This window comes from Ambystoma mexicanum, chromosome 2q (genome assembly GCF_040938575.1).
Source record: "Ambystoma mexicanum isolate Mex_15411 chromosome 2q, UKY_AmexF1_1, whole genome shotgun sequence".
Lineage (NCBI taxonomy): Eukaryota > Metazoa > Chordata > Amphibia > Caudata > Ambystomatidae > Ambystoma > Ambystoma mexicanum.
In genome coordinates this window covers 1,449,414,179-1,449,530,271 of record NC_090924.1, presented here as the reverse complement: position 1 = coordinate 1,449,530,271, position 116,093 = coordinate 1,449,414,179, and the positions used below count along the sequence as shown (strand labels likewise).

Below are 116,093 nucleotides of genomic sequence, written 5' to 3'. Positions count from 1 at the left end.
AGGACTGCCCTGTTTTGACTTCTCTATCAGGTGGGATATTCGCCTAATTTTGACAAACGTTTGTCGCCCCTTGACAAAGCCTGCTTGATCCGGGTGGATCAGGTCAGTGATTACTTTATCCATTCTAGATGTTAGAATTTTTTGTAAAGATTTTGGCATCAAGGTTTATTAGGGCGGTAGGCTACAGAGGGTTTGTTTCTTGTTTGGCTTAGGGAAGAGGATTACCTTGGCCTCCTCCATGGACTGGGAGATGCGGCCCGGATCGGAGAAGGAATTGAACAGGGATGCCATTAACGGGACTAATGTGGTATGGAATGCTTTATAGAATGTGGCGGGGTACCCGTCCTGGCCTAGGGCTTTATTTGGTTGTAGCGATTTGATCGCTGCACGCACCTCGTCTTAGGTAATCGTCCAATCTAAAGCGTCACGCTGGCTCTGTTCTAATCTTTTTAGCCAGCAAGATTTTAAGAAGACCTTTTGGAGGTCACTCTCCGGTGGCTCCGCAGAGTAGAGGCTTGTATAGAACTCTGTGAACGCCTGAAGGATCTCTTCTGTACGTGTGGTTTCCTGTCCCTCCACCATCTGAATGTGGCGTATTGTACCTGCCGCCTCCTTCTGCTTAACCTACCTGGCTAAGAGCCGGCCTGTCTTGTTTGCTGGAGGTAATACTTCTGCCTCAAGAATCGGAGCGATTTTACTGCTTGTTTAGCTAGAAGGATATTGATTTGCCCTTTGATATGCCTATACTCCCTCCTGATCATTACCCCCCTATCTGTCTCCGTTAACCCCTGTTCTAGGTCCACCTGGAGGGCCTTCTCCTGTTTGGCTCGAGATGCCTGCTTTGCTATGAGCACCCCCCGCATGGTTGCCTTAAAGGCGTCCCATACTACATGTTCCTGCACCTCCGGGGTCTTATTTTCCCCAAAGAAGTTGCGGATGGACTTGTGTATCTCATCGCAAATTACTGCATCAACAGATGTCAGGGGAACCGCCACTTCCAGAGGCCCCCCCCTCCCATTGGATTTCTAGCTGCAGGGGAGTGTGGTCGGGCAGGGCTATGGTTTCCCTTTCTATGATCCGTACTTGGCAGAGCAGTGACTCCGAAATCAATATGTAATCAATTCTTGAGAATGTTCGGTGCACATGTGAGTAGTATACCCCTTGGAGTCCCCTTTTAGTTGATGCCATGTATCTGCTAATGCTATTCTGTTATGCTAGCCTGTAGTTTACTAGATGGGCCTTCAGATGTGGGTGTCCTGTCTGCGCTTCTGTCCGTGGATGGGCGCCATGCCAAGTTAAAATCCCGTCAGTATTAGCTGGCTCGTTGTTAACTGGTTTAGCTTCTCCAAAACCCCCTGCAAGTATTCTTCCTGCCCTGAGTTGGGGGCGTACACTGTGGCGATTGTGAGAGGCCACCCCCCATTGTAGCTGGACGAAGAGGAATCTACCTTCCTTGTCGACTTTTGTGCCTATTATTTCGAAGTCAGGTAGGTGTCTAAATGCTATGAGGACCCCTCAAGCTTTGCTCTTGTCATTGGCCTGCAGAACCTGGGGTTATCCTCAGCTTCATTCTGTATCTGTCTTGCTTACGGATATCGGTCCCCTGGAGCGTCACAATGTCGGGTTTGGTATCCTGGAGGAGGTTCTCCAGTTTCTGTCTCTTTAGTCAGTGTGTTTAGTCCTCTAACATTGAGTTTTAGTATTTGGATCCCTACCCATACCCCGTTACGTTCTGAGAGTAACCATGTCAAAACGATCCCCCTCCGGCTGGACTCGGCTGAACTTCCCCAAGCCATAACGTCGTCCTAGGTTGCTTGATCTCGTTCCCATCCCAGAGAATAACTGTGCAGGAAGAGCCATTCCTCTGCTCTCCCCTGTTTCCAAGATCCGTCACCCCCTAACCCCCCGTCTCCCGGAGCCGACCCTTAGGCTGACATTCCCTGTGTAACCCCACCGGGTCTTAACCCTTGTCTCGTGATTTCCCCCCCCCCACCCCCTTGCTGCTGTTAAGCGGACAGCCTATTCAGCCTGGGGCTTTGGTTGCTATCCCCCCCCGGACCCTGCATTTCTTTGTGTCTCTGCTCTGACCCCTCTACTCTTCTCCACTCCCATGGCTTCTCTTGGTGGCTTTCATGTTCTGGCCTCCTATTAGGTCCTCCCCCTGCATCCCCCTTCTTCAATATTCAGGATCTTGGGTCCCTCATCCAACGTAGTGATGTGGTGTTGGCACCCTTCCCACTTGAAGACCATTCCAAAGGGGAATGTCCACCTGGATCTTATTTGGGCTTTGGTCACCGGGCCCATTTGCCTCCTCATTGATAGTATGGATTTGGCCAGGTCCTGGAAAAGTTCTGACGGCGCTGTTCACTTTTATCAGGGTTGCTTTCCTTGCCGCTTGGAGGATCCATTTGTTTCGGTCGTATCGCTGTAAAGCCATCGCCACTTCTCTTGGCCTGGCCCCGGGTCCTTCTCGCTGCGGACCTTCTATCTGAGAATTTCTCCCCCAGACATGCCCAGCAAATCTTTGAACACATGCTGCATTGTTTCCCTGAGGTCAGCATCGCTCACACTTACTGGCAGCCCCTTCACCCTGATGTTGGACCTTCCGAGCGGTTCTCCAAGTCCTTGGCTTAGAGCTCCAGGTTGTGTCGCTACCGCCTGCAGCTTCGCTAATACATCTATCTTCCGGGTGTTTTAAGTGAGTTCTTGAATTGCGTTTCATTTGTATCAATTCAACTGTCGCCTTTGATTTCCTGCAGGGATTGTGCAAGTTCTGTGTGTATTAGGCTTAATTGTGTCTGAAGGGTAGCAGTCATTTGGTCACGGAATGCCTTAAAGCACTGTTGCAGCCCCTTGCTCGTGACCTCTTGCCCCTGTGGTAGCGTCGGGGGCTCCTCCAACTGCTGCCTCTCTGTCACCCATGGATCCTCTTCCTCCGGGGCTTCCCCCTCATTTCTACATAGCTTTTGGAGGGTCCCTTCTGTTTTCTTGAGATCTTGGTCCTTGAGGGGCCTTTTTTGGCCTCCTTGGCCTTGTTGCGCAACATTGCCTGCTGATGGCGAGTGCCTGCCTGCACCTTACTGTAGGGGGCTTCTTCCCAGGCCTCTGAGGTTCCTCTTGACCCCGGGGTATTGGCCAGTTGTTCTGTAGGAAGGGGATGCTTTTCTCTCCATCCTGTGCGCAGCGGGGGTCTAGCTCCCCTTTAGAGCCTGGGTTGGTTGCCCCCTGGGGGCTGTGGGGCTAATACGCTCAAAGGTGAAAGTGGTTATGGTCGCAGTGTCACACTGGCCTGGAGCCCAGGAGCTTCTTGAATTTCTTCCCGGGGGGCCCCCGTGCTCCCACCACTCCTGAGCCTCTAAGTATGCTCTTGAACCCATGGAGGTTCCTTCTCGGTTAATCTTGCATGGCTGGGTTAGTTTTCATAAGGGTGGGTGGTGGAGCGAAGCAGCGCTCTCCTGCAGAGTCAAATGCTGAGGGTTGGGGGCACGTGCCGTCCCCACCCCTCGCCCCGGGTTCCTTCCCTGGCCGTTAGCGGGGGGGATGCTGCAGGAGACTTAGTGCTGTCACCCTTCTATTACTGCAGTTTGCCTCTGATGTTGCTGAATGGTATGGGCATGGGCCTTTGCTGGGGTCCGGGTATGCTGCGGGTCTCCTGCCATAGGGGGGGTCTCCTTCCAAGTGTAGGTTATGGTGCGCTGGGGCAGATGCTTTCATAAACCTCCATGTCCGTTGTTTGGGAGAGGAGCGTCTTGTGTGCGCCTGCTTCATGGCTGCCAACTCCCTTAATTATGCCTACTTACCCTGCGCCAGCTGGGGCGCATCACAGCTCATGGGGGCCCTGTGCCGCGTGGTTCGTGGAGGCCCTGCGCTGCGTGGAGCCGGGCTTGCTGTATGGGGCAGAGGCAGGCGCAGGATTTCAGGGGAATGCTACCCCCTCCCTCTCATTTGTAGCTGGGTGTCCTGGCTGCGCCGGCTCTACTGTATTGCCAGTGGATCCGCGGTGGTCCGCTCGCACTCCCCAGTCTCGCCTAAGTTGCCTTGGCTGAATGGGCACCCTGCGTCTTCTGCACCACCCGCGTGGGTTCTCTGATCTCCTCCGGCTAGACTGCCAGTCCCCACACAGGCATCGCTGCTGGCGGTCTCAGGTCCACTAACTCTGCCCCCAAACGCTGCAGTTGAAGTTTTCTTGGGGACCGCTCGCTTCACGGGTCGTCCCCTTTGCTTTTGCTGCCCTGGGGTCTTGTAACGCCGCTTATTGCTCCTTTTTCGGATGGCCGGGGAGGAGCGCGCTCCTCACGGTGGGGTGGTCGCGGGGTCCCTTTTGGAATGTTCTTATGAAGCTTTTTGAACCTTTGTCTGCCCTTTCTTGAGTAATCTTTCTTCCACACTTCTCAATCCATTTTTCGTCCAGGATGTGGCACAGAGGGGGTGCTGGTCTCCAACGCTGATGATGCGGCTTGGATGCACAACTCTGGCAGCGTCGGTGCTTATTACTAGACTTATCTGCCGCCTTTGATACCGTTGACCATGCCGCCTTGCTCGTCTGGGCCGGCCTTTCTGGTGCCGTACTTTCCTGGTTTTCTTTGCTTTCCTCTTACCGAACAGTCAATTTCCACCCCCCCCCCCCCTTTCCACTCTGTACCATCTGCCTTGAGATGTGGATTCCCTCAGGTTTCCTCCATCTTCTAGGTTTTGTTTAACATGTACATGTAACCTCTTACCAAGCTTATCTGCTCTCACGGCTTCCACTGTTATTCTTAACAGATCACACAGATCCTGGTCCGTTTAGATCTCTCTCTTGTCGAGACAGCGACCAGATTTAGGTCCTGTCTCGAAGCTGTGGGTGCATGGATGTGTAATAGCTGCTTCAAGGGGAAAAAATGAGGAGTTGGTGGTGGGCGCTCCTTCCTCTACTGCCTTTTGGACCCCCTCTTTTTGGCCATCTTTAGGGGGTAAATATGACATCTGAGATTCCGCAGACAGAAAAGCTAAGTCTAGTATGTCAAAGGGGCCATCTTCAACTGAAAACCCCATAGCAAGGTTCTTTGTTTACTCCTTTCTCAGTTATGTGCCTCTGTGGTGTCCTTACTTGTTATGTCCTCCATGGAACACTGCAACGCCCCATTTCTGGCACAAACTGGCTACTTCTTATGGCACCTTCAGGTCCTGTAGAACTCTGCAGCCAGAGTAGCCACTTTCACACCTAGTTGTGCTCACATTACTCCATGTGTGCACCATCTTCATTGGCTACCCATGGCCAAGCCCATTCAGGTCAAGGGCTAATGTCTAGTACATCATGCCTTTTATGGAACTGGGGCAGAATGTCTACAGGCTAAATTCTGTTTGTACATTCGTGCTCGGCCACTCCGCTTGGAATGCCTGATATTAAATACTGACAAAATGCCTTGTACATATAAATCCATTATACATCCATATAAAAGTGCTGTGTGCAAATGCGTCATAAAGTCAAAGCAGAACCATATTACTTCAAGGCAAATCGTAACTATTGCAAATGCCTGACTAAAGTGCCAAGAGTATAACGGATTCAAAAAGTGCCAGGTGCGCTTGAGAAACGTGTCAAGTGTTTCTGAGTTCCTTCCACTCTAATTGCATTTTTAATTTTAGGCAGTGTGAGTTGCTTTTCATGTTATTTTAACTCACTGGGCCGCATTACGAGTTTGGAGGTAGCCATGGTGCTATTAGCGCCATGGCTGCCTCCAAACTCTGGTCCGGGTTCCTTGAATGAGGAATTACCAGGCCATTCCAACCTTGGAGGATCCGGTAATTCCTCATTCAAAAAACCCATCCCCATTTCAGCCCCCACAGGGCTCAATGGGAATGGTCCCCGTGCGGGACCCGCAAAGGACGTCTGGTCTGACCAGACGTTCCGAGGGGGGTCCCGCAAGGGAACCTCGTAATAGGGTGGATTGGGTTTACCGGCGCTGTTAAACCCATTCCGCCCACCTTGTAATGAGGCCCACTGTCCTATAAATCCATATTTCGAGTGACATTTTTTACTTGCAAATATTCTGAGACCTTTAGTTGTCTATAGTTTACCTGTACTTATTCACACTACAGCACCATTATGAAAAGCAAATAATGTATAGATCGATAATTGCGTCACAAACCTCCGGCACTGTGTATCATCGTTCCCCTGCTGAAGGTGTGAAGTCGTAATATCTGTTGAGCCCTTACAGGAAATATTGTGACAAAAGATTGTGAACATTTGCAATAATAAAGTTTACTTTTTCTTTTATCCAATTCTTGCAGCGACTCATGTGCAGTTATGAGAACTGTTTTTCCATAAATGTTTCACTATTCGGCTTCTTTTTCCTTCCAATCCCCCAGGTAAAGCAGGTTCACTCCATATGGCTCCACCAATTTGATCTTTGGATTACACATGTATATGTATTATTTGTTGCTTTACAGTGTAAGCACTTGTCATAATAAAAACACTTCAGTTACCCAATTGTCTATTTCTTTAAGCTAATGTGTTATTTGTTTTTAACCCCTTAACTGCCAATGCCTCCCACCCCCCCCCCCCCCCCCGCGCGCCAAGCCCTTTTTTGGTGGTTTCGGTATGTCGCCATTCAATCCCTTGTAATGCTTTATTTACATGTGATATCTCCCTCAAATTTGGCCCCCTTTCTTCCCACATGTAGGTGATCCTAACGCCACCTAGGAATCCTAGTTTGCTGTATGGGGGTGAGAGAAAATAACCGAAAACGGAGCACATTTCGTGTTTTTTCAGACAATGCCAATAAAATTATGCACAAAGAAGCCTGTGGGTGTTTCCTTGTAAGAGCTAGGAACATATGATTTGCTGTGCTAAATTTGCCATTTTCCAAGCTTTCAAGAACAGGTTGAGTGAAAACCAAAAAAATAAGGTTACCATCAATTTTGTGAGAGCTATGCAGGTTTACCCCCCAAACTCCCCCCCCCCCCCCCAATAGTCCATGCGGGGACGGAATGGAAGAGGAGGGTAGGAAAGCTGAAAGGGAAGACCAAGGCATACATTTCTGAAAAGTAGACAAAATTCCAAGTTTAGGAAAGGGTGATTTGTGCAGGTGAGGCAACATCTATGTAGGGAAAATGCCCATAGTTTGGGGAAAGATTTGAAAAATTACAGTTAAAAAAGGTATGTGCTGGACATGGTTGGACCTGTAAGGTAATGGCTTCTATGAATATTTAGAAAAGCAGTGCCCCGCTACATTCCCCTGACTTTTCCAGTTAGGAAATCGCATGTACCATAAGCCAAAAATGGAGCCATAGTACACAGGAATTTTATGCTGACGGCCTAAACCGACATACTTAGTATGTGTAAATAAGGAAAATAAATGTGAGGAATGGCAAGCATACCATTTTTGAAAGAGCACAGGCAGCCCTTTTGAAGGGTAGGTGACTTGAGCAGGTTACAAAAGCATACCGTGCTTAAATCGGCAACTACATGTAGTTCACATTTGGGAAATTAAAGGGTTGTGTAACAAAGTGCAATAGCAAATGTATGAACATGTTAAACCAAGAGAAAACAACAAATGTCCTACTATCCTACATACCCACACATGTCCTGACGAAAACTGTACCTCATGTGTCGGTGCAAGTACCTCGGTGCAAATGGAAAGGGCTAAACCACTGGTAACCCAAGTGTTTCAGGAGAGCAGACTCCCGTAGGAACCCACAGAGGTCTGACTTGTGCCAATTGCCCTAGAATTTATTACCCAAAAGCCCGGCAAAGTCTGAAATTTAGGGAAAATAAACACAATTTTCAGACATTTCCAACCTGGAAACTACTGAAACATACCGCCAACACATGGCCTACCTTCCCAAAGGTGTCTGGATGAAAACAGTACCTCGTGCGGGTGTACCTACCTGGGTGAAAAAGTGTTAACCATCACCAAGTCCAACGGCACTCCCAAGGAGCACCAGCAGGGTCTCCATCCGTTCCCTGAGGGGAAATTCTGTAATGCTGCCTACCCAGAGCTCCAGGATGGTCTGCGGTGATGTCACCGGCCTTGGATGACTCTACCATGTGGGTCCACCATCCCCAAGTGCAGCAGGACTCCCAGGGAGCCCCGGCAGGTTCCCCGACCTTTCTCAGAGGGAGAAGCTGTAACACAGGCCAGCCAGAACTCCAGGATAGTTTGTTCCTGGCCTTGGGCAGCTGTCTCCCATATGGAGTGACCATCTCCAAGTGCAGCGGCTGTCCCAGGGAGCACTGATAGGGTCACCTACCCTGAGGGAGTGGCACCCTTCTGGTGCTTCCTGGAACCGCTGCTGGGCTGCGGGATGGTCAACCCACATGGGAGACAGCCGCCCAAGGCTGGGCACTTTACCTGCAACCATCTTGGAGCTCTGGCTGGCCTATGTTACAGCTTTCCCCCACCAGGGAGCCCCGGCAGTGTGCCAAAACCTCCACGAAGGGAAAAGCTGTAATGTAGCCCAGCCAAAACTCAAGGACGGCTGGAGGTGATGTCCCCGGCCTTCGGCATCTGTCTCCCATGTGAGTCCACCATCCTCAAGTGCAGTGAGAGCGACCTACCCCAAAATCTGATATTTAAAAAAATGGGTACAAAACATTTGGAAAAAGTGCAACTACTTCAGGTTCAATTTAAACACATAGACCCATAATTATGCCAACGGCTAAGATATTTCACACTTTGGTCCAATTAAATGGTTATAATAAATCTTGAATATGATAAATATGTAAGAGCCATGAACTGATAACTCGAGTAATAAAATAAATGAAAATAAGGCCTACTTTAACAATATACTTTCATGGAATATAAACGACTTAAAATATGAAACTGTCAATGAAAAGAATTACATATTAAGTACAACAATGAACTGAGTGACAGCATAAAAAAGGAGAGAACTGTGACCATGTTTCTAGGTGGACATATGGGAATGGAGCTACGAGACTCTGGAGGGGCCTGTACTTTGAGAAAGATAATAGCCATTATATAAGGTATTCCCAAGGCGTATACCCTATACACTTTATCCTTTGCCAGGTACCAGTCTGTAATTCAAGACCTGGTAGAGTTTTGAAGAATGAACAACTCTGCATTAGAAGGTCAAAAGTTTTGTGGGTATCGTCTTTGATCCCACTAAAAGTACATTTGAATACACTCTGCAGGATGGACTGTGGAAAAGACCTGCTTGGGTATGCAATGAAGTTGGCATATGAGGAGGTTCAAGGTTGGCAGAGTTATTGCGCAGCTGCCTGCAGGAGGCACCATGGTGGGGTCAGGCAGCTACCATGACAGCGCTGCTTGACTTCAAGTTGGCAGCTGACAATTTATAACTGATAAGAATCACTAGATCTGAAGATGGCGAGTTACTCAGAAGAGCCAATCACTTTGTCACGTACACACAAGGAGTTGGGCACATGAATTCCTTTTCCAGTATAAAAAGGGGCAGGACTATACAGGGAGGCTTTGGTAGAAGGCCTAGTATGGGAGTTTAGAAACAAGCTTTGCAGTAAAGAGCGGAGTAAAAGAGGAAGAAGGAAGGCGAAGGGAGTTGAAGGAGAGTAAGACTTGAGGTGGATGGGAGAGGAAGGTGAAGATGCGACAAAAGAAGGGAAAGTGGAGAGCAGCGTAAAAAGGGGAAAACTAGCAATGGGGGAAAAGCAGAGATGGAAGGTGAGACACAAGAGAAAGGAAGAAATTACTTGGAGAACAGTTTAAAAGGTACAGACAAAATCGGTGTAGGAAGAGGGCCACCGATGGAGGAACATTTTTGGAAAGGTACTGAGGAAGAAAAGGAAGGTGGAGGAAGGAAGAAGTGCAGAAGGTGGACCCTGAAAATAGGGTAAATGCTGTGAACGAAAGCCTGTGTCCATTAAGTATTATGCTAGCTGGTGCCTGGTTGTACATCTTAACCTAATACCTAGCCCATCAAAAGTAGAGAGGGGTATTGGAAAGATGAGGAGGAGTGCAGTACCCTGGGTAAACCAACTTGACCGTGGTTTAACTCTCAACACCAAGCTGAGTGGGCCTGTCTTCGGTTTTTGGCCCTGCCGATGCATCACATCATCAGTTTCTGGCCCCTGGAAGGGCCTATCTTTGTCTTCAAGCCCAGGAGTGCCAGCGCATCTTCAAGCCCGGGACAAACAAATGGTCTTTCTGGCCAGGAGAGCAAACAAATCTTCATGCCCAATAGGGCCAATTCGTCGTCAATCCGAGGCGGATCAACCCATGCTCATATAGAGCACTAGAGGGGGACTAACTGAAGCATTCCCACTCGGCAATACAACTCTAGTTGAGTAATATTAGGATACGGAAAGTGGCCATGGGATTAAAGTCCTCTAGAAGAAAGGGGGACTCCTTACAGTGTTAGGAATGTCAGCAGACGGAATCTTATGGGTGTGGAATGTGAACAGAGAACACTAAAAGAGAATGCAAGGCAAGTTGTATGGTGGTTGGTGTAAGGGGGAGGACAGAGAGAGTTGTTACAGCATAAAAATGAACTTAAAAGAAATTAAGTCACACATACTGGCTGTGTTCTGGTTCACTTCCTTAACAGGTGATGAGTTGCGGCAATGACAAAGAGCCTGCACTTGCCATTGAGTGTGGTTGCCCTGGCTGAACAGGTACAGGGTTAGTTGCACAGTCAAAATGGTAGCTCAGTGGGACTCTCCAGGCATGTATTGGGGATTATCTGGGCTGTGCGTGAGCCTATGAGGACACAGGAAGCACCCTAGCAGCATAGCCGTGCATGCAGACGACAGAACACGTGATCCAAGGACGCATTGTCCGGTGTTGCAAGTTGTTACCTGACAATTTTAGACATGATAAGGAGTTGACATGTCTGTTGCTTAGCTATGTAACAAGCTGAAGGCCTTCACTGCGCTCCGTGCCGTGCCTGTCCCACGTGCACTGTAGCGACCGAAAGAAACACTTGCACACATAAAGAAGGGAGCATGCCGTAGCACAATTGGCTGTTACTCTTGAGAGGTGTTTTTTCATTGCACTTTAAAAGGGAGATTACAGACATTTGTCCCTGTGAACAAGGTGACAAATACCAAGAGCACAAAAATAGGGAAGCAACAGAAATGAATTCAAAGATTATGGGAAATATACCAGGCACTGGGTTATTCCTAGGTTATTAAATCGAAAGAAGCATATGTTAGCAGTATATGGTCCTAATTATTTGAGTAAAAAGAAAGAGGCACTGTTTCTTTGTCGAGGTCGGGCTGGACAACAATTTCTTAAAACTAGCTGAATGCATCAAGATGGGCTTGATGTATGCATAGCCAAGATGGACAAGCATTACGAGGTGAAGGGGAATAACATTTTGGCTTGTTATCAATTTTCCATCAGACAACAGAAATGTTGTGAGACCATTGAGGAGTTTGTTACAGCACTGTGAGGGTTGGCTATAAAGTGTTGTTTTGAACATTATCAGAAAGAGGACATTCGGGACAAGTTGATGATCAACAGGAGATCAATTGGTCCCCTCGTCTAATGGGAACTAGCCCACTCACACTGAAGTAGCTATTTCCCATTAGAGAAACGGCCCTCTGACCTGGAGAGGCAGAAAAGTCGGAGGGCCATTTCTCTAATGGGAAATAGCTGCTTCAGTGTGAGTGGGCTAGTTCCCATTAGCCGAGAGGACCTTTTTGCCTTTCCAGGTCGGAGGGCCCTTTCTCTAATGGGAAATAGCTGCTTCAGTGTGAGTGGGCTAGTTCCCATTAGCCGAGAGGACCTTTCTGCCTCTGCAGGTCGGAGGGCCGCTTCTCTAATGGGAAATAGCTGCTTCAGTGTGAGTGGCCTAGTTCCCATTAGACGAGAGGACCTTTCTGCCTCTGCAGGTCGGAGGGCCGCTTCTCTAATGGGAAATAGCTGCTTCAGTGTGAGTGGGCTAGTTCCCATTAGCCGAGAGGACCTTTCTGCCTTTCCAGGTCGGAGGGCCGTTTCTCTAATGGGAAATAGCTGCTTCAGTGTGAGTGGGCTAGTTCCCATTAGCCGAGAGGACCTTTCTGCCTTTCCAGGTCGGAGGGCCCTTTCTCTAATGGGAAATAGCTGCTTCAGTGTGAGTGGGCTAGTTCCCATTAGACGAGAGGACCTTTTTGCCTTTCCAGGTCGGAGGGCCGTTTCTCTAATGGGAAATAGCTGCTTCAGTCTGAGGGGGCTAGTTCCCATTAGACGAGAGGACCTTTCTGCCTCTGCAGGTCGGAGGGCCGCTTCTCTAATGGGAAATAGCTGCTTCAGTGTGAATGGGCTAGTTCCCATTAGACGAGAGGACCTTTTTGCCTTTCCAGGTCGGAGGGCCCTTTCTCTAATGGGAAATAGCTGCTTCAGTCTGAGTGGGCTAGTTCCCATTAGCCGAGAGGACCTTTCTGCCTCTGCAGGTCGGAGGGCCGCTTCTCTAATGGGAAATAGCTGCTTCAGTGTGAGTGGCCTAGTTCCCATTAGCCGAGAGGACCTTTCTGCCTTTCCAGGTCGGAGGGCCCTTTCTCTAATGGAAAATAGCTGCTTCAGTCTGAGTGGGTTAGTTCCCATTAGCCGAGAGGACCTTTCTGCCTCTGCAGGTCGGAGGGCCGCTTCTCTAATGGGAAATAGCTGCTTCAGTGTGAGTGGCCTAGTTCCCATTAGACGAGAGGACCTTTCTGCCTCTGCAGGTCGGAGGGCCGCTTCTCTAATGGGAAATAGCTGCTTCAGTGTGAGTGGGCTAGTTCCCATTAGCCGAGAGGACCTTTTTGCCTTTCCAGGTCGGAGGGCTCTTTCTCTAATGGGAAATAGCTGCTTCAGTGTGAGTGGGCTTGTTCCCATTAGACGAGAGGACCTTTCTGCCTTTCCAGGTCGGAGGGCCGTTTCTCTAATGGGAAATAGCTGCTTCAGTGTGAGTGGCCTAGTTCCCATTAGACGAGAGGACCTTTCTGCCTCTGCAGGTCGGAGGGCCGCTTCTCTAATGGGAAATAGCTGCTTCAGTGTGAGTGGGCTAGTTCCCATTAGCCGAGAGGACCTTTTTGCCTTTCCAGGTCGGAGGGCCGTTTCTCTAATGGGAAATAGCTGCTTCAGTGTGAGTGGGCTAGTTCCCATTAGCCGAGAGGACCTTTCTGCCTTTCCAGGTCGGAGGGCCGTTTCTCTAATGGGAAATAGCTGCTTCAGTGTGAGTGGGCTAGTTCCCATTAGCCGAGAGGACCTTTCTGCCTTTCCAGGTCGGAGGGCCCTTTCTCTAATGGGAAATAGCTGCTTCAGTCTGATTGGGCTAGTTCCCATTAGACGAGAGGACCTTTCTGCCTCTGCAGGTCGGAGGGCCGCTTCTCTAATGGGAAATAGCTGCTTCAGTGTGAGTGGGCTAGTTCCCATTAGCCGAGAGGACCTTTCTGCCTTTCCAGGTCGGAGGGCCGTTTCTCTAATGGGAAATAGCTGCTTCAGTGTGAGTGGGCTAGTTCCCATTAGACGAGAGGACCTTTTTGCCTTTCCAGGTCGGGGGGCCGTTTCTCTAATGGGAAATAGCTGCTTCAGTGTGAGTGGGCTAGTTCCCATTAGACGAGAGGACCTTTTTGCCTTTCCAGGTCGGAGGGCCGTTTCTCTAATGGGAAATAGCTGCTTCAGTGTGAATGGGCTAGTTCCCATTAGACGAGAGGACCTTTTTGCCTTTCCAGGTCGGAGGGCCCTTTCTCTAATGGGAAATAGCTGCTTCAGTCTGAGTGGGCTAGTTCCCATTAGACGAGAGGACCTTTCTGCCTCTGCAGGTCGGAGGGCCGCTTCTCTAATGGGAAATAGCTGCTTCAGTGTGAGTGGGCTAGTTCCCATTAGACAAGAGGACCTTTTTGCCTTTCCAGGTCGGAGGGCCCTTTCTCTAATGGGAAATAGCTGCTTCAGTCTGAGTGGGCTAGTTCCCATTAGACGAGAGGACCTTTCTGCCTCTGCAGGTCGGAGGGCCGCTTCTGTAATGGGGAAATAGCTGCTTCAGTGTGAATGGGCTAGTTCCCATTAGACGAGAGGACCTTTTTGCCTTTCCAGGTCGGAAGGCCCTTTCTCTAATGGGAAATAGCTGCTTCAGTCTGAGTGGGCTAGTTCCCATTAGACGAGAGGACCTTTCTGCCTCTGCAGGTCGGAGGGCCGCTTCTCTAATGGGAAATAGCTGCTTCAGTGTGAGTGGGCTCGTTCCCATTAGCCGAGAGGACCTTTCTGCCTTTCCAGGTCGGAGGGCCCTTTCTCTAATGGGAAATAGCTGCTTCAGTCTGAGTGGGCTAGTTCCCATTAGCCGAGAGGACCTTTCTGCCTCTGCAGGTCGGAGGGCCGCTTCTCTAATGGGAAATAGCTGCTTCAGTGTGAGTGGCCTAGTTCCCATTAGACGAGAGGACCTTTCTGCCTCTGCAGGTCGGAGGGCCGCTTCTCTAATGGGAAATAGCTGCTTCAGTGTGAGTGGGCTAGTTCCCATTAGCCGAGAGGACCTTTTTGCCTTTCCAGGTCGGAGGGCCCTTTCTCTAATGGGAAATAGCTGCTTCAGTGTGAGTGGGCTAGTTCCCACTATTATGCAGGACTTGGCCACTAGGGGCAAAAAGGGCCATTTTTCTAATGGGAACTAGCCTTCTCAGTGTGAGTAGGCTAGTTCCCATTATTATGCAGGACTTGGCCACTAGGGCCAAAAAGGGCCACTTCTCTAATGGGAAATAGCAGGACTTGGCCACTAGGGGCAAAAAGGGCCATTTCTCTAATGGGAACTAGCCTTGTCTGTGTGAGTGGGCTAGTTCCCATTATTATGCAGGACTTGGCCACTAGGGGAGCAAAAAGGGCCATTTGTCTAATGGGAACTAGCTTTCTCTGTGTGAGTGGGCTAGTTCCCATTATTATGCAGAACTTGGCCACTAGGGGCAAAAAGGGCCATTTCTCTAATGGGAACTAGCCTTCTCAGTGTGAGTAGGCTAGTTCGCATTAGTATGCAGGACTTGGCCACTAGGGGAGCAAAAAGGGCCATTTCTCTAATGGGAACTAGCCTTCTCAGTTTGAGTAGGCTAGTTCCCATTATTATGCAGGACTTGGCCACTAGGGGCAAAAGGGCCATTTCTCTAATGGGAACTAGCCTTCTCTGTGTGAGTGGGCTAGTTCCCATTATTATGCAGGACTTGGCCACTAGGGGAGCAAAAAGGGCCATTTGTCTAATGGGAACTAGCCTTCTCTTTGTGAGTGGGCTAGTTCCCATTATTATGCAGGACTTAGCCACTAGGGGGCAAAAAAGGGCCATTTCTCTAATGGGAACTAGCTCACTCACACTGAAGCAGCTATTTCCCATCTGAGAAATGGCCCTAACAACCGATGGTCCGTTTCTCGGATGGGAACTAGTATCAACCATCCTCCTTCCCCCGAAGGCTCTGTCCTGTCTCCCTTTTGTGCGCATGCTCTCTCCGGCATCTCTTGTGCGCATGCTCTGCTTAATTTCTCTTTTCAGCGCCTGCGGGGCCTAGCTTCTCTTTCGTGCGCATTGCGTCTCTGCTTATCCTTCCTCTTGTGCGCATGCTCTGCAGATTTTCCCGTTCTCGTCCATGCGCACCTTGCCTCTCTTGTGCGCATGCTCTGACTAACCTCTTTTGTGCGCGTGCTTGGCTCTATTTCTCGCTTTGCGCATGCTCTGATTACCCTGCCTCTTGTGCGCATGCTCTTCTGCGCTCCCTTTTTCTGCGCATGCCTGGCCTCGTCTCCCTTTTGTGCGCATGCTTGTCTCACCTCCCTAATGTGGGCATGCTTGTCTCACCTCCCTTTCCTGCGCGTGCGCTGCCATTTTTCTGCGCATGCTCCGCTGCTTCCTGCCTAGGCACAGCACGTGCTTTGATCAGTTCTGCTGCCTGGCAATGGCAGCCGGTAGCTTGGACACCTGCAGTCCCTCTACGAGGTTCTGAGGGGTGGGTAGGATCCTTTTTGTCAGCTCTTCGAAACGCCTACCCGCTATTCCGCGTTTACATCTCAAATGCTACCTTTTGTAATGTGAACAGCACACACTATGAAGGAATATTTCCTGCCTAATTCTATATAGGTGCATGAACATGGATATTCCACACTCTCTTGCATTGAGAATGGAGTATTCTTTTTAGGGCACATGTCAAATTGTCTCTGCTTTTCCTTCGTACACTTTCTGATAATCCTTTCGCATGTGTATGGGAAGGGGGGTGGTGTATGGCGGGCGGTGGAGGTGGGCAGCTCGCTCTTTGAATATTTCCATGTATACATCTGCTCTGGATGTCTTGTAAGTGCTTGTAGAACATTTTTATTGCGGATTAATTAATAATCTAATAATGTCTGCTTTTTTCCAGCCCTGAAAAAAGTATTGTTGTCATCTTATTCAGCAAACAGTAAGAAGCACAGACTGCACAAGGTAAATAACTGCAACAGTTTGTCTATGTCTCTCTGCACACACACTTCTCTTCTGAGGTAGCCTGTCTCCCACCCTGCAGTCCAGGACCCTTATTGTCCCATTCTCTCCTCTCTTCTCCATTCTCCACCCAACACACCAGTGATTCTTCCTGGAAGTAGTGTCCATGTCCCGTCGATCCCTGAACCAGATCCCTGCTCCGTTGGTTTGTGGAATAAGGCATCCCCTAGTGGGATCTGCGGATGGCCACTGGTTCAAAATCATTCCGGTTCATTCAGACTTTCATCCTTCTGAAAATCATAGCATAAGTATGACTGCGTTCTGAAAAAATGACCATGTATCTGCCTGCAGCACATATATAACCCAGTGGCGGTTCAAGTGCCCTCCTAAAATACACCTATGTTAATACCATCGTATGTGCCGTCCTCTTGGAATTAGTTGGCCATGTGTTTGGTTGGACCCCAAAGAATTGGCCCCCCCCAAAAGGTTTAGTCATTTATTTTGGTGAATTGTAAAGCATGCATAAGGATCCTAGATTCTGGATCGCAATGCTTTGCTGAAGCGCTTGGAGGAGTGGAGCTGCACAGGAGAATTGAATAGGCACTTTGGTACATGCAAGTAGAGTCAGGATTTGTCCTTCCACCTGGGGAGAATGGTTATTTATTTATTACATTTGTTGATAGCGGCAAAGACGCTGTGGTATCATGGCGCTAGAATTACATTGTTACAGGTTACAATATACTGTTACGATACATTGGTATGGGGGAACACAGACAATGTCAAGAGTGAAGGGAGGCAGTTCATACATTTTTGTTGAATAAGGCAGTTTTCAGTTTTTTTATGGAATGGGGGTTGGGCGGTTCTTATTGTAGTGAGGGGCGCAAGCAGTCCCAGGGGGCAGTGACAGGGAAGATTGCTGTGCCAGCTCTTTTCCTGTTGAATCAGGCAGTGGTCAATGATAGGGTGGAGGAGGAGCGTAGATGGTGTGGTTTGATATTTAAGGTAAGGCCGGTGTGTGATGGAGAGGATTTTGAAATCGATGTATGCCTTGATGGGTAGCCAGTGGGCCTCTCGTCTGGATTGCAAAATGTGGTCTGAGCGTTTTAGGACCCAAACCGCCCAGAGTGTTTTGTTCTGCAGCAGTTTTGGAGCTTAGTTAGGTTTTTGGCTGAGGTTCCGGTTAGGATGGCATTGCAGTAGTCTACTTGCTCCCAATGGTGGCTCTGGCTAGAGTAAGGCAGTTTTCAGGGGAGAGGTATTTCCTGTTGGAGTTAATGAGTTTAGTTGAGTAGGTTACAGAGGAGGCAAGGGCGTTGACGTGTTTATGCATGGATAGCTCAGCATCAAGGTAAACACCAAGAGTTTTTACATGCTTGGAGACAGGAATTAAATTGTCATCAATAGAAAAGGAGGACAAGGAGGGGTCAAGGAGCTTAAGGTGGTGAGAGGAGCCGACAGTGAGGAGTGGTGTTTTGTCATCATGTAGGCAGAGATGGAGGTTTGCCATCCAGGCCTGAATAATGCTATAGACACGGTTGATATTGGCTGAGTCAAGGCTGTGATTGCCTGAGAGTTTGAGGAGGACTTGAGTGTAATCACCGAAGTTTGTGTAAGGGATGTTCAGATCGTCTAGGTGGTCGAATGGGGGCGTGGTATACATATTGTATAGAGTGGGCGACAGACAGGATCTTTGGGTTACGCCATATGAGACAGGGATGGGGTCTGCAGCAGCAGAGTCACTGAAGATTCTGGAGGAGCGTTCACTCAGGAAGGACTTGATCAAACTGGCAGCATCAGGGGTGAGGCTGAGGAGGGAGCTGGGGTGATGGCATAGGAGGTTGTGGTCTACCAAGTCGTAGGCGGCAGAGAGATCGAGAAGAAGGAGAGTGAGGATCTCGCACGTATCCCGTATGTTGTCCAGTTGAATTTTAAGATCAATGAGGGGAGTCTCCGTACTGTGTCTGGGTCTGAAGCTGGATTGGCGTGTTCCGAGTAGATTGTTGGATTCCAGATGGGAATGCAGTTGGAGGTATGCAGGGCAGTCAAGGATTTTGAGGAGATAGGGCACGGTTGTGATGGCCCGGTAGTTAGTGCGGATGGAGGGATCCAGTGAGGGCTTTTTGATGAGTGGGGTGACCCAGGCCTCTTTGATGGGAATTGCGCAGGAGGCGAAGGAGTAATTGAACTGGTAGGTGCAAGGGCTTCAGCGCACATCTTGACACGTGGCCCGCCATAGGCTGGCTAGATGGTCCAGTTTCGATGATGAGTGAGTGTTGTATTTTGTGTCTAGGTCTGGAAGGGTGAGCGTTCTGGAAGGGAATTTAGAGCATGAGGAAGAGTTTATAGGAAGTGGGGTATGGAGTTTGGAAGTATGACATTCCTGCATTCTCCATGTAGCTGCTAACTCATGAGTGGTCATGGCATAGGGTGCATGAAAGGGAAGCCCCTTTGTCTGATGTGTTCATGCACGGTAGGCTTGTGAAGAATTACCTGTCAAGGACAATGGCATGCCAATTTGACTCCTTTCGTGAACAAATAACAAGTCTGGTGATAGGAATATTAAATGGCCATGTCAGCATTTGTATTTGTTATTGATGCACTTCCTGTCTCCGATTACGGTAAATAATGACACACTTGCAGTCATTTCAGAGGCTAAGACCGACTACTGGCTATCGTCTATTCCTCTGTGCATTTCCAAAGAAGAGGCATTTTGAAGCACTTTCCAGCTTATTGCCCTTTTAGCAAAGTTTCACTATGTGGCTCCATCAACTGCGCCTAGGTCTGAGTGAAGTCATCACGGCTCACGCACTCTAGATATTGCTGCTAACAGGAGCATGACTCAATGATTCTGCGGGTATAGCTCTGCATGACATGTGTGTGGTGGTATAGAATGAGGAGTCTGACCAAACAGAGATGTGGTTCCATCAAATGCGTTTAGGTCTGTGTGAAGTCATCATAGCTTGCGCCCTGCAGATGCTGCTGCCAACAGGAGCATGACTCAATGATGCTGTGGGTATAGCTCTGCATGACATGTGTGGTAGTATAGAATGAGGAGTCTGACCAAACAGAGATGTGGTCCATGAAATGTAACTAGGTCTGTGTGAAGTCATCATGGCTTGCGCCCTGCAGATGCTGCTGCCAACAGGAGCATGACTCAATGATACTGTGGGTATAGCTCTGCGTGATATGTGTGGTAGTATAGAATGAGGAGTCTGACCAAACAGAGATGTGGTCCATGAAATGTAACTAGGTCTGTGTGAAGTCAGCACAGCTCGCGCCCTGCAGATAGTGCTGCTAACAGGAGCGGGAATCAATGATACTGCGGGTATAGCTCTGCATGACGTGCTATGAGAGGTATTTAAAATCCTAAGATGTGGCCATCCGGGGAGGAAGGGCGAGGGGTGATGAGGCAAATATTACTAGTTATGAGTGTGTCAAGTGGGGATGAGAAAGTTTGCAGTCAAGTGTCTAAAAGCAGACTGAATAATAGTACCAGCTTCATTAATGTGGAATCCATCTGCCTGAGGTAGGGTGCACTATAAAAAAAAAGATAAAAACAGGATATACTCCTTATTGTTTATGCACATATTATGATAATAACGAAACTGTGCATATTGCCCATCACAGTTTCTATTCAAATGAGGGGGCCTGGACATATTTTGCTGCACAAGGCAAATCCTAGAATGGAATCTACTATTGGAATGAGTGACAGCCGGTTACAGGCTGAGGCGCTGACGGGATAATGTTGTTAAATTATATTTCTGTAAATATAATGCACAGCTGCCCCATACCCACAAAACTGCACCTTCAAAATGGAAGCACGTAGAAGGGCAGAAATGCTCATTTTGACAACACAATTCCAGTGTCGTTCAGCAACACAGCCTCACATCAGCCCTGTCTCTCCTTTCTCACTCAGTGCCTAAAGGGGAACTGTCCTCGGACTCTCAAGTAGAGGTGTCTCACTTACCGTAGGCGAAGAGATTTTATATAATTTATTCAGCCTCCCCTGCAGGCACCACCCAGATCTGTGAGTACAGACCAATCGAAGGCTTTTTCGCTTATCTAATCTGGTGGTGGTGCCCTGAGGGCAGTTAGGCTCAATGCCTGAGGGGTGGGAGCAGAGTGGCTTCTTCTGTTACCATGAATACATTTCCCAGGGTCCCACTCTGCCTGGATCTGTCGGGAAGGAGTTGCAATGGTGCAGCTGTTTAGAGCCACTCACACCCTGGCTCTAGATCAGGCAGAGCACATGCTAATTATGAGGACTACATGAATGTGCCTAAATGTCATGGGGGCATATATTTATGTATGACCACTTTGGTAGGTGGAAGTAGGGTTCCCTTCTCAGTGCAAACTTTCACAGCTCTGTCCTGCATTTCTGTACACTGCAAAGACTTGTTACCCCCTTGATTCTTATAACTTGCTTGTGTACAGGTTTAGAATAGAGAGGCTACTGCCAGTATAAGCCAGTATAGAACCCATGTCTGACCTGTCTGGATAGTGCTCCCTCAAAGCCTTCCAAACATGTGCTCAATAATTGTTGAAGGGCGCTCCATCATGTATATTAGAGCTTAATTTTACCTCGGAGTATCTGGCCTGCAGCAATATTTTGTCACTTCTCTCCCCGAACAGTACTGCCAACAATCATTTTCTATCTCCTATGGCCAATGGTATTCCTGCTGTCTCATTCTCAAAAACTTAAATCCACTTGCTCGCCCCGCCATCACCCAAGGTAAACTGTAAACTAGATTATCCCTGCCCATTGTCTACCACCGTATGTAATGAACATCGCCCCTTGCTTTCTATAAAAGGGGCATTTGTGTTTATTTCCGCATTGTGTTCTTTTTGCAACCGCTTTTCTCCTCCCCTGATGGCTGTTAGCGCTGTCTTCCCAGTCCGATATGGTGTGCCCTTTGTCTGCCGTGTCAGTTTCACTATGGTTTGGGTCCCGTCCCCACTTGTCGATTTTAAATTTGATGAGTCCTTAAACACGCTGTCAAGTTTTTGCTGCTTATTGTGTGTTGCTTTCTTGTCTTGATAGTCTCATTTAGGATTTGTATACCCCGCAGCTGGTTTTAATAAGGTGTATATTGTATAGAGTGGTGGTGCACTTCCATGCTCTTCCTCCTCTTTCCCTTTCTCCGTTTCTTTCTCTTTGTCTTCGTATCATTTCCAAAGCGCCAGAATGCCCTATCTCTTTTTGAGTTTAGCTTCATTATGTGTGGCATAATACAGTTGTCCACTGTGTCCTGCACCATCTCAATATTTTATGGCAGTATTGGGACAACTTCCTACACATATGGTTAAATGCGGCATCCATCCAGTAGGACATCATTGCCTCTGCCTTATTTATTTCTTATTAAAATATTCTTCTCTCCTACAATCGTCCTCCCCTTTACGAAACAAAAACGTATAAAAAATGTAACTCTTTCTTAAAACAACCCCACTCACTCAATGTTTAAAGTTACCACTTTGCTCGATCACCCTATTTTCGTCCATTCTGGCCTTCTCCACAGGCCCCACCCTTTCACATCTCTCACTCACCACTTAAACCCAATGGTCTTCTCCATAGGCTCCATAGGCTCACCTTGTTAAATGGTATTAGTATAGAAGTGGCGTTTTCTACCGGCCCGCCACCTTAACACAGCCATTTATTAGTGAGTTAGAAAAAGATGTTAATCTTCTCCCTTGCTTAACTGTATCAACAACTCGCGCTACGTGGATTTGCACTATTTACACATTCATTTGGCTCTGGCTCTTCCACCCCTTCCACAGCCACATAAAACGAACAATACGAACATGTTTCGCAACACTTGAAACAAACTGCTGCTACTAAGAAACATGTGCGCGCATATACCCAAATAAACTCTTCCCCAAGGAAAAAGCAATGTTGCAACTATACCATTTGCCTGCTCTGCGCGTCACTCTAGCAAGGTCTGCCACTTACTACGCAACCCTCTGCTGTAGCGCAGATGTGCCACCATCTACCTGCTCCCTATCGTAACAGCAGACCTAATATCTAATACTAGCATGGCCAATCACCCTCTTCACCACTAATGTGGGAGCTTCCTATACACCAGAGTCCCTCCCACCGCTGGCACTTTCATGCATGGATACATTTGCGTATCTTTTTATGAGATTCTCCATCGAAGTCTCCCTTTAAAGGCCTGTTCTTTCGGTCTGAGTGAAGGCAGCAGCGGACCTGGTTTACCTTTAGGAAGTGCCCTCCTCAGACCTCTCTGGTGCTCTTAATACCGGCCAACGGATGCTTCCACGCACTCCTCCGGGAGCACGGAAGCAATTCTTCACGCCTCGGTTGAATGGCATAGATATCTCACTGGGGCCTCCAAAGATGTGTCAGGGGTCGTCTCGTAGAACTCACCATAAATTACAAAAGTAGTCAAAAAGGAGTGTATGCCGGTGCAAGCAGTAATGCAATTTTATTCAGGGCGCCAGATGCAGCTGGGACAGCAAATTCAAACAGAACGCGGAACACAACTGCATGAAAAGGCGCTGTGAAAGGACCGCCCCTCGAAATTAAAACTCTTATAGAAAGCTAAATAATTAGCAACATCTCCACACACTGGAATGATTGTTCCTTGCATTTTCTACTCCTATAGAACTCCTTACATTTTGATTGATTATTGGGTCTTTGAACCTTCCCACACCACCCTCAATTACAATAATGTGACATCACAATCCACCCCCAATTCCCACAGCACAAAATTATATGATTGTGTTTCAATCAGCAGAACTTTATTATTCTGCCCTGGTCAGCTCTTCCTGACCCTCATGGGAACGGCTACCCATCATGACACCCGTCAGAGCCTTAACCCATGGACATGCTGTTAAATAATTGCTGCATAATGCGAACATTCTAACCCTCTTCCCAGGGAAAATGGTCTGCAGGCGATTTGAAACTGCTGTGTGTCTTGCCGGCTTCACTAGAAAATCACATTTCATAAATGATTTTGAATTATAAAATGGTCATTTATTCCTCTTTCACTGGAAGACCCTGTACGCTCTAATTAGTTGACTTCTGTGTACTTCTCCTCACGCTTGGCCAGGGATCGCATGCTCTTTACTAATGAACCGGCTGCAGTGGCTTGTGTCACAAACAAAATGCACGTTTAAAGAAGAAGCAGGCTTTTTGGGCCTATTTACTGTGCTTCATTCTACCACTAAGTTTGAGTTTGATTATACTTACCTGTGCCCCAAGATTTATGGATTCGTTTTTATTATGCTTGTAATTCCCTCATAGGTCTGTCATAAGGGGCTGTTTTTTTAGTTCTATCTTTCCTTTCCTTCCGAGCAGGCGCAGGGCGGCTTGACAGGCAATCCTAGGTCCTTTCCTCTAGCGCTTTTCCTAGTCCAGGCACGTAAATGTGTGTGGAGAGCTCTGAGTCCCCCCAGGCTCCTGAGGCTCCCAAAAAAGCACTTTAAGAGCCGAGTTGACGACTGCCTGCCCACCCTGTCTACCTGACTGCTTGTGGGGGCCGGTGGTGGCTCCAGAGGTGAGAGAGGGAGAGGTGGCAGCAAGAAAAGACTCCTCAAAGGCTCTACAAAGGCTATGCTAGCCCGGCCCGACATGGTCTAACCCGGCTCTGTCTTGTAACCAGCGGAACTCCCATGGTGAGTACATTCCGTACCCCGCGGATGGGGTGTTGGTTCTGACAAACCTGGGCGAGAGACTGTGCAGAGGCTGCTCAGTGTGTGGCTATGAGCTACCCAACACTATGTGTGCTGCTGAGAACTAATCACATCACGGGCATGTGTGGCAGGAGTGTGGACACAAGAAGTCACGTCCATAGCCTGTCACAGCCTGGGTGAGTGAATTGGGTTGGCCGCTGCTCCCTAACTATCGGCTAAATAGGTAACATTTTTGACTGTGGATTCACTTCTCAGATACTTTTTACTGGCAACGCTTTATTACGGACTGACCCTTTGTTAAACCACGGCAAAGAGCGCAAGCACGTGGGTGTTCAGACCGCTTAAGCTACAGATCTATGTTTTCAAATACAAGAGGTTGCCCAGTGCCGCTTTTGCTCTTTACTGCCTATTACCCAACGCCCTTTATTTTACTCCTGTGTAGCCCCCTACTTCCTCCCTGTGATCTTAGATGGCCACAAGAAAAACTAGATAGTGCCTGAGAAGCAAGTTGGCGCTTAGGGGGAAGAGGGGTCACAGTCCACCACTACAAGCACGGGGAAAAATTGGACCACCATGTGCAAAGGAGGGAAAAAGGACATGATAGGGATGGGAACCTAACCTAAAATTAAAGACTACTTCTCCAAAGTACTGGCCACCCCTGCAGCATCCAAAGATTCTTTGACTGTCCAGTCCCCAGTCGCTGGTCCACAAAGGGTCCCTATTGACGCAGTGACCCAGCCTCCTTCACAATAGACAACAATGGTTCCCTTTTAAACCTTTGTGAACATTTTCGAAGGAAATCATTAGGTTTAGAGGTCCTGGCGCAAGCACTCACTCAAGCCACTAACCTGTCTGAAACCCCTGACCTGGATACTTTTGGAAGTACTCTTAGCAGTGTTAATGATGACTCAGATGTTGGCTCATTTACATCAGCTAGTGTGGTGCGGGACACTGGTAAGTACAAGGACGAAGTTCTTCAGACCATACAGTCCATGGAAGCCAAACTGGAATCCTTAATGCTATTAGTCACAAAGCTGGCCGATAATCACACACAACCTCGCTCTTAGAAATAATCATGCAGTGGGTCATTGTTAGTGAAGAATCACTACAGAAACAGAGCTTGGCACCTACTAAAATGGGTAGCCAAGCCCCGGCTAGAACCACAGCGTTGGTTAAACCAACTACTAAAGCAAGCTGTCTTTTGTAAAATCTGGGGGGCCCAAACTACGTCATCTTGATGCAACGACAAATAGTGGCAAAGACACAGTTAATATTGTGGCCCGTCCTGCTGCCACGCCCTTGAAGCATTATGCACAGAAATGTCTGTTAAATAGCCCACCAGACCTGATTCACATTAATGACCTCAATACCCATCCCTCCACTTCTTGTGTGGGGCGTCCGCTGCCAAGTCAATAATCCCCTGCCCTTATTAACTGGCTGAATTGTCCATCTTTCCAACCATCAGTTTCAGGCTTTTATACCATCATAAGGGACACAGGAGAGGGTTCTCCAAGGCAGGTTCGGCTATGTGGTCCTCTCGATGGAGGGGCTAAGGTTCCAAAAGGGGAAGATAAGAAGGGTCATCAGCCGCCAAGGCCGCCTGTGAAAGCTCCCCATGATAATGCAAAAACGAACAACTGTAGTAAAACTATGCGTTCTGAGATCCCTTTTACTCGCCTATTAACAGCAAACAAACGAAATAGTGATGGCATAGAGCTGGTCTCACCTAATGACCCTAGCCAAGTTTTGACTAGCAGGGCCAGACAGACATACGTTTCTGAGGCTGGTTGGATCCAAGAACAAAGGAGGGTGACGAGTTTTGATCAACAAATTCAGCTGTCCCAACATGAATCTCAGCCCCAGGCCCCGTATAGGGAGCATTCTAATAACAGCACTGAGAATAGCTTGCAGCACTGGTTGGCTCGTGTGGAACATCGCCAACAGCGCAAAGCAGCATCAGTGCAAGCTGAACTACTTGACAATCTTCTGTCTGATTTGAGGTTTGTAAAAACCGTGGAGAAACAACCTATGTACTCGAGCCCATTGCTTAATCGCACATGGCTTCTCCAGTTGTTTGATCTTATTCCTGAATTAGCAAAGCTAACATTTTCTGACATAGCTTCCCTGGAGCTACCACTGATTTGAAGTGCCACCAATTGGGTGTTAGCAACAATGTCTACGCCGGAATCTGCTGAATTGATCTGCAGCCACGCAGAGGAGCTGGTTCGTCTGGGATTTGAAGTGGCTACTTTCCAACAATTTTTGAAATTTTTAAAAGCACTTTGGTATACAAAAATGAAAACCTTTGGCTATTGTGTTGTTATATAGCTCTAATTTCGTACAGTTAGAGTAAAAAAAAGCATTACAAAAGAAAAATAAAACCATTCAAAAGGTCAGATTCAGTACATTAATATCAACTGATCTCCATTGTTATAGTTCAGCTGAAAGAGCACAAAACTAGCCTGAATCCGTTGAGTGTTTTTCTTCGACCTCAATGCTTTTGAGCCTCTACTGGAAAGGCACATTTGGAGCTTTTAGAGCTCTACAGTTGATTGTTCCCTTATGTCTCTCATAGGCACATTTTCAATTTTCTTAAAGATCGACAATATGAATTTTGCCGCTGCTAGGTTGATACGCATTTTCACTCCTTCAAGAAGAATTCTCCACCAGATATGAATCTCTCTCAAGCGGTAGTCTTTCCAAATTTCACCCAAGTATAGATGTCTTTCATTTGTGAGCGCCGGACAGTCCAGTGTCAGATGTTTCAGGATTCTACTACATCTAAGTCTTTGCACAATCTGCAATGCTTAGGCTCATTTTTGTCGCTTCTCCTATAGAGGTTGTCTCTGCAAGGTAGGAGGTTCAGACGAAATCGTAAATAGGTAGTCCTAAAAAACCAGTTTGGAAAGAGACTCAGATATTAAGGCAATCTATTTCGTTTATAGGGGTTAGCCCAGAAGTCTTTATATCCATGATATTTGGATATTTCCTCATGGGTAGCAATCCAAATATATGTAAACATCTTTTTCTTTACCAGATCCAGGTCTTTCGATAAAGAGTCTTCTGTTTCATTCATATTTACTAAGATAGCATTACAAGTTTTTTCCCATTCTGAGAGTGTCGGCTCTGTATGATCTTTGATAGCTTTTTTCAGGGCTTTGAATCTGCCCGACGACAAATTTTCCAGACATTTACGATAGAAGGAAATAACTTTCCACTCTGCAATTGCTTTCAGCGATGTTAGAGCCAGTTCTTTTCGAATTATTTGGATAGGGTAGGTTTTAGGCAATTGAACTACCGTCCTCCAAAATATTCCTTCCAATAGTGGCCACATTTTAGGCGGTAACAGGAAGGAAGTTTCTTCTCCGTACGTTAAGATTGATACAACCTTTGCTCTGTAAAATTACACCAACGGGGCCATGGAGAATCTGCAGTCGTCTTAACAAAATGTTGGCTTGACTCACCAAGTTTTTTGTTTTATTTCTAAGGTCAATTCTCGGGGCCTCTTTTCTGTCGTTATTGATACAGATGCCCAAATAGGTAAAAGACGTTACTTCTAGGATTTTCTTGCTTTTTAACATCCATCCAAATTTCTTTGTCTCCTTTTTTCTGCTGAGAATCTCAGAATTCTTGATTTGTCTGGATTGATTGTTATGTTATTGGCATCCACATAGGTCTGAAGAGCTGTCAGCTGGTGTTGCAACCCTAGGGGCGTCTGATCGATCAGCACTATATTGTCGGTGTATATTGGCCTTCCAACTGGTATTCCCGCTATCTTAGGCGGAAAGGTTCTTACTTCTGAGAAAGCTTCATCAATATCAGATATAAAAAGATTGTATAGTTCAGGCGCTTACGGGCATCCTTGTTTCAACCCAATGTTGGTAGCTATGTTCTCTGAAAGTAGGCCTTGTTTTTTCAGTCTCACTTTAATTGAGGTGTCTTCGTGAAGATCTTTGATGTTCTCGAGGACCACTTCGGGGCAGTTCCAATAGGTGAATTTCTTCCATAGGTCTGGTCTTTTAACTGTATCAAAAGCCTTAGACAGGTCTATGAAGGACACGCAGAATCTCAAGTCATTATTTTTCAAGTTTCTGACTTTGAGTAAGTTTTTGATTTAACATTGATTTTTTGTGCATTGACAATCAATTATGATATTTTTGTTTAATTTTACGGCACTCCGTTGCCGTAGGTGTTATGTTTGTTTTATAGAGTTGTCAAAGATTTTTCCTTAGTTCTCTTTTTTTAATCACAATCGTATTCATGCCGATGTGACATTGTCAGCTCGTTGCATCCTGTTTTAAGAGTGGTTTAACATTTTTTAAGTAGGGGCACATAGTCAATCGTTTGCAAGGGTGTTTGCTGATGTAATTGTGAAATTGTGTTCAATAAATTGTCGTTCAAGTCTGGAATTTTAGAGGTTTGAATTTTTAGCCTATTTCTGCCTGGATTGATATACAGCTCATGAGGATAGTATACTTGATGGTTTGGTTTGTTGGGTGCAAGGTTGGAGCAGGTTAACATGACCGGATTATGGTCACTAGACTCCGTTGGTATAACTTCTAGTTTTTTAATGAAGTTTGACATATTAGATGAGACAGAGATGTAGTATAAAATTGCTGTCGATTTTCTTCCTTGCCAAGTAGGATTTGCTGGTATGTCTCCAAATGTAATTCCATTTAGGATTATGCAATCTTGCGATTGCATTGCGATTTTCCATGCTACTCCCCGTTTCTGTTTGAACGTCATGTTCGTTATTTCATCCATTAGTATGTTGTTTTTTTTATCTATACATGTGCAGTTTAGATCTCTGACAATTATTAGAAAGGGATCAGGCAATTTTTCTCTCTGCCAATCAATTAGCCACAGAATGTCCGTTGGGAGGGTGTTTTTCTTTTCCCGGGGTCCAATAGATGTTAATTAGAATTAATATCTGGTGTCGTCTGGCATCAGGTGCTTTTGGTATAATAAATAAATTTGATATAAGCGGAAGGCAATCCAGCAGCGTCCCAATTTAGGTCATTTGTAATGTGTTACTTTGCGACCTTTCACTGCAGGGTTTGTAAAAACACAGTAACCTTCTATTAGCGGACTTTGTCTTAACCACGTTTCTTGCAGGCATGTGACTTCCGCCCCCTCATTTCTAAATTCGTTTTTTGTTAGCAAATGGCTGAATCCTCTTGTGTTCCATGTTATCAGTGACCAGTCTTTTTTAGGAACCTCCCACAGGCGTTATTGCTCTTTCATTCTTTCAGCCACTAAATTGGGCAGCCATTTCCATTTTGCCTGGTTTCCGTCTGCTACCACCTTTTGGTGATTCTAGAACACAGATTTCTTATGAGTGTCATAGACCTCTTGGAATTGAGATTTTGTGTTCCAAGGGGTCTTTCCCTGATTTCGTGATTAGTGGTTGAGTTTTTTCACTTAAGTCAAAGCCCATAGCGCGCAGAGTAGACATTTCCGCCAGAAGGAGTTGATGGACAATGTGTGAGGCAATGTGAACTTGCACTGTATCCACGTGTTTCTTATCAGGGAATTCTACTAGAGCAAGGTCATTTAAGTTAATGAAACTGAGGGCAGGAATGCGATGCAATAGTCTCATCACATTGGCGCGATTTAGGATCAGACCATCATTTAGGTGTAAAATTCTTTCCAGAGATAGTCCTCTTCCCTCTCTGGTGGCTTTTACGGGAAACCAAAGGATCCCTGCGTGTTACAGGGCCGTTCTTCGTTGCCATTGTTTTGTTGCTTTTTTGTGTTGGCATTGTCCTCCTGGTTTAAGCCATTGGAAATATGTTTAGTAGGTAAAGCCCCTGCATTCGATGGTGGAGTATATCCTTTATTGATAGGCTCATTTATCATGAATCCGGTTGCCTCATCGATTTGAAGTCTCTGGACTTCCTTACCCATTAACATTGGTTCCCTTGGGTGACTTTTCGTCTGTTGTTTCCCTTTTTTTTGTCTTGACCAAATTTTTTGTGTTTTTAGTTTGAAGGTGGATGTCTGTGTTTTGCTTATTGGTTGGTCAAGTTGAGTGTCTTCTTCAGTGAACGACTCGTCTGTCTCATCTTGTTGGTTTCCGTTATCAGACAACTCCTCAGAGACCATTTCAGCTTCTGACGTTGATGTGTCTTCTTCTGAAATCGGATAGGTGGATAAATCCATTAAATCTATGTCCAATTGGTCCACCAATATTGGTCCTTCCGGTTGGATATTTTTTCCCTCGGTGGATGAGTTTTTTTTTTGTTCTCTTTATCGGCTGGTTTAATAACTTTTAACGCTGAACCTTCTTTTGGCGCTGTTAAATTTCTAATGAAGGATTCTATTTGATTTTCCCGCTCTCTGAGATGCTTGATTTTATTATTTTTTTCCCAGTCTGCGTCACCATTAAGTGGCCTTCTTTCAGGTTGCGTATTCAAAACGGGCTTCATGGCTGCTGCCAGTTGTTTGCTTGGGGCAGCCTTTCCCATTTTAAAGAATATTTCACACATTTTAGGCTCCATAGATTCATTGCTCTCATGCTCCCCAGTAAGTTGAGGACCCGGTGTGTGCCCCAGATTGAGAGTATTTGCTGATCCATTTGTTGGTTTATTGCTGTTAGGTAGTTGGCAGTCGTTTAATACTGGCTTTGGTTGTCTATCGCTAGCGGCGGGCCAGGGCTCCTTCGTGGTAATTATGGATTCCTTTATGGCTTTTTTTGTTTTCTGGGATGCTCGTCTGTCCTTCGCTAGTTTCCCATTCCCAGGGTCAATGCCCTGTTTTCTTTTTGAGATGTGCACTAGAGGGGGGTTGGGAGGCTTTTCGTCAGTTGTTGCCTCTTGCTTTTTATCCACCAGTTTAAGGTTACTTGTAGCCGCTGGCGTTGCCATTAATACCGGTGACACCGGGCTACTTTCTTTTGATAATGCATCAGTGGTTGGCAGTTCTGTTATCATGTTCTGGGATCCTTCTTTAGTGTTTTCCAAGCTTGCAATAGTTGGAGTCTCGTCTCTTGGTGGTTGAACTCTTGCCTTATCATTTCCATACAGCTCCTCCGCTATTTCTTGAATTGGATCGGCAAGGTTGTCAAGTCCCCCTGATCAATCTTCCTTTCTCAGGGATTTCCATCTTTCCCTCTTTTCCTTCATTATTGGCTCTAATATGGATTGTAAGAGCTGGGAAATTTGTTGTTCATGTTGTTTTGTAAAGCCATGATGAAGCCTTCAATGAAAATCGTCTTTGAATGGACCATGGCCAATAGCATAGTATGATCTTTTACGGTGTCACTTGCATCCTCATGTAACTTTATAAAGGGCGCTAAGATTGCAGTCATTGTTGACACCATAAGAAAGCTATCTTTTTGTGACGATGTTTGGTCCTTGTCGTCCTTGATGCACCCCTCAATGTTGCTAGAGGGTTGCTCCATAGTCCTTGGTGGCGTTGTCGCCAGGTAATCAATGGTTTGCATTCTAACATCTTGCTGTGTTTGCGTTGGTTGATTTTTTTTTTGCTCCCAAGTGTTAATCCCCGGGGCAGTAGGCAGCAGACCACTACCCATCGTTTTTGTTGATACTTCAAACTTTTCAGTAGATTTTTCCATCAACAAGCATTTCTCCAGTAATAGTGCGTCCGGGATTTCCATATTCTGCACCATTTGTCCTTGTCATGACATTGAAAACACCTCAAAGCTTCATTTTGTTTTGGTGTTGCTTTTTGTCCAAAGAAGGCGCTTGATGACACCGGGCCATGAGTTAATGATGATTTTTGTGCTTTCAAAATGTTTTTCCTCTCGACCGATATATGTGATAGGTCTCAGACCCTTCTGCCATTAGTAATTTGTTGTTTCCATTGCATATGTTCTTTACCAATTACTTTGGTCTAAGGGTTGAGGGCGACCTTTCAAAATATATCTTTTTGTCAGGCTCATAGCCATATCTGCCATTGTTTTTGAGGTGGTTTCCCTTAGAACTATAGGAGCCTCCACCACGTGTGTTTCTCTATCATTCAAATGTTCACGGGGAACAACGCCTTCATTGCAGTTTACCATCGTAGGGGCCCCGGTGGATGAATTTATAAGATTTCCTTCTCTCAGACTTCCATCGAGGTTCACCAAAGTCGGATTATCTGTTTCGGGTTCCTCGAGCTGAGTTGAGCTCTTTAAGTGCTCTTGTTTGTTTATGTCCAGTGGGGTCACCACCAGACTGGATTTCCTATCTGCACATTGTCCTGCATCAACTGGCTCCAGTATTTGAGTGCTGCAGTCAGCAGTATTTGATTTCAGTGGTGTGTCCAGCCTTTATTGGACCTCAGTTACCTGCAGAGCCAGTGAGTCTGTGTAACACGCAGTAGAACTTTCAATATTTACATCCACAGTAAATGGGCAAATACTTTGAAAATGTAAATTAATTTCAGTCAAGCCCGTTTTCGTGGACTTTGGGATCGAACAATCAGCCCGCGGGGTCCCCTCACAGATCATATCTCGCACAAAATCATTAGTTGGTGTTTGTGGGAGGGTCAGAGTGTCGTAGTGTGCAATTTTTGTGGCGTTTAAATTAAGTTCCAACGACATTGTTTTTGGGGAATTTTACCATTCAGATCTGTTACAAAGGCTTGTTGTTTCTCCGCCTACGCCCAACACCGGACACTCAGCTTCACTCCGCTACGCTTTGCTAGGCAGCCAGGTTTTGACTGCCGCTGCGCATTAGCAGGAGGAGGAGCATTCTGGTCACAGCAACAGTAAGCGAAGAGAGACACTTCTCCTCTCCGTCGCTCGATTTCAGTGGTCCTTATTGCTTACACCAAGTTATCCGCTGCTTTCCACAATGTTAGTCCGTAGAAGTAGATAATTATAAGAAGCTGACCGGACACTCTGCTTCATTCCCAACCATTTAATGATGCAGGATGTCTATGATCTAAGACCAAAGAGCCACCAAAGTGGTCATCAGCATTTTTCCTTCAAAAAGGTGCCGAGCCAAGAAGGACGTGTGTTAGGAATTTGGCTGAATATCTCTTCTACTAAGCAATGACTTAAGCCCTCACAGTGTGACACCTTTAATTTGATTTCTAGGAACACTCGAGGACACAGTACCTTTCTGGTTAAACCGGAGGAGATAGCCAAGCTAAGGAAGGATAATATTTTCTTGTTGCAGGAGACCTGGTTGACCTGAACCTTTGGCTTGGATGGGTGTACCATGTTGTTCAATCTTTCTAAATCCCCTATCGCGTGTCGCCCTAAGGGCAGTTGATGTATGGGGGCCAAGGCTGCTTTTGGCTTGAAACCTTTTTCGGGTGGCTTGCTCCACCCTAATCTAATTTGTGGGTCCTTGTCATTCCCCCCCTTTGATACACACCCTGCGCTTTTAATCACTCTTTATGATTCCCCGGATGGCAGCTGCACATTGAAACTCATGAGGGCAGTTAAGGACTGCCTAAGAGAACGGTTGGCCTGATTTCCTAAGAGTAAAATCATTGTGGTTGGGGATTTTAATACAGACTGTCTGGCCTCTAAGGAAGAGTGTTATGATCATACTTCTTTTAAGGAGGGGAACGATTGGTGTGGCCTGTTTTTGGAATTTGATGTTAATCTCCTCATTCCATCTGGTGGAGGTTTACCACCCACGTGGTCAAGCGACACGCATATGAGTAGGATTGACTTTATTTTCATAAACGATGCCATGTTAGAGAATATCCCAGTGGGTGAAATATTGCTACCGACCTGAGCGATCATGCTATTCTTATTATTATATAACTCTCAGTGGGTTCCACGAGAGAGGGCATACTTCAGAATAACCCAGAAGTAAATATTCAGGGCATTGGTTCAGGCAAGGGAAAAGATAGTGACTGCGATTGTGTAGATGTGTCCAAGAAAACAGATTGGGCCAAAATAGGAAACTGTAAACAGATTAAAGGAGAGAACCTGGCAGACTACTTAGAAAGGCTAAGGTTTATATTTATGCAACACCCTGCTATTACAAACACTGCACAGGAGGCTATAGCTAATTCATTAATTACTGGACTCTTAATTTAAGAATTAGTGTATTGAATGGCAGAATATTGGATGGCAGACTATGCCGCTGGAAGAAATGCAGGAAGTAGAAACCCATTGTATTGCATGTCAGTAACAGAAAAAAAGGACATTTGAGAGGAAGCTGATGATGTTACGGGTGCAGAGTCTACAGGACGCGATGTTGGCATTCACCTAAAGGGGCGGGGACTGATTAAAGAGTTGGGGAGGGTTACATGTGTTTGTCAATAGAAGGGGCAGCACGGCACAAGGGTGGTTACTGAGGGCCGCAGAGCCAGCTAATGCCAAGGGGCCTGTCAGATCAACAGAGCCAGGGAAGTGGCTAAATTGAAAAGGTGCCGCGATCACCTGCACCAAGCCATTTTGTTGAACACTGAAAAACAGCACAGTGGCACATAGCGAGGTAGCTGTGAAATTAAACCAGGTCTACCATCCTGTCTACTTAGCATTCGCTGGTGCCATCTGCATCAGGGTAGTAGTCGAGGATTCCTTATATCCTGCGCCGATGCGCCGATCCTGGGGGGAGAGGGCTGCGGCCCTCTTCTGCGCCAATGATGCAGTGAATGGGGATGTGCCTGGCACAGATAGGCCCATAGGAGTGGCCCTTCAGAGTCACGCTGGCTTCCGCCTGACAGTTCACGAGATTGGGTGAAATGCTGATGGGTGGCCAATCAGCTGTGGAGGCTGCGTCAGGTGGGAAGCCTCAATCTTGATTTGTTACTGCGTCGGCCATTTTGAAATTGCCGGAGTTTTGAATCTCGCAACTGCAACCAAGTAAATTGGAAAAGCAGCTCCAATGAGAAGCAGAGGGATGCAGTTGCAGAATGAAAATGGTACACTAAAACAAAGCAATGCGGCACAGAGCGAGGTTTAGCTATGAAATTAAACCAGGATCTGACGTCCTGTGTACTTCGCATTCGTTGGTGCCGTCTGCATCAGAGTAGTAGTCAAGGATTCCTTCTATCGTGCACCGATGCACTGATCCTGGGGGGAGAGGGATCCAGCCCTCTTCCGCGCCAGTGATGCTGTGAATGGGGATGTGTCTGGCACAGACAGGCCCTAAGAAGCGGCCCTTCTGAGTCCGGGCGGCTTCCTGATTTAAAGTGGAAGCACATGATTTATAGTGGAATACATTCACATTGCTGAGCCAGTTGAGATTAGAGTAGCTCCTTTGAAGAGATTACCTCATGTCCCTCAATATCTCCTGAATCTGGTATTACCCCTGTTATTGAATACTCCTTTGGTCAGGGAATTATTGTCCCTACCAGTATTTCATGTAACACTCTAATTTTGCTGGTTAAAAAGCCTGGGCACGATTCTTACAATTTTTTTCAAGATTGAACAGCTGTGAATATTGTAGTATTCCCATCATTTCCTGTGGTACCTAATTCGGCTACCATCCACACATTCCCTGGCGCCACCTGTTTTTTGGTAGTTGACTTATGTTCAGCAATTTTCTCGGTTCCAATACATAAGGACAGATCCAATGTGTTTGCATTTTCACATAAAGGAGTACAGTATATCTGGACTTGGATAACCAAAGGGTATGTGGAGTCCTCCACCCTCTTTTTGCAGCAGCTGAAGAAGGCAACTGAAGGATTTAGATGACATAAAACTACACATTTTTTGTTTTATTATTATGGAGATTCTGGCCACTCATTATTTGAATTATTGGGCCTCATTATGAGAATGGCGTTAATGAAAAAAGGAAGGCGGAATGGTAATAGCGGCATCGTTAACCGGTCTGGGGCATTGCAACCCGACAACCCGCCAATACCGGCACCAGCCATACCGTGCCCCCTCATACCGGCATGTGCGCGTACAGGCGCCCCCTTCGGGGAGCAAATACCAGCATGCGGGTAATAGGAGGACATCACAACCCACACGGACATGCAAATACCGGCATCCCTAAGGCGGTAATCGGGGGCTGCACGATGCCGGCCATACAGGCATCACGGACCACCCGCAAACAGCAATCAAACCAACTGCCACAGGTGCACACAATCACCACAGGTGGACTCAATGGAGTCTGGCCCAGTATAAAAGGAGTACACCCACACACCACACCCCTTCCTACACCAAAATGCTACCACTAGCTGTTGCAATCATGGCGTTGGAGGACATGCCTATACTGCTACAACTACAGCAACAACCGCAACTACAAAAAAAAACGACAGCAGCAACAACAGGCAGCACAGAGGAGACGCAGGAGGAGAAGGAGGGTGAGACAGGCCCAGCAATTATACCCAATGCAGCCAGTAGTCCCTCGTAGTCCCTCGTAGGCAGCCGCCAATCCCTTGCATCAGACCCAGTCCATTCTATCTAACCCCTGACCAGATCCACACCCTGTACCGGTTGGACTGGGACACCATCACCACCATATTGGACATGATAGGCAACAACATTGCTAGCCTCATAGAAATACGCACTGCCACCCCCCGCTACTAAAGGTGGTGTCTGTGCTCCATTTCCTGGCCACAGGCACCTACCAGCACACAGTGGCCCAGCTGCATGGCATTTCACAACCACTATTTTCATGCAGTGCTGGATGCCCTCCTGAAGCACGCTAGCACACATATCTCTACCACAGACTTCCCAGGAGATGGCCAACACCAAAGTAGGCTTCCTTGCACTGGCAGGCATGCCCAATTGTGTTGGTGCCCTGAACTGCACCCATGTAGAATTGGTAGTCCCACATGCCGTAGAGGCGGTGTATCGCAATCGCAAGCAGTACCACTCCATCAATGTTCAGATGGTATGTGACCCCAGCAAGATCATCACACATTGCTGCACCCGATTTCCCGGATCAACACATGATGCCATGGTGCTGCGTAACTCCACGCTACCCCGTCACATGGAGCGCCATGCTGGACCACGTGCCTGGCTCCTCGGTGAGTTGCCTGAGTGGGCCATGGCAGTGCAATGGGGTAGGGATGTGGGGGATGCATGCCCCACCTGGGGGGGAATGGGGGGGGGATGCATACCCCACCTGGGTGGAAATGGGGGGGGGATGCATACCCCACCTGGGTGGGAATGGACGGTGCTTGTAGAATGCATTCAGAGCTAATGACACCTGACCTGAACCTCCCAACCCCAACATGACACATCATTGGCACACATCTGACCATTAACGCATATCAATGACCACATGTGAGACGCACGACCTGACCACCATGTGCATTTCAAGCAATGTATGAATAAACAGGATCGCTACTGTGCCAATCTGGCTAGTGTGACTATGCACAGTGTAGAATACGCAGCATAATTGGGAGGCTAAACATTGTTGTACAACCACAGTACATCCGCTTCAGCATGCATCATCTCACCCTGCATTATCTATTGAACACCATCCTGACTACCACACCTCATAGCAGTATAGTATGCATCTAGATAACATTTGTGCATACGTACAGGGACATGTGCATGTCCACACCAAATAGCTGCGGCCATGACTGTGCTTCCTGAAGGTGCCAGCTCAGAGTGACACACACTTATTTGTACTCCCATGCAGGTGATGGAGGCTATCCCTTGAAGCCGTGGCTAATTACCCCCGTACAGAACCCGCAGAGCAGCCATGAAGAGGAGTACAATCGGGTACACACTTGTACCCGTGTTGTGATTGAGCAGACCTTTGGTCTGTTGAAGGCGCGGTTCCGCTGCCTAAGCAGGTCTGGTGGAGCACTCCTTTATAGGCCTGAGAAGGTGTCAAAGATCACCATGGCCTGGCTCATGCTGCACAACATGTGCGTCCGGAGAAATGTACCACTGCCACCTGACATTGGCATGCATCCACCGGGTGAGGATGATGAGGCCGGAGACGGAGGTGAAGCAGCACCCCTGCCAGTACGTGATGCACAGGATGGCCATGCAGTACGCCAATCACTGATTCACGAATACTTCTGAACCACAGGGACTATGATAGACATGTGTCGGTGACACACTGGATCCATGTGGACATGCTCACAGGGAATGTTGGGAGTTGGGCACTGAACACCGTCATACATCAAATGGATATACACGAAATGAACAATGTCCAGGCATTGAATGATTTTTCGCACAACGGGTGCATTGGTTCAAACAGCTAATATGTGACAACCCCCACTCCCAAACCCCCCAGTGAACCCCCAAACCCCTCAGCGAACTCCCAAACCCCCCAGTGAACTCCCAAACCCCCCCATTTAACTCCAAACCCCCCAATAAACTCCCCCAAATGCTCCCATTCACCCCCAACACCATGTGTCCCACTCCCATTGTCCGCCCACACTACTTGCAGGACTTTTTGCTGTCCGGGGGCAGCATTTCAGTGTGCCTTGCACTCCTTCTGGTAGGACGCACAGGGCTGGTGGGGACTGAGTAAGCAGGTGTGGTGGCAATTTCCATGCCTGCTGCAAGTTGTGGCCGCTGCATGTGCAGCAGGGTGGATGTTAGTACCTGTGTTATTGCCCCCAGACAGTCCCTCATCAGCACTGCCGACGCATTCACTGCGGCCGTGTTGGCTGTAATAGCGGCAGTGGTCCCTGCTATGGCAGTGGCTATTTCCCACCTGGTGTCCTCGCCATCTGCTATGTATTGCCGCAGGAGCTCCAACATCGACTCCTGTCGGGCCTCCTCCCTCGCCATACGTGACTCGAGGGTGTTGGTGGGAGCAGGAGTGGTGGGGGGTCCACTCATGGGGCCTGCATTTTCAGTGCTCTCCTCCAGGAAGGGGCTCAGGTCCGAATCATGCATGCAGGGATCAGCACTGCTGTAGGTGGGTGAGGGCTGAGTTTGGGGCGTGGGGGTGGACACGGGGCTTATGTTGGGTCGACATGTCACTTCCGTGACTCCCTCCTGGTCCACATTCTCCTCCAAGTCATCTTCAGTGGTGGCCAGTGCTTGTAGGGACTCCCTTTCCACTGGTGTGGGTGTGGGCAGCTGGGTCTCGACTGTGTCAGGCACACTGGCTGTAGGTGTGGGCTGCGTGGCTGCCCCGGAGTTGGTTGTGGCGGTAGCCCTTTTCTTTTGGCAGGATGTGGATGCCCTTGCGGTGGTGTCTTGGCTGGCATCTTCTCCATCGGTGCCTGGGGGGTAGAAGAGATGCAGGGCATCAGTGATGGTGTTACATGCCAGAAGCATACTATGGTGCTGTTCATTATTCATTTAATCGTTCATTATTCATTTAATCATGCATTCATGTCTACAGGTGTGTCACACAGGGTAGTCTGAGGGGGCATTTTGGCGTTTGCTGCATGGCAGGAGGCATGCAGTTGAATTGGGGTTTGTGCGATGTATTATATGGGCACGGTCCATGTGTGTTGGCTGTGTGTTGGTTATGGGATTGGCACTCAGCATGCATTTCTGTCTGGCAGGGTTTGGCCCGCCATCTGGACTTGAATATGTTCATATGAGTGTTGGGACATGCATTGCCTTGCCTAGACTCTCTTCCACATAACATTTGCTATGTCATGGTTTCCCCTACATGGATCTGCTGGGTCACTCACCTCCTTCTGGTGTTGATGCCGCACCCGTCTCCATCTCCCCAAATGCCTCGATGGACTCTGGATTTATGAAGGTGCTTGCGGTCTCCTCCCAGGAGGTCATTTTGGCAGGAGAGTGGGGACCCCCGCCTGTGGCCATGGCCTCCCTCTTGTTGCTTGCAATGATGTTACGCACCCTCAGGCAGAGGTCGTCCCACTTCTTCCTGCAATCCTTGACACTACGTGGGGTGGTTCCCACAGCAGACACCTTGCGGGCTTCCTCCTGCCAGATGTCCTTCTTCTGCTGCTGCACCTCACGCTTCAGGTTCTGGGATTTGATGGCATCAGCGTGTGCAGCAAAGGTGTCCACTAGCATATTTAATGCAGCATCGGAAAAGCGCTGTTTCCGCAGCCGGGGGGTGACGTTCTTTCCGGGTCCGGTATTACGAGCCCGGTATTAGCATGTTGGTATTACCGGGTCGGTATTTAGGCGTTCCTCCTAGGCGGTGGCGGTATCAGCGGGTCCTGTGATGGTGCTGTCGGGGGGGGTGTTCAGGTTCTGGGATTTGATGGCATCAGCGTGTGCAGCAAAGGTGTCCACTAGCTTATTTAATGCAGCATTGGAAAAGCGCTGTTTCCGCAGCCGGGGGGTGGTCTTCCGGGTTGCCTTAGACATTATCACAGAGTATTGCCACAGAGCTCTCCTGGAAACAACTGGTGGTTTGGGAGGATTGCAACTGATTCTGTTATTAAAAATGCCCGCTGGCCCATTTCCTGATGATGTTCTTTCCGGGTCCGGTATTACGAGCCCGGTATTAGCATGTTGGTATTACCGGGTCGGTATTTAGGCGTTCCTCCTAGGCGGTGGCGGTATCAGCGGGTCCAGTGATGGTGCTGTCGGGGGGGGGGTGTTTGGCGGGCCTTCAGTGGCATGCCGGTATGGCCATTACCGGCATGGGGTTCGCGCGTGCTCACGCACTCGTAATCACCGGCTATACGAGCACGGACCCGCTCGTTCCTCTATGCCGGTAATGACCCTTTTTTTACCGCGCTACTCGTAATGAGGCCTATAGAGATTTCCTGTACTCCTTGCTCTCTTTGTAACACACTAAAAAATGTCCATAATGTTGGTTTTGCATGTCTAATGGCCACGTTTAGGCCATTAACCCACCCCTCAAGGTTTTTAGTTTTTGCAGATCCATTTAAAATTGCTGAAAAACAATTCCAGTATTCGGTTTGAATCTTGGATATTTTATGTCCAAGGCGCGTGTGTCCACCAATCCACATTTCCTCGTAGTAATTCAAAAATTCAGCCATGTCATTCTTTCTTTTATACGTCTCATTTATGATTGTCACCTGTGCTTCCACTACATCATCCTTCGGTATGAATGCTAATGCACACAATTTTCTTATGTGATGTTGAAATTTGCTATCAGCGCTATATTTTATTTGAAGCCCATGTTTCTGAAGGTTGCGCCAGAAGGCTTGGCTGTAGTGAAAGTAGCAGCCCAGTATTTCGTTCATTGGGAACGTTTGGTTCATTGCTTTAAGTGCTGCTAATTCATAGTCCATTGAGCATGTGTTTCCCGCTTTCTCTACATTGGGCATAATTTCTTTCCGTTTCGAAAATACTTCTCTGTCGATTTTTCTCTTTTTTATCTCATCAATATGTATACCAGTTGAAATAAATCTGTATCTGTTTGTCCATGCACACTATATAACTAAACCGTTTGAACGGTTTAGGGCAATATTTGAATGTTCTAGCATCAATTTTTTGCTTATTGCTAATCGATTTAAGTTTTGATTTGTTGCAAAAATAATATATCTGTTATCCATTGTTTTTCTATCGAAATACATGAATTTTTCACCCTGCAGAGTTTTATTAAGTTATCTGGTATTTCCACATCTCCCACCCTTTTCTGGACTATCAGTAATCTATTTTCCAAATTCCTATTATATATTATCCTTTTTTTAATTGATTTTATTAGCATCATCACAATACAACTATATGTTGAAAACTTGCAATTCTTTTTTCGTAACAGATACCAACCACGTTTCGAATTTTTCTTCCCCCCCCACCCCCACATTCGATAAACAAACCCTCCATGTTTCATCTTCTCTAGTATAGCTTGAGGTTTGAAGGCTTGGGCGTGATCACCCCATTTTTCTCCATCCAAGGGTCCTGTCCAATTTTCACCTCTCCACCCATGTTCTACTTCCTTGCACTGGGGCAACACCCTGTTCCAGTTCATCTCAGCCCAATCCACCGCCCATTCCACCCGGTTTATTTGCCTCCTGGGGATGTTCTGAATGGAAGTTCTCCAGGAATGGGGCCCACTCCATCACCCTGGTATGTGATCGGTTGTGTATCAACCTCCTTAGCTCCTCCATCCTGTAAAGGTCCAGAGCCTTCGCCACCCACTGCTTCTTACATGGGAGATTGTCCCTTTTCCAACTCCCTGCCAGGCATGCCCTCGCTGCCAGTAGTAGAAAGTGCGGCATGTGTGGCAGTTTTCTCCAGCTGTCCTCTGTTATTTCAATTCCAAACAGCACAAGCATTGGGTTAATTTTCCTTTGTACCCCATCCAAATCCCTTATACACCCCAACACTTCCTTCCAGTATTGTTGAACTTTCGCACAGTCCCACCACATGTGCCAGTAATCTATGTGACCCCATTTCCTCCAGCAGTGGGGGTCCGTTCCCGGGTACATCTTCCCAGTCTCACTGGATCCCATTGCCACCTATACAGCAGCTTAAGCACATGTAACTTATACTGGCAGGCGATCGAGGTGTGGTGTGCATTTAAACAGCCTCTTCCATAAGTCTGGGTCTATCTCCCTTCCCAGATCCCTTTCCCATCTCACCCTTTATATTGAGACATCTCCCCCCCCCCCCCCAGCTTCCAGTAACGCCTGGTATAACCTTGAGATGAGACCCGTAGTGCCCTTTGCCGTTTCTAGTATTTTTTCCGTTTGCGTCAGTTCCCTCTGCAATTCCTCCTTCCATCTTGCATATTTTAGAACCCCCTTCAGTCGCAGATATCTGAGGACCGACATGTTTCTCAACCCCAACGTGGTTTCCAGGTCCGTAATCCCCACAAACTCCTCCTTCTTTAGAACTTGCCCCACTCTCTCTAAATCTGCTTCAAACCAGTCTTGGTAGCTAGCATGTTCTGGTATGGCATCCCGTATGGGCGGAGCCCATATGTGACTCAACGGGGAGGGCAAGGTCGTGACTACCTCCATCTCCTTCCTGTCCTTCCACAGCCTGAGTAGTGGCCCTAATATTTTATGTGAGTAGATTCCTTTCGGCATTGCCTTCTTCGGTGCCCATGCCACTCCCCCTGGGTAACCGGGCGAAATGTGTGGTTTTCTATCCCTACCGATTGTTTATCCTTCTCCCCCCGTAAGTGGGGGACCAGGGCCCTAAACTGGGCTGCCCTGTAATATGTCCTCATTTCCGGAGGTCCCACCCCTCCCTTTTCTTTCAGCTGAATCAGAAGTTTGTAGGCAACCCTCAGTCATCCACCCTGCCACAGAAATCGAAGTATTTTTTTCTTCAATTCCTCAAAATGTATCCCTGGTAATTCTATCGGGAGTGCTTGATATAAATATAGTATTCGAGGAAGAATCACCATTTAAGTGCGTTCAGTCGCTCCAACCAGGACATTGTAAGTTTCTCCCACTTCTCCATTTCACCTGTTAGTCTATGCAGGAGTGGGGGGAAGTTACATTCATAAATCCTCTCCAACCTCCATGGTATGAGCACCCCTAGGTACTTTATACAGTACCTTTCAATCGGTATCCCCAGGGCTGACCATCTAAGCAGTTGCTCTGATGTTCCTGCACCCAGGGGGAGGAGAGTCGATTTGTCGATATTTATCTTGAAGCCCAACACTTTCCCGTAGTCCCTTATAACCCAAAGTGCTCTTTGTAAGGAATCTCCCGTATCCGAGAGGTACATAAGGATGTCATCCGCATACATACTAATTATTTACATTTGTCGCCCAACTGCTATACCTCCTATCCCGCTATCTCGTCTTATCTTCTCTCCTAGAGGTTCCATGGCCAGGGCAAATGAGGGGCGAGAGGGGACAACCCTGTCTGGTGCCCCTTGTCAAGGGGAATTCCCGTGATGTGACACTGTTAACCATTATCTTAGCTGTCGGGTCCGTATAGACCGCCCTGATAGCGCTGCACATCCGCTCCCCAACCCCGATCTTCTGCAGCACCCCGAAGAGAAAGGTCCATTCCACTCTATCGAATGCCTTTTCGGTGTCTAGACTGAGGAGCGATTGTTCCCCCGGATACTCCCCCCTACATGCTCAATTAGGTCTATGGTCTTCCTAATCGCATCCGGTCCCTGCCTTCCCGCTATGAATCCATTTGGTCCGGGTGTATTAGGTGCAGTAACTTCTCTTCAAATCTCATCGCCAGAATGCAGGTGAAAATATTTTCATCCACGTTCAGGAGGGAGATTGGACGGTATGAAGAGCTCTGGGATGGGTCCCGCCCCTTCTTAGGGATGACGGAAATCAGGGCTTTACTAAGCAAGGCCAGAGCCTTTCCCGTCTCCAAGATATAGTTATATAATTTAACCAAATGTTTTGAAAGGGTTCCGGAGTATTTCTTGTAGAACCCTATTGTATATTTATCCTCGCCCACGGATTTCCCGTTCGGGAGATGGCATATTGCGTCATGAACCTCCTCCTCTGTAATGGGGCTCTCTAAATGTTCTGTCTCCAGAGGCGTGAGTTTATTCATATCCATATCACTCAAGTACCTCTCTACCTCCAACAGCCCTTCTCCTACCTCGGTGGAATATAGCTTTTCATAGTATCGAGCAAAGCCCCCTGCTATAGTTTCTGGTGTGTGCCTCTCTCCTTCTCCCGGTGTAGACCTCTCTAGTTTAATGACCCACCTCTCCCCCTTCTGGGCACGGAATCTGGCCGCTAGGAGTGCATCAGCCTTATCACCCTTCTCGTAGTATTTTTGTTTCAGATACCTCAGTTTCCATAATGTTGCACCCATGTCCAGGGCCCTCAGCTCCTCCCTTTTAGCCAGCACTTCTCCCTAAGGTCCACCATGTCACCCGACCCTGTATGCAACTCTTTCTCCCCATCAGCTATTTCCTTCTGGAGCTTCCCCATCACCAGTCCCCTCTCCCTCTTCTTCCTCGCCCCCTCTCCAATCAGTATGCCTCACCAGGTCGCCTTCCCTGCATCCCATACCGTATCTACACTCACTTCCCCTGTGTCATTCAATTCAAAATATTCTGCTATACCCTCTGCAAGAGAGTCAGAGAAAAGGGGGTCATGCCAAAGCGAGTCATTGCACCTTCACATGCCCCTTGGCCTGTATGACCGGTCATTTCGAGGGCGCACCACACCATATCATGGTCCGACCAAGCTACTGGCCTTATTGTACTTTCAATCATCCTCAGGCTCTGTTCCCTATTGAGAAGGATATAATCAATTCTCGTATATGTTTTGTGCGGGGAGAGTAGAACGTGTACCTCTCCTCCCTTGGGTGTTTCTGCCACCACACATCAATCAATGCATTCCGTCCGTTCCATCGACTCGCCCATGGGGCACCATCTATCTTCCCCTTTATCTCCGCTTCCCTCTCTCGTTTTCCTATCCCATGTCTCATTTGCCCAGGCGTTGAAGTCTCCCCCAATAATGTATAGGTCTGCCTCCCATATCGAGTGCCTCCCTTATGAATTTGTCCTGTCCCTGATTGGGGGTGTATATAGCTGCTAGCAACATCCTCACCCTGTCCAGCATTCCCTCCACTATCAGCAGTCTGCCCTCCAGCAGAGGAGTAGCCCTACACTCTTGGATCCGACAATTCTTGTGGAGGAGAATTTCCACCCCTCCTTTTTTTCACAGGTCCTGAGGCCCAGTAAACCTTTCCCACTCCTCCTCCTTTCAGCTCCCGCTCTTCCCCCTGAACTAGTCTTGTCTCCGCCATGAACAAAATATCCAGTGAGGCTTTCTTAAACTGTCTAATGATCAGTGACCACTTGGTCGGGGAGTTCATCCCTTTTACATTTAGGGTGCCCACCCTTAGACCACGCTCAACTCCATTATCCTCAATACCAGACTTCTTTCTTTCCCTTTACCATTTCACTACGGAGGGTTGGAGTCGCCTCTGGGTTCTGATCTTGTCCTTCTGGAGGGCTATGCTCCATGTTCTGCAAATCAACCCCTTTGGTGCCGGTTACCCCTTTGAACTGAATGTTAAACCGTTTAACTGTTCCAAAACTAAGACTCCAACGTGGAGACATGAATAATGAAGTGTGAGACGCCCCTTCTCTCACCAGGGCCTACTATGGGGAGGCCTCCCCCCAGCATGCATTTAATGTTTATTAGGACGGTTACCCGCCTTCCGCTAATGAGTATGTGGCCGTTCACTCACCCCATTCTCATCTTTCAGTCCCCAGTCTGCTCTCTCGTCTCTGGGTCTTTCCGGGTGAGGGGCCGTTGAGCCTCATAAACCTCCGCCCAGTCTGCGCTCTTCTTCTCTGCGGCCATGGCGCTGGTCTGGTTCAGGCATCATCGGACGTCATGTCCTGTGGGCGGCGTGGCCCCCGCTCCTGAAGCTCCGTGGCCCGAAGTGAGGTGTTTCAGGGCTTGTTCTTCCTCTTCTATAGACATCAGTCTATGTTCCTCACCTTCCACTTCAAATTCCAGTGCGAATGGATAGCCCCATCTATAACGGATCTCCCTCTCTCGTAGCCAGGTTGTACGTGGCCTACAATCTCTCCTCTGGGCTAGAGTACAGTTGGAGAGGTCCTGGTATATGGAGACCTTGGAGACCTCAAATTCAATTTCCTGGTGCTGCCCTGCTCTGTTCAGGACTTCTTGTCTGTCTTTGAAGCCGAGCGGACTATTGTACCTCAGTCCTCTTATTCCATTAGGCACTGTCCACTTTCGCTGCCCTCTGGGCTGGGAGATAGAGGGCTGAGTTATTCTGTCACCCACTACAGCGTTGTGTCACCACCTCAGTTCGCTGCAGTGCTTCCAAGCTTTGACCACCAGTCCTTATCTTAGGCCACTGCGGCAGTTCCCCACTCGGCTACCAGGCCCGGTCTCTCCACTTCCTCCGGCTCCTCCAGTTCGTTCAGGTGCTCCTTCTCCTCATCACTAGTGCCCGTTTCTTCTCAGAGGTCTCCCTCGTGTTCAACTTGGGGCTATCTTCCTCAGGCACCCAGACCCCTCTGTCCCTGATCTGCTGGGGCTGCAGGAGGCCTCACACACGATTCAGTGTTCTCCAGCCGAGTTTTGTTTTCCCTTCCCTCACCCCCGCGCTCCTCAGGGACTCGGAGCACCCGAGGGGATCACTCCACCTCCGTTTCGTTCCTTTCGACTTCCCTCTATCTGCAGCTCCTTGTTCGCAGTGGATCATTCGCACACTGCTTGTCTCGAACTTTGGGCGGTCATCCTCTGTGTCTCTGTCGTTATTTCCTCAGCACAGTGCGGGCGCTCTGCAAGTCCCTGGGCACTTTTCCCAGGCCCTTTCCCAGTCATGCCATCCACACTGTCCCTAGCAAGGAGGGGACACCCCCCCTCTCAGGGCCTCCTGCGTCCGGGGTGCGGGCCTCTTAAGGGGCTGTTACACTTCCTCAAGTCTCAGCTAGGCCCGCGTGGCAGGAAGGATCCTTCACTTCAACACACTTTCCCCTTCGGGACACGCACCTGTCTTTCCACAATGCAACGCTGGTGCGGCCAATAGTAATGTTTCAGATGAGGATTGGTCCTTAATTCTTTGTGCGTTGTGCTGCATCCTAGTTGCTTCACTGGTGCGGGCCCTGTTTGAGTCCAGACCTGCTGTGACTCTGACTCTGATAAGGTAGGTTTTGCTTCCTTACAGTCTTGATATTCTGCTCTTTCTTTCTTGTCCCCCTTTGTTTGTTACTAATGTCTCTAATTCTTTCCTATAGGTGTGGAAAGAGATTTAGTCGTTGCCATGCTGATTGGAGATGAGCACGAGTTGGTAAGTGAATGCACGGTGAGTGGCGCTATTCCGTAAGTAAATTAAACCCTAATGGTATCTTCACATTAAGTATGAGCGTGGCGCCTAAGGTGCCAGGACAGACTCCAAGAGCGTCTTTGACGAGATGTTAAGGCCTTTGAGGCCACAGTGGAAGGCCGTAACCTAGCTCCAGTTGGGAGGCTGACTTATCTATGAGGGTTAGGGGTAGGGATCATGACAGTACTCCCCCTCTCCCATCCCCCCAAGGCCCCTCTCACGGTAGTTCTCCTGCCTGGTCCTGGTTTGGTTGGATGATTCTGATGGAACCATTTTATCAAGTGTGGCGCATGGATGTATTCACTAGGTTCCCATGTTCTGTCCTATGGGCCTTATCCTTTCCAATCTACTAAATAGTATAACTTAGATCTGGTGATTTTTGAATGTAGGATGTCTTTAACTTCAAACTTTGGTTCTCCGTTGACCAATACTGGTTTTGGTGGGGTTGTAAATCGAGTTCCAGGTTGAATAGGTTTCAGAAGTGATATGTGGAACACAGGATGAATCTGCATATTTGATGGTAAGGCTAGTTTAACAGCTACTGGATTTATTACAGATTTAATGGTGGAAGGTCTTAGATATCGTGGGCAAAAGGTCTGGGTTCCTTTTATGGGCACATGTTTTGATGTTAACCAGACTTCATCCCCAACTTGGTAATCGGGAGCCTTTCTACGATGTTGGTCGGAGAATTTCTTTTGTCTGATCTTAGCTTGGATTAAATGTTCAGCTGCCTTTTTGAAGGCTTGGGAAATGGTTGATTGTAAGGTTTTAACTGCTGGCATTTCCAGAGTAGTTGGAACATCTACTTCAGAAGTTTGTGGATGTCTACCATATATGGTATTGAAAGGAGTTTGTCCAGGGCTGGTGTGTAATGAGTTGTTATAGGCATATTCAGCTATCCATAATAAGTCCTTCCAACTTCCTTCCAGAAGTTAGATACACATCGGGCCTCATTACGAGTCCGGCAGTAACCGCTGCGGTAAAACCGCCTGGTTACCGCCGGACTTATATTACCATTCCGCCTCCGTGACTCCCGGAAATACCAGGGCATCACGACCCTGGTGTCCTGGGAATCCCGGAGGCGGAATGGTGTAAATCCCCATTCCCATTGAGTCCCATAGGACTCAATGGGAAGGGGGAAGTGGAAACACCGGCACCATCTCGTGATGGTGCTGGTGTTTCCACGTCCGCCTGCAGGCGGGAGGTGTTCAACACGCCAGGTCAGACCTGGCGGGAAGATCACTTCCCGCCTGCAGGACTCGGGATCGGGCGGTCCGGAATTAACAGTGGTGGCGGGTTTACCGCCACTGTTAATTCCGGACCGCCTGACCTGTAATGAGGTCCATTGACTACCTCGGTTTGAGATCAGGACCGAAGGAAAACCATGTAACCGTACAATATGTTCAAGAATTACCTTTGCCAGGCTGGATGCATTTGGGAGACTTTTAAAAGGAATGAAATGTGCCATTTTCGAGAATAAATCTACAATCTAGTGATGGTGTTGAATCCTTGACTAGGATGTAAATCTGTGATGAAATGGAGAGAAAGTGTATGCCAGGGTGCGGGTGGAATTTCCAATGGTTGAAGAAGACCAGCTGGTTTCTGCTTCTGAGATTTATTTTGTGCACACTCACCGCAGGATAGGATATATTGAATAATGTCTTTATGCCAAGTGAGCCACCAATAGTTTTGTTTTACTTTGGCTAGAGTTTTGGCAATTCCAGGTTGACCTTCAATCAAGGAGTCGTGATAGCCAGAGATGACTTGCTCTTGTAATTCTTTACTTGGCAGGTATAAACGATCCCTGAAATATGGTAGTTGATCTTTAATTGAGTTCTCCTTGAGTGCTCCATTCGTGTAAGAGCTCGGGATTCAAATCTTATTCTGGAGTTCATTCTGAGTCAATGTTGTTGTAAGGCATAGGAGTTTGTCACTTGGAATAATGGTCACTGGATCTGGGGTTGTGTATACCTTTTCATTAATACCCATGCGGGATAGGGCATCAGCCTTTCCGTTTCTGACTCCTGGTCGATATGTGATCACATAGTCGTATTCTGCGAAGAAGAGGATCCATCGCAGTTGACGTGAAGATTGAGCCTTCGCAGTTTTTAAGTATTGTAGGTTTTGATGATCTGTTATCACGGTGATGGTATGTCTGGCACCTAGGAGATAATGTCGCCAAGCCTTAAAGGCTGATTTAATAGCTAGAAGTTCTTTGTCTGTGATAGCATAGTTGAGCTCAGGGGGTGAGAATTTGCGTGACCCGAAAGCCACAGGATGTAAATGACCAGTTTCGGGGTCCCTTTGTGAGAGAACAGCTCCCATTGCCATGCTAGAGGCATCCGTTTCCACCACGTAAGGGAGATCTGGGCGAGGATGTCGTAGAATCGGGGCAGAAGTGAACCTTTTTTTGAGTTCCTGAAAGGCCTTTTCTGCTTCTTCAGTCCATTGGAATTTTTTATTGTTTTTTCATAATAATGATGTGATTGGATGATCTGAGAAAAACCTGGGATGAATCAGCGGTAAAAATGTGCAAACACCAGCATGCTCTGGATTCCTTTGAGCAAAGGTGGGGACGGCCAATTAAGAATGGCATCTACCTTGTGCATATCCGTTCTGATTCCTTTTGGAGTGAGGATAAAACCGAGGAACTCAACTTCGGTGACATGAATTTTATTCTTTTCGAGTTTAGCATACAGTTGATGTTGGCAGAGTTTTGCAAGAACAGAGCGAACATGCTTGACATGGTCCTCTTTTAAAATGGAATATACTAAGATATCATCAATATAAAACAAGGCACAAACGTAGATTAATTCCCGTAAGACATCATTCATGAAGTATTGGAAAGCAGCGGGTGCATTGCAAAGCCCAAAGGGCATTACTTGGTATTCATACAGGACATACTTGGTACGAAAGGCGGTTTTTCATTTATCTCCTTTCTTCCCTCGAACAAGATGGTACGCTCCCCTAAGGTCCAATTTAGTGCAGATTTGGGCGTCTTTAACCTGATCTAACAGTTCCGGAATAAGAGGCAGTGGATAGCGATTTTTCACGGTTATTTGGTTTAATGCGCGATAGCTGATGCAAGTCCTCAACTCCCCTTCCTTCTTTGGTACAAAGAATAAGGGAGAGGCTGCCGGTGATTTAGATGGGCGGATAAACCCATTTGCCAGGTACTGAACTAGATAAGACTTCAAATGGAGGTTTTCTGGTTCAGTGAGTGCATTGATTGGACCACACGGAATTTGTACACCAGGTACGAGATCGATCTGACAGTCATAAGGCCTGTGTGGGGGTAAGGTATTAGCTTGTTCTTTCTGAAATACGTCTTGAAAATCTTGGTATTCACTTGGTAGAGTACCAGTCACGCCCAGTACTATTGTCGCTGTCCCATGAGCAGATGTGTTTAAATCCAGTTTCTGCTTTTCTCTGTGATAGCAACTGAGAGCACAATCATCGGAAAAGGCCAACTTCTTTGCACGCTAATCTAATTGAGGATTGTGAGCTACTAACCACGGCATCCCTAAAATTAACCGGAACTGAGGAGCCTTGATGAGGTTGAAAACAATAGATTCTCGGTTTTCATCCTGGCACAGAAAGGTTAATGTTGCTGTACATTGGTTTACTGGACCGGAAGCTATTTCCGCACCATCAACAGTGGTTAACTTTTCAGTAGTCGGCTTTAGGCATAAGGGAAGCCCCATTGTTGCTGCCAGATCTTGGTCTATGTAGTTCCCAACTGCTATGCTATCTATGTATGCTTCTACAGCATGCATCCGAGACGGTTGTTGGTAATTGATCAAAATCACAGGTAACGCAAACTGTGAGGTCTGTGGCTCATCTTCCTCGCTTGACAAACAAACCTCTACGCTTGCCGGGCTTGGTAGTTTTCCGACTCCTTGTTCTCATCTTCTTTCTCTGGCCCCAACGGTTCTCCTAGGAGGCTTCACTGGACACTCATTGAGGAAATGGCCTGATTTGCCACAGTATAAACATAACTGCTGTTGCCTTCTCTTGTCTCTTTCGGCCTTAGTTAAATTGGCCCTTACCCCTCCGATTTGCATAGGTTCTACCGTGTTCTCTGCTGTACGTGAGACAGCGTCCTTTGAACAGACATACATAGCACGAGTGTCCAATCTCATCCGACCTGCTTTTCGGTCTTGTAACCTATGATCTAGCTGAACAACAAGATTGATGAACTCTGCACAGTCCTTTGGTGGATTAACCACTTGAGCAAGAGCGTCCTTTAGTTCTCCCCGTAGACCCCGGTGGAATAACGTGGTCCTTTTATCTTCAGGCCACCCTGTTTCAACCACTAGCATGTTGAAGGTTGCTATATATGTTAACAAGTCTTGATTTCCTTGACGTAGGGACAAAAGTTCAGTGTCCAATGCCTGTCCTTGGGTATGGCGAGCAAAGAGTTTCTCCATCTCCTGTTGAAAACCCCTGAAGTCATGTAGCAGTGGATCATCCTGACTTAATAATGGCACAGACCAATCCGCAGTACTGCCACTCAAGTATGATAAAACAAAAACAACCCATGACTGGTCATTAGGAAAAGCCCCAGGTCTACAAAGAAAATGAAGACGACACTGGTTCATGAACGTTGCATACTTCTTGGAATCCCCCGTAAATCGTTCAGGTGGAGCTAAAGGAACTGCCCCAAGAAGAGTTATCTGTGCTGGACTGGCTGATGAGGTTGACACTGGCGAAACGTTTCCAGGCAATAGGGCCTGTCCTGCCTGTGATTGGAGTAATTGCCAACTTAATTCATCAGTACACTCTTTAGTAACTTTCAATTCCCTCCTAAGGGCGTTGGTTTCTCCAGCCGGTTCCCCAGTCTATCACGGATTGGGTGGGTCTCTTTATCTGTGGAATTGGCGGTTGTAAACGCTCTGTCTCATCTCATTAGTGCCGGAGGGAGCGAGAGCAGTAACTCAGGCTGCCATCTTGTTCCGTGCCCCCAAGCGACCTCCATTATCCTTTTTTTAAGTAATTTATTACAAGGCATTTTGCCAGCCAAAGGTGGCTGTACTTCCCCTAATATCTATGCTTCCGACTTCGCTTTCCTTTTCAACTCATGTATTTTTTCCTTAACTTCGATTTTTACTATGTCTGGGTCATGGATATGATTTTTATTTTTTTCAATGTATCCTCAAGTGGTTATTGCTCTTCCTCTACAGTTTATTTTCTTATATTCTATGCATTTCCAGACACCATTTCCTTTCTCCTTTAAATCTTTCCAGATTGTAAATATAACCATTTCGTTTTAACTGTTGTTTTCCTCTGGTAGTCAAAAGGTAAACTGCCTTTTCCATTATGCCGTTTGTCTACTAAATTAAATATGATAATTTTTAGTCAGGTATTCTTGTTCAAATTCCTTTTTTTTAGCACCCTTTTTGTGTCATTTATATTATAAGACTGACCTTCCTTGTTTCTGTTTCAGATTTTTTTTCTTCATTAAATCTCAAACAATTGCATAAATAACATTAATTTCGTCTCTCCACACTTACCTGCTTTCAGCTTATTTCCCGAAACGTAGTTATTTGCTTTCAAGTCCTAATACGCTCCGCAGTACATTGTATGCAATTCTTGCGAGATTACCACTTCTGAGTTCATTCCTCTAATCTTCTTTTAGCTCCTGTAACACAAAGACTTTTGCTCGGACTTGTACTTTAAACACTGTGGCTTGCAGTGACTTTGTGTTTCACTGATTTTATTAGGGACACAGTCACCGAGACCACAGACGTTCCTGTCAATGAGCTGGTGAATAGCCGTTACACAGAGAAATCCATTCATGTATTTCAACGTAAATTATCTGAAGTCAGCGCAATCACGGTACCAGAGGGTGCAAGGTAAGGTTCTCATTATCTTTGTTGTGGCCTCGTTTGTTGCTCATCAAAAACCGAATGCCCAATGGGGTATCATGACTAATACAATCTAAACTATGTTCTGATCTCTTATGCAAGCACTTTCAACCAGTTTGCTGCAAATAATTTGTTTATGGCCAAACAGCACCAACCGGTATGGGTAACTCAGTGTGGCAGAATAACCCTCAGATGTCCCACCCTGCTTGTAATGAAGGCCCTAGTCTTTATTGGCACCATCTGCCGACAGCCCACATCTTTTATTAATTATAAACAGGGAAGAACATTGTTCTTTTGATCACAAAGAAATAATGGATAAGAAATCTAGTTTGATGGGAAGCAGTGAGCTGCCTACAATGGGGTGACATTCTGACCATGTTGTGGAAGGGGAGTAAATCGAATAATCACCAGGGACAATACATGCGTGGTCATACAAAGATTAAGGCCAACCGACATTAGACATTTGTAAGTACAGGTAGGCGGTATGGCCAGCTGTGTTAGATATGTGACCATGATGGATGAAGTGCTAGAGTGGAGGCGGTAGAAAGTGAGGGACAGAGGAAGGTTAGAGGTGAGGTCAAAATGTTAGCTTGATGGCAGATGAGAGGTAGTTTAATGAGGCTGACTCAGAGTTGAGGAGGTTAACTTTCAGTCTGGTTTTGAACAAATCGGTGTGGACTGTTCCTCGGATGTCCAGGGGAAGTGAATTCCATGCAAGTGGGGCAAGAAGAGAAAATGAGCAGAAGCACAGGGAGTGCGAGGTGCTGCAAGGGTAGTCGAGCCAAAGAAGTGATTACAAGAAAGCTTGTAGAGTTTCATAGAGGAGGATAAATATGGTGGTGCCATACCGTGGATAGATTTGTGAACCAGATGACGATACTTTAGTCCGGCCCTGTTTTGCATCGTCAGCCATCCAGCCTGGTGACGCTTCGAGGAAGTAGGTGTGAAGTGAATGAGTTAAGAGATTCCTGGTTGTGAAGTTAATACGTTTGCCGAGAGGAACAAAAGCATAGTTGGGGAGGCTGTTAGGGAGGATTCTCAGAAATGTACTAATTCCTCTCTACCTTAGAGACCCCCAGCTCTTGTGCTGAACGTTGGGACTTTGTACTTTTAATTCTGTATTTTTCTGTGTTTCTTCTGGTTGTTGGAGTCTGACAAACTCCATAGGCATCTTTTTACATTGTGACACACAGCACCTTCAGTGCAGTGGCACAGGGAAGTCTTTCAGATTTCCCAAAGTTTTAAATACCTTCTCTTGGATTAACTACTGTTTCCAAGAGCAGAGAAGTGAAATTGGCTTTATTTACATTTGTAACTTTCCAGACCCAGCACACACTATTTTACCATAGGGTGCTGGAGGGGTTACTTTGTCTCCTTAGTCTAGTTTCTCATGCACATTTTTGTTAGCCTTTCTACTATCAACGGCTGATGGCAGTGGTTTACTTTTTACTACTGTGGTGTGTCTTTACCACAGGCTGTGTTTGAAGCTGCAGTAAAGCACCCTTGGGTGCTATTTTTGTCAAAATGGCCCAGTCTTTTTTTTCTCCATTTCTCTGTGCAAAGGTCCCACTTGAGATTTACTCTGCACGCCAAACCAGATTTGGTCCCTTTGTTTGTTTTGTCTTTGGCGGGCTTCATGAGTGAAGCCCGTCTCTGGGTCCAGAGTGTCTGGCAGGGGCAGGAAGTGAGGGAGGTGCCCAAAACTCCCTGTGCTTAATCCCCTTGGTTACAGAAATACACCCAAAGGTGATTGGCTGGCTGGCTGTCCGGCAAGGACATCCACCCTGCTGTTTAACTGACAGCTAGGCTGGAATGAATGGGAGAAACATGCATAAAAGATAAGGCTTGTTGGCTTGGAAGGCAGAGTCGACCACTGGATGAAGGAATCCGAAGAAGAACCTGGAAGAGACCCCTGCTGCAACTCCTGGACCGTTAGTTTGCCAGGTGAAGCCCTGATGCTGTGTTGAAGCTCCAAATTTGCCTCGGCTAGAGAAGCCCTGCAAAGACGACTTCTCCCTTTGAGTTGGTGGGACCAATCAACTCCAAAGTGAACTCATCTGGACATCCTCTCTGAGCTGGCTGTACTTCCTTGCTGCTGCAGGAACCGAAGTGCCAGGGAGAGGAACACCAAATTTGGAGTGCATCACTTTTCAGCTGGCGAAGAGCTCCAGGACGATCCTCCGGAATCCCAGGAAGCAGGACTGACCGAGCCTGAGCCACCTCAACAGAGTGCTGGACCCCAGATGCAAGGAAAGCCCATCTCGGCAGCCAGGAACTGCGGTGGTGCTATTTTCTATAGACACGAGGAGCTGAAACCACAAAGTGCCACTGATTTGAAGATTGCTGGTTGCTGTCACTGACCGTCCCACTGCAGTGCAGGAGTCCCCAGAAGTCCTCCCTCTTGTCCGCATAACTGAGCCCCAGGAACAACAGGATCTGCAGAGCTGCACATGAACAGAAGTCATCTGCCACCTTTTGTCTTCTAACCAAAGGTACTGTACAGTCTAAGAGAACTTACCTCTTGTGTAGCCTTGCTTGTTCTTAGTTGAGACTAGTCTTGGCGTAACAGCTTGTGGCCCTACTTTGATTTTTATTTTCTTCAAAGACCTCTAAAATAGTGTGCAAGACTTTTGCTTACCTGCAAGAAGTGCTTCAGCTCACCTAGACCTTTGCCCAATTGACATTGGCCTAGCCTGGCTCCCTGTATGACTCTTCTCTCCTCTGACCTTGTGTTGCACCTATCCTTCCAGGAAAGGGCTAACTTAACTTACTCTGCATTGGGGGGGTTCAAAAGTACTTACCTGCTTCAGAATATTTGTGTGATCTCTTGTTTATTCTAATAACCCCTTTCTTTGACACCAATCTCAGTATTGATATAAATGTACTAGTGATACAGAAATGTCCACAGTGTCCTAGTTATTTAAGTCACCCGAGGGTGTAGAAAGTGTCAGTGTGCCATCCCAAATGGGTATTTTCTGATTTAGAGAAACTGACACAGTGGGCCTCATTACACAGTAGGCGGTAAGGGATTACTGGCACCGGTAAGGGCACCAGTGCTGGTAATCCCTTACCGCCCTACTACGAGGTCCCTTAGTGAGTCCCTTCCTTAACGCCAGGTCTGACCTGGTGTTAAGGACGGGACCCGTTAAGGGACTTCAGAGCTAATAACGGTACCGCAAATTGCGTTACCGTTATTAGCTACTTCCCCATTCCCATTGAGCTCAATGGGAATGGGGAATGGTTCCCGGAATGGGATCTTACCGGTCCCGCCAAGGTCGGAATGACCCGGAAAGTCCCTATTCCGGGAACACGGACCCGGAATGCGGTAAGGGGGTAGCCATGGCGCTGTTAGCGCCATGGCTACCGCCTACCGTGTAATGAGGCCCAGTGTATTTTGGAGTGTATTTGTGTGTTACTGTTATATTGCTCCTTTTGAAGAAGGCCTATTCAAACTGACTGTTAAATAAATTCATAATTGTTTAATCAAGAAACCCTTAGTGTAAGACTTTAATTGAATACTTGTCACTGTGAATCTCTGTGTAACTACCCTACTGCTCACATTGACCCCTTTTGAGATAAGCTTGGCTGCTCAACCACACTACCAACCTGTGTAGTTCAGACTTCTACCAAAGGAGGTCAAGGTTGTTATAGTGCACCCAAAGGGTACTGCGTCAGATCTTGCCTAACAGAGACCAAAGATGATCCTGCCACAGTAGGCTAGTTTAGGGAAGACCAGAGTGGTTAAGAGCTGCTTGGTGGTGTTGACAGGAAGGAGGTGCCTGATTTTCCTGATATCTAGAATGGTGAGATGAACCACCATTGCAGTTTTGGAGATGAAAGAAGAGAAGTTGTGAGAATGGTGTTTTGCGAGAGTTTAAAATCAGAGATTGTGAAGCCATGCAGTTGGAAACTCAGAGATGAGAGGAGAGTTCTGGAAAGAGAAGAAGATCTGGATGTCATCTTTGATGAGTTGGTACAAGAACCCATGGAGGAGATTAGTGCCCCAAGACAATAGGTGTAGAGTGTAAAGAGGAGGGGACCCAAGAAAGAGTGTTACGGATAACACCAACAGTTAGAGGAGTGAGTTGAGAGGTGTTGTTGCTTCAGGAGACAGAACATTGGTAAGGTGCTAGGTAGGATGCTTGATCGTGAATGCCAAGAAGAAACAGAAACAGGGTTGATCACAACCCTTTTGAGATGAAGACGAAGAGAAGTTGTGAGGATGGTCATAGATGATGCTGAGGTTTCTAGCAGAAGAAGAGATGGGAAATGTGTCAGGTGGGAATTAGATAGGCAGTGGGAGGAGAAGAGGGAAATTATTTGGCAGGGAAGAAGAGCACCTCCTGTTTTGCTAGAGTTTAACATCAGAGTGTATCGTGAATGCAAAGAAGAAACGGAGTATTAAGGAGATCAGAGTGATCGACGGAATCAAAGGCAGTGGACAGTTAAAGGAGAATTAGGATAGAGGATAGGTTGGAGTACTTAGTAAAGGAGATTGAGTTGGAGACCTTCATGAGAGCAGTTTCCGTGGAGTAACAGGAGCGGGAAACCTACTTCTACGGGGTTATGAAGGTTGTGGATGTCTAAGAAACTGGTAAGATGGTTGATCACAACCCTTTCAAGCACCTTAGAGTTATGTGGAAAGAGGGACACAGGGTGAAGTTAGCCAGGTGGTTTGGCCCAGCCCTTTGCCTTGCCTGAGAGGGATGATGTGGCAGTTTTGAAAATAGAGGGAAAGCAAGCGGAGGACAAGTTAAAGAGTTCAGCCAGGTGAGAGTCCACTAAAGAAACAATAGGCTTGATTAGCTGAGGAGCAAGAGGGTTTAGCATTTATCAGTAAAGGTAGGACTTCTTCAGTATTAGCATGACTGAAGTGGGAGATAGAGACAGACGATGATGGTAGAGTAGGCAGAGTGTAGAATGAGGGAGTGTGAGTAAAATCAGAAGAGAGTCTCTAATTTTGCAAATCTTTGCAGCAAAGTATTCAGTAGGCCATTAGCTGTGAGAGTGGTTTGAGAGGAGTGAGTTTAGGGTACACTGTAGCTGGCGAGAATAGAATTGCTCTATCAAGAGAAGCCTTGAGACAGAGGTCAGTGCAGAGAGGTAGAGTTGTAGGATCTCGTGCGAGTGAGTACGCCTCCATTTGCACAGCAAACGTTGCATGTCTGTGCTGAGAGAGCATATGAATGGGGTGACCCATGGTTGAAGATGCTTAGGGGTGAAAGTTAACAGTGAGAAGTGAGAGGACAATGGGTGATATACTAGGGATTGGGATTTAGAGAAGGCAGTGTTAGTGGAAGAGGCATCGGGTGTGAAGGAGGAGAGTGAGAACAAAAGGTCAGAAAGAAAGGGAGGAATGGCAGAAGGTTTACATTTATTTTTAGTAATAGGTGAGGCAAGTGATTTGGATAGGTCAGAGGGCGGAAATGAGATGGTGGTGGATAAGATAGGGTTGGTGTGACAGTGATATTAGTGGCTGAGAGAGAGAGGAAAATATGAATAAGTAATCCAGAGAGTTGCCCACGGTGTGGCTAGGTAGATTAAAGATAGAGTGGAGAGTGTGGTCACTAAGAACATTTCTGCAAAGTGCTTGGAGAGGGAAGGTGAATGTCATCTAAGAGAATGAAGTGATGTTTAGTGGAAAGGGAATCAACACATGTGGCCTGATCACTACTTTGGCGGTAACGCCGGCGGTATTAGCCGTACCGCTGAACTCCCCGGCGCTAATTGCGCCGGATCACGAGTTCGGCGGTAATGCAATTCCCCATTCCCTTTTGAGCCCATTCGGGAATGCCCCATTCCCCATTGGGCTCAATGGGGAAAATTTGCGCTCTCACCGCTGGCGGATTTCCCGCCGGCGGTAATAGCACACATTTTTGGCGGATTTCCCCCCAGCCAAGAGCTGGGGCGAAATCCGTCTCCCCTAGAATTCTCACATAGATCCCCACCCTCCTACTATTCCAGTGGTGGATTGAATCCCACGTAAAGAATAGCATCCCACATAGCACTGTGTTCCATGCGATTGAAAAATAAGGCACAACACATGATTTAGCAGATTATTATTATTACAGTATTTATTGAGCACGGGCCTAGCTTCGAGAAGCAACGGAGTGCTTTACTGAGGTATTCAACAATACAGATGCATTACGGAAAGCTTTTCTGAGGTAACAGAACACATATACAGCGGGGGGTGGAATACAGAGGGGTACAGAGGACGGGTATAGTTGTACTGGGTGGCGGGCAGAGAGAGGCAGGTGGCCTCTAGCGAGTCAGGTAACACGAGGGGCGATGTGATGGCCGAGGTATTGAGTCAGATTTTACTGTTAAGCTGCCTGCAATGTTAGGTACTGCAGAAGCATATCCTGATTCATCGCCATACAGAACATTTGAAGAATTAGGGCTGAAGCAGGATGATGCCTCCCCTAGTGCGACAGTTGGATTTGAAAGGATTGTTGATTGCATGAGGACTCACTGTGGAGAGATGGCCAGGCTCGGTTGGTGGCTGCCAAGATATTATTGGCTCAACTTGTTAGGTTGTATCATGTTCAGACTCATATGGCCGGGATAGAGCGGTTATGTCGTTAAATTAGTCCTGATTTTGTTGAAATGGCTCTGAAGTATTGTCGTTGAAGTGATCTGGTTGCAGAACTATGCAGGGAAGACTGAGCTCTCTATATAGGAAGCACAACTACCCTTTGTGGGCTTTAGATGGATTTCTTGCAGTTGCCGCATGGCAATAATTAGCAGTATCTTTTGTCATTCTGGATGTGTTCTCTGGGTGGGTGGGGGCGTATCCATGTAGGTAAGCCAGTGTAATCACTGTGGTCAAGGTCTTGGTGAGGGACTTTGTGCCCTTTAACATCTACAGGGACCTGGGCTTCCCCTTTGTCAATAATATTGTAAAGTCACTTTTGCATTGCTCCGGACCATTGCCAGTCCCCTTGGGTAGTCAAAAGTATGAATGGGGTGCTTAAGAAATAACTTGTGCAGTCATGCCAAGAGACTGGCATAACATGGCCTGAGGCATTGTGCTTAGTGTTGATAAGTATGAGTAACAGAAAACACGGCTTAGTCCCTATGAGCTCCTTTATGGACGTCCAATGCAATTGCCTCTGTCCCCTCCTGTGAAAGCTTTTACTAATGATTGAAATGTAACTAATGATAAGATGCTCGAGTATGTAAAGTCTTCTGTCAGTCTAGTCCACTCTTAGGTGAAAGCCACCTTACCAAGAGAACCTTCCACTCCTGGCCATTCATTGCAACCTGTTTTAGTAAAAGTGCACCAATGGAATTCGGCCTTGGCCCCCAGGTGGAAGAGGTGTTCCACTGTTCTTCTGACATAAAGCTTTCTAGTGTAGGTTCAGCGACTTCCGACCGGGTCCATATCACAAACTGCAAGTGGGGCATAGCTCCGGAAGATCGACATTGTTGTTTACAGCCTGCACATCTGCTTTGCTAAATTGAATACTATCTCCCGCTCTGCCTAATGCCTCTGTCTTAAACCTGTGAGGAGGTATAACTTAACTAAAATACTCACTAATTTCAAGATACAAAGCTGGGAATGGCATAGGTGTCAGTGTATCATACACTGGCAGGGTGGTCATTGCAGATTTTTAATGTAGTCTTTCCTGCAATAGATTCCTTATCTATAATAATCCTATCCCCAGCACAGCTGTTCTCTGAAACCTTTCACCTGCCAGAGGGCGCACTGCAACTCTGCGTTGGCTCTATCCAATCCCTATATGCCCCCTCACCGGACTAAACATTGGCCTAGTATATCTTGAGGTGCCACGCCCCGTGACCTCAGTTTCTTTTTTACACCGCACTCTGCTAATCGGAACACGTTAACCTATTGCATTTCTATATGCCATGCCGACTCTGTCAAAAGCTTTGGGATTGAAGCTGTGTGGGGAATGCGGCCACAGATGTCAATTTTGTATCCACACTGGATCAGCCTTTATTGTTTGGGCGGGCGTCACGACAACCAGGTTGTGCTAGTCCATACACCCAAAGGCCCTCTAAAAGAGAAAGCTCTTCACCTTTGTCCACAATGTGAAGAGTGTGGAGTCGCGGTGGGGATCGCATGATGCAGAGCACCATCCAGGAAAACCATCTCCTTGCAAAGAGGAGGGAAAGGAGGTCAAGAAGAATAAGTAGCACCGGAAGAGGTCTCGCTCCCTAGGTGGTTGCTCTCACCGGCTGTCAGTAAAGTGTCTCACCTCCTTCGCTTAATGTCCTTTTCTGGTGTAGTCTTCCTGGGTTTCACTTCTTTGGGCGTGAGGAAATAAGGCATATCACTCCAAGTCGCCACCGCGCCAACCCAATGTAGAGGGTTGGGTCTCTAGGATAAAAACCCCCTCCAGGGGGAATAAACCTTGTAATCCCCCGAAGTACAGATCACAAGTGCTGGTACGTGGAATTTATGACCTGATGTCGAGCAAGGAAATGTTTGGAGTGCACTTGTAGATGCAGGATTCACAATTAGCCAAATGGATTCAAACAAAGGTAAATGGTCCCGTGAGAATAGATACCTTCTGCTGGAAACTGGAATAAGGCAACAACGTGTGGTGAAGGAGACTGAAGGGTAAGGTAGAAAAACACACCGGCAGGGGAATGCCAGAGAGCGCAGAGACAGAGGGAAAGCAGAGAGAACAACAAGCCAGGAGAAGGCTGAAGAGAGGAGCGCTCGACCGAGTCCGGAGCCACTAGCGTAGGTACAGCACAGACTCCAGAGGGAGTCTATGCAGGAAGGAAACAGGAAAGAAGCAGTTGCGAGCAACCTGACATAACGAGAGGAATCTAACTAGCGTAGCGCAACAACACGAGCAGTTGAAATGCAGTGCTTACCTGTTCCTGTTAGGATTAAATGCCGGTCTGCTTCTTCCTAGGTATGCGCTAATGTGATGGCGGGCACGTAACGTTTCGTGTTACGCACGGCCATCTTGGTTGGGGAGTCTCCATCGTTTCCATAGTGATGTGAACGGCAACAGTCTCCATGAACACGGGGAGTAACGCGAAGGCGGTACACTGTCACTCTTCTTCATCCTCTAAAAAGAGGCGCCATTCCACTAAAGTGGAATGGGAAGCATTTTTGTCTGAAGATGATGGACATCTTTCCCACGGCGCAGCTGGCGAAGGCGCCTTTGGCGTCTGCCGGGACGACAACAGATCACTGCATCTGTTGTGACCAGCAGGACAAAGGCTGGAGTCCACTCCTGCACTCCATTGGGCTTGTGCCTGGATCCACTAACAAACGAAGGGTCCAGACACCAACCATACGACCTATTGGCGCCACGGCCCCAGCGCTGGGCCCAGTCTCTACGTCGACATCCTCTGCACTGTTCGATGTTGGTGTTATCAAAGCACCGCTCCTAAGATGCATGTCCAAGATTCACTCCATCTATGACGATGAAGGAGATCAGGTACCATTTGCATTGGAACCCAGTGTTTCCAGGGAGGAGAGCGATTTCACCAAAGAATTCTACGGGGAAAGTGAAGATGTGATTGGGTTAGCAGAGGACCTGTGGGTCACCAATGGCCTTGACAAGTCCCACGAGATGGGTATCTTGCCATCTCCCACTGCGGTTAAACCTTGGGCTGCTTTTCCTCGGATGATGGCCAAGGTAGCCGAGACCTTGGGGCTTTCTGCTCACGCTAGATTGACTTTGAGCTTTGTGATATCCTGGATGATGCACCTAGGAAGGAGACACTGCTGCCTTTCACTGTTTCAGTAGAAGCACCTGTAACAATGTTTGGGAGAAACCTGCCACTGCTATGCCAGTTGACAGGAATCTGCCGAGGAAATACCACCCAGCGCCGGCTGATCTGGTGTTTCTATACTCTCATGCCTTCCCTGAAAACGTGGTGGTTCAGGCAGCAACGACAAACCTGAAAACCTCCAATTTACTTTCCCTCTCTCCTGACATAGAGAGCCAAGAGACTTGACGCTGGAGTCAAGAAGATTGGGCAGCCCTGCCCTATGTACAGTGAACACTTCATGTGCTCTAGCCAAATTATTCTTTTGCCCTATGTTCTGCTGTGGCAGAGGTGGCCAAGCACCTCCCTAAGTAAATTCTTTGGTCAGCATGTATTTATCTTTTTCCCAGTCAGGGGTCTGCTCAATTTTTTCAAACAGGCTTTCTACCTGTTGGCAAAAGGCCTTTAGGACTCCTTGATTCTGGCTGTTGATCATGTCGTCCATACAGACCAACATATGACAGTGGGTTTCTGTTTTTGCTTTTATTTATAGGATGCGCCTTTTCTATGTGTATCAGGCCAGTAAGCTAAGTAATGCCCATTTCCAGGCAAATGGCCTAGATAGTTACACAGTTGGTGAGGCCCTTGATTCATCTCCATTGACAACCTTCTAGGCTGAAGAGCCATTCTGTTTTTAGAAGCAGGGGGCTTCCAGCTCATAAGCCACCGCTGGGGCCGTATACTGTCTATATACTGTGAGGGGTCTGTGAGAAACCTGAGGGTATTCTTCCAGCAAGACCCAGAGAATCCCTTATTCAGGTGGCTCGAGAAGGGTTGGCACTCTCAGATCTCTACTCTGGGGTGGATGAGCGAGGGAGGATCACCTGGGTAGGGGAGCCCAGAATTGTGCTTGGGGAATACCCCAGGCAAGATGTGGTATGCTACGGGGGAAGAAGAGGAGATTGAGATCCTTAAACCCCCTCCGACTGATTAATCTTCTGTAGTTAAAGCTGATAAACCATCTGTCTTTCTGTCTTGATATTGGGCAAAATCTTCCTCGGGGCCAGCCCTTTGAGAGCAAAAATACCCAATTCAGCCCAAAATACAGGTTCTATTGTGCTGAGCAGTGATCTCATGCAAGTGACAAATGACACCCTCAAAGTGTTATTAGCATATTTATTCTAAGCAGTGAATTTCATATACATTTGGGATAATTCAAGTTACAGAATATTAGAAAGCATAACACTTAGAGCAATGCAAAATATAGTGAAACATGGAACTTAGATAAATATAGAGAAACATAGAGAAATATAGAGAAACATAGAGAAACACAGTCTTACGTCCCTTAATCTCAGCCCTGGGAGACCTGGGTTTCTCATAGAAAAACAAGGCTGGAGGACACCGTGAGAGCCAATTCCGGGCACCTGACTGTACACGAATCAAGTCCACAGGCGATCTCCCCCTGATCCATGTGTGCATGGATATTTTATAACTTCTTGCTGTCAGTCACCATGACGCACAGTTCCAGAACTTTCCCTGTGCAACTGGCTCATGGAAAAAACCCAGCTCTCTCTGAGATGCTCCCTGCTCGCTCCTACCCCCTCCCTTGTTCCCATCTGCGCTGGCTGAGGAATGTCTTATCAGTACCTTCCCAGAGAAAAGGAAGATTAGCTTGGGGCCAGGGCTAACGTTAGTGAGGCTGAATATTCTAAGGGAAGCAGGGATGTATTAACCCCATCTGCAAGCTCTAAAAGGCATGCACTCATAGCTTAGTGTTTATAGCGCTTAAGACTGGCTATCTAAGCGCTATATAGGTGCCATGATGTTCCAAACACTCCAAAAACCTATTAGCTACATAGCTGGGGGCCCTCCCTGCCTGTCATATTCCTTGTAGCTCACTACTGCATAATGGAAGTGCTACAACAGACTACTGTCAGCATTTTTAGCACATACTTTGAATACACTATTGGCTTTCAGCGGCTAATGCTGTCATCTAAAGCCCTGATTGGCAAGGTTGCAATTTCGTGTATCACTACATTCCACCCCTATTCAACGTGTGTGCGACAAAATGCTGACTAATACCTATCAATATAGTATTTAGTGCAGCGATAAAGACCTTGGGGCTTTGCAAGAGGTTTAAGCAAACTATCTTCTAGCGGTTAGTTAGCGTGGCATGCAAGGTAAAACACTACCTAAACAAAAATGTACACAAAGTGAACAGTGACATATACCCTAGCCAAAACCTGGCCTACACAAAAATACCTAAATCAATTTTGTATAACTGATTGTCAGTTAAAAAGCAGCATGCAGTTAAAATGTCAAGGCAATCCAGTGTAGTCTAATCTACAATGCACTATTGCATTTATGTATGGTTACCAATTCTAAAACCTGGCAGCCTTTCACTCTAAGGGCCTACCCTCCCCCTGATCCCAGGGCATTCAAGCGTGACTATGGGCTGTGTGACTAGACACTTCCCCCAGGTAGGTGGAACCCAACCAGAAACCATCTAATTTCGTGAACAAGGTGAACCCATGGGCACCAGGTTGTCTAAATAAAAACAATTCTACTAATTTACATCAAAGCATGGCATGTGTTATTCATGCAATCAAAAGCAAGCAATTCAATCCATATGTATGCTGGTAACTGTAGCTCTGCGTGCCAGTGTGTGGAGGATGGTCGCCCCCACCCAGTAAAAAGCCAACACCTGCTGATTTAACAATGTTTGCCATACAATGCATTGTGTGTATTTAGCAGTCTTGTTGACCTGCCCTATGGCAGACAAAAATGTCTACATGTCTAAAATTCTGTTATCTTCAATTGGCTGTCAATACTTGTAGCAGTGCTGGGCATATCAATGGGCCCCACTAGGCCAGAAGTTCTATAGCAGAGCTGGCATCAGAACCCATAGTGGCTAGCTTATAGTGCACAGTTTCTATGTCACAAGCATATAAAGCTCCTGTTACTCCCCGCTGCTCCTGCAATTAATGAATCTAGCTCCCTAGCTACGCGCACTCTAGTGATGGGCCATAGAAATGGATTCCATTTGTAGCAGCTTGGTAGTATTAAGGAAACGTTGCATCATAAATCTATGTCTAAGTGTAGCACTGTAATAATGAAGGTGTGCATTACCAGTCTACAATTTACATGTTGTCTTACCACTGGAAAATCTAACAGGTTCACAGTGTCTACCTTCTGTGACTTGGAGAATACCCTTCTTCAAGTGGGATATCTACCATATACAATATTAACTTTAGCCACAAACACCATACTACTATCCGGCAGTGGCTGTTTCATCACACCATGGAAAAAATTCATTTAGTCAAGTTATAGTTCATTAAATCTTGGCGAGAACACTCGCTGCAGTTCTTGGTCAGAAAAACATCACATTAGACAAATTAAACAAATGGTATCCATTCAGTTACAAAAGATGCCTGACAATGTGCCAGGCCAGTACACTAGCAATTCCATGTGGATACTCATTTGTAGCGCTTTTCCAAAGAATTATTCCAAATGTTTACAATCAAAAGGTGACTCTTTGCATTAGTGTGCTGGAGACAGCTGTCCCCACAAAAACATGAAACTGGTTGGTTTAACAAAAAACCGTGTCACACTCTGTGTCATAAAATCAAACATCAAGTCAGTCATGGTTTCATTTACCTGCCTTAAGCTGGCTGTAAAAGTATCCAGTGTTTCAAAGATTACCATTTCAAATTATAGCTCATACACTTGGCAGCATTACTTCAATTAAGAATCTTAACCTACGCACAGGTGACTTTAATGTGCGCACCCATCTTATCTCAAAATAAATTACGCTCCTGCTTGCATAATTCTGCTGCCCCAACAGTTCATAATCATTCTCCTGCCTACGTGCAATGTAGAATATTTTTTTTTTCAAAAAAAAAACAAAACATCTCTGGTTAAAGCCATTCAGTTGGAAGAATAAAACCATTTGGTTTTTTCAGATTCATCTCAACAGTGCATTTAAAAACCATTTTTCAATGTGTTAGCATTCAATTGCTGTGTCACACAGCTGTATGTGGTGCCTGATGTTACAGTCCACAATTCATTGTCCATAGTCCTTTAAACAAGAAAGGGCAAAACATGTCATTTAAATGTGTAGCATCAAATACTTGATAATTAGCCAAGTCTGCATCGTGCCAGTTCAGATTACTCTGTTGGACACTATTCGCAGGTTACAGCATTGAGTGCGGTGCAGGGCACGTTAAAGTTGAAATAGCATGTCGCAGTGGCTCGCTTTCTCTGAGAATGCGTCTGACCCTTCTTTGATCAGTGTCACCCACAAACTGCACATTATCTTCCTATATTATGAAATGTCTTGTCGTGCTTTGCCTAGGCAAAATACAAACAGAAATGTTAGGATGTCATCAAAACTTCAATATCAGCGTTATCCACCCCTTCCCATAATACCACCCCCATCTTCAAAAAGTCTCATCAGGTAACTACACACTTTGTCATTGCTACTGCAATTATTTATCACCTTTCTGCATGTTTCTGGGGGCTTATTTACACTCAACCATACGGGGTGTAACTGCCTAATCACAAACTCATTTGTGCAATGCAATCATAGCTGGTCAATGGTACCTCAGACTGATCTGTGCTTTTACAAAGCCATATAGTAAGTACCCAGGTCGCACAATGCTTTTCTTTTTTCACCAAAGCGAGCACCAATGCCAGGCGCCAACTTGCTTCCAGTGTCCCATGATCTTGGTTTAGGTTGCCCTGCTGGCATCACTCCATTTTTCAAAGGTAAAGTCTTTCAGTATTTATCTTTCTTTTCTTAGCAGTGTCTTTTCAAGCCTCTGGTTTTTTCACTTGTCATCATTTTTTTTTTCAAAGGGCGTTTGCTGTTTTTGAACCACTCCTTTGAGTGCGATAGTCTGAGTCAGTTTTTTTGTTGCTTCAACAAATCATTCATTCTTGCACTAAGCCGTGTGGCTTCTGGATCATGGCTAATGTGCAGTGTTCATGTTGTACTTCAAAGCCCCGCTCTGCATGTTGTCTCTTGCAAAACGGCTAAGCACTTTTGTCAGTTTTGCTTCCATCTGGAAGGCCATAATGTCTTTGTCAGTTACTCCATCCCCTGGCAATGTAGCTTGCAGTTTGCCAGATGTGTATTTTCTCTTCTCAAAGCGCCTAGAGGTTTCTTCTCCAGTGCACAGCGCTTTACTTCAGTTCACATCACATGGAGCATTGGAATGCAGCTTGCACAGCAATAGCGCTTTACTTCACTTCACATCACATCACATGGGAATGCGGTTTGCACAGTAATATCTGTTGGAATGGGCAGCTGTCTTTTCTTGGCCCATTCACAGATGCATAGGTAAATGTTCAGATGTGATGTGCCCGTCTGCCATCCTGCATGAAGCCTTTGCTCCGTACCACAGTTTACTAGGCAAATTCTTTACTTTTTGAACAGCTCTCTGTTTTTGCTCCCCCTTCCTCAGGAATGCAGGCATGTTTATCTTTCGTGTGCACCTGGCAGCGCCATTAGCACGCAGCTTATCTCTTTTGCCTATAACTCTTATACTGTGGCGGCTTCACTCGTTTCAGACAATTCATCCAGATTAACTCTTTCTTGTACTGTTTCTGCTTTTGTTTGCCTTCACACACCTCGCCCAAGACAGCTTCAAGGCACAAGCTCTGCACACACAGCAAGACTCTTGTTTTCAAAAGCGGCACTTTTCTTGTCCTTTTCTACTCCATGTAATTTTGCAAAATGTCAAAGCGTCTTTTTTTTTCCTTGTAATGTGCGATCTTTCAAGAGAACTCACAACCCATTAAATCTTTGTGCTATCTTATCACACACAGATGTTTCATTCTGTTGTACCATTGCCAAACTATAACCACTCAGTTCAGTGCATTTAAAAAATAAAAATGCCATATTTAGTGCAGCTCCCTGCACGTTTTTTTTTTCTGCAAGAACAACCCACACTCTATTGCTTGTGGGCTGTTTAATGTGTCAACAACATTTTTCCCCATGTATCACAGTCAACAGGTCACTATTTTCAAAGCATACATCACTTTTATAAGGCAACAGCACAAATCCATGGCATAGCATGGGATCAAAAAATACTCCAGGGGCAATTTAGAAAAATATAAATTGTTTTTCCCCCCAACCATTGCAAACTGATTCTGCAATTTCAAATCAGTACACAAAAATCGAAAATCCAAATAACATTCACTCACTTTCCTTTTAAGTGAGTCTCTCACCCAATAAAAGCATGGCACAGCCTAAAATGCAATATAACCATTTTAGTGTGTTTCTTTTAAACAGAATTTGCCACCATTAGCACATGGAATTTTACAGTTGCCAAAAGAAAGAAAAAAAACTCTTTAGGCTCTCAGCACAGATGTTACTCATTCTCCTAAGCATGGCTCATTCCCCTTCCTCATTATTCAGGAATGCCAACCCTTCAAAAGCATACATCAAAAAAGACGAACCTTCGCCTCCGAACATTACAGCCCCCACTCGCTAGCACACTGGGGCTGAGTCAATGGTTAAATCACTATTCACAATTTGCATGTCAAATCCCTGCAATTATTTTTTTTTTTCCTGCCCTCATGACAGAATAGAGATGAGAACTCCGTCTCACTATGCATTCCAAATTACAACTTTAAACTTGGGAAACCACATGATAAAATTCTTTTTCTAATTGAGCATACATCTTTCTTAACCATTCATCGGAGTGCTTTAAACAAAGCCATTTCCCGCTTGTTTATTGCCTTGTACTCCCTGGCACCAATCCCATGCAACTGAAGGGAGTCTTAACCACACAAGCTATCGGCCACGGCAAGCCGACACAACATTGCTGCCTTTTGAAGTCTCAGAGCTGCAGTGAGACCATCAAGGAAATGCGACAGCCTGCTCCCCACTCTACACTGTGTTCTCTCACACCATTTGTCATGTCAGCATGGCACTGCTCTTCACAATCCCACAAAGCTGCCACCAAATGTCTTGATATTGGGCAAAATCTTCCTCGGGGCCAGCCCTTTGAGAGCAAAAATACCCAATTCAGCCCAAAATACAGGTTCTATTGTGCTGAGCAGTGATCTCATGCAAGTGACAAATGACACCCTCAAAGTGTTATTAGCATATTTATTCTAAGCAGTGAATTTCATATACATTTGGGATAATTCAAGTTACAGAATATTAGAAAGCATAACACTTAGAGCAATGCAAAATATAGTGAAACATGGAACTTAGATAAATATAGAGAAACATAGAGAAATATAGAGAAACATAGAGAAACACAGTCTTACGTCCCTTAATCTCAGCCCTGGGAGACCTGGGTTTCTCATAGAAAAACAAGGCTGGAGGACACCGTGAGAGCCAATTCCGGGCACCTGACTGTACACGAATCAAGTCCACAGGCGATCTCCCCCTGATCCATGTGTGCATGGATATTTTATAACTTCTTGCTGTCAGTCACCATGACGCACAGTTCCAGAACTTTCCCTGTGCAACTGGCTCATGGAAAAAACCCAGCTCTCTCTGAGATGCTCCCTGCTCGCTCCTACCCCCTCCCTTGTTCCCATCTGCGCTGGCTGAGGAATGTCTTATCAGTACCTTCCCAGAGAAAAGGAAGATTAGCTTGGGGCCAGGGCTAACGTTAGTGAGGCTGAATATTCTAAGGGAAGCAGGGATGTATTAACCCCATCTGCAAGCTCTAAAAGGCATGCACTCATAGCTTAGTGTTTATAGCGCTTAAGACTGGCTATCTAAGCGCTATATAGGTGCCATGATGTTCCAAACACTCCAAAAACCTATTAGCTACATAGCTGGGGGCCCTCCCTGCCTGTCATATTCCTTGTAGCTCACTACTGCATAATGGAAGTGCTACAACAGACTACTGTCAGCATTTTTAGCACATACTTTGAATACACTATTGGCTTTCAGCGGCTAATGCTGTCATCTAAAGCCCTGATTGGCAAGGTTGCAATTTCGTGTATCACTACACTTTCCCAAACCCTGTAACAACCCGAAACCCAGCGTCATGGGAAACTACATCTCCCAGAATCCCTGTCTTTCTGTTACATACAGAATACTCCTGATCCTTTTTATTCACGTCCCTCTGATTATTATTTCCCACACTCCCAACCGGCTCAGATAAAGTACTACCAGTTCAGTTCACGATCCCAGCTATTCCCGTTTGCCCCACAAACCTTACCAATCTCGTCACTTTCGGAACTCCCAGTTGAAAGTGACCAAAAATTACAGTTCCTACAAACCCTCCAAAACCTACCCTTCTGACATCACCTACCCCCCTAGACCAAAGACAATAATTCCTGATAAACCCTTATTCCCATCCTACTATGCAGAACATGTAGAAACTCTGCCTCTCCCCTTTTCCGACACCAACACTACACCACAGACAACGGACTAACATACAACCTGTTTGCCTGGCATGTCCCGACACAAGGATCAGGCAAAATCAGGCAATTGACTTAAATCACACACACCTGACGGCCCTTCCTTTTCCCCACAAGGATCAAAGGTGGAGCAAGACAGCACAGTACGAGCAAGGCGAGCACGGCAGACAGCACGACGAGACAGCTAACCAGGCACAGCAGAACAAGCGAATGAGAAAGGCGGCGGGACTTGAGAGGGTGGCGAGGAGAGAAACGACCCTGCCCTTTTCGTCCCATGTCGCAGACCTTTCGTGGAGGAGAGCACAAGACCAGGAACAATAGCTCAAGTGTCATGCAACAGATGTCAGCGGTACACGGGCTAGCCTACACCGATAAGCAGGAGCGAGGGAAGCTCCGTTGACCGTGGTACCAGCCTCTCCTCCAATGAAGAAGAAAAGCCAAGCGGTTCATCACAGCCAGTGAGTCAAAGGGGCGACCGCTAAGAACCAGGCTGTGTTGAGTGAGAATTGCTAAGTGGCAAGTTTGAACCAAGTTCAATGAACTGTGAAGGAACTGTAAGAAGTGTTAAGGGGGGACCAGCTGCAGAGGGAAACCAGCACCACGTAGGTGCTAACTCAAAAGACTGGTCGATCACCATCTGAGCGACTATAGATACGAGAAGGCCATAGGAGAGCCAACATAAAAAAATACAAATTGAGGAATATGATACGTGAAGGGTCAGTGCCCAGAAGAGGGGGACCAAGGGGTGAATCATTATCACCCTAAAGAACTTTAATTTGGGTTAAAGGAACCTTTTTATTGTTTAGTCATTTTGAACACATCAGGCACTCGATTGCAAGATACTTTCAAAGAAAACAAGACTTGGCCATCGACATCCTCAGAGTTGCAATTGAAACTGTCGTCTTGCTCTGGAGAGGCCAGAGAATGTACAGGGCTCCAAGTTCCCATCTTACTACGTACTCAAAACGTGGGGATGGGAGGCCCAGGCTACCGCATCCTGACATATAATTTGAGAACACTTCTTTCTTTTCTTGAAAACTATCCCACACCGTTTTTTGTATTAGTTGTAAGGTTTGGCAATAGGTTTCTCAGTATAGGCCCTTTTTATTTGATGCCACTAGGACTACCTTATTTTTTCATTTAATGGTTGACTCTTGCTCCCATCTTAGATTTAGGTTTAGATTAGGCTTTTTTCCAACCTGCTTACAGCATTCATTGTTCAATAAACACCTATCTAACTATCTATCTATATTTTTCTTATATTCCGCCACACGCCCAAAGGCCTCAGGGCGCCCACATTACAGACAATGCAAAACAAAAACAAGAGGAGCAGAAACGGAGCCCTTGAATTGTATCTGCTGCTCGACAGGAAGCCAATGTAGCTTCCTGCGAGAATCTGAGATCTTGGACTGACGGCTAAGCCTGCATACTGCACGGATGGGTTTATTTTGTGACACCTGTAACTTTCTAATATTGGATTTTGAAGTGCCTACCAAGAGGCTGTTACAGTAGTGCAATTTAGAATTGATAATGGCTGCAGCAATCAGTGCTTTATTGATTGTCCTCAGACAGATATGGACCAATCTGCCATAAGAGGCTAATAAGATTCGCACAGGCAGATTTAAGATAGGAGACATGCCTCTGAAAGGTAAGATGAGAGTTGAAATAGACTCAACACAATTGTACCGAGTGTCAGGTTTCTGCTGAGTGTTTGAGAGATGGTGTAAAAAGGAATTTAACCAGTCCTTTGGGTAACACAAATGGACCCGGGTGCTGGGGTATTTCAATAATGTCTTCTGTCGGGTTATGGTGGGTTGCCAGGGTCAAACCAGATTTTAGATTGGTTGAACCATGTTCAGATGTCAAAGGTCATGGTGATCCAGACACAGTGTTTCAGCCATGGAGCAGGCGTCTTTTTGGGTGCAAGCTGAAGTTCTGCACAGTTTGATGCAGGTCGATTTAGGCTACTGGGGTCGGTTTATTGGTTGAGCTGGGGTTGATAATGAAGATACTGGTGGCGCAAGGCGCTGTGGTTGTTCAATGACTTCCATGGCAGCAAGCTTCTTGTTTGAAACAAAGCAAGCGATGCACAAAGATTGCATGGTGCAGTGTCAAACTGGTTCAATGCGCTTCAACATCAGTTTCAAGAGGTTTGAAGTAGTGCCAAAGGCATTGCTGTAGGTCCTAGTGGTTACATGCACTTGAACAGGGTTGCCGATGGTCCGTTAGTTCAACATGGTAGAATGCAGGCAACCAGCAGCTTTGCTTCTAGTGCGTATAGTCCCCTTCCAGGAGCTATCCTGCTGACAGTTTCATGGGCTGGAGAGGTGTTACCTGATCTCACAAAGGATCAAAGTGAGGCCTAGCCTTTCAGCCCATTGTTTTTCTGGCTGAGCAAGGACAGGCTGTCTGATTAGAATACACATAACCCTTCTACAGCTGACCTAGACTCACATGTGTATGGTCGGATCTGAGGTGGCTTTAATAATTATGTGAACTTCGAATCACCATACCAAAATTACCCTGCTATCAGATGGAAGTAATCATAATTATTATGTCATAAATGTTATGGATTTGCATCAGAGGTGCAGACGTAAACGCAAATCTTGTCTGGAAGTGACTTTTCTCTTTGCAGCTGTCAAAAGGGCACAAGGGACCTCTGAGCCTTCTCTGTGCCAGTGAAGAGAAGATGCTGCAGATCAGGAGACTGATGCAGCAGGTTACATGTGTCACTGTGCTTTTGTCATGAAGCTTTATGAAATAGGGAGGGGAAGTATGATCATTTTATTATTCAATACAAATCACAAAAGCAGGGTTTCTACATGCTTACTATGAGGCAAATCCTCACACCCGGTCTGGGTCTCTCAACAACCACAGATAAGAATGAACGGATACAAAATGGACGGCTTTCCAAATGGAAGCAATATTTTTAATTGTGGTGGAATTGAGGAGATGAACAAATAATCAGAGGTAATGTGGTTTTAGGCTTATAAGACATATTTGCATAATTATCTTCCATACTTTCAATCAAAACGCACACCATACCAGTGATAGATTGTATGCAGTAATAGACCAATTACCTGACAGACAAAGGTTTGCTCTGAATGATATATCAGGTATCCATATTCCTTGCATAAGAATAAACACATACATTGTATGCAACAAATAATGGTTAACATTAATTAAATTTGCTTTCCAGATCTCATCCCAGTTTGGTTTAACATCTCTCAGACTTTCAAGGAACGTTACTTCTAGCCACGCTGGTATACTAATATAGGTTCTGCATCTATACCATCACCATTTCTAGACCCTGGAACTATATTATATGCTGGCCAAAGTGGGGATCTCACTGACACATACAGTCGTGCAGGGTGGTTCACAAGACCAAGCAAGGGCAGGCAGAGTCATTCACAGTATCAGAGCACGCTGATGCAATACTAATGATGCTGGGAGGGAAAGGGCTTGGGTCATGCTCAACCTTTTGTAGATGCAGTTACTACCTGTGAGCTTCATCTGCCATTAGGAGAACAATGTACACAGGGTCAACTCAGTGAAGAACCACAACCTTTGGATCCATGGATCTGCAGGAAAACCAGAGGAGATTTCTCACACTATAGATTCAATGTGAACCCTCCCTCGCTGCATTCAAGGACGATATTAAATCTGTGCAGTTCACAAGATGGAGACTCTAGAGACAGAACTGATGAAAGCTATTAAATACAACACATCAGATCTTGGCATTGGTGGTGACGGGCACGATGTACTTCTGCTGGAATGACATTGCCCACTTCTGGGAGAGCTTCCAACCTTAGGTCCCGACAGCCCTTCTGAAAGCAGTTTACCAACATGAGGACAAATTCAAGGGTGTGCAGGACCTTCCCTGGAGGGATAACATATGCATTACATTTCTGTAAGAGAGTCATGGTGATAAGGATATAGATGACCGTTCTAAGCATCTCTTCTCTTTAATCGTGGAAGAACCCCGACACGTGTTAACAAATGAACTATGTTGGGAGCGGGTCCTGGGAAATGGACAGGGATGTGCCCTTGCTGCTTCTGTGTAAACAACCAAAATGATGGAGTTTTCTTTTTTTTTTACTTAGTAAAACAATACTCAGTGGTTTCAAAAGCAAGCATGGAGAGGATAGCAGATAGATTGTTGAGGTATGGGTTTTTATGGTGGGTTGTGGTCAGATATATGGATCACCATTGGTTTAGTGTGAAGACGGGGATTCATAGGTAACGCCAGATGGATACACTCCACACACGTGTATGCTAGAGCCAAGGTCCATACATGTGTTGGGCCATGATGCCCTGAAAAAGAGGTGTTGCTTTTGCAGTGTGATTTGGTTAACATAGTGTTCAGTGGCCACGCCTGAGAATAGACCATGGGAGGTTGTCTTCTAGAGATCATCCAATCAGATGATTCCACCAGCTCACAAAAAAGGGCTGGTTTGGCCGTTGTGCTATACAGAAACTGCCTCTGTACTCTTGATCGAAGTTGTAGCTGAGCGCAAGTGCAGAAATGTCCTTGATAGAAGGTGCGATGGCAGACAATAATCTGAGTTCATCTTCATATACAGAAAGGCCTAATCAATGAACAGTGACTGTTTTTTTAAGCTGCTAAAAGAGGTAGGTAAAATAGGGAATTGATTGCAACGGGTAACCTCAAACTGGTGTTTGACGCCCCACACAGGAATGCTCAAAGGTTCTAATAGGTTCTACTCATTTGTGGGTGCTGCCGCCAGCAGACACACATTCAAATTTGAAGGGGTGACTGGTTGACCCACTGATTGGTGGAGAGACAGGCAGATGGTTGGAGGCTCACATATATTAGGGTGACCAATATGCATACTAATTACACATACGCAAATCTTATTCCTATTCATTGCCATATGGGTGACAATATTGTTAACATTATTGGAGCAGATGCTGACAAGGGAGATACCACCCTTATGGATCATGGATATTTCTGATTACTTTGATTTGAATCCCCTAGAATATGAGGTGTTGAATTTCCACATTTTATCAGCAGAATTAATGTGTCTAATAATTAAATAGTAACCAGTATGGGGACGTTCTTTTATATTAACTAACACCTATGGGTGTTCCTCCCCACAATGTATTTGGGCACGATGAACATGCGTTTCAATATGAAATATAGTGAGTTCTTAGTCAAAACACAGATGTACAGGGGTTTGCTGAGGTGTAACTTAATGACCAATTATCAGAATAACAATCTTTTAACAAAAAGAATGGATTGGGATCACGTTTTGACAAACTGGCAAGTAACCAGGACCATTTACACCCACTCCTTAACAATACATTGGAGTTCCCCACTCCTCAAACCTACCTAGTGATATTTTGAACAGAACAAGAAAAGTGGTCTCCATTTGGCCAATCAACTACAGTACATGGCAATAGGGTATTTGTATAAACAATTAGGAAGTCAAATGGGACGATAGTGTGGGAGGAGTCTCCATACACTTTGCTTCATTGGCAGAAATGTAATTCTGTTGGTTCTTGGCACAACCTTGGCTTTTCTGTCAATCCTGATATAGAGGGATGTGCTTGGAGTGTATTTGTGTTTACATTCAGTGTTTGAATGTAGGGCCAGCATTGCCTTTGCCATTTTCACTGTGGGAGGAGACTGGTGCTTTTTCCTTAAATCTCAATTCAGTCCTTGCTTATGAAGGTGCCCAAAGTTAATGAATTAATCACTGATGATGTAATAAGCTGGCCAAATGATGCATACGATTTGCGGAAAACTGCTTACAGAGATGATGCCTGTCCTAATGAGTAAAAATCCACTTAAAAGTCTGATTTGTTTTAAATATCAATATCAATGAATCACACGATTCCTGCTTCATATCTCCTCTATGACATTTATATGATGTCATTGTAGAACCACTACTCTGCGACCTATTAGAGCAGTGGTCTTCAAACAGTTTTGGCCTGGGCCCCCCGCCCCCTGAGGAAAATCTGGGCAGGCCGGGCTCCCCCAAAAATGTCAAATGGACAGGGTTTACAAATAGCTATGAACTATTGCGCACCGTCACCACACCCCACTCCAAGTATAGTCCCTGTGTTCCCCCATCTGCTCCCATCACAGTCGCGGGGCTCCCTCATCCCACTCCTACCCAGTTCTGGGCTCTCCCCACTCCATCACAGACCCTGGGCTCTCCCCACCCTGCTCCCACCAAAGTCCCTGGGCTCCCCCGACCCTGCTCCCAACACAATCCGAGGGCCATTGGGAGTTGGTGAATTTTTGAAGTGGAAGGGCATAAATATTTCCCACAAAAATGCCATAGCAACTGAGCGCAGCGAGGGTGCCCGAATCAATCAAGGCAGGGTCTGGGGAGTTTGCCCCCGGTAATTTTTTTTTAAAATAATGGGTTAAAATGTTGGATTTTAGAGCATACTTTAAAAAAACATTTGTGAAAAGCCAAACCGTTTGCAATTGGTGCTGGGGGGCCAAAAGGGTAAAGCATGTTATTTCTGACTGGACATCTATGATAGATATCCAGTAACATAAAGTACCATCCCTGTCCCTGCCTCAGAAGGAGAACTGATTTTGGCAGGTGGGTAGGGGGATTGTGCAACAAAGGCATTTTTAAAATGCCTTTGTTGTACAACCCTCCTTCCCCCCTTTAACCCCACTCGCCAAAATCAGCTCAGTGGACTAAAACAAACACACACCCACACCAATCACTCTATCATTCATACGAGCACCCATCACCATACACTCACTCACTCATAACTCAAGCATACACTCATCCATACACATATTTGGGTATAAAAAGAATTAACATAAATGTACCTTCTGCAGGGGCCTGCGCGTGGGTGCTGAAATGCACTGCTCCAGGTTGCTCTGTCTATATGTGCGAGGAGGCGCAGAAGCTCCCCCTCCCACATACAGACATGAAGTGATTTCCAATGAGTTATGCAAGGCTGGTGAAGCAAAACGCTGTGTGCATGTGTGGCTGGGGTACTGAAATGTCAAAGGGAAACTGTGTTTCCCTTTGACAGATCCGCTCGCCCCTCCTGAAAAAGCAGCTGAGGGAGTGCTCAGTGTTTCACTGCACTGACTCCTTGGCTCCTCCATAATGGGTGAGGGGGCCAATGGGTGGATTCTCCCTCGCCCATTATGAATGAGCCGCCAAGCTCGGACTGGCTCTTAGGGCAATAGGGCGATGCCATACCAAAAATGCTAGTGTAGGCCATTCAAAACGGGCCACTTTTTTGGCCAATAGGGGCCAGGTTGATAAGTTACTTCACTATGCAGCTTGTAGTTTTGACCATTGTTACTGAATACATATTATTGAAATATTACAATTTGCTTACATTTCAACAATAAACACCCCCTTGGCTACTATTCAAACAGCGTGTGACTAAAGGAATGAATATCCATTTGCAACTGCGGGACACCTTTTCATTGGTGCCCAAGACAGTTTTATGGTTCACTCCGACCATGTGACCTGCCCCTGCCCATTTCCTCCAATCAAAAGAAAACCTTTCAGGCTGGGCTCTTACGCCACCCATCTACCCCCTCACCCCCCGGATGTGGGCACGCACGCCTGGGACGATGCGTTCCACAGTTTGAAGACCTCTGTATTACTGTGTCTTTTCCCAATAGATGGCACTTCAAAATCATTTGAATTACTATATGAGTAATTAACTAATGCACATCACTACTACTGATAACCAGTCTGCCTGTTAGTGATGCCTGGGATTGTGAACATGTTGAAACTAATAAAGTGCATCTCCTTTTGTTTCAATAGGTGATTGATGCCCAAGAAATGCAACAACAGTGATTGCTAAATTATCTGGACTAATGCATTCATACCTAGAATATGCAATTTCCCAACATTCTAGAAGGATACAGTTTTGCGTCCAGTTGTCTTTGCAGAGTGTTCAGGAACTTGGATTGGAAAGCCTATGTAATGGTGGTAACACCCAGTAGCATAGAGCTACAATAAATGTCTAGCATGATGGAATAATGAAAGCAATATTGTTTGATGTAAAGTAGGAAAAGTCTTTTGTTTAGCCTATTAGTAGTAGTATGTAATTTGAATCCAATCTTGTACATACTATGAATGTAAGGGTGCTTTGTATAAAGGATTTTGTGAAACACGTGCAAATAAGTAAACTGTATCCCTGCTCTGAAGATTTTAAAAGCTTGAGTAATAAGACAAATGTTATTTAACACTCGAAATAACTTCACACTAGAAAGCTCCTCTTGACTTTGAATTTGGAAAAAGTTTCAATGAAAAGGGTACTCTTGACAGAATATATGGATGAGAAATCTTACACGTGTACAGAATGAGGAAAGAATTGCCATCTCCCAAGAGTTCTTATTGCCCATGTGAGAATATAGATGAAAATCATCAGACAGGCCTTATTTACCAGCCGTCAACACATTCCGGTGAGAAACCTCATGAGTGCACTGAATGTGGGAAAGGGTTTGTTAGGAAGGGAGATCTTAATCGCCACTTGAGAAAGCATACAGGTGAGAAACCTTATTGGTGCAGTGATTGTGGCAAAAGGTTCACTCAGAAGGTAAGTCTTATTCGCCACCAGAGAACACATACAGGCGAGAAACCTTATCAGTGCCTTGAATGTGGGGAAAGATTCAATTATTGGACAGGGCTTAATTACCATCAGTCTACACATTCAGGCGAGAAGCCTCATGAATGCACTGAATGTGGGAAAGGGTTTGTTGGGAAAGGAAATCTTATCCGTCACCAGAGAACACATACTGGTGAGAAGCCTCACCATTGCTCAGAATGTGGGAAAAGCTTTGCTTTGAAGGGAAATCTTATTCACCACCTGAGAACGCACACAGGTGAGAAACCTTACTCGTGCAGTGAATGTGGGAAAAGGTTCAGTCGCCTGGGGAATCTTATTACTCATCTAAGAACACATACAGGTGAGAAACCTTATCATTGCACTGAATGTGGAAAAGGGTTTGCTGAGAAGGCACACCTTAGTCGCCACCAGATAACACAGTGTGGAAAAGGGTTTGCTGAGAAGGCACACCTTAGTCGCCACCAGATAACACATCCAGGCGAGAAACCTTATCAGTGCCTTGAATGTGGGGAAAGATTCAGTTATGAGACAGGCCTTATTTACCATCAGTCTACACATTCAGGTGAAAAACCTCATGAATGCAATGAATGTGGGAAAGGGTTTGTTGGGAAAGGACGTCTTATTTGTCCCCAGAGAACTAATTCTGGTGAGAAGCCTGAACAGTGCACAGATTGTGGGAAAAGCTTCACTTTGAAAGGAGATCTTATTCGCCACCTGAGAACGCATACAGGTGGGGAACCTTATCAGTGCCTTGAATGTGGGGAACGATTCAGTTATCAGACAGACCTTATTTACCATCAGTCTACACATTCAAGTGAGAAACCTCATGAATGCAATGAATGTGGTAAAAGGTTTGTTGGGAAAGGAGATCTTACTCGTCACCAGAGAACACATACTGGTGAGAAGCCTCAACATTGCTCAGAATGTGGAAAAAGCTTTGCTTTTAAGGGAAGTCTTATTAACCACCTGAGAACACACACAGGTGAGAAACCTTACTCGTGCAGTGAATGTGGGAAAGGGTTCAGTAAGCATGGGAATCTTATTACTCATCTAAGAACACATACAGGTGAGAAACCTTATCAGTGCACTGAGTGTGGAAAAGGGTTTGCTAAGAAGACGCAACTTACTTCCCACCAGAGAACACATACTGGAGAGAAACCTTATTGTTGCACTGAATGTGGCAAAAGGTTCACTCATAAGTTAAGTCTTATTCGGCACCAGAGAACACATACAGGTGAGAAACCTTATCAGTGTCTTGAATGTGGGGAAAGATTCAGTTATGAGACAGGCCTTATTTACCATCAGTCTACACATTCAGGTGAGAAACCTCATGAATGCACTGAATGTGGGAAAAGCTTTGCTTTGAAGGGAAATCTTAATCTCCACCTGAGAACGCACACAGGTGAGAAACCTTACTCATGCAGTGAATGTGGAAAAAGGTTCAGTCGGCAGGGGAATCTTATTACTCATCTAAGAACACATACAGGTGAGAAACCTTATCAGTGCACTGAGTGTGGAAAAGGGTTTACAGAGAAGCCGCACCTTACTCGCCACCAGAGAACACATACAGGTGAGAAACCCTATTGTTGCAGTGAATGTGGCAAAAGGTACACTCAGAAGGTAAGTCTTAATTGGCACCTGAGGACGCATACGAGTGAGAAACTCTAGTCATGCAGTGAATGTGGGAAAAAGTTTCAGTCGGCAGGGGAATCATTACTTATCTACAGGTGAGAAACATTATCAGTGCACTGAATGTGGAGAAAGATTGTATGATGTATGATATATGATAGTCTATTTATATAGTATCCATACACAATGTGTTTCAAAGCGCATCAAGGCAAGGGAGGGAACAAGGGAAAATACAATGATATTCTTACAGGCCATGAACAGTAAGGATGTGAAATAAACTATCGTACTCGGCCTGAAGACATTTCAGATAATGCAAGAGCTAAGACATAGAGGGGAGGGGGAGAGTGGAAACAGACGGGTGACTATCGTACTAGGCCTGATGACATTTCTGGTAGAGCTGGAATAAAACAAAAGGTGAGGGAGAGGGGTGCAGAAAGGGAGTGGAGGAACAAAACAAGCGACTATCGTACTAGGCCTGACAACATTTCAGATAGTGCTGGAGGGTGGGGTGGGGACAAGCAAGGGGAGGAGGTAGGAGGGAGGAGACAGACGAGGTTGCTATCATACTGGGTCCAGGGACAATTCTGATAGAGTAAGTGCATAGAAGAAATTGAGGAGATAGGAAAAGGGAGAAGAGGAGAGAACAGAGATTAAGCAGTCAAAAAGAGTGGAGAAGCAACAGGGGTGACCGAATACAATTGCAGAATTGATGAGAAACCTCATCAGTGCACTGAATGTGGGAGAAGCTTTATTTTGAAGCAAGATCTTTTTGGCCACCAGAGAACGCATAGAGGTGTGAAACCTTCTAGATGTGCTAAATGTGGTAAAAGCTTCAGTGAGAATAGTACCCTTGTTAGGCACCAGAAAAACATACAAGTGAGGAACCATTTCAGTGTAGTGTATGTGGGAAATGCTTCAGTATGCAGGGATGTTCTTATCTGCCATTAGAGAGAGGACATGCATGTGGGGAAATCTCCACTTCAATTGGAGGACCTTCATACAGGAGGGAACGCCTCTTCAATGGGACTGAGTTTGGCATTGATATTGACCGAGACGCTGAAGACAAGAGGTCCACATTTGCCCCCCCCCCTTCCTTTGGCAAACAAATAGCTGATTATGTTTTCCTGAATCATTATTGTTTGAAATACATCCCTACTGGAATATACTAATGGGAGGCTGTACCTTCTGTGTTAACATATTCATAATGTGAAACGCTTTTCCTACAAACAGTAGGAAAATTAATGAGCACCAACATTAAAAAAAAGTTAAAATGCACAGCGGTTTAATCAATAACTATAGAACCTCCTTCAATATTCTGGAGAACTGTCCTACCAATTCAGTACCAAAATGCCACTTAACAGGAAATGAGTAATCATTTGTGTAGTTGGTGCAGGGGACCACAAAGAGATCAGTTCAGTGAATGTGAGAAACCTTTAATATCTTCTTGGACCTCTTTGTGGCCCGTGACCAATCTAAGGAATGACTGCATCAGTGATACATTCTACGATATATTCTACTAATTTTTCCACTCCTTCCATGTTAATAGAACATAGGCAGATATGACCCCACTTTCAATATCAAAGTCCCTTCTTACAGGATGTGGCATGTCCCACCAGGTTCTTCCTTATCCATAATCCTTAACAGTTCATTGTTCTGCCCTTGGCCAGGCTTATTTACACATTGTGATTCTACTTTGAAAACATTAATATCTTTAATCGGGAGCTAAGCAGATGCTTCACTTCACTTATATTTCTCTACACCCAATCTCTGAGCTCCATGCTCACATCATCTACCTAGGTGTCAGCATTGACTGCACTCTCACTTGTCCCTCACCCGCTGTGGTCGGCTTCAGTTTATTACCACCATAGGTTGTTGCAGAATAGCGTCCCCTTTACTAATCATTAATTCTCTGTGGCAGTTGCTATTACCCTAATTGTTCCAGATTTGACTACAGAGATGCCATTGTATTTCTTGGCTCTCCAGCTTACATGACTAAACTTCAGGGGTCATGGGAAGTGCAATCCTATCTTCTTCCAGTTGTTAAGAAATGTGACCATGTCACTCTGATTCATTACAACCTTCATCTAGCTTCCGCTGACCTCTCACATTGGGTTTAAGATCCTTTGTCTAGCTGATTGTGCTTTTATGGCACCGGTTGCTTCTTTCTGCTCTTGTCATCCCTGTGCCTTTAGATCCAGCGCTCCATCCAGATGAGAATTCACTGTTTCAGTGGGTATCCAGGTGGTGCTTTTATGGCACAGGTTCCCCCTTTCTGCAGTCCTAGATCCAGCCCTCCATCCAGATGAGTATTCACTGTTTCAGTGGGTATCCAGGAGGCGCTTTTATGGCACAGGTTGCCTTTTTCTGCAGTTGATCCTTCCGTCCTTGTCATCCCTCTGCTTCTAGATCCAGCCCTCCATCCAGATGAGAATTCACTGTTTCAGTAGGTATCCAGGTGGTGCTTTTATGGCACAGGTTGCCTTTTTCTGCAGTTGATCCTTCCGTCCTTGTCATCCCTCTGCTTCTAGATCCAGCCCTCCATCCAGATGAGAATTCACTGTTTCAGTAGGTATCCAGGTGGTGCTTTTATGGCAGAGGTTGCCTCTTTCTGCAATCTATCCTTCCGTCCTTGTCATCCCTCTGCTTCTAGATCCAGCCCTCCATCCAGATGAGAATTCACTGTTTCAGTAGGTATCCAGGTGGTGCTTTTATGGCACAGGTTGCCTCTTTCTGCAATCTATCCTTCCGTCCTTGTCATCCCTCTGCTTCTAGATCCAGTCCTCCATCCAGATGAGAATTCACTGTTTCAGTAGGGATCCAGGTGGTGCTTTTATGTCACAGGTTGCTTCTTTCTGCACTTGTCATCCCTGTGCCTTTAGATCCAGCGCTCCATCCAGATGAGAATTCACTGTTTCAGTGGGTATCCAGGTGGTGCTTTTATGGCACAGGTTCCCCCTTTCTGCAGTCCTAGATCCAGCCCTCCATCCAGATGAGTATTCACTGTTTCAGTGGGTATCCAGGAGGCGCTTTTATGGCACAGGTTGCCTTTTTCTGCAGTTGATCCTTCCGTCCTTGTCATCCCTCTGCTTCTAGATCCAGCCCTCCATCCAGATGAGAATTCACTGTTTCAGTAGGTATCCAGGTGGTGCTTTTATGGCAGAGGTTGCCTCTTTCTGCAATCTATCCTTCCGTCCTTGTCATCCCTCTGCTTCTAGATCCAGCCCTCCATCCAGATGAGAATTCACTGTTTCAGTAGGTATCCAGGTGGTGCTTTTATGGCAGAGGTTGCCTCTTTCTGCAATCTATCCTTCCGTCCTTGTCATCCCTCTGCTTCTAGATCCAGCCCTCCATCCAGATGAGAATTCACTGTTTCAGTAGGTATCCAGGTGGTGCTTTTATGGCACAGGTTGCCTCTTTCTGCAATCTATCCTTCCGTCCTTGTCATCCCTCTGCTTCTAGATCCAGCCCTCCATCCAGATGAGTATTCACTGTTTCAGTGGGTATCCAGGTGGTGCTTTTATGGCACAGGTTGCCTTTTTCTGCAGTTGATCCTTCCGTCCTTGTCATCCCTCTGCTTCTAGATCCAGCCCTCCATCCAGATGAGAATTCACTGTTTCAGTAGGTATCCAGGTGGTGCTTTTATGGCAGAGGTTGCCTCTTTCTGCAATCTATCCTTCCGTCCTTGTCATCCCTCTGCTTCTAGATCCAGCCCTCCATCCAGATGAGAATTCACTGTTTCAGTAGGTATCCAGGTGGTGCTTTTATGGCAGAGGTTGCCTCTTTCTGCAATCTATCCTTCCGTCCTTGTCATCCCTCTGCTTCTAGATCCAGCCCTCCATCCAGATGAGAATTCACTGTTTCAGTAGGTATCCAGGTGGTGCTTTTATGGCAGAGGTTGCCACTTTCTGCAATCTATCCTTCCGTCCTTGTCATCCCTCTGCTTCTAGATCCAGCCCTCCATCCAGATGAGAATTCACTGTTTCAGTAGGTATCCAGGTGGTGCTTTTATGGCAGAGGTTGCCTCTTTCTGCAATCTATCCTTCCGTCCTTGTCATCCCTGTGCCTTTAGATCCAGCCCTCCATCCAGATGAGAATTCACTGTTTCAGTAGGTATCCAGGTGGTGCTTTTATGGCACAGGTTGCCTCTTTCTGCAATCTATCCTTCCGTCCTTGTCATCCCTCTGCTTCTAGATCCAGCCCTCCATCCAGATGAGAATTCACTGTTTCAGTAGGTATCCAGGTGGTGCTTTTATGGCAGAGGTTGCCTCTTTCTGCAATCTATCCTTCCGTCCTTGTCATCCCTCTGCTTCTAGATCCAGTCCTCCATCCAGATGAGAATTCACTGTTTCAGTAGGGATCCAGGTGGTGCTTTTATGTCACAGGTTGCTTCTTTCTGCACTTGTCATCCCTGTGCCTTTAGATCCAGCGCTCCATCCAGATGAGAATTCACTGTTTCAGTGGGTATCCAGGTGGTGCTTTTATGGCACAGGTTCCCCCTTTCTGCAGTCCTAGATCCAGCCCTCCATCCAGATGAGAATTCACTGTTTCAGTGGGTATCCAGGTGGTGCTTTTATGGCACAGGTTCCCCCTTTCTGCAGTCCTAGATCCAGTCCTCCATCCAGATGAGAATTCACTGTTTCAGTAGGTATCCAGGTGGTGCTTTTATGGCACAGGTTGCCTCTTTCTGCAATCTATCCTTCCGTCCTTGTCATCCCTCTGCTTCTAGATCCAGCCCTCCATCCAGATGAGAATTCACTGTTTCAGTAGGGATCCAGGTGGTGCTTTTATGTCACAGGTTGCTTCTTTCTGCACTTGTCATCCCTGTGCCTTTAGATCCAGCGCTCCATCCAGATGAGAATTCACTGTTTCAGTGGGTATCCAGGTGGTGCTTTTATGGCACAGGTTCCCCCTTTCTGCAGTCCTAGATCCAGCCCTCCATCCAGATGAGTATTCACTGTTTCAGTAGGTATCCAGGAGGTGCTTTTATGGCACAGGTTGCCTCTTTCTGCAATCTATCCTTCCGTCCTTGTCATCCCTCTGCTTCTAGATCCAGCCCTCCATCCAGATGAGAATTCACTGTTTCAGTAGGTATCCAGGTGGTGCTTTTATGGCAGAGGTTGCCTCTTTCTGCAATCTATCCTTCCGTCCTTGTCATCCCTCTGCTTCTAGATCCAGCCCTCCATCCAGATGAGAATTCACTGTTTCAGTAGGTATCCAGGTGGTGCTTTTATGGCAGAGGTTGCCTCTTTCTGCAATCTATCCTTCCGTCCTTGTCATCCCTCTGCTTCTAGATCCAGTCCTCCATCCAGATGAGAATTCACTGTTTCAGTGGGTATCCAGGAGGCGCTTTTATGGCACAGGTTGCCCCTTTCTGCAGTCCTAGATCCAGCCCTCCATCCAGATGAGTATTCACTGTTTCAGTGGGTATCCAGGAGGTGCTTTTATGGCACAGGTTGCCTCTTTCTGCAATCTATCCTTCCGTCCTTGTCATCCCTCTGCTTCTAGATCCAGCCCTCCATCCAGATGAGAATTCACTGTTTCAGTAGGTATCCAGGTGGTGCTTTTATGGCAGAGGTTGCCTCTTTCTGCAATCTATCCTTCCGTCCTTGTCATCCCTCTGCTTCTAGATCCAGCCCTCCATCCAGATGAGAATTCACTGTTTCAGTAGGTATCCAGGTGGTGCTTTTATGGCAGAGGTTGCCTCTTTCTGCAATCTATCCTTCCGTCCTTGTCATCCCTCTGCTTCTAGATCCAGCCCTCCATCCAGATGAGAATTCACTGTTTCAGTAGGTATCCAGGTGGTGCTTTTATGGCAGAGGTTGCCTCTTTCTGCAATCTATCCTTCCGTCCTTGTCATCCCTCTGCTTCTAGATCCAGCCCTCCATCCAGATGAGAATTCACTGTTTCAGTAGGGATCCAGGTGGTGCTTTTATGGCACAGGTTGCCTCTTTCTGCAATCTATCCTTCCGTCCTTGTCATCCCTCTGCTTCTAGATCCAGCCCTCCATCCAGATGAGAATTCACTGTTTCAGTAGGTATCCAGGTGGTGCTTTTATGGCAGAGGTTGCCTCTTTCTGCAATCTATCCTTCCGTCCTTGTCATCCCTCTGCTTCTAGATCCAGCCCTCCATCCAGATGAGAATTCACTGTTTCAGTAGGTATCCAGGTGGTGCTTTTATGGCACAGGTTGCCTCTTTCTGCAATCTATCCTTCCGTCCTTGTCATCCCTCTGCTTCTAGATCCAGCCCTCCATCCAGATGAGTATTCACTGTTTCAGTGGGTATCCAGGAGGCGCTTTTATGGCACAGGTTGCCTTTTTCTGCAGTTGATCCTTCCGTCCTTGTCATCCCTCTGCTTCTAGATCCAGCCCTCCATACAGATGAGAATTCACTGTTTCAGTAGGTATCCAGGTGGTGCTTTTATGGCAGAGGTTGCCTCTTTCTGCAATCTATCCTTCCGTCCTTGTCATCCCTCTGCTTCTAGATCCAGCCCTCCATCCAGATGAGAATTCACTGTTTCAGTAGGTATCCAGGTGGTGCTTTTATGGCAGAGGTTGCCTCTTTCTGCAATCTATCCTTCCGTCCTTGTCATCCCTCTGCTTCTAGATCCAGCCCTCCATCCAGATGAGAATTCACTGTTTCAGTAGGTATCCAGGTGGTGCTTTTATGGCAGAGGTTGCCTCTTTCTGCAATCTATCCTTCCGTCCTTGTCATCCCTCTGCTTCTAGATCCAGCCCTCCATCCAGATGAGAATTCACTGTTTCAGTAGGTATCCAGGTGGTGCTTTTATGGCAGAGGTTGCCTCTTTCTGCAATCTATCCTTCCGTCCTTGTCATCCCTCTGCTTCTAGATCCAGCCCTCCATCCAGATGAGAATTCACTGTTTCAGTGGGTATCCAGGTGGTGCTTTTATGGCACAGGTTCCCCCTTTCTGCAGTCCTAGATCCAGCCCTCCATCCAGATGAGTATTCACTGTTTCAGTAGGTATCCAGGAGGTGCTTTTATGGCACAGGTTGCCTCTTTCTGCAATCTATCCTTCCGTCCTTGTCATCCCTCTGCTTCTAGATCCAGCCCTCCATCCAGATGAGAATTCACTGTTTCAGTAGGTATCCAGGTGGTGCTTTTATGGCAGAGGTTGCCTCTTTCTGCAATCTATCCTTCCGTCCTTGTCATCCCTCTGCTTCTAGATCCAGCCCTCCATCCAGATGAGAATTCACTGTTTCAGTAGGTATCCAGGTGGTGCTTTTATGGCACAGGTTCCCCCTTTCTGCAGTCCTAGATCCAGCCCTCCATCCAGATGAGTATTCACTGTTTCAGTGGGTATCCAGGTGGTGCTTTTATGGCACAGGTTCCCCCTTTCTGCAGTCCTAGATCCAGCCCTCCATCCAGATGAGAATTCACTGTTTCAGTAGGTATCCAGGTGGTGCTTTTATGGCACAGGTTGCCTCTTTCTGCAATCTATCCTTCCGTCCTTGTCATCCCTCTGCTTCTAGATCCAGTCCTCCATCCAGATGAGTATTCACTGTTTCAGTGGGTATCCAGGTGGTGCTTTTATGGCACAGGTTGCCTTTTTCTGCAGTTGATCCTTCCGTCCTTGTCATCCCTCTGCTTCTAGATCCAGCCCTCCATCCAGATGAGAATTCACTGTTTCAGTAGGGATCCAGGGAGTGTAGCCCTTTTTGGTTTTAGCTCCATATAACTACCATGCCCTCTTTCTGGGATTGTACGCCTTCACAGACCAGGTGCTTCTCAGACGTGCTGCTGAGGACCATAATATACATGCTTGCCTTTCATTCATTTTGATGGATTATTTTATGTGTTGATGCCCACCTGCTCTTAGAACAATAAACCTTTGGGTGAACACGTGTCAAAGAAAATTAGTTCTAAATAAATAAGGCAGCTCTTAATACTAGCCTTACAGATAAGCAGTGTACTGCCCCCCATTTACTCCCCAACGATTGTGAAATACTCCCTAAAATAAGTAGCAATACTCCCAACTATAACATTATAAAGGATGGTCACACAGGTGTCTGCTTCTCTGCTTCCACCCACTTGGCTCCATGGATATGTTCTGCTTCGTGATGCCAGCCATGCAGTACCACGTGACGGAGTTCTACAGCTATTACAGCCTGACTTGCAGAGATACTGCAAAATACATTCTTTTATATGAATTGTTAGGTGCATGACAAGTGAATTACAAGGAGAACTGTTTTGGTATCAGCATTTCTAAAGTAAAGTCAAAAAGCCTTCATTGGGAATGAGGATTGCATTTTGACATCCCCCAAAATAATGTTGACATTCAACTTCAAAACAGAGGGAGTGAAATATTTCAATGTCAGATTATATGGATACCTCCTGAATACCACTGAGGAATTCTGGATTCTAACATGGCTTATAAAATTAAGCTCAGTTTAACTGGTTTGAGATGGCAATGCTCATGAAGGGGAAATCACGGACTATGCAGTCTCCAATATTACTCCAGATGGCAGAATTTCCAAGAAAAGTGTGCCTCACCTGGAACGCCTTCTATCTGAACCCTGCATCATTTCCCCTTGTGCAGCAAATTCTGCAGCACTACAGTCTCCTTGTATTCTCAGCATCCCCAAATGTGTGTATCTTTATTGGTGCATTAAAGATTAGCAGATAGTTCCCTGGTCTAGGGTCAGCATTTTGTGAAACACTTACATAAGAGAGGGTGCATGCCCCCTGTTAAAGCACAACTTTATGAGAAATATAATTGGTGTGAAGGGCACAAAGAAGGTGTCAACAGTGGTGCACTAAATGATATGGAAATGTATTTTCTAACTAGAGCAGGTACAGCAAATGTGATAGAAATACTCACTGAAATGTGCACGTTTGGAAATGTAATGGTGACTTTATGGAGTAGGCCTGAGGAAATCATAGCTGGTCCATGAATTCCACCAATGTTAATCACATGAAATTGATGCTGTAAAAGCTGGCAGTCTAGTTTCAACCCCACCCACCGGATTTCATACGCTGAATGAAATGCGGATTAAAAGAATATTGAGTTTCAGCCAATATGTCAGTATGTGCTAACATTAAACATTGTTTTCTGGTTTTGCTGTGGTGTAATCTGATTCCTGGAACAGAGGCATATCGGGTGTTTTAAGCAGTGGGGTTACCACCTTGATTCCAGTTTTATGTTGGAATGAATGTGATTGTATTTTTTTAGTTTGCTTCACATAATGTTTGTATTTCACTGATGTTATGCAATTCTACCCACACCAGGAGTAATTGTTTGACAGGATCCTGTTTTATTTCATTCAAACAACATTTGTATCATAAAATGTACAACCACTAATTCTATTCCTAAGCCTCTTCAAATCTGGTCATTAAAGTCTATATAAATGATACACAAGTAGCTGATCTCATTTACACCAGCATGTTCCTCAATGTATCATGAGATTCAGGGAATGACTGATTCACCACATGTTATCCTTGCTCACTCCTGCTCAACCTGTTGTTTCTCAGTCTAATGAGAACCTCTACAATGTTCTCCTGTTTTACATAACAGAGCAGGAAGGGAAAGGAGAGATGCTTGATTAAATCAGGATTATAATTAGCACAGAGACCTAATGGATTTGCTCTTTGATGGGCAATATCTAGAGATCAATATGTATGGATTAATCTGACCAAATCCTAATTTTAGTTTGTCGGTTCTGTAATCCTGAGCACATCATTTAGGATTGAATACCCTCCTATTGATCACGAGGCAAAAACATTTGAACACATTTGGTATTGGTCATATGCCACTTTTGTGTGTGAATGGATCACAACACATCGCTTTCATCTTATGCAAGTTCATTTTTCCACATATTCTTCAGTACCAAACGTTTCCCACGCTCACTGTTGTCCTCCATTTTGGACTTCAAGTTGTAAAATGTGGCTGCCTATTTACATATTGCTCTAATAGGAGTATATGATGTGATCATGTTTCCTGGCTGATCATTGGGGTGTATAGGATATGACAATGGGATGGCAGGCACCACTACCTGCTCCTTGAGGCAGGTCTGTGTGATATTGTGGGAAAGATCTCCATCCTCACGGCACCCAGGTCAAGGAGCAAGGGCTTGTGCCATGCGACATAGGGTTCACTGGCTCTTTTAACAAATGGCGACACAAGCACTGCTCATTGCTCCGTTTATATAGGATGTCTGCAGGCACATGGGAGTGCGTCCCGTATGAATAAGGCAATGTACATGCCAATCATGAATACTGCAGCAAAGGCAAAGCTGTGCTAGGCCTTGTGGGTGTAACATCCAGGAGAGCAGACTGCTGAATGGGCCCTTTACTCACAAAACATTGAGCTTGTGCCTTCCTGTCCATGTGCCAGAAGTGCTTCGAATTCAGGATTTTTGCCAAGGCTTCTGTAGGCTTGATTCACACAGCTCGAGAGACCTGTACTCAGGATTTAAAAGCAAATTAATCAATGAAACCCTTTGATCCCAAAAATTCTACAACAAAAAAAATGATAACACTTGTGCATACTCCTAGAACACGCCCAGCATCCGGGGATAGAAGGCTTCCAGATAAAAACCAGGCCTCAGACAGGACAGTTGTTCGAGCTGCATGAAGGAGCAGGAGTGAAGGTGGGTGGAAAGCGGAAAGGATGGAGCCACAGAAGACACTGATGGACATGGAGAGAAAACCTGCAGGAGAAATGGGAGCAAAGGTGTTAGAGGGGGGACTGTCGAGGTGGCAAATCATTTAGTGGCGGGCTAGGGAAAGGAGGAGCAATAAGCAGGTGGTATTAATAACAGATGTGGTGTAAGAGAAGGAGGTGAATGAGGAGGAGGGGGTATTAACAGAGGAGTGGGAATAAAGGGAAGGTGGTAATAAATTCAGAGAAGGACGTGGTAGTAACTACAGCAAAGGAGGTGGTGAAAGAAGAGGCTAAAGTGGAAGGGGTGAGCAAAGGATTGAAGGAGGTGTTCAAAAGGAGACCTGGAGTGATGGAGACCTGGAGTGATGGACCTGGAGACCTGGAGTGATGGAGACCTGGAGTGATGGACCTGGAGTGATGGACCTGGAGTGATGGACCTGGAGTGATGGACCTGGAGACCTGGAGTGATGGACCTGGAGACATGGAGTGATGGACCTGGAGACCTGGAGTGATGGACCTGGAGACCTGGAGTGATGGTCGGCAGAAGACCAGATGAGAATTGCGCATAATGCATGTGAGGTGCGAGGATGAGCAAGCACCGTCCATAGTCTAGAGGATTGCTAGAAGCCTGTTAATAACGAAGGCGAAGAAGAGATGCTGGGAACAGGTCCTTTAGGAATGCAGCATCAAAGAGGAGAATGAGATGGTGCTGGGGGGCAATAGCACCAGGATGCCCAGCTGGTGAGTTGTCGGAATGGAGCCTCAAAGTTGGCCTCTTCTGGTGGAATCCGTGGCCCATAAATGGAGAGCTGGTAGTAGTATCATCATATACCACTTACCAGGATCAAGCTGCAACTTAATTAGCAGCTGAAAAGACAGCTTTGTTTGCGAAAGAGACGTGCGTGATGAGAGACATTGCGAGACATTTACATTTGGGGCAGATACCTTTGGGGCTTAGCAATGATGCCACAACTTACTCGGCTTTTCCCCCAGAGTTTGTTTGTTTGTGTGTTTGTTTGTTTATTCATTTGTTGTGCACACCAGACTCGTAAGTAAAAGGGCGCAGCAGTATGAAGATGCAAAGCTTACATAGTTACAAAATATACACCTTACATAATTACAGAATATACAAAATGTGAAAATATGAACACAAATATAATGGCCTATATAATTGCAAAAATAAACAATACACAATGTGCAAAAATACAAGTTGCAGAGTGATATCCTCCATATATCACTAAGGCTCACAAGTAAACTAGATTACGCATGGTCTTCAAATATTAACACAATATTACAATATTAATATAGGGTGAATAGGTCACTCTAGCTGCGGGCATATCCTAGAAGGTAGGAGGCTAGGGGTCAGTAGCGATAATGTGTTTTATAACATTTTTTCTGAAATGTAGGTAGGGTTGGTCGGCTCTCAGGTCTTGTGGCAGTGAGATCCAGAATTTAGCAGCCTTTACAGGGAAGTTATTACCACCAATAGTGGTGAGCTTGTATTTAGTTATGGTCAGGCAGTTAACATGACCAATGCTGGTTGGTCTGAGAGAAATTCTTCTCTGGAGTTTGTCTGTAAGGTAGCTTGGGGCAGCGTTATTGAGAGCTTTATGAGTCAAAGAAAGCGTTTTTAGCTGTATTTTATTGGCCGTGGATAGCTATTTGTGTTGGCGTCTAAGGGGAGAGATGTGGGTTCTTTTGTTTATGCCTAAGGCTGCTCTTAAGGCATTGTTTTGTAATGTTTGGAGCTTTTGGATGGTAGTTTTATTAGCACCACTGTATAGAGCATTACAGTAATCAATTCTAGAGATTATTAAGGCTCTAGCCAAAATCAAGCAGCTGTCATCAGAGAGGAATGGCTTGCCAGCTCTGAGTAGCTTACACCTGTAGGCCATAGAAGAGGTAAGGGATTTTACCTGTTTATCAAAAGACAGTGTGGAGTCCAAGTAGAAGCCAAGGGTTTTTACCTCCTTGGAGACTTTAATGGAATTCCCTTCAATATCGAATGAGGAGAATTCTTGGCCTAGTTTTTTAATGTTAGCCCGTGAGCCCAGAATTATCAACTCAGTCTTATCATTGTTCAAGCATAGGCCATGAGTGGCCATCCATGCTTGGATGATAAGATATACTTTGTTCACCAACCCTGTGTCCTTACTGTGATCCCCAGAAAGCGGGAGGAGAATCTGAGTATCATCTACGTAATTAGTGTAGGTAATACCCCCAGATGGTCCCGATCATCGAACAAGGGTTTGGTGAAAATAATGTAAAGAGTTGGCGAGATGCAAGAGCCTTGAGGAACACTGCACAGGATAGGTGTCGGGTCGGCAGCTGGCGAGGGAGAGAAGACTCTCATAGTTCTCTCTCTCAGGAAGGATTCAATACATTTGATGGCTCCCAGGGAGAAGTGGGCCGCAGAGTCGAGGTGTCAGCATAGGACCTTGTGATTGACCAGATCGAATGCGGCTGAGAGATCAAGTAGGAGCAGCAGTAATGTCTTCCCTTTGTCTCTCAGCTCGTCTATTTGGGACTTTAAGTCGATTAAGGCTGTTTCCGTTCCGTGTAGTGGGCGGAAGCCGGATTGTCTATTACCTAGGAGTATGCAGTTCAAGGTGTTTTTGAATTTGGTTGTAAGCGACTTTATCCAATATTTTGATTAAGAATGGGACCATGGTAATAGGCCGGTAATTAGTTGGGATAAGAGGATCTAGAGTCTGTTTCTTGAGGAGAAAGAGCACCAAGACTGTTTAAGGTTGGCAGGGATGGTACCTGTGGCAAAGGAAGCATTTATCAGTTTGGTGATGAATGCGGATAATTCTCTGGCAGCATCTTTTATTAGTTGCGCAATTGGGGTGGTTTGACACCGACCTTCACATCTTGCGACCTATTTTTAAAAACTCATAGGACTCATGACTCTGTCGCATTTGGCAGGAAAGATAGAGGTACGCACCCCCACCTCTACACTGAAATAGTATGATATTGAAACTCTCCTTCATACAAATGCGCCAGATCAAGTCAAACTGTATCTCCACTTTTGAGGTTTATTGACAAAGTTAATATGTGCCCTTCTTGATAACACGTGTTTCGGCACCACACAAGTGCCTTTTTCAAACCAGGGCTGTTTACTTGACAATGCGTGCTGAATAGATTGCTGTCTGTTCCTAGTGTAGTAACCGGGTTAAATCCCGTGCTTGTCTGGGCTTTCAATCTTTATGAGTCAATCTGCATTCACTCTAAACCTCTGCCTATTGACAGTAAAGACTTGTAAGTACCCTCTTTGAATTTGTTGTGATCTTTGATGCATGCCTACGCTATTCAAAGCCATGTGATACAGGAGATGGCCTCCTGACCAGATGTGTTTTGGGTACTTGAGTGACGGCTTCGCTGGTTGCCGAGTCTCTATGTGAGGATGTGGCTAGTGGCTCTGTGCCTAGCGAGCTGTCAAGAGCAATGCTGTCAATTTTCAATCTGCACAGGCTAATGAGAATTATACTCAGGAAATGCCAACTCTTGGTAAGAAAATAAAAACGGGGCAAGAAATCTGAGAAACAAGTGACTAAACCAACACAAGGGAAACACTTGATAATGCATTTCCTCAGGCCTCAGTTGGTGGTCTCTGTGGTGAAGGACATTAATTTGGATCTTAGTATTTTGAGATAGCCTTTGTATTGTCAGAGGGACTGTTGAAAGGATGACAGCCCAACAACCGTACAATAAAAACAGTCCAAGCAGCCAAAATAATCACACCACCTCTTTGCAAGGAGAACAAGTTTTATTGCATGCAAAAAGGGCCTCGGACGGTTCCGTAGAACCAAACTGGCACAGAGCTCGTCTTATCTCAAGATGTTACACCTTTTATAGCAGAAGAACTGCAAATTAACATTACTATACATCATGAGTACAACATGATCCTACCACCCTCATTGGCTACCACCTATAGAACATTCTAATCCCCCTATTGTCCCTTGACCGATTGGCCACATCTATGCTACACCCATTCTCCTAGACACACAATTGGGTTAGGCAGCGACGATGTAGGGTACTACATCGTCGCTGCCAAACCCAATTGTGCGATCAGTGGGTTCTTATCGATAAGCTCGTAAATTTGGGACTATCATGTGATGTGCACCCACCTGTTCCAGATGCAATCAAAGAAACTTGGCGAGGCCCACCCTGCTTTTGATGAGACTATAGGCTTCCTCATTAACCCAGATGCCATGGCACATACAAGCTGCATCTCCAACCATATACTACATTTATTGGCATCACAACTGCTCCTCCTGTCCAGAATCACAAGACGTTCCAGACACAGCTCCCCTCTTATCTCCTCCCTACCACAGGTGCCCAGGGATGACTCGACCAGGCCACCGCTCTTGAGTTTGAATTTTGAGGATTTGTTTACCTAAATTATATGTCTAGGTGTAATTCATATGATGTGCCGCCACGAGATGATGGCAGTAGGGTTTTAAATCTTTGCCTTTCTCCTTGGCATCACAGAAGCTCGTGCCCTATTGTCATGAATTTGTCCATCAAAGGGTAATGCCTTCCTGCTCTTCTACCAACTAATATTCTGTTCCCATCGCATTCAGGCCCTGCAGCTGGATACAATGAGTGCTTATCTGTGTACCATGGTTGCCTCTGACCTTGGCTTCTCTCATAGAGAAAGGGAAAAGGGATTTGTTTTTGGAGCTGAACTAAAAGAGCCGCAGCTCCACACCAAGGCTTGCATTATCATCTGTTTATAGTGCGTTAAGCCTTAACATCTAAAATGGTGTTTCTTCTCTCAAGTTAACACTTATCTTTTTTACGTATCTTGTTTCAAGGTTATTTTGTTTAACCAAAATGCACAATAAAAAAAAAATAATAATCAACACACCTACCTTGCTGTTAGCTTAATACCTTGCTGATTCCATCTTCCTCTTATTTCCATCCTTCTCGCACATCATCTTATTTTACTTCACTAGTATACATCACCTAAACAACAGGTCTATAATACTGCCTATCTAGGACCTCCGCAACCACAACATTAATACATTTGTTGCTCTTTCCGTTTTGCTATATGTGGGTATCTACATGTATAAGACCAAACTAAAACAATGTATACATTTTCTACGGCACACCCTTCACTCTTCTCCCATGTGGTTGCCCTCTAATAAGTTTTGATCAACCTGAACCTTGTTGCCTGGCTGGGACATTGCATGTGCACCCCAACATTCATCCTATTAGTTAATACTACATTAACTAATCCCTCAGAATCATCTCTAGGTACCCATGATCGGCACACATGATGTACACTCTTCCCACCCCTCGGGCGTATTCTTCTGGGGTTCCAGTAATGAAACAGCACCCTCAGTCTCTTGCTGAATTGACGCAACACTTAATATAGTTCTCTGGGTCTGGTGGGGGTGTGGTCACTGTCCGAGGGGGTTCCAAATGCTGCTCTATTTTTACCATTTTTTGCCTTACAACCCCATCCCATTTATCAGTCTGGGAATACTTTTGTTTTGTGAGAGTAGGAGCTTTACCCCCCAGTATTGAAATCATCATTGTGGCGCTATTTGGTAGGGTCTTCAAGAAGCACCTCAGGATCTTTAAACAGGAACAAAAATGACGAACAAAAATACAACAATGGGGGCCAGCATGTTTACAGTTATCTTTCATCACGATGGGGCCAAGGAAAACATGCCATCAAACCAATAATCTGTCTTCACTCTAGATTCATTTTCTTTTGTAATCCTCAAGTTTTGGAGGGCCTCTATCGCATGGACAACCATCTGTTATTGGCTTCATTTGCGGAGATCTATGTGCTGCAAGACTGTCCAATTTTCTGTAAGTAAATCCAGTAAAACATATTGGTTCTGGAGGTTCATAAGCCTAAATGCTCTCAACATTTGATTGAGTTAAGGCCTTGCTCTGTCAGGATCGCCATCTGAATCATCTCCCATCTAGTGATCTGCAGCCATTTTGCATTGGCTGCAGTCTGGATACCTGGCACCAGGAAGGAGGCAAAAAAGGTTTCAGTCTTGGTGAAGCACTAGAACAGCAGAGTGTAGGGTGGTCAGCGAGCATAGACCCCTCCTAGATGGTGGGAGGTGTAAATATACACGTCAGTTAATGCTGCTGTGCCATCAGTGAAATCAGGGAAGAATAACGTTTTATTGCAGCTGCTGTTTTTTTCTAGGGGTACATTGCCATTTCCTCTGAAACAAAAAGAGTACCCTGCTGGCCTTTGTACTTTGGCCGATGCTTCAATCCATGTCGATTTCGGCACGTATTTGATCCATATTCTGCCACAATTTTCGTTCACATGTGCCACCACATCTTCAGGAAACCTCAGTAGCCACCCCCCCATTGCACAGCTCACCACTCCTGCCACCCATCTATAGTTTGACAACAATGCTCCTTCCATCTTCAACAATGCCAATAACTTACACTGTGACTGCTCTTCATCACCTCTGTACATGATGACTGCCTGGTCAGTGGGCCCTTGGAAAAGATTCCGTAATCTGCACAAAGTGAAATGAACCAGGCAATGAGAAATAAGAGGCATCATTTCCTGGGTTATAAACAATTTGGGTGCACCCTTCGCCTGAGGTATAAAAGAACAAACATATCAGCTCTTGTTTGACCTCTCCCTCCATACATCGTGCATGTGATTATACCACCTTTTCTGATTCAGGGTGGTGCACATCGACCATGAAGTCAAATATAGCACCCTTATACGGATTGTATTCTAGCTCCTCCTCAGTTCCCCTCCTAATTCACAATATCCCCAAGTGTGTTTCAATCTCAAAAAGCATTCCCTAACCTCCTATGCCCCCTTTTATATTCCCCCACAATGTAAAATAATCACGTAAGAACAATATACAACCTCCAAAGACAAAACAACATATACAACATAAAATGTATAAACACCTGTGTATGAGCGCGATACAAACAAAATATCATATATCATAATACATGACATCCGTGGTGAGGCACCTGCAGAGGGAGAGAACAGACATCCATGCAAACAATCGCAAATCTGTTATTATAAAAAGAAGATATTAGAATTAACTTTATATCAAAAAAAGGGACTGTGGCCACCATTTTAGAAGTTAAGGCTTAACACACTTTAATTGGAACGTGATGCTCAATAGTAAATCAATAAGGCACTCTTATGCATCATACAACTCATGGTGGGTCAATAATTGGCCCGGTTCAATTTGAAGAGGACAATATGCAGCTTTATTCTGAGACAATACTTAGGCCTGCTTCAGGAGAAGCCGGAGCTGGATGTCTTCCGAACATCGGATGGGTGAACTCAGTACCGCAACTCCTTCACCTTTACTGCAAAATGCGTGGCAAAGATTACAGTGAAAGGTCCCTGAAACCTTTGCTTGTTCCAGCAATGGACAAAATTGCGCACAAAAATGTTATCCCCTGCGAACAAATGTAGTGGCAGCAAGTTCAGTCGCTGTTGTCACTGCTGCATCTTCTCTTCTAGCAGCAATCTGTTGAGAGAGCACTTTAAAGCATGTGGTTAATTTGCACAAATACCCATGAGACACCTCCCACAAAACTCCTGCTGCCCTGTGAGCATCTGATGCTGTGTGTGTAGGAGTAAGAAGTGTGTGCATCCTCCTTCCCATCACTATCTCATGCAGGGACAAGTAGTTGTCTTTGCTGGGATGCGTTCTTAGGCTAAACAAAGCCAGAGGGAGACATTGCACCCAGTTCCTCCTTAACGTTACACATCATTTAGATAGTTTACTTTTCAGGAGCCTGTTGATTTTTCAACAATTCCATTGGCTTGTAGGTGGAATATGGACCATATCTTATGCCAGAGCCCCAACGAGATGCTATCTCCTTAAATAGGTAATAAATAAAGTCATTTCTGTTATCTTATTTAAGACCTCACACACCCCCCTTCCTCAGGAATTTTGCTGCAGATTTAGCATCAGCATGTGCACAGGGACCAGCCTCAAACCAACAGGAGAATGGGCATAACACAACAATAAGGTAAAAGAATTTACTGCACCTGTTATACATATCAGCATAGTCAATGTGAAGCTCCCGAAATGGCCCAGTGGGACAGGGCAATGTGCCATGCACCGCCCTTAGTGTCTGGCCAGTATCGTATAGGTGGCATGTAGTGCAATTTACCACAAACGTATTGAGAAATTCCTGCAGATTGGGGACAAACCAGTCCTCCGAAGTGTCTGCAGCAGTGTGCGGTTTCAAAATATGCGTGGGTCATGCAGCTACTCAAAAGCAACCGTTAGCAACTCTGTGCCATTACCACCTTGCCTTTAATGTTTTGTCTCCAAATTAGGTCAGACAGCAATTGCGTGCAGCCCCTACTTATCCATAAATATTGGGGTGTTTGTCCCCTCGAACTCAATTATTTGTGTAATTGGTACTGGAGTGTATGGAATCGTGAACTGTAATCGCTGATTTGCCACCTCAGGATATGCAGCGATATCTGGGTCTGGGGTACCCTCAGACCTGAAAACCCATCTCCTCTTTTATCTTGACAACCTTGAATGTACAGCAGTGGCGACATATGCCAAATTGGAGTAGGCCATCACCAAACACCCCTGAAATGCTTCCAATAATAATAATGTATTTTGCATATACAGAGCTACACACCCATAATTCCCAGAGCACTGTTATTATCCCACAGAGTGGTACTTAATATATCGACATCTGAAGGAAGAAAGGCTGAGTTGACCTTGCCAGGATTCGAACCAGTCACAGCAGGCTGCGCACAGATATCAGGGGCGAGCACTTAGCTCACTATGCTTTCTGGCAGGCTAATTCCAACGCTTCAATTAAGGCAATTAGTTCAGCTGCTGGAGCAGAAAAGTGTGTTGTTAATCTTTTCTTGGCCATAAACTCGTATTCCCCATCTACAAGACGCACCAACCGCTGTCCAGTCATTTGGTTGAAAATAAAAGATCAAATGACCATTTGGTCGAAAAAAAAAAGGTCGAATTTTTTTATTTATTTATTTATATATTTTTTTCGTTTCGGTTGGTAAAAAAAAGTAATAAAGAAGAAGGTGGGTTGGGGGGGAACCCCCCATAAAAAAAAAAAACATCGACCATTTTTTCGACCATTTGGCATTCGACCAAATGGCATTTGATCATTTGGTTTTCGACCAAATGACTGGTAACCGCACAAACCCTGCCCGCATGTTTCTTTGGCTTGTCTCCTGATCATTTGTCGATGAACCATCAATGAAAAGGACCCCGCCTCCTCCAATGTGTCCTCCTGTACCTCCACTAAATCCTCTTCGGGCCAGCATATGACAAACAATCATCCACCTCCTCCCCTTCCTCAACCGCTTTAGCAATAAACATGGCAGTATTCACTGTGCGGCATCGTACAACATGAATGAATAGTCTGGAAAAAATCCCTTGCTGTAATGTAATGTCCCTTACTGTTATGTACTGTAACTGTATATGCAAGACTATGCGCCGGTTGGCCTTGGGCCTGGCTGTGCTTTATAATTAAACTAAATACAAATACAAATAAATATCTTCCAGGTTTTGTTTAACATGTACATGTAACCTCTTACCAAGCTGATCTGCTCTCATGGCTTCCGCTGGTATTCTTAACAGATGACATGGATCCTGGTCCGTTTAGATCTCTCTTGTCGAGACGGTGACCAGATTTAGGTCATGTCTCGAAACTGTGGGTGCATGGATGTGTAATAGCTGGTTCAGGGGAAACAAATGAGATGTTTGTGGTGGGCCCTCCTTCCTCTACTGCCTTTTGGACCCCCTCTTTTTGGCCATCTTTAGGGGTAAATATGTCTGCTTTTCTGTCTGTGGAATCTCGGGTAAGTCCAGTATGTCAGGGCCATCTTCAACTGAGAACCCCATAGTAAGGTTCTTTCTTTACTTATTTCTGAGTTACGTGCCCCTGTGGTGACCTTATTTGTTATGTCCTCCATGGACCACTGCAACGCCCTATTTCTGGCACAACCTGTCTACTTCTTATGGCACCTTCAGGTAGAGAGGCACAGATTCACCTCACTGATGAGGCCAACGAGGCTGAAACATGTGTATGGGGTTGCTGTTGGTACTCTTGTTTAGAAAGCAATTGCCATAGCATTTCGGTGCTGGACTGCCCATGTGGGCGGGACAAAGGCTGATATGCAAATGGATTTTTCCCATCTGTGAAAGGTACAGTGAGCAAAAAGCAGATGGCTGCGAACTCTCAAAGTGGTTAATAACCACTGAACAGGTTATCATGCCGTGTTCTTTCGAGAGAGGGGCGTCTGCTAACTTTTTTGTATTCAAGGGCTAATGTCTAGTTCATCATGCCTTTTATGGAACTGGGGCAGAATATCTACAGGCCAAATTCTGTTCGTACATTCCTGCTCGGCCACTCCGCTTGGTAAATGCCTGATATTAAATACCGGCAAAACTGCCTTGTACATATAAATCCATTATACATCCATATAAAAGTGCTGTGTGAAAAATGCGTCCTAAAGTCAAAGCGGAACCATATTACTTCAAGGCAAATCGTAACTATTGGAAATGTCTGACTAAAGTGCAGAGTATAATGGATTCAAAAAGTGCCAAGTGCGCTTGAGAAAAGTGTCAAGTGTTTCTGAGTTCCTTCCACTCCATAATCGCATTTTTAATTTTAAGCAGTGTGAGTTGCTTTTCATGTTATTTTAACTCACTGTCCTATAAATCCATATTTTGAGTGACATTTTTTACTTGGAAATGTTCTGAGACCTTTAGTTGTCTATAGTTTACCTGTACTTGGTCAGACTACAGCACCATTATGAAAAGCAAATCATTTATAGATTGATAATTGCGTTACAAACCTCTGGCACTGTGTATCAGCGTGCCCCTGCTGAAGGTGTGAAGTCGTGATATCTGTTGAGCCCTTACAGGGAAATATTGTGATAAAAGATTGTGAACATTTGCAATAATAAAGTTTACTTTTTCTGTTATCCAATTCTTGCAGCGATTCATGTGCAGTTATGAGAACTGTTTTTCCATAAATGTTTCACTGTTCGGCTTCTTTTTCTTCCAATCCCCCAGGTAAAGCAGGTTCACTCGGTGTCCGGACATTTCGTCGAAAGTCATTTCGTCGAAAGACATTTGGTGATGTAATTTGGTCGAAAACCTAATGGTCAATTCTTTTTTATTTATATATATATTTCACTCCATATGGCTCCACCAATTGGATCTTTGGTTTACATATGTATATGTATTATTTGTTGCTTTATAGTGTAAGCACTTGTCATAATAAAAACACTTGAATTACCCAATTGCCTATTTCTTTAAGGTAATGTGTTATTTGTTTTTAACCCCTTAACTGCCAATTTGCCCCAATAGTCCATGTGTGGACGGAATGGAAGAGGAGGGTAGCAACGCTGAAAGGGAAGACCAAGGCATACATTTCTGAAAAGTAGACGAAATTCCAAGTTTAGGAAAGGGTGATTTGCGCAGGTCAGGCAACCTCTATGTAGGGAAAATGCCCATAGTTTGGGGAAAGATTTGAAAAATGACAGTTAAAAAAGGTATGTGCTGGACATGGTTGGACCTGTAAGGTAATGGCCTCTGTGAATATTGAGAAAAGCAATGCCCCGCTACATTCCCCTGACTTTGCCAGTTAGGAAATTGAATATATTTTTGATTTGTTTCACAAAGGAAGCAATACTACAAGCCAAAAACGGAGCCATAGTACACAGGAATTTTATGCTGACAGCCTAAACAGACATACTTAGCATGTGTAAATAAGGAAAAAACAATGTGAGGAATGGCAAGCATATCATTTTTGAAAGAGCACAGGCAGACCTTTTGAAGGGTGGATGACTTGAGCAGGTTACAGAAGCATCCAGTGCCTAAATCAGCAACTACATGTAGTTCACATTTGGGAAATTAAAGGGTTGTGTAACAAAGTGCAGTAGCAAATGTATGAAAATGTTAAACCAAGAGAAAACAATAAATGTCCTACATTCCCACATGTGTCCTGACGGAAACTGTACCTCATGTGTGGGTGCACCTACCTGGGTGCAAATGGAAAAGGCTAAACCACTGGTAACCCAAGTGTTTCAGGAGAGCAGACTCCCGTAGCCAACCACAGAGGTCTGACTTGCGCAAATTGCCATAGAATTTATTACCCAAAAGCCTGGCAAAGTCTGAAATTTAGGGAAAATAAACACAATTTTCAGACATGTCCAACCTGGAAACTACTGAAACATACCGCCAACAACACATGGCCTACCTTCCCACAGGTGTCTGGATGAAACCAGTACCTCATGTGTGGGTGTACCTACCTGGGTGAAGAAGAAAAGTGTTGACCATCCCCAAGTCCAACGGCAGTCCCAAGGAGCACTAGCAGGGTCTCCATCCATTCCCTGAGGGGGAAATTATGTAATGCTGCCTAGCCAGAACTCCAGGATGGTCGGGGTGATGTCCCCGGCCTTGGATGACTCTACCATATGGGTCCACCATCCCCAAGTGCAGCGGCACTCCCAGGGAGCCCTGACAGGGTCCCCAACCTTTCCCAGAGGGAGAAGCAGTAACACAGGCCAGCCAGAGCTCCAGGATAGTTTGTTCCTGGCCTTCGGCAGCTTTCTCCCATATGGAGTGACCATCTCCAAGTGCAGCGGCTGTCACAGGGAGCCCTGACGGTCACCTTCCCTGAGGGGTGGGACCCTTCTGGGGATACCTGGAACCGCTGCTGGGCTGCGGGAAGGTCAACCAACATGGGAGACAGCCGCCCAAGGCGGCGTGGACATCATCTCCAACCATCTTGGAGCTCTGGCTGGCCTCTGTTAAAGCTTTCCCCCTCCAGGGAGCCCCGGCAGTGTGCCAATACCTCCACGAATGGAAAAGCTGTAATGTAGCCCAACCAAAACTTAAGGACAGCTGGAGGTGATGTCCCCGGCCTTCGGCATCTGTCTCCCATGTGAGTCCACCATCCCCAAGTGAAGTGGCAGCCGAAGGGGGCCGGCAGGGTCCCCCTCACGGAGAGAAATTGTATAATGCAGGTCAGCCCAGAGCTCCAGGATGGTCAGAGTGACTGTCCCTTGTGTGGTTTGACTGTCCACAAACCCAGCAGTGGTTCCAGGGAGCCTCGGCAGGGTCCACGTTCTTTCCAGAGGGCTATGCTGCGACAAAACCCAGCCAGAGCTCCAGTACGGTTGGGGGTGCTGTCCCTGGCCTTGGGCATTCGTTTCCCATTTGGGTCTACCGTCCTCAAGCACAGTGGCTGTACCAGGGAGCCCTGGGAGGGTCCCTGTCCTTTCCCGGAGGGAGAAGGTGTAATGCATTCCAGCCAGAGGTCCAGGAAGTTGGCGGTGATGCCCCTAGCCTTGGGTGGCTGTCTCCCATGTGGGTTGACTGTCCCCAAGTCCAGCTGCAGTTCTAGGGAGCCTTGGCAGGGTCTCCATTCCTCCTCGGAGGCAAAGAGTCCCCCTTCTTCCCAGTGGTGAAATCTGTAACACAGCACAGCCAGAGGTGCAGCCTGGGCTTGCGGACAGTCAACCCACATTGGAGACAGCCGCTCCCAGGAAAACACCAATGTTTTGCTGGCATGGTGGCAATGTGTGTCCTGACCATGCATTTGTGTCCCAGCTCACCAAAATACCTCCCCAGACTGCTCAATCCCATAGAATAAAAAAACTACTAGCATTACGTTGCAGTTCCTTGCATAAATAAACCTGTAAACAAAACAAAAGGCATTCATTACCCATGTTCAGCCCAGCAAAAGCAAATCATCATTATCACGCTCCAATCACCGCCCGCCCCTTTCAAACCATCCCTGGTGACCCTCATACCCCAGTAAAAACACATTTTCCCCTTCCTAGGGGCCGATTTTTATTAAGACTTTTAGTGACCATAACACCATTTAACAGTATAATTATAGGTTTATGGATTTGGGTCCACCCCCGACAACCTGGTTGAAAATCCCCTGCCCCCTCTCCTCAATTTCTTTAAATTTCTTATACCACTGATGGAAGATGGTGGGTTGGGGTCAGGCCATATTGGATTGTGTATGGGGTTGGAGGGGGTGGGTGTTGGCGGGGCGACCTACCCCATAATCTGACATTAAAAAGAATTTGGTACAAAACATTTGGAAACAATTCAACTAGTTCAGGTTCAGTTTCAACACATAAATCCATAATTATGCCAATGGCTAAGATATTTCACACTTTGGTCGAATTAAATGGTTATAATCTTGAATATGATAAATATGTAAGAACCATGAACTGATAACTCGAGTAATATAATAAATGAAAATAAGACCTACTTTAACAATATAAATAATTTCATGGAATATAAATGACTGAAAATATGAAACTGTCAATGAAAAGAATTACATATTGAGTACAACAATGAACTGAGTGACAGCATAAAAAAGGAGAACTGTGACCATGTTTCTAGGTGGACATATGGGAATAGAGCTACGAGACCCCGGGGGGCGGGTGTCTGTACCTTCAGAAAGAGAATAGCCAGTATATAAGGTATTCCTGAGTCATCTACCCTATCCACTTTATCCTTTGCTAGGTACTAGTCTGTAATTCAAGACATGGTAGAGTTTTGAAGAATGAACAACTCTGCATTAGAAGGACAAAAGATCTGTGGGTATCGTCTTTGATCCCACTAAAAGTACATTTGAATGCACAATCTGCAGGATGGACTGTGGAAAAGACCTACTTGAGCTTGGGTATGCAATTAAATTGGCAGATGAGGAGGTTGAAGGTTGGCAGAGTTATTATGCAGCTGCCTGCAGGAGGCACCATGGTTTGACTCTATACAGATTAATTTGTATGTCAGGTCACCCACACTGACGTGTCATCTGTCCCTTTAGGCGCTCACTCTTATTTTTGAACTACGTCCTGAAGCCAGTTCGGACCCTTCACCTGCAAACAATTCAACACAAGTGAAGGTTGACTCCATCCCGAACCAGAAACACTACCATTTGTCGACAAGCCTAATATACTACTTGATCACAAGTAGTATTCAATTTTGCACCATATACGTGTACCACTAATCCTCACTCACTGAACTGTGATGTTTAAAACAGTTTGCAAATGTTTTGTGTAAGCCCAATGTGGCCTTCAATGTGAGTTTTTAAAGGTTCAACATTTGTCTTTTCCTTTCTGTACGAACCTACATCTTTTTTATATATATGTCGAAATGATGAATTTAAATCAACGCAAAATTACCTTGCAATCAATGTGTGACCTGCATTAGCTAGGATTTGTTTTAAACTAGCTATCTGCCCTCTTCAAGCCTACCACTATTGCACAGTTGTAACAGGGGTAGCTGTTGACTCTTCTCCCTCTTACTACGGGGTCAGACAGCTACTGGGCCTCATTACGACCCAGGCGGTAAGTTACCGCCTGGGTCGTACCTTTACCACCATGGCGTAAACTACGTTTACGCCATGGTGGTTGGCGGACTTACCGCCCCACTCCGAGGTTGGCGGGCGGTAAGTCCCCAATCCCCATTTACCCTTCCCCATTCCCATTTTTGCCCCATAGGGCATAATGGGAGTGGGGAAGGCGTTAATTACGCCACCGTAAAAGCAGGTGTTAAATCCTCCATGGCGCTAAGGGACCTCGGAATCAGGCGGTAAGGGTCGGCGCTGTTTACGCTGCCGTAAACCCCTTACCGCCTGGGTCGTAATGAGGCCCCATGACAGCGCTGCTTGACTTCAAGTTGGCAGCTGACAATTTATAACTTGAATCACTTGATCTGAAGATGGTGAGTTACTCAGAAGAGCCAACCACTTTGTCACGTACACACAAGGAGTTGGGCACATTAATCAACACCCTTCCTTTTCCAGTATCAAAAGGGGCAGGACTATACAGGGAGGCTTTGGTAGACGGCCTAGTATGGGAGTTTGAAAACAAGCGTTGCAGTAAAGAGCGGAGTAAAAGAGGAAGAAAGAAGGCGAAGGGAGTTGAAGGGGATTAAGACTTGAGGTGGATGGGAAAGGAAGATGAAGATGCGTCTAAAGAACGGAAAGGAGAGAGCAGCGTGAAGAGGGGAAATCTAGCAAGGGGGAAAGGAGAGATGGGAGGTGAGACACAAGAGAAAGGAGGAAATTACTTGGAGAACAGTTTAAAAGGTACAGACAAAATCAGTGTAGAAAGATGAGGGCCACCGATGGAGGAACATTTTTGGATAGGTGCTGAGGAAGACGAGGATGGTGGACCCTGAAAATAAGGTAAATGCTGTGGAAGAAGCCCTGTGTCCAATAAGAAGTATGCTAGCTGGTGCCTGGTTGTACATCTTAACCTAATAACTAGCCCATCAAAAGAATAGAGGGGTATTGGAAAGACGAGGAGGAGTGCAGTACCCTGGGTAAACCAACTTGACCATGGTTTAACTCTCAACACCAAACTGAGTGAGCCGCTCTTCGGTTTCTGGCCCTGCCGATGCATCACATCATCAGTTTCTGGCCCCTGGAAGGGTCTATCTTTGTCTTCAAGCCCAGGAGTGCCAGCGCATCTTCAAGCCCATGACAGACAAATGGTCTTTCTGGCCAGGAGAGCAAACAAATCTTCATGCCTAATAGGGTCAATGCATCGTCAATCCAAGGAGGGCCAAGCTATGCTCATATAGGGATTAACTGAACCATTCCCACTTGAACAATACAACTCTAGTTGAGTAATATTAGAATACAGAAAGTGGTTGTGGGAATAAAGTCCTCTAGAAGAAAGGGGGACTCCTTACAGTGTTAGGAATGTCAGCAGAGGGAATGCTATGGGTGTGGAATGTGAACAGAGAACACTAGAAGAGAATGTAAGGCAAGTTGTATGGTGGTTGGTTTAAGGGTGAGGACAGAGAGAGTTGTTACGGCATAAAGATGAACTTAAAAGAAATTAAGTGACACATCCAGTTGTTCTGGTTCACTTCCTTAACTGGTGATGAGTTGCGGCAATGACAAAGATCCTGCACTTGCCATTGATTGTGGTTGCCCTGGCTGAAAACGGCTATTTCCCATTAGAGAAACGGCCCTCCGACCTGGAGAGGCAGAAAAGTCAAAGGCCGTTTCTCTAATGGGAAATAGCTGCTTCAGTGTGAGTGGGCTAATTCCCATTAGATGAGAGGACCTTTCTGCCTCTGCAGGTCAGAGGGGCCGTTTCTCTTATGGACAATAGCTGCTTCAGTGTGAGTGGGCTAGTTCCCATTAGACGAGAGGACTTTTCTGCCTCTGCAGGTCGGAGGGCCGTTTCTCTAATGGGAAATAGCTTCTTCAGTGTGAATGGGCTAGTTCCCATTAGACGAGAGGACCTTTCTGCCTCTGCAGGTCGGAGGGCCGTTTCTCTAATGGGAAATAGCTGCTTCAGTGTGAATGTGCTAGTTCCCTTTAGACGAGAGGACCTTTCTGCCTCTGCTGGTCGGAGGGCCGTTTCTAATGGGAAATAGCTGCTTCAGTGTGAATAGGCTAGTTCCCATTAGACGAGAGGACCTTTCTGCCTCTGCAGTTCGGAGGGCCGTTTCTGTAATGGGAAATAGCTGCTTCAGTGTGAATGGGTTAGTTCCCATTAGACGAGAGACCCTTTCTGCCTCTGCAGGTCGGAGTGCCATTTCTCTAATGGGAAATAGCTGCTTCAGTGTGAATGGGTTAGTTCCCATTAGACGAGACGACCTTTCTGCCTCTGCAGGTCAGAGGTCCGTTTCTCTAATGGGAACTAGCCTTCTCAGTTTGAGTGGGCTAATTCCCATTCTATGACAAGACTGGAGGCGAGCATTATGCTTCATCTTCATTTATTCTACTCTTCAGCAGTTCAACAAAACACATATAACAACTGTGAAAAGTGTTAGAAAAAACTTTTCTCTTTTTTAAAACTACAACCCCCATGAGTCTCTGTAGTCATGCTCCATCTACCAGTCACAACCTACTTCCTGTGCTTGGACTCCTCCTCTTCTATTACTGCTCTTCAAGCAGATAAGTACTATTCCTTTCCTCTCTGTATGTCTGCGCAAAGTGACTGAGTGAGAGGGAGAGTTTTTAGCTTAAAGAGTGAAATAATGCGCTGAGAGTGAATGCACTTTAGTGTGGACGTGAGAAAGATTACTTAAATTTCGGTAATGTGGTCTTATTAGTATTTATCACAGGCGCGCGTCCGCGCATTGATTTTAGATATTTTAGTATTCGCAAGCCGCGAGGGATAGTCGCGGGATCTTGGAGAAAGTTTTTCTTGGAAAGAGTATTAGACATAATTTCGGCCGCGAGGCCGACGGCCCTGTGTCGTATGCCTGACACCTTTGGGGTTTCAGTCAGCCTCGCGAGCAGCAGAGCTCCAGCCGCAGCTGCGCTCACGGCCAGCGGCCCCCTCCCTTGGGGAGGAGGAGCCGGAACCCGTGAGGTCCGCAGTGTGCCGAGCTCACAGCATCAAGCTCGCAGCCCCCACCCGCAGGTGGGCGGAGCTAGCGCGCAAAGCGCGGAGCTTTGCACTCCCACAACATAAACCCCACCCACGGGTGGGTGGAGTTAAACGCCAAGAGTCGCGTATTACCGTCACAGAAAGTGCCGGCGACTCCTCTACACACGGCTGACAAGCGGTCGTAGGAGCCGAGCAGTAAACATTGTGATCTTAAAACGAACGTTAAGAAGATTACAGCGATCATATGGTCGCGTGCGTCGTGCTTAGCTAAAGCACTGTCCCTGCAGTTCAGCAGCCCCTCGAACTCAAGGAGGACACAGGTCTGTAGACCCTAACACTGCCAAGGAGCAGTAGATTGACGCAGTGAGTGCGAGGTCCCTCACAGGAGCCGGAAGGCAAAGTACAGACGAAGGTGCAGCCACTGGATATATAAAAAATAAAAAAGAAAATAATAATAATTAAACCAATAAATAAATAATAACATCATAAGAGAGCAGTGGGGGTGCTGGAGACACCTGATCAAGGTATTTTAGGCACTCAGCACGGAGAAGATGTCTGAATCCCATGACCTCGCTGCCAGATTTAAGCAAGTGCTGGGTAGCTCTCTTGCTGATGCAGTGACAGAGGGGGTGAGACCCCTGCAGGAGAGGCTGGAGACATTGGAAGCTATGCTTTCTCAGCCGAATACCAGCCCCAAAGTCGATAAGCGCACGCCCACAGAACCCTTGAAGGAGGGACATAAGGGGAGTAAGCTGGCCCTCAAGAGGAAATCCTCTGATGACCCCCGAGGCTCATTGGAAGAGGCGACAGATATGGCCTCAGAGGTGCCTGACGCTTTTGCGAAGCTTAAAGAAGCTTATCTACAAAGGCAGGCAGTGCCGAACCTCACGACCCCCGCTCCAGGGGATGACAACATCAGAGAGGACCCTGGCTTGGAAGAGGAGCTAACTGAGGATCAGGCCTCATTTGGGGAAGAGGAGGCCGAGGAGGAGGACTGGGCTAAGCCCAGTGGGAGTACGAGAGCAAAGAAGGAAAAGCACCTCCTAGAAGCACAGGATGATATGTTTTACCCAGACACCATCCACAATCCAAGGTCCACCGAGTGGCAACCATCCCCCCGAGTAACTCAGTATATGGCGGCAAGGCTATGCAAACCACTAGACAAAGAGGTGAGGCAGCGTCTACGAGCGGAGTGCTCACGCCCACAACTGCCAGGGAAGGTAGCGGAAGCCCCCGAACTTGACCCGAAAATGCTGACTTCTGTGTCAAAAACGAGCAAGGACCCCCACAAGGGCATCGATAGATCCTGGAAGAGCTGTCAGGAAAAAGTATTAGATCTGGCAGGACCTCTCGCCAAGGTTATGGACCTCGCTGAAAGGGCAAAGGACACAGGGGAAGAAGTTGACCCAGAAGCCCTCGCAGGGTGGGCTCAGAGAGCTGTCTGTCTTCTCGGAAACGCAAACTGTGCCATCGCGTCAGAAAGACGTAAAGGCCTATTACTCAAAATAGATTTGAAGCTTAGCGATTTATCATCGTATGAAGCGGGAGAAGGAGCCCAAGGCCTACTGTTCGGAGAGACCTTTGGAAAAGAGATGGGCCGGTTTGTCGGCACTTTCGCTTCCCTAGAAAAGGCGCAAGCATCAATCTGAAAAATATTCCCTAGTAGAGTTTTTGGAGGGACCAGCCGCTCCAGGGGTTGTGCAGCTGGTCGCAGTCAAGGAGGGGGAAGACCCCAGAACCCCAGAGCGCAATACTGGGAGAACAAAAGTCAAGACTCCTTCTTCCCATCCAGAGGGAGGTTCCAGAGAGGCCGCCGGTCCAAAGGTTCAGGACGAGGTCAAGGATTCACACCACGTGAGAGCGAGTTACTATGCGCCAGTAGGGGGGGAGGACGCGCATATTTTTAGAGAATTGGCGCAAGCTTTCAAGCGATTCCTGGGTGTTGCAAACCGTCAAGGGCCTACAGATAGATTTTATAGAGGCTCCGGTGCAGCAGCGCAAGCCGCAAGGGCAGAAATTAGCACAAGCAGAACAAGTGTGTCTGGACAATGAAATAGCGCAGCTAGTCATCAAGCAGGCGATAGAAAAATGCGAGACAGCCCCAAAGTTTGTGAGCAATATGTTCCTGGTGCACAGGAAAGAGAAAGTTCAACCGGTGATAAACCTCAAGGAACTAAACAGCTGGATTATATATCGACACTTCAAGATGGAGGGCGGCCATCAACTCAGAGACTCCTTAAGAGAAGGAGACTGGCTGACGCGGCTAGATCTGAAAGACGCCTACCTTACGGTTCCTGTTCTCGAGGAGTTCAGACCGTTCCTAGCTTTTCTCTGGTGGAGTCAATTTTGGCAATTCAAAACAATGCCATTCGGGCTTGCTTCCGCACCATGGGCATTTACGAAGCTGATGAAGCCAGTAGCAGCAGCAATCAGGGAGAAGGGTGTCAGGTTGATTGTTTATCTGGACGACCTCTTACTTATGGCGGAGGATCGAGAGGTACTAGTGTACCAAACGAGATGGGTGCAAGACCTTCTGACCTCTCTAGGTTTCCTTGTGAATACAGAGAAGTCGGATACCACACCAGCGCAGAGGCTGGACTTCCTGGGGTTTGTACTGGACACCAGGAAGGCGACACTGGAACTTCCAGTTCGGAAGATGAAAGACATCAAGAGAGAGATCAGAGTATGTTTAGAGAAACAACAAGTATCTCTCAGAACATTAGCGAGGATAGTAGGGCTTCTAGCAGCCTCCATCCAGGCCATATTTCCGGGCCCCTTGCACTACCGAGCGCTGCAGAGATTAAAAATAAAGCATCTGCAGCAAGGGCTGAAATACCATCAACAAGTACCTCTAGATCAAGATTCCATTACAGAACTAGAGTGGTGGTTAAAGAATATGGATGCTTGGAATGGACGCGCCATATTCGGGGACAAGCCAGATCTGATTATAGAATCAGACGCCAGCCGGAAGGGCTGGGGAGCCAGATGTGGACATCTACAGACCGGAGGCAAGTGGAGCGAAGAGGAGCTTAGGCTGCACATAAACTGTCTGGAGCTACTGGCAGGATCGTTCGCGATCAAAGTTTTTACAAAAGAAAGAGTAAGATCTTGTGTCCTGCTGAAGATGGACAACATATCAGCAGTGCGATACATCAACCACTTAGGCGGGACGAGGTCCAAGATGTTAGCAGAGCTAGCAAAAGACCTGTGGCACTTCTGCCTACAATCAGGGACGTCGGTGACGGCAGAGTACCTGCCTGGGTCACTGAACGCAGTAGCAGATTGGAACTCTTGCTACCTGACGGACTCCAGCGATTGGAAACTGTATCCAGCGGTGTTTCAGAGGCTGAACACGAGATGAGGACCGCTGCAGATAGACCTTTTCGCCTCCCGGCTCAACGCTCAGAAGAGCCTCTATTACAGTTGGAGGTTAGATCCGGGAGCTCTAGGAACCAACGCGTTCCTTCAAGAGTGGACAGGAGGCCCGCACTACGCTTTTCCTCCCTTCGTGATGTTGAGCAGAGTGCTAGCGAAATGTCGGAGGGAGAGTGCGGAGCTGGTATTGATAGCGCTGTTATGGAAGTCTCAAGTGTGGTTTCCCACCTTAATGGAGCTAGTGACGGACATCCCCAGAGTTCTCCCCGAAGGAGAGGGACTCCTCATGGACCCAGCTGGGTCGTGTCATCCTCTGAGAGTGAGAGGGACACTCCCGCTAGTCGCGTGCAGGATATCAGGAAGCGTTGGGCGCTGCCGGGAATTTCGGATCAGCCTGCACAGCTCATCGCGGAATCCTGGGCTCCATCCACTAGGAGGAGCTATGACGCAGCTTGGGCGAAATGGGCAAGCTGGTGTAAGAACAGAAGTGTTCATCCTGTTTCTGCACCTGTAGTGGAAATTCTGAACTTTCTAGCGAACCTATTGCAGAACGGGAAAGCTTTTCGTACGATAGGAGTGTACAGATCGGCAATTTCGGCCGGTCACATGCCAATAGATAACGTCCCAGCAGGAGAACATCCTGCGGTGGTGAGGCTCATCAGAGGTGCAAGATTTAAAGTACCTCCAGAGCCCAGGTATAAGACAACCTGGGAGGTAGCTACAGTGTTACATTTACTATCAAGTTGGCCGGCGGATAGGTTCCTATCGCGCAAGCAGTTATCAGGCAAGCTAGCTATGTTACTATGTTTGGTGTCTTGCAAAAGAGTATCGGACGTAAGAGCACTAGAAATTAATAGACGGTCCTTCAGGCCGGAGGGTGTTACGTTCTCTATAGTCAGAAGGACCAAGACGGGAACATCTACAGTGCACTATCCTTATTTCCCGAACAACTCAAAATGGTGCGTAGCACGATGCATTAAGGAGTATGAGAATAGAAACGCTGAGAACAGAGCAGCGAATACCACTCAGTTATTAATAGCGCGCAGAAAGCCTTTTCACGCAGTTACGTCAGCCACCATCGCAAGATGGGTTAAGGAGATCATGCAGGCAGCAGGTGTGAATGTGAACATGTATGGAGCTCATTCAGTGAGAGGAGCAATGGCCTCGTCAGCCACAAGAGCGGGAGTGCCTTTGAGCGAGATAATGCTAGCTGCAGATTGGTCAAGCGAGCAAACGTTTAAAGAATTTTATTTTAAGCCAGCTGAGAGTTTAGCCAATACGGTGATGGGGAAGCTTTGAACAAGCATAATGCTCGCCTCCAGTCTTGTCATAGAAAAAAGATTACCCCTGCTAGCTGCGCAGGGAGTATTAATTCTATTAAAGACTAAGGAGGCAAGCATTAAATTCCCACCCAAGTTTCTGTACTAGTATAAAATGTCATTGCATTATATGAACAAGTACATTTGTACACACCACCCTAATATCTCCTATTGTTATTTTTTCGCATAGGAGAAGACCAGAAGAATAACTGAAAGCAGTATCGTAGCCGAGAGCGACAGGAGTCCGGGAGTGCACCGGCAGTTGAGTTTAAAAGTTCAGGAGGCCCTTCGCTACGTTGGCAGGGACAAGTTAAATACTATGAGAGACTGTCAGAGCAAGTAAAAGCAGAGGAGGAGTCCAAGCACAGGAGTGGGTTGTGACTGGTAGATGGAGCATGGACTACAGAGACTCATGGGGGTTGTAGTTTTTAAAAAGAGAAAAGTTTTTTCTAACACTTTTCACAGTTGTTATATGTGTTTTGTTGAACTGCTGAAGAGTAGAATAAATGAAGATGAAGCATAATGCTCGCCTCCTTAGTCTTTAATAGGATTAATACTCCCTGCGCAGCTAGCAGGGGTAATCTTTATTATTATACAGGACCTGGCCACTAGGGGAAAAAAGGGCCATTTATCAAATAGCATGACTTGGCCATTAGGGGTAAAAAGGGCCATTTCTCTAATGGGAACTAGCCTTCACAGTGTGAGTAGGCTAGTTCCCATTATTATTCATGACTTGGCCACTAGGGGAGCAAAAAGGGCCATTTCTCTAATGGAAACTAGCCATCTCAGTTT

At 46.2% G+C, this 116,093-nt stretch overlaps 1 protein-coding gene across 2 annotated transcripts; it reads left to right on the top strand.

The window, feature by feature from the left end:
- The first annotated feature begins 15,696 nt into the window (after positions 1-15,696).
- LOC138570259 (zinc finger protein 268-like) lies at positions 15,697-84,080 on the top strand. 2 transcript variants are annotated; one of them, XM_069649023.1, is made up of 5 exons: positions 15,697-15,853; positions 16,262-16,323; positions 47,372-47,439; positions 53,184-53,315; positions 79,196-84,080. In XM_069649023.1, exon 5 carries the CDS (start codon positions 79,737-79,739, stop codon positions 81,669-81,671), a length of 1,935 nt encoding a protein of 644 aa, XP_069505124.1. In that variant the 5' UTR covers positions 15,697-15,853; positions 16,262-16,323; positions 47,372-47,439; positions 53,184-53,315; positions 79,196-79,736; the 3' UTR covers positions 81,672-84,080. The 2 variants fall into 2 exon arrangements, with proteins under 2 accessions (XP_069505124.1, XP_069505123.1); XM_069649022.1 differs by having other exon boundaries at positions 15,699-15,853; positions 47,372-47,424.
- Positions 84,081-116,093: the final 32,013 nt, after the last annotated feature.

Excerpts from the sequence above, each read along its gene's own strand:
- LOC138570259 (XM_069649023.1), top strand. The coding sequence starts at position 79,737 with ATGAGGAAAGAATTGCCATCTCCCAAGAGTTCTTATTGCCCATGTGAG.